Raw genomic sequence first — 134,437 nt, forward strand, 5'->3', positions numbered from 1 at the left:
TTTAGTCATTTCAGTTTATTGACAGGTTTTGACTGATGCGTGCCGTCGTCCACTGATGCAGTCCTCCTTTTGATAGTCTGATCTGTCTGACCGTCTGACTTGAATGAATCTATTACACAATTCTCTGACCTTGTACATAAAAATGATATTGGTCTGTGCTACACATCTAACAGCCTCCAGGCCCCAATTCCACTCTCAGAGGTCTCTGTCTCCATTTTGACTGGCTCAGCTCGGCAGCCCCTGTGACAAACTGGTGTCTGCTGCATGTGTAATGCATTTAGCTAGGCTGGCCTGGCCCGTTATGTAAAGCAGCCTGCACGGTTAATGGTTTGTCCAGGCTGGAGCAGTGCTGGTGAAGCGTTCACCATTAAACCATCAGTCACCAGAATGCAGCTGATTGGTCTGAGGAGCTACAGCTCTGTACTACACAGAGACGCGTAGGCGAGTGTGTTCACACGCATACGTGTGCGCAGACACACACACACACAGGTCACCAGATGAGTTAATTCAACTGTAGGGTCATGTGTTTCACTGCGTTGTGTTGTCGTGTACTTTACTGCAGCCCTTTCAATTTCCTGCTTTGTAGCTAGGTTTCCGTCCATCAAAAATTTGCATAAAAATATCTGCGTTTTCCCACCACAGTCGTGTTTCCATCAAAAATGATTTGTTGCTCATAAAAAGCTGTGCTTTTGTCAAAACTTTTGCGGTTAAATTCCCATGTACCGAAAAAATAAATACTCTATTGATGGTTTTGTCACAAAATAACATTTTTTTTATATAGCAAATGTGCCTACTCTGGTCTTGGCACCTGCCCCCAAGTCAACAGCTCTCAGATACAGTGTGGGTAGGCTACCTACATGTGTGAGATTATTATGGACCGAAAAGCCAGATGATTTGTCAAACAGCAGACATGCATTGATCACCATGTCACCATCAAGCTCATCACCGTGCACTTTCACCACCCTGTGATGTTCATCACAACTTATTTCATCTGTAGCCTAATAAACTGCATGCTTTCCCATGTCATAGTGGGAGGACATTTTACATAGTTTAGCAGCTGATCCAGAGCGACTTACAGTAGTGAGTGCGTACGTTTTCATACCGGACCCACAACCCTGGCATTACAAGCGCCATGCTCTTCCAACTGGGCTACGCAGGACCACACAAAATATAATTGTGTGACACTAAGTTTACTTCAAATATAATGGTTGTCAATATTTGCGCCTGAAAGGCATTTCCACTGCCATTTCTCGCATAATAAATTTTACAGAGACAAAAAGATCCCCATTTTTGTATAGCGTCTTTTTCCTGGCAGACATTTGGGAAGTTTACCGACAAACTTCCATCAAGCCTGTCGTGACATTTTAATCCGACGTGCTTGACTCGCGTAAATAGGTTGGATGGAAACCTGGTTTATGATTCTATTTTTCCTCTGTGATTTAATTGGATTGAATTTTTATTAGTGTTTGCCAATAGGAACAAACATTATGAAGGAGTTGACAAGTTATCACCGCTTGAGGAGAGATGACTGTTTATATGACATGTTCTTTTATTTCCCCCTCCAGGTACCCACCGTTTTTTGACGACAATCCCTTTGGTATTTATCAGAAGATTCTCGCCGGGAAGCTGGAATTCCCGCGGCATCTGGATTTTTATGTAAAGTAGGTCGTACACACACACACACACACACTCGCACCCAGGCACACACCCAGGCACACACCCAAGCACAGGGGATTGTGGGTGAAATAATGGAGGGAAAATCCCCAAAGTCTACCACTACCTCGGCACAAACGTGTTCCATTATGATGCGTAATATACGATGAGCCCATCTTATAAAATTTCGACTTGTGAGGAGAATGTACGGATGTTGGTTTTCACATCACATTTCAATCCGATTTTTAGATTTAGGTCTTGGCGTGCAGGAAACAAAATGTTCCTGAGATAAGTCCTCCCGACTGTTATTGGAAACACACCCGCATCCACCATCACACTCTCTACCCATAACAAACATAGTGTGTTTTGGAAATGCATTACCAATACTCATGATTAGGACCTGACAATTGGAATTTGGCAGGGCTGCATTGTGAATACCTTTTAGTTGTGTATGTGCATCTAGGAATGTACCAAATCCAATATGTAACTTATCTCTCCAGTGCGTGCGTGCGTGTGTGACCACCGCATGTGTGGATGAACGTGTGTGCCTGCCTGCGCACGCAGACAACGTGTGTGTGTGTGTGTGTGTGCTGCGTCACACAGTGCAACCATCCTCCCAAACGGCAGGGTCAATCAGCCTCCCGTGCAGAAGATGAAGAGCTAGCTACGCTGAATGTCGGATGCGGGCCCTCACTAATGACACACTCTGCTGAGTTGGAACTCGTCCTTTAAACCCGTCACAACCATCACACTGCTCCTCAGAACAGCTGGAGGCTGGAGTAATGTTAGGAGATTACCGGCTTTAGAAGGAGAGGAGGACCTGGGCAGTACTCAATCAGCCCTGACACACTGGCCCAGCCGGATACCTGGGAGGGGCCACACACATAGTGTTACCTAACGCACGCGCACACACAGTCCCACTGTTACCACACACACACACACACACACACACAGTCCCACTGCTACCACACACACACACATACACACACAGTCCCACTGCTACATAACACACTAACGAAAGAGCCCCAAACACTTAAGCCGTCTTATCTTTTGGCCCCAGACAGACAGAAGGGTTTTCTTTTTTTTAATATTCCCTCCAGCTACATCACTGTCACTTTGACCCGGTCCCATCCATCAGAACTGATGGGTAGAACCTGAACCTGAGTTGTCTGTCTCTGGCTCTGTCCGTGTTTGTCTGTCCATTGCAGTAACTCTTTTCTATCGCAGAGAAGATAAGACGTGTTACAGTATTACTGAACATGTGTAAGACCAACTTGTTGTAAAGTGTTATATGCCTTTCAAATAGGGGGTGGCAGGTAGCCTAGTGGTTAGAGGGTTGGGCCAGTAACCGAAAGGTCGCTGGATCGAATCCCCGAGCTGACAAGGTAAAAATCTGTCGTTCTGCCCCTGAACAAGGTAGTTAACCCACTGTTCCCCGGTAGGCCGTCATTGTAAATAAGAATTTGTTCTTAACTGACTTGCCTAGAGAAATATATATTTTTTAATAAATATGCTATTCAGAATATAATGTATTTAGTAAGGTCACTGTGCAGGACTTTCTGCATAGAAAAGTGTTTTTTTTTTTTCAGGCCGCCTTACTCCAAACAGAAAGAAAGAAACAAAACTTAAACAACTAAAACCAGATATAAACTATGACGAAAAGATAATGGGTCTTTGTCATGGCATTGGGCCCCGTTGATTTTGTCATGTTTGAGTCACTCCGATAGCATAGAAACATGCATAAGTCATGGCAAAATGTGTAGATTTGCAGGAAATGTGCTTTAAAAAAATAAGTAAATAATGATCTCCACCACAAGGCAAAATGTTGGTTGGTGACTTCACCATTGGCCACGCCCACTGCCACGCCCCTGCCATTCCCACCACCTAAGCCCCATTTTGATCCAGAAAAAAAGCTCTGCTGTCTGGTATATTGCCATAGAAATGTACAGTGACATTGTTTATCGCTTACATATTGCGTAAGATGGAACTGTCTCAGATTGGGCAACCAATTGGAGTTAAGGAAAGTTGTATTTCCCCTCAACGTTTCATAAGTCAGGCTACATGGCCATATTTTTATTTAACCGGGGGGGGGGCATTGATGTTAGAAATGTATTTTGTGAGGGAGACCTAGCGAGAGGTCAGCAGGAAGTAGCCCGTGTGTACATACAATTACAATGGTCAGTGATATTTTCTTTGACCAGAGCTTTAAACTCAGACACTCTCCTCCAGTTTTAAAGTCTTTTGTAGTTCGTTCCAGGACCAAGGGAGTATTATAGGAGTAGGATTGTTATTATATATATTTATTTATTTTTCTTCGAGGGGGGGGGGGGGGGGCTGCTTCCCCATTTTCAGTCCTTTGTCGTATAGGGACTGTAAAAGAGAGCCACTGAATGAGAGCGGAGGCTGTAGGATTGTGAGGTTGTTGTGACTTGGGAGGGTTTAAGACACTAAAATGCACACTGTCAATAATCGGCTGGTATATTTACGCCTGCGCTGGCAAGCTCGTTGGTTGTGAGATACGGCAGCTTTATTGAAAGCTCACTCTGTCAGCGCCGGCCGCATATCATCGGAAAACTTACACTTACATTTTTAAAGGCATTGTGAATCATCCCAAATTCATCCCTCAAGTATCCCTACGTCAGCATCTTCATAGTTGTGAAAACTTTCACTTTAAAACCTGTCACTTTCCCTCAATTAAAATAGGGAGAGGGAAAGAGCAAGAGAGGATTTTTCTGTCTGGATGAACCTCACACATACACACACAGGATGTACCTCTCTGTTACCCCATGGCACCTTTATGAGTCTGTCAGTGTATCTGTTGTTCCAATAGCCAAGCTCATCTATCTTGTCAGCTTTTGGATGGAGACGGACCTCTTGACTTCTGACTGAAACTGCAGACCTGCAGTCGATCTGCTGTCTGAACACACACACACACACACTGCTGTCTGGAGACAGTCACAGTGAGTTCACACTAACAATCTGTCTCCCTGACCGTCTTTCTATTGTTTTCCAGAGATCTCATCAAGAAGTTTCTCGTCATTGACCGAGCCAGGAGGTTAGGCAATATGAAGGTGAGTTTCAAGCTCAAACCATGATTGAGATTCAGATTTGTAAAGGTTTATTGTCCCAAGCTATGCTAAAACATTACACAAGAACAGATACACAGTACTAATGAAACCCATGTTAAAGTATTTTGTTGACTCGTCAGGTCGTGGAGTGAGTCTTTTGCAGTTTGACGTCACGGTCTCAACACTGAGACAGGAAAGGGCCTAGGGAGTGACTGAATGTCTGCATTTGGTTCCAATTAGCTGGATACATAGAGGGAGTTGTTGTAGAGGTAGTTTGCACCCTTAAAGGCGTGGGAGGGGGCAGCAGGGGTTTAGGGTGGATCACAGAGAAACATATTTCCCCTGCACTGGCAATAAGTCAGTTTAGTAGTTAATCACATGGGGTACGGGCTCATTACTTAGTCCTGCCATTTCAACATGACTGGGCATTATATGCAAATATCAATTCTATCTTGCTGAAAAGATGCTCCCTTTTGGTAGCCAGGATGTCCACTGTAGTAGTAGGAGTGAAGCCAGTATGCACAAGCCATCTGCACAGGAAATGTGTAGAACGCAACAGAGAAGCTGTGTTTGCACAGCGAGAACTGGAGTCTCCCACCACAATGAACACGGGCCTCTTGGTAACACCATATTCCCTTTTAAAGTGCACTAGCTTTGAACAGGGCCCAGGGGGGGGCTCTGGTCGAAAGCAGTGCGCTATGTAGGGAATAGGGTTCCATTTGGGACGCCGTGTCACTCAATAGAATGATCTGTAATTCCTCTTGAATAAATGAATGTTGTTTTTTACACCACTGTGATGGAATTGGCTCTCCGTCATAACAGGCGGGATTTTATTTTTTCTACTAGACACCGAGCGGTCCAATGTAGGCGCCATGCACATCTTAACTCTCATGGCGGACTGATTATTCCTTGTTTGCTTGCCTCCGTTTTGTGCAGTTTGTCTGTATGCCTCAGGAACACTGCAGGCCTGGCTTTTACTCAGCCACCAAAGATGGAAAGAAAAAAAACAAGTGTTTATCTGTTTCAGACTTCTCGTCCCTGTAGTCTACCGCAATTTTATGATTCATTCATTGGAATCATATATGTATCTGGCACTGGCGTTCAATCGAAGGATGAGTTCTGAGTGTTTTGAATTACACTGTTCAAAGGCATAAGAGTCACTGTGGGAGTATATGATGTCTCTTTTCAATTAAACAACTATTGGTAAGCACAATGATTTAAATAAACATAAATCACCACACGGTCTGTTATTAACTTGTGCCTCAAAGGGTTTTCTGAGGAACATGTGCTAGTTAGCTGACTAGCTAGCTGACTCTAGGTGTGGTCTAGCCACACACTCCCAGTATACAGGGATAATCACCACAGACACCACAAAGTGTTTAGAATAAATGAAGTGTTTTGCTCTAATTGTCATTATTATTTCAAACCCTTTATTCCAGACGTGAAGAACGTCATTTATCTTGATTCCAGATTGTGTCGAATAGAGGGCCCGCGGACGGCTCTGATGCACAATGTCTTCTCTTGCAGAACGGAGCAGACGATGTGAAAAAGCACAGATGGTTCAAGTCTATAGACTGGGATGGTGTTCCTCTGAGAAAACTGAAGGTCTGTCACGTTGGCTATATTACACACATCAATGGGAACACATGTAAACGTACACTTTATTTTCAGGATGTACTGTTTTCATTCAACTCACCATTTTAGAGTTGATGTACTTTTAAAAGAAAACACCTGCTTATTTTTAGCTCTTTGATGTATTCAGCGTCACGTTATTTTTGTTCCCTCAGCCACCCATAGTTCCCAAGGTGTCCCACGAAGGTGACACGTCTAACTTTGATGCCTACCCCGAGGACGAGTGGAAGAAAGATGCACCTGTGCCTGCAAAGGACTTGGAAATCTTCAAGGACTTCTAGAAAGGCGGAAGTAACGACAGACATACTTCGAAAACATTTAGGTCTTGTAGCGAGAGACTCAGGAACTTTTAGACCTTGGAGAAGGTGAGTCAAACTTCTAGATGTTGAAAAAATACCGACTTCTGGATCTTGCTGAATAACAGAAGGACTGGTAAATCATCTGAGATGTCACCATTGTATGGTCAGCAAGAGAACTTCCAAGCGTCCAAGTCCCAGAACTTTATCTTGCTTGAAGACATTGAAGTGTTCCACAGAATTGACCTAAAAATAACTAAAAGAGCCATCATATCGCCACAATATTCATCTAGCATTCATTTCCTTTCGTTTGAAAAAGTTTTTTTCCACTTAACTAACACCTCAGTCCTCAGTTTCTTTGTTTCTCTGAGCCTTCTCCTGTTATGCAAAAAAAAAAAAAAAAAAAAAAAGATGGTCCTCTTTGAACCAAAGGGCATTGTTACTGAAATGAATATGTTTAAAATGCAATATTCAGGATTTTTTTATGTATTTTGTTGGGCCAAAAAGGTTCCAGTTTTCTTTGTTGGAACTTGTAGGACTCAACCAACCGAGCAAAGCTTATGATCCAAAAATGATCACGCATACAGTAGACTCAGTATTGAGCTGTACAGTAAATGGAATTTACATGTGTAGTTACTACATCCATACTTAGTAGATTGTACTTGACATTTGTCAATGAGAAAGTATGAAACTTGTAGAGGAACGTACTACAATATCATGCCAAGCAAGCTTTGCAATATCATTTTATTGACTGGCCGCTAGTCAAATAGGCTGTTAAACTTGTCATTTTGAGCTGTAAGTACTTGGCTATCTATCGGCCGGATATCCATGCATGTGTGCATCAAGGCCAGACCAGAAAGCTCTTGTAAAAGGTGCCTTACTTACTTCAGGAGCTTGGGTGTGACATACTGTATGCCTTCGTCTTTTCTCCTGACAAGCTAGTGGTACTTTTTCAACTTTTATTTATAGAACACACACTGTTTATACTTGAGCTGTGCTGTTGAAAACGTTGACTGTTAATCATAATATATGTGGAGTAATTGTTGTGTGGAAGAAGTGAAGCTTGCTACTATATGTGGAATCTGGTTCCTCCCCGTCTTTTTCTTCCGTCCACCTCGTCCTATTTTGCTGTTCACACAGTAACAAAAAAGGACCCTGTGTATTGACTGGTGTCTATCTTTGTCTCTAGGTCTCTTTCACGTACTTTAAAGAACTGTAGAATACAGATCTCCAGCTGGTTTCATGTATAGCCAAGCAGGAAGTAGTCTCAGTAAGATGCTTGGCCATCTGCTTCAGGCATCCAATAAACTCTTGTCTTCTCTCCACCAATCATATCACTGGCTAGTAGAAAGCACATCATGAGGCAATCACAAACTGTCTCTCGAAAAAACGTACTTAGTAACAAACAGTAAGTCATTTGTGTCCCTTTTAGTCAACTTAAATTATTTGATTTGAACAATTTGATTGCGTGTATGTCATGTTTTATGTATATCTCTTAACCAATCATGGAACAAAACTCAGTGTGAGTTTATTCGGTCCGTTTGTATAGCTTTTTTTACGTATTTGTTTTAATTATTTTATTTTTAGTGTGAAGTGTGTTTCTAGGGAATTTGCTTTACAATCCTCAGCCTTTTGCCTTTTTTTTTAAAGATGTTTATGTATTAGCAAAAAGAAAACAAATATGAAAGAAAAAAATACTGTACTTTTAGGTCAATACAAGCATATATTTTATACCCAATACCATTTTACCAATGCCTTTTGTCAGTGTATAGATTTTTTAAATTATTATTTAACAGCCTACCTTACATGGCCTTTTCATATGGTTAATGTCGCAGTATTGTATTTAACTTCTTCAGATACTGTTTAAAAGATCCACACAACCAGGATTATAAACACCTCCTATCCACTGACTCAACAACTGATTCTCTTTCCTCTCTGAAGTGTGGTTATAATATATTGTAATGTATAAATAGTGTAAGTAATTTGGTAATTGCTATACTTTGCTTTCTGATAGGCTAGGTGGAATTGTCTCCATATTGCTTACATCTATGTAATCATTTCAGACATGCCAGAGTACTTGGGGTGGTAGGAGCCAGGGTTAGATTTGTAATTCAGCGTAGGATGTGATTTTCTATTTCCACATTGGTTTTGTATTTAATCTAGACAATATGTAAGTGATGTGACTGACTGTTGTCTGGTTGGCCAAATGCTATTACAGTATCAAAACCTTTAATCTTCTCTATGGTTCAATAACTCTTAGCTGGCCTTAGAAGTGTTAGCTACCACTATTTCAAGTCATCAGACAAATGAACTTTCGGAGTGTTACCGTCGGTTGGTAATTTGTCTACAAGTTCACCGGCCTAGTCTGTATCTACCCAACATTGAAATTGAGTTGTGTGTGCATGAACACTTTAAACCGCACATCAGTCAGCGATTCTGGAGCTTCATTATCCCCTCTCTTAAAGGCTCTCATTCATCCAAATTCATCTAAAAGGTATAGAGGTATAGTTGGTGCCTGTACGGACTACAGGCACCAATGTACCATTTTAAAGGTGCCCTATTTCAAGAAAGTCATTAGTGTTTACAGTGGAAAGTGACTCATGTGTTGTCTGGACCTCCTTGTGTTGCATGCTGGGTGATGACATCCAAGACTGCTCCAGAGACGCACAGCAGAGTGGAGCTGCCTCTGTAATAACTGACTAATGAATCCCTTATGATCAGAGAGACTCCACTGAGACACTGCGGCTGTTTTTCAAATGGCACCCTATTCCCTATATAGTGCACTACTTTTGACCAGGGTCCATAGGGCTTGGGTCAAGAGTAGTGCACTATATAAAGAATAGGGTGCCATTTGAGACACTAACACTTTCCCTGACATCCCAGGAAGGGAGGGGGGGGGTTCCTCTGGGAATATCACATGTTCCACCTGCTGCACAGTGCAGCTCATGTCCTGTTATTTACTGTAATGGACGTTTGTACATCTGTGTTTACCATTTATGTTTCTGTGTTGTTCAGCAGATGCTAATGGTGACTCATGTTTGACTGGGGAGAGGGGATCCAGTCGACCACAATGACTCCACATCACAGTCTTGCCATAGACGCCCATTGGGCATTGAAGGAAATGTAACTCTAAATCATTCCTCATTATGAGTGATTGAGAATAAGTTAATTGAATTAAACCCTTTTACAAAAACGATTACGTTCTCTAAAATTCAAATTCAAGCTTTAGGACAAAAGTGCTGTGAGGTACCTGTGAGTCTCTCCTCCGAGCATCCCCCACCCACCCCTTAATGACAAGCGGAGGTCTGTTCTGATGACACTTTAAACATTGTTTTTATGTCAGATTGTCAATGGCACCTGTCATCAGTTTAGCATTGCCTTGTGAAATGGACTTGTTGAGAGGTGCTAACAAGTGCATGTACCCTCAACGCTATACTTGACTTAACCACTGAATGAGCGCATCATGGAGACTAGGTGACAGTCAGCGACTGGTAGGTTTTGACTTCAGCGTCTTGTCTCTCTCTGGGGATGGTAGCCTATAGCGGTGCACTCACTATGACTTAGCCTGGCAGTTGAGGATGGCTGCTAGGTCTCCTATTGGTGGATGAATGCAGTCAGCCAGTTGTGAAAGAATACCTGAGACGGAGAACAGAGCTAGCAAATTACCTTAATGACGGGTCTTTTAGTGGGAGCACGGAGCAGGAACCACTTTAATTTGAGAGGTAGCGTATGTCTGGGCTTATAGCCAAGTGGTTAATGGCCTAAGAAGGGTCTGGATTTGAATTACATAACATATGTTCCCTACGAGGATTCACGACCCAGGTAGTATCACTATTCAGAGGTTGGTGGATAAGAAAATACTGAACAAAAATGTGAACTCAACATGCAACAATTTCTAAGGCTTTACTGAGTTACAGTTCATATAAGGAAATTGGTGGAAGAACTGGGACATTTTCAGCTTCCAGGAATTGTGTACAGACCCTTGCGACTTGCATTATAATGCTGAAACATGAGGTGAAGGCGGCGGATGAATGGCACGACAATGGGCCTCAGGTATCGTCACGGTATCTCAAATTGCCATCGATAAAATACAATTGTGTTGATTGCCTGTAGTTTATTCCTGCCCATAGCATAACCCCCCCACCACCATGGGGCACTCTTTTCATAACGTTGACATCTGCAACGCTCGCCCACACGACGCCATACAGTCTGTGGTTGTGAGGCCGGTTGGACCTACTGACAAATTCTCTGTGTGGTGGACATTCCTGCAGTCAGCATGCCAATTGCACACTCCCTCAAAACTACAGACATCTGTGGCATTGTGTTGTGTGACACAACTGCACATTTTGGAGTGGCCTTTTATTGTCCACAGCACAAGGTGCACCTGTGTAATGATCATGGTGTTTAACCAGCTTCTTGATATGCCACACCTGTCAGGTGGATAGATTATCTTGGCAAAGGAAAAATGCTCACTAACAGGGATGTAAACAAATTTGTGCTCAATATTTTAGAGAAATACGCTTTTTTTTTGCAAATGAAACATTTCTGTGATTATTTGTTTCAGCTCATGAAACATGAGACCAACACTACATGTGTTTATATTTTTGTTCAGTAGATGTTTTTTTTTGCTTACTGCATAGTTTGAAATCTGACCATATTTAGTGATATTTATTTACTCTCATTCTCTTCTTCACTTGTGTTTCTAATCCTAACAAAGTGAGAGAGAGAGAGAGAGAGAGAGGGGTAGAGGAGATAGAGAGCATATTTGTAAGTTTTAACTATTTTTCCCAACCCTTTCACTAGTAAATGGATACATATGCTTCCCAAAAAATCATCCATCAACAAAACAGCTGAACAGCTGGATGTGATTGTGTCTCACAAAGTCTTGTCCCTAAGCTACGTCCTCTGGTGCTGAAGGCCCATATTGGAGCGCTTCACAGGGCTAAATCATTCACGACTCCAAATACCTCAAATCTCAATGTGTTTTGAAATATTGGCATATTTTTCCAGCACAGTTATCCTTATTAGTTGAGGTCTATTTTTGATTCGTTTTGATTGGTTATTTTATCTGTTTTTACGTTAGACAGTGCTCAGACAGCAGCTGTAGAAATGTTTGGTTGTTCGTACATGCTTGTTGTAAGTTAAAGCTGTGTAGTTTTCTTTTTTAACCTATTGACACACTAAATAAGCAGTTTTGGCTGCCGCCCTGGCATCGGTGCAATGTAGAAATGTCAAGCATGATTTGGAATCATCTCCAAAATACATCTTTCTGGCATGGAGGAAGGAAACATTAAACAAAACCTGATGGCTGGAAGACAGCCGGGAAATGTATCATCCCTCAGGCAAGGAACCGGTCCAAACACAGCCTGCCTGGCCTCTCTTCTGCCCACTGTCTTCTCCTTCTCTTCTCTACCGCTGTCTCTCTCAAGCTAAGCTAACGTATGGAATTGTTTTAATATGATCATACCATGGATCATTTAGCTGTTTGATTTTGAATTTTTGGGTCCCTTTAGGTATCCCCAAAATATTTTAAAAAACATAATTTGATAAAATATTGAATTTGGCCTTTAGTCCTTAAGGTCACAGTTATGAAAACTTAAGACACTAAAGAGGCCTTTTTACTGGTTCTGAAAAACACCAAAAGAAAGATGCCCAGGGTCCCTGCTCATCTGCGTGAACGTGCCTTAGGCATGCAGCAAGGAGGCATGAGGACTGCAGATGTAAATGTCCTTACTGTGAGACGCCTGAGACAGCGCTACAGGGAGATGGGACAGACAGCTGATCGTCCTCGCAGTGGCATCCGAACATCACCCCTGTGGGACAGGTACAGGATGGCAACAACTGCCCGAGTTACACAAGGAGCGCACAATCCCTCCATCAGTGCTCAGACTGTCCGCAATAGGCTGAGAGAGGCTGGACTGAGGGTTTGTAAGCATGTTGTAAGGCAGGCCCTCACCAGACATCACCGGCAACAACGTTGCCTATGGGCACGAACCCACCATCGCTGGACCGGACAGGACTGGCAAACGGTGCTCTTCACTGACGAGTTGCGGTTTTGTCTCACCCGGGGTGATGGTCGGATTTGCGTTTATCGTCGAAGGAATGAGCGTTACACCGAGGCCTGTACTCTGGAGCGGGATCGAGGTGGAGGGTAAGGGGATGGTCTGAGGCGGTGTGTCACAGCATCATCGGACTGAGCTTGTTGTCATTGCAGGCAATCTCAACGCTGTGCGTTACAGGGAAGACATCCTCCTCCCTCGTGGTACCCTTCCTGCAGGCTCATCCTGTCATGATCCGCCAGCATGACAATGCCACCAGCCATACTGCCCGTTCTGTGAGTGATTTCCTGCAAGACAGGAATGTAGGTGTTCTAAGATGGCCAGCGAAGAGCCCGGATCTCAATCCCATTGAGCATGTCTGCTACCTGTTGGATCGGAGGGTGAGGGCTAGGGCCATTGAGAATGCTCTTGTAGAGTTGTGGCAGGTTTAGAACTTCGCACTTGTATTGACTAGTAGTATTCACCAGTATGTGAACGCTCTCCCTGTATAGTTGTATCATTTTGGGCAGGTTGATCTTGTCTCCCCAAAGCAGCCAGACACTTCTTCTCCCTGTCATCACCCTGTTATTATTGGCTGAGTGATTTACTCTGTCTCTGTCTCTACTATATTTATATTCAATATGCTTTATTGCCATGAAGGACAAGGTCAATGTTGCCTAAGCAAAGTGATACACAAAACTTGAAGACAACAGTGACAACCATAAGAATAGTAGATATAATAATAGTGGAAAAATACATATAACAATTAAATATACAATACAGAAATGTAATAATGGGTCAACGTTCAGACTAATTCAACAAAAACAGAACAGCCTCAATTCATCTGGGCATGGACTCTACAAGGTGTTCAACAGGGATGCTGGCCCATGTTGACTCCAATGCTTCCCACAGGTGTGTCAAGTTAGCTGGGTGTTGTTTGGGTGGTGGACCATTCTAGATACACAAGGGATACTGTTGAGCGTGAAAAACCCAGCAGTGTTGCAGTTCTTGACACACTCAAAATAGTGCGCCTGGCGCCTACCCCGTTCAAAGGCACTTAAATATTGTGTCTTGCCCATTCATCCTCTGAATGGCACTCATACACAAGCCGTGTCTGAATTATCTAAATGCTTAATCCTTCTTTAACCAGTTTCCTCCCCTTCATCTACACTGGTTGAAGTGACACCAATAATGGATCATAGCTGTCACCTGGATTCACCTGGTCAGTCATGGAAAACTCTGTGTCTTTTGTCTATTACTTATAATACATGGAGAAAATAGTACATTTTATGTTTCCTCCCTTAGCTTGTAGCAAGCTATGACATACCGTGCTGCCAACTCTGTAACATCAGACCTTTCCCCAAAAATATACAAAGTGTTTCTTTGTTTGATTGTTCTGTGAATGTAGAACTTTTCATTTTGAATTTGGGAAGTCTTTTGAATTTGGGAAGTGTCTTAATTAATAGATATTTGCGGCAGGAGATTAGAAAATGTTCTCCACTTTTTAATCTCTCCTGACACAAAGGGATGACAGTCTGTCCTGTCTGGCTAACAATGTTTTTTTTGACGGCGTCCTGTTTCAATTGCTATGAGGCTATGAGCTCTAATTCTGTATTTGGTTAATGTTTTTCTTTGTTTGAGATCAACATGGATCAACAAAACTGATTGGATTTGCAAAAACTCATCAACGTAAAGGAATTGTATCTTTTAACCTAAATCCAATATCATGGTGAATTGTTTTGGTTGATTTCACATTGACTTCACGTTAGTCGTGAAGTGGCACGACAAAGCCTATTCCCCTTCAGGAGCCTGAAAACATTTGGCATGGGTCCTCAGATCCTCAAAAGGTTCTACAGCTGCATCATTGAGAGCATCCTGATTGTTTGCGTCACTGCCTGGTATGGCAATTGCTCGGCCTCCGGCCACAAGGCACTACAGAGGGTAGTGCGTATGGCCCAGTACATCACTGGGGCCAAGCTTCCTGCCATCCAGGACCTCTATACCAGACGGTGTCAGAGGAAGGCCCTACAAATTGTCAGACTCCAGCCAGCCACCCTAGTCATAGACTGTTCTCTCTGCTACCGCCCAGCAAGCGGTGCCGGAGCGCCAAAAGGCTTCTTAACAGCTTCTACCCCCAAGACATAAGACTCCTGAACAGCTAATCAAATGGCTACCCAGACTATTTGCATTGTCGTCGTTGTCGTCCCCCCCACACCCTCTTTTACGCTGCTGCTACTCTCTGTTTATTAGTCACTTTAACTCTACCTACATGTACATATTACCTAAATGACCTCGACTAACCTGTGCCCCTGCACATTGACTCCGGTAGCTCCTGTATTTAGCCTCACTACAGTTTACTGCCTCTCTTTAACTATTATTATTTTTATTTTTTTACTTCACTTATTTTTCTTAACTGCATTGTTGGTTGTGGGTTGTAATAGTAAGCATTTCACTGTAAGATTAACACCTATTGTATTTGGCACGTGTGACAAATAACATTTGACAACTCAACCAAATGTAAGTAGTCGTTGTAAATGGACGTTGAACTGACGTCTGTGCCCAGTGGGATATCAAATTGGAGAAAATGTAACGTATTATAGACCTTTACAATATGTTATAAAGGTTCCTGCAGGCTTATAACAAGTAATAAAGCATTAACCTGTCAGCTGTAAATGAAGTGTTACTCTTCAGCTGAGGGCTATTCGTAAGGCCATTCTCTCTCTCTCTCTCTCTCTCTCTCTGTCTCCATCTCTCTCTCTGTGATCCCACAATCCTCTTTCCATATGCTCACCCATCAGTGTTCCTCGAGAGGTATCCTCCCATGTGGCTATATTTTGAAAGGTGCATCCATTGTGGTCCACATGCACCGGGCTCCTATTCGATCAGTCTTTTTTGGAATCACATATTTTGTCATGAAGCGCTGTATTAATGTGTTACTGTTGTGGTTATGCAAGCGATGCTGTGTCCAGACAACCGTTCTGGCTTGGTCTCTAGATCTTTCCTTTTCCAGGAGTGGGGCTTTAAGCCAGACCAGACCCTCCCTCTATAGCATTGCAGAACTAGCTTCCAATGAAGTTTAGATACTCTGAAGAACCCAGTTCAGAGGAAGAATGACCATACTTTAGATTTACTTAGAGAAAGTTCAGTTGCCAAACATTTATTTTGACTATGTTCTACATTGTACAAAAAAGAAGTGAAGACAACAAAACTATGAAATTACACATGGAATCATGTAGTAACCAAAAAAGTGTTAATTTAAAAAAAAATATTTTTTATATTTGAGATTCTTCAAAGTAGCCACCCTTTACCTGGAATGCTTTTCCAACAGTCTTAACATCTTGCGACTAGCAATCCCGGGTCCGGGAGCGTAATGATAGCCTCAAACGAATTAGCATAACGCAAGCGGACATAAATACCCCTAGAAACTTTTCCTATTCATGAAAATCGCAAATGAAATGTATTCAAACACAAGCTTAGCCTTTTGTTAATCACACTGTCATCTCAGATTTTCAAAACATGCGTTACAGCCAACGCTAGACAAGCATTTGTGTAAGTTTATCATGGCATAATGCTATGCTAGGCTCTGCTGGCAGCAGGCAACATTTTCACGAAAATAAGAAAAGCAACCAAATTAAATCATTTATCTTTGAAGAACTTCGGATGTTTTCACTCAGGAGACTAGTTAGATAGCAAATGTTCCTTTTTTCCAAAAATATTATTTTTGTAGACAAAATAGCTCCGTTTGTTCATCATGCTTGGCTGAGAAATCGACCGGAAAATGCTACCACTACAACGCCAAACTTTTTTCAAAATTAGCTCCATAATATCGACAGAAACACGGCAAACGTTGTTTAGGATCCATCCTCAAGGTGTTTTTAACATATATATTCGATAATATATCCGTTGAGGCAATTGGTTTCTCATAAGAAGCAATTGGAAAAATGGCTACCTGAGTATTTTATGCAAGATTTTCTGCGGGAGACACCATGTGACCACTTTCTAAATATGCTCCCTTACGGCTATTCTTCAATGGAAATGAGTAAAAAGACGTCACAATGCTGTAGACACCTTGGGGAATACGTGGAAAACGTAAGCTCATTCGTAGCTCATTCACAGCCATGTAAGGAGTCATTGGCATGAGGCGGTTTTAAAAAATGCGGCACTTCCTGGTTGGATTTTTATCTGGGTTTCGCCTGTAACATCAGTTCTGTGGCACTCACAGACAATATCTTTGCAGAGTGTTTTCTTTCCAAAGCTGTCAATTATATGCATAGTCAAGCATCTTTTCGTGACAAAATATCTTGTTTAAAACGGGAATGTTTTTCATCCAAAAATGTAAATAGCGCCCCCTAACACCAAGAGGTGAAGTTCCCACATATGCTGAGCACTTGTTGGCTGCTTTTCCTTCATCCTGCAGTCAAACTCCTCCCAAACCATCTCAATTTGGTTGAAAGCGGGTGATTGTGGAGGCCAGGTCATCTGATACAGTACTCCATCACCCTCCTTGGTCAAATAGCCCTTACACAGCCTGGAGGTGTGTTTTGGGTCATTTTCCTGTTGAAAAACAAATGATAGTCCCACTAAGCGCAAACCAGATGAGATGGCGTATCGGTGCAGAATGCTGTGGTAGCCATGCTGGTTAAGTGTGCCTTGAATTCTAAATAAATCACAGACAGTGTCACCAGAAAAGCACCATTACACCTCCTCCATGCTTCATGGTGGGAACCACACATGCGGAAATCATCCGTTCACCTACTCTGTGTCTCACAAAGACACAATGGTTGGAACCAAAAATCTCAAATTTGGACTCATCAGACCAAATAGCTTCAATTTCATCTCTCGACCTCTCGCTCTGGTCCTCTCTCCCTGACCTCAGGTCACCTGACACGGCAGAACAGTGTCAGTTCAGCAGCTTCAGTTCCTTCAATATTAAACATTTTCCCTAGCCAACCAACTTGACTCAACCTGTTTGCTTTAAGAAAGCTGATATTCTTCTTTTCTTTCTTCTTAGAAGCTTTCATTGAGGAGGCTCTTGCTGCTAACCTCATTTTACTAGGCAGAGATGGAATGGAAGTGATGCATCAAACCGCCATTCCACAGATGGTCCTCATCATGTTGTGTTTTTCATTATCTCAGGTGTGGCTCCCACCTCCCCAGGCCAGTTCATTAGCAGTAAAAAAAAAATGATCGCAGGCAGACCCACATGGTCACACACACAGAGACACACACATGCACGTACGCACAGACACACACAGATGTAAGCATACATGCTCACGCACACACACACACACCACAAAGGGGGACTTCATCTGAGTAGGGGCTGGAGGATGCGGCTTGATATCCCCTGCCTCTTTGAACCAACAAGGGTCGTTTGACGACCCTCTGTTCTCAAAACAACAGAACCGATTACCTCGGGCTATGACCGGTTCAAGCTTGCGAGGTCCAACGTAATCACGCGACGGAAAACAAGACCGCCGTGCCGGCATACTGTGTTCTGCATTGCACGCCATAGGGAACGATTACATCCTTCTGCGAGCCTGAAAACCAACAGTTAAATCATAAGCTTTGAAAACAGGCACCCACTACTGTAAGCCTAGAGCGGTACAAGGTGAAGTGGAAACTGTCGTCCCTGAGCTGTGATAGAACGTTGAGGGTATTGGTCTCCAGAGGAGAATCAGTCTGTGATGCAGACATCAGCCTTTAGAGGTTTCCCTTCCACAGTGAAGGGAATAGAGGCGCTGGTACACTGGGGACGATAGATAGATAGAAACTCAAAGCTATAGACTGCTCTGAGGGAACTAAGAATTATTAACAGAGTAAAGTCTAGGGGGAATCTGTGTCACTCTGAACTTCTCCATCCATGGTACTGAGATGCAAAATTACTGTGCGTAGAAAGGGAAATGTGAGATTTGACTGCAGACCAGAAATGAAATGAAATTGTAACTCTGTAGTTTGGATGTAGGCCTGTTCAACTGTTTTTGAACCTGTTCAAATGTAGGACATACTGTACTAACACACACACACACACACACACACACACACACACACACACACACACACACACACACACACACACACAGATGGTTCCCTGTTTTTTAGTGTAACACAGGGGGCAACAATTAATTTAGACGTTGAGCTCACTTCATACTTGATGTATGATATAATTTCCCAACATAACTATAAATAATGATTTATCGCCATGATAATGATGGATAGGCATTATCACTATTGTCCCCTGTGTGTGGCTGGGTATTAGAACGACTGACAGCTGTGGGTGGGATGGCTCCCCTCACAGATGATTCATAGATCCCCTGGTGAAGGGAGACTACTGACATGTAACTGGCTCCCATACCTGGCAGCTAGTTGGGTGGACGCTGCCTTAACCTCAGCTGGGGCTGAGAATGGCCCCCAGCCTCAGCCCGGGCTTCAGCCTCTGCCTCAACCCCCAGCCCTAGCTCCAGCTTCAGCCCTACCCTATCCTCCCAGCCACATCCTCGACCCTATACCTCATCCCCAGCCTCAGGTGGCGTATCCGCCCATCCCGTCTTGAGCCGAGGAGAGCACAGCTGCAGCCATACAGGCTGTTGTTACCGCTGAGTGGTCCCGGCCGACAGCCATGTGAAGTAAGCAGGGCTCTGGGCCAGTAGGAGAAGACAAAAAGGAAAGCGGCAGTAGTACAGACTAAATGGCCCATATCCCCTCTACAGGCTCTGGTCGAAAGTAGTGCACTATATAGGGAATAGGGTGCCATTTGGGATGTATACTGACTCAGAGCTATGGAATGACTGACCTACAAACCTGTCTGTCTTCTCTCCACAAAGAAATACCCACCACAAATAATTTTCATCTGTTTATTAGTTATTATAGTACTGGTAATTATAATCTGCATATGAATCGAGACACAACATTAGGTGCATTAGGTCATGGGTGCAAGAAAAGCATACTGTAACGGCTTGAATGAAAAGCTGCAATAATCTTTGGTTGTATAGTATTGGAGAATGGATGGTGTTTGTTATTGCTGAGCTGTGTGGTTGGTGGGTCAGATCATGGCAGCAGATGTCTCCCCTGAGGGAGAGCATAGCATGTGTTTAGTGGTTGAAAGTCTGGGTCTGGCTCAGACCTGGGTTCAAGTAGTATTTGTTTTTTGTCAAATGCTTTGAGCATTTGATCGAGCCTGTCTGGGGAGTCAGACGAGGTTTACACGTTTTGGAACTACCCCGTTGGTTCAATTGCGCCACGCCAGCTCAATCAAGTGTAGCTTAAACATGGAAAGAAAATGCATACTATTTGAACCCAGGTCTTCAAGCTCATAGAGCAGCCGTAGAGCCCTGCCTGTTGTGTGGCAACTTTGCCATTGTCTGACAAAAGAGGGGGGGGGAACGAGAAACGTGTTGAAGGGTTTTTAGAGACACGGTGTGTGCAGGAAATCTAATTAGTCACTGAATACCATGAATGCATTAGATTAAATAAGGAATAGTGCTAATTAAAATGGGATACAAATAGTTTCCCATCCAGTAAGTTTTATTCAACAAATATACTCAAACTTAGGTCTACAGTGTGTTATATAAAAAAGCAAGAGCATTTCACTATTGTAGATTTCTTCTTTATTTAGTTCATTATATTTACTCGCCAACCTGGTTAGAAGTAGTTTTAACTATAGTCATGTGGAATGGTTGTTGTTGAACATACTGAGGTGCATGCCAGGTCTGAGACTAAGTAGCATGTCAAATGGAAATCCTCTCAGTCAATTTAATGCAGCCAGGTAACACAAAGCAGCTCCCTGTTCTGAATGACACCTGTCACAACCCCCATTACACCTGGACGTCGTTGGGTGGTCGGTAATGGTTTACACTTTCCACATGAGGTCACAACCCCCAAACAGGAAAGAAGTGAGAAATTGAATCAGTTCTGGGATGTTTCTGGACCTTTCTGGATGAGGCAGAACACATGTTGAGCAGGTGGACGTGGGGGTGAAAGTCTTCCTGAAACGTGAGGAGGTCAGCAAGAGTTTTCCACTGATCTCTTGTGGTTCTGTTGTCTCCATGAGTCAAAGGCTGTTTCTACGACATGGCAGGTTTATGGAGAGTTTACCTTGGCCTCTGTAGCGACTTATGCTTCTTCACAAAAAAATCACATCGCTCTTGCGTACTCAGACCTGCAGACGGGCTCTGGCTTATATAAAGGTTCGAGTGTCTGAAGAACGGTGCCCTTTCGTTAAAGTCAACTTAACTCATGGAAGGACCTGCCCCGGTCAGACCTGGGTTCAAATAGTATTTGAAGTCTTTCAAACACTTTCGGCATTTGCGTTAGCAACCTCTCTATTGTTTTCGTTGCAACAGGCAAAGCTCAATCAAGCACACCTCTACAGTGTTGAACCAAGGTCTTGTCTGGACCCTATTTCAACCATACACATGGTCTTTCCCTGAAGATCTACTTCAAGACTTGAATGATAGCACAGGCCATAGATCCTTTTCTGGCCCTGTCAACATCATGCCATTGGAACAACGAAAAGGTATGAGACTGCAGACTGCAGGATTTCAGGTCTCTTTCCAAGCATTCACCTCCCAGCCCTCTCCCCTGGTGTTCGTGTAATGTCCGAGCTCAATCCAAACACTCAGTAGCCTCCAAGATAATTATTCTGCTCTAACAAGACACAATCTCACCCTATTACCTACAGTATAGTGCGCTACATTTGGACAGCGCCTACGAAAGACTTCTAGTTCTAACAGGCTTTTCCCATGCGTTGACAGTGTCAAAACATCCCCCTATTCCTAAGGCCTAGGCTCTGGCCTAAAGATCTGCACTGCTCTGGCCAAAATAAGTGCACAATATAGGGAATAGGGTGCCATTTCAGACACGCAGCCAGTGAGACACAGCTTTATTTCTGAGTAATTCTGAATACTGTAACTAGGACACATACGAGAGCCATATATCCCGGTGAAAAAGACACTCCCCCTTGGTTTATGTTCTGGATCGTTCGTCATGGTGCCTTGTTGGGTACAGTACGCCCACTCATTCACTGTACCTCTGTGTATCCATCCACACTGCTGCCATGGTCGAGGAACTAGAATAGTCTGGCATCCATCGGATCCTAACTCTCTCTGTAAGTCTATTCAACACACAAACACAGTCATGGTGTATGACGGGTCTAGCTCAGTCGACCTCTACGCCCCTATGGGTATCTACCAGGGTTTTTTTTATGGCCATCGTATGGATGGATTTAAAAAAAAATGTTTTTACCTATTGCTTGCTCAGTGATACGTGGACAAAGATGAAGACTAAATACCAGGGTAGACTGATTTTGAATTCAGTCAAATCAGGAAGTGAACAATTCCAAACCAACACAAAAGAACATACATGAGAACCCCTTCACGTGCCCTGACACACTACTGTATTGTCATGTCAAATATGGCATGGACAATAACTTATCTGTTGCCAATCAGCCTCGATTTGTAAGCTTGATTTATTCATTATAATGCTATAATGCTAATCCTCCCACTGTGCTTAATGATAGTATATAAAGGCCTTTACGTTTGCTACTGGGTTTTCTTCTTCGACAAAGCTATAGATTTCCCCTCTCCTTAATAACATCTTAGTTATTCTAGAATTGTCCGTCATTAAAGCTTTCCTAAGAGGTTCATGGATTCTCTCTCAGGGTAGATGTTGATGTTGTTTACTCAGCTAACTGAATGCCTGTTGTGGTCGATGCTTTAGCGAGAGAGCACAAGAGCGCGCGCGTGCGTGTGCGTGTGTGCGAGAGAGAGACTAAGGAACAAGTCCTGTTTCAAAGATTAAACACTGTAAACACAATTAACCCACTTGGGGTTTCTTAAATAAACACAATTATTTTAATTAAACAAGCAAAATACCTTTCTGCAGGATATTTCTTTGTGTATCATAAATACCGTGTGTTTTCCCCGCCTTCTGCATAGCACAGGATTTTAAAATGAAAATGCCAAATACAAGTTATGAGTTTTAATTATGCTGTTATGCTTATCTGCTTCTACACTAGAAAGCCAAAAATAATATTAATGGCATGTTAAGAGATAACACTTTGTATTAACTTGCATAAGGCAAAGCAATGCAAGTGTATAGCCATAATTCACAATGATATCTTTCCACTCTTGGCAAAGGGATTGGACCAGTAATTATTCTATGAGGGGAAGGTATAATTTTGGTGGCAGGCCCAATCGCCATCAATGAAGTATTTCCAATATTCATTTCATGATACATTTGTTATCTTCTTTTACAGATCTCCAGAGCGGAACTCCCCCAGAACATTAACCCTCATCAAATGGAATCTGCTATATGTGTATGTATGCTCTTTAGAGGATATCTTGCACAAGCTATCTGACTTTTGGGCCAGCTTGTCAAGAGGACGCAATGTGTGTGGTACTTGACCGAGTTGACTCTGTACTTGAGGCCCCCCTCCTTGGCACTTTGACATTGGCCGCACCTACATGTGGCTTTGGTGCAGCCGTGTGCTATTGGCTGTTGAAGTGACATGATGATGGATGCCAGGACAGGGTCACGGTCTGACATATAATCTCAGGCGGTTGGTCGAACACACAGGCTTCTCAGCTCTCTGACCCCCTGGGAGACTTTGAACTCTTCGCTCCTCAAGGTTGACATGATCACACACAGCAGGTCAATAGGGTCCGCAGCCTCCCTCAGCCACAAGGCTTCCCACTGGTGGGTTAAAGGATCATTGTGAGGTCAGTCCCCAGGGATCAGGTTTTGTAAGCTTGATTTATTCATTATAATGCTATAATGCTAATCCTCCCACTGTGCTTAATGATAGTATATAAAGGCCTTTACGTTTGCTACTGGGTTTTCTTCTTCGACAAAGCTATAGATTTCCCCTCTCCTTAATGACAGCTTGGTTATTCTATAATTGTCCGTCATTAAAGCTTTCCTAAGGGGTTCATGGATTCTCTCTCAGGGTAGATGTTGATGTTGTTTACTCAGCTAACTGAATGCCTGTTGTGGTCGATGCTTTAGCAAGAGAGCGAGACCGCGCGCGTGCGATAGAGAGACTAAGGAACAAGTCCTGTTTCAAATATTAAACACTGTAAACACAATTAACCCACTTGGGGTTTCTTAAATAAACACAATTATTTTAATTAAACAAGCAAAATACCTTTCTGCAGGAGATTTCTTTGTGTATCATAAATACCGTGTGTTTTCCCCACCTTCTGCATAGCACAGGATTTTAAAATGAAAATGCCAAATACAAGTTATGAGTTTTAATTATGCTGTATCTGCTTCTACACTAGAAAGCTAAAAATAATATTAATGGCATGTTAAGATAACACTTTGTATTAACTTGCATAAGGTAAAGCAATGCAAGTGTATAGCCATAATTCACAATGATATCTTTCCACTCTTGGCAAAAGGATTGGACCAGTAATTATTCTATGAGGGGAAGGTATAATTTCAATAAACACACAGGCTTCTCAGCTCTCTGACTCCCTGGGAAACGTTTAACTCTTCGCTCCTCAAGGTTGGCATGATCACACACAGTAGGTCAATAGGGTCCGCTGCCTCCCTCAGCCACAAGGCTTCCCACGTGTGGGTTAAAGGATTATTGTGAGGTCAGTCCCCAGGGAACAGGTTTTCTGAACTTTTATATAGATCTCACCCTACAAGCACACACACACACACTCACACACACTTGATCTGATTTACATGTTCTACAAGGCTGTCCTATTAACACCAAATCAACTAAGGGGATATGGGGATAGATTGGCCAGTGTGACATACTTTTTGTGGTTCCTGGAATGCTTGCAAATGACACATGTGCTTGCTGATACAGTACTGTGATGGAGCATGAGATGTTAAATGACAGGGCTGTAAAACCAACATAAACTTTACCTTGGTCTGTCTGCTCCCTTCACTTAGTAGGTTACCTCACATGATGGTCTACAGTAGAGAAGTACAACAGAGAAAAGATGTAGCCTGTGGTATCTCACTTCATTTTTATAAATGAATTCATGAATTTAATGAAGATAGTCCTCAAGCAGCGATTCCTGGAAGTGGCCAACTGTCAATGTGATGACACAATGATTATGCTCGTAGTTGAATGGAAAAACGATATCCTTATTGTAACGACCTACTGTAGCCGATTTCAGCAGTTGCCGTCTCTTACGTCTCTCTCATTTTATTACCCCTCCTTGGGTCCTTCTGCTTCTCAAGACTGACTGTATGTTGGAAACGATTAGCCAATCACTCACCCCTCGCTGTCGGTGGAAGGCGCATCCTGCACTGTACAGTTTTGGGCAGAAGTTACATTTTATTTGCAAAGTTTCTCAAGGGGCTACACACGAAACAAAACGGATACTTCAAACAGTCTATCGAAGCTCTGTGCGCATTTCTGTCTACGGATTTGACATCGGAATTTGTTGTAACTATTTTATTCTTTGGGGAGTTTTGTCATTATAGGACTGTATAACTATGGAGTTATGCGCTTCGTGAGGAGTGGCGTTGAGACACCAAAGCCATGGTAAAATGGGATACAGTGAGTCTGGATCTAAATAAAAGTTTATAAAAAAATCTAAGGTGAGATGTTTAACATTTTCCTTTCGGTTCAGGTCATGCCATGTTTGATGTGCGTAAAGATGCGTTCATACAGAGGTCACTAATTTCGCGCATAGTCAAACGTTTTTCTCTACAGTGAAGTGTTTTGTCAGAGCTCACCTTTTCATTTGTGTTTGGGTACTACTGAAATGAGCTAAAAATGAATCTGTAACCCTCCAGTGATAGGAGGTAGATACCTTTTTGTGGTGGATGGATGCGCAGCTGAAGATGGACCGTTCCGCCGCATTCATATTGATACTGTCCGTGCTGATGGTGCCAGTTACAAGTCTCCCCTGCCCGCGCCAGTGCACGTGCCCTCAGGCCACAGAGGTGCACTGCACGTTCCGTTCCCTGCTCTCGGTGCCCGCCGGCATACCCAGACAAGTGGAGCGCATGAACCTGGGGTAAGCCTGTTGGATTGACTTTATTCAATGACCCGCAATGAGACCATAGGCCTAAAAAACAAGCGTCATGCACAATAACTTATACCTATAGACGTGCAGTATGTGCATAAAGTATACGATTTGTATTTATGCATGTGCATTGTAGGCCAATACATTTTTTTAAAAAGCTATCAAATATTCACTTTTCATCAGAGGCCTTTGGAATTGTTTACAGTTAAGTAAGTACATGTGCTGAGCATGTGCCTGAAATTAATCTCTCTGCAACTCACAAGTAAATGTGCATAATGCAATATGCCTACAGTGAGGCCTTATCTAATCTTATTATATGCTTATTATATACCCCATGCTTTTTAGTGAGTAATTTTACATATGAGCTTTAGCCATTTCTTTAAAATAACAGAAAGGCCCGCCCACTGTATATGTCCCCAACTGCCACTTTCATTGACAATGTTTTGATCCAGAGGTCTTAAGTTCAGTCAGGTCTTTAGCCATTTCTTCTTATACAGTCAGAAATGAAGGCACTTTGCTCCACAAAGAACAAGTCAAGTACCTTAATAGTCAGTCATGAATTGCTTTTGTGTCGTTGTTGTTTCCTGTAGGTTTAACACCATAAACCATGTGACTCAGACCTCTCTGGCTGGGTTGAGGAAGCTGGAGCTTCTGATGATGCATGGGAATGATCTCCACAACATTCCCAACGGGGTCTTTAAGGATCTCATGTCCTTACAGGTACAAATCAAATGTTATTTGTCATATGCGCCGAATACAACAGGTGTAGGTAGACCTTACAGTGAAATGCTTAGTTACAAGCCCTGGACCAACGATGCCGTTTTAAGAAAAATAAGTGTTAAGTAAAAAATAAAATAAAAAATAATTCAAGAGCAGCAGTAAAATAACAGTAGCGAGGCTATATACAGGGGGTACCGGTACAGAGTCAATGTGGAGGCTATATACAGGGGATACCGGTACAGAGTCAATGTGGAGGCTATATACAGGGGGTACCGGTACAGAGTCAATGTGGAGGCTATATACAGGGGGTACCGGTACAGAGTCGATGTGGAGGCTATATACAGGGGGTACCGGTTAGTCCAGGTAATTGAGGTAATATGTACATGTAGGTAGAATTAAAGTGACTATGCATAGATAATAAACAGAGAGTAGCAGCAGCGTAAAAGAGGGGTTGTGGGGGGGGGGGGGGGGGGGGACAGTCTATGGCTGGGGTCTTTGACAATTTGTTGTGCCTTCCTCTGACACCGCCTGGTATAGCGGTCCTGGATGGCAGGAAGTTTGGCCCCAGTGATGTACTGGGCCGTACGCACTACCATCTGTAGTGCCTTGCGGTCGGAGGCTGAGCAGTTTCCATACCAGGCAGTGATGTTCTCAATGGTGCAGATGTAGAACTTTTTGAGGCTCTGCCAAGTCTTTTCAGTCTCCTGAGGGGGAATAGGCTTTGTCATGCCCTCTTCACAACTGTCTTGGTGTGTTTGAACCATGATAGTTTGTTGGTGATGTGGACACCAAGGAACTTGAAGCTCTCAGCCTGCTCCACTACAGCCCTGTCGATGAGAATGGGGGTGTGCTTGGTTCTCCTTTTCCTGTAGTCCAAATTATCTAATTTGTCTTGATCACGTTGAGCGAGAGGTTGTTATCCTGGCACCACACGGCCAGGTCTCTGACCTCCTCTGTATAGGCTGTCTCATCGTTGTCGGCAAACTTAATGATGGTGTTGGAGTCGTCCCTGGCTATGCAGTCATGAGTGAACAGGGAGTACAGGAGGGGACTGAGCACGACTCCCTGAGGTGCCCCCGTGTTGAGGGTCTGCGTGGCAGATGTATTGTTACCTACCCTTACCACCTGGGGGCGGCCCGTCAGGAAGTCCAGGATCCAGTTGCAGAGGGAGGTGTTTAGTCCCAAGGTCCTTAGCTTAGTGATGAGCTTTGAGGGTACTATGTTGTTGAACGCTGTGCTGTAGTTAATGAATAACATTCTCACGTAGGTGTTCCTTTTGTCCAGGTGGGAAAGGGCAGTGTGGAGTGCAATAAAGATGGCATCATCTGTTTATCTGTTGGGGCAGTATGCAAATTATGGTGGGTCTAGGGTTTCTGGGATAATTGTGTAGATGTGAGCCATTACCAGCCTTATTAAGCACTTCATGGCTACAGACGTGAGTGCTACGGGTCGGTAGTCAAAATGTAATTGAAGACACTTGCCAGTTGGTCAGCGCATAATTGGAGTACACATCCTAGTACTACGTCTGTGAATGTTGACCTGTTTAAAGGTCTTACTCACATTGGCTATGGAGAGCGTGATCACACAGTCATCCGTAACAGCTGATGCTCAAATCAAATCAAATCAAATCAAATCAAATTTTATTTGTCACATACACATGGTTAGCAGATGTTAATGCGAGTGTAGCGAAATGCTTGTGCTTCTAGTTCCGACAATGCAGTAATAACCAACAAGTAATCTAACTAACAATTCCAAAACTACTGTCTTGTACACAGTGTAAGGGGATAAAGAATATGTACATAAGGATATATGAATGAGTGATGGTACAGAGCAGCATAGGCAAGATACAGTAGATGGTATCGAGTACAGTATGTACAAATGAGATGAGTATGTAAACAAAGTGGCATAGTTTAAAGTGGCTAGTGATACATGTATTACATAAGGATACAGTCGATGATATAGAGTACAGTATATACGTATGCATATGAGATGAATAATGTAGGGTAAGTAACATTATATAAGGTAGCATTGTTTAAAGTGGCTAGTGATATATTTACATCATTTCCCATCAATTCCCATTATTAAAGTGGCTGGAGTTGAGTCAGTGTCAGTGTGTTGGCAGCAGCCACTCAATGTTAGTGGTGGGTGTTTAACAGTCTGATGGCCTTGAGATAGAAGCTGTTTTTCAGTCTCTCGGTCCCAGCTTTGATGCACCTGTACTGACCTCGCCTTCTGGATGATAGCGGGGTGAACAGGCAGTGGCTCGGGTGGTTGATGTCCTTGATGATCTTTATGGCCTTCCTGTGACATCGGGTGGTGTAGGTGTCCTGGAGGGCAGGTAGTTTGCCCCCGGTGATGCGTTGTGCAGACCTCACCACCCTCTGGAGAGCCTTACGGTTGAGGGCGGAGCAGTTGCCGTACCAGGCGGTGATACAGCCCGCCAGGATGCTCTCGATTGTGCATCTGTAGAAGTTTGTGAGTGCTTTTGGTGACAAGCCAAATTTCTTCAGCCTCCTGAGGTTGAAGAGGCGCTGCTGCGCCTTCTTCACAATGCTGTCTGTGTGAGTGGACCAATTCAGTTTGTCTGTGATGTGTATGCCGAGGAACTTAAAACTTGCTACCCTCTCCACTACTGTTCCATCGATGTGGATAGGGGGGTGTTCCCTCTGCTGTTTCCTGAAGTCCACAATCATCTCCTTAGTTTTGTTGACGTTGAGTGTGAGGTTATTTTCCTGACACCACACTCCGAAGGCCCTCACCTCCTCCCTGTAGGCCGTCTCATCGTTGTTGGTAATCAAGCCTACCACTGTTGTGTCGTCCGCAAACTTGATGATTGAGTTGGAGGCGTGCGTGGCCACGCAGTCGTGGGTGAACAGGGAGTACAGGAGAGGGCTCAGAACGCACCCTTGTGGGGCCCCAGTGTTGAGGATCAGCGGGGAGGAGATGTTGTTGCCTACCCTCACCACCTGGGGGCGGCCCGTCAGGAAGTCCAGTACCCAGTTGCACAGGGCGGGGTCGAGACCCAGGGTCTCGAGCTTGATGACGAGCTTGGAGGGTACTATGGTGTTGAATGCCGAGCTGTAGTCAATGAACAGCATTCTCACATAGGTATTCCTCTTGTCCAGATGGGTTAGGGCGGTGTGCAGTGTGGTTGAGATTGCATCGTCTGTGGACCTATTTGGGCGGTAAGCAAATTGGAGTGGGTCTAGGGTGTCAGGTAGGGTGGAGGTGATATGGTCCTTGACTAGTCTCATGCATGCTTCAGTGTTGCTTGCCTCAAAACGAGCATAGAAGTAATTTAGCTCGTCTGGTAGGCTCGTGTCATTGGACAGCTCGTGGCTGTGCTTCCAGTAATAAACAGGAAATGTTGATTAACATGATATATCACCTCAGTACTGTAAAGTAGGTTATACAGTATAGTACCAGGCAATTGTTCCATTCTATTATTATATTCTACTCTATTTTACTATAATCTATTCCAGAGTTACCCAAACTCAGTCCCGCACCCTGGGGCCCCTCTGAGTGCATGTTTTGTATTTTTGGCCTAGAACTACACAGCTGAATTCAAATAATCAAAGCTTGATGATGAGTTGGTTATTTGAAGTTTGGGAAACCCTGCTCTATTGTATTAGGATGATAACTCCCTTACCTCTGCCTTTCTTCCCCTCAGATGCTGAAGATGAGCTATAACAAACTGAAGGAGATCAACAGACACACTCTCCAGGGTCTGTGGTCTCTGACCAGACTCCACCTGGACCACAACCGTCTGGAGTTCATTCACCCAGACACCTTCCAGGGCCTCACCTCCCTACGTCTCCTACAGCTGGAGGGGAACAGACTGCAGCAGCTCCACCCCTCTACCTTTTCCACCTTTTCCATGATGGGACACTTCCACGTCTCCACCCTCCGGTGAAGCCGAGCATGATGAACTACAGTACCCATAATGCTCTGGACAATATTTTATCCGTTTTATCTTAGTATCGGGCACTTTCTCAATTCATCTTTCCTCGATTCTTTGCGTCCTCTCTCCTCACCGTCTTCTCAAAACCCATTGTAGAAGGTCAGAGGGGCGGGACCTTCTCTAATGCAGTTGAAAATGAGGCAAGGAAATAGGATGTGAGGAATCACGGAAGGAGTAATTGAGATGGAGCCAAGATGATTGAAGCTAACGTTATAATGTCCCTCCTGTCTCCTTATCGATTCATCAGGCACCTGTACCTGTCGGAGAACAGCCTGACCTCGCTGCCCCAGAAGCTGCTGGGAGGAATGCCCCAGCTGGAGAACCTCTTCCTGCATGGGAATCCTTGGACATGTGACTGCAGGATGAAGTGGTTCCCCGACTGGGACAAAAACTCACCAGGTTAGGTATTTTATTTACCAGCTACTCAGTGAATGTACGTATTTGTCAGTGATGGCAGATACAATTAGATCAATGCTCAAAGCATAATGCAGCTGTCATTGTACACATTTGTGCCTTGAAAATGTATGTCCAAACCTAACCAAACTTCACACTCGGAATTGCAAACATCGAATAATGATGTTAATGTTCCCTCTCGTCTTCCTTTCTTCATAGGTGTGCTGAAGTGTAAAAAGGACAGGGCCTACCCAGGAGGTCAGCTCTGCCTTATGTGTTACTCCCCAAAGAACTTACGAATGAAAGAAGTCCTGGGCCTGGACACACTGGGCTGCTCCAGCCCTGTTATCACCTCCCCTGATCAACCTACGTCCCCAGAGGACACCGAGACAGAGGTCATGACCCTGGAGGAGTTCAAGGGGCCATTTGGCAACATTACCTTAGGCCTGACGGACGAACATGGGAACAAAGTGGATCTGGAGTGCAGCGTCGGAGAGCCCCGCAGAGAGTTGTCTAAGGTCAGCTGGGAGCAGGTCAACCCACTGCAGCTGGCCTCTAATGTGAGTATCTCCGTGGATCTGGAGTGTCCCATCAACAGGGACGATTATGAGAGACTCTGGAAGCTGATCGCCTACTATAGCGACACGCCCGCTCACCTGCAGAGAGAGATCATGCTGACTAAGGAGCCGGTGCCCAGCTACAGGTAGGCTGGATTAAGAAACCGCTTTTTAACTGATCATTATGGGCCAAATTCCAGCTTCTACTTGAGTAACATTTTCACTTAGTTGTGCATTGAGATCAATGCACGTGAACGTTTGTGGAAGTTAGGATTTGCCCGTATGTGATTTTTTATGTTCATTTCAGAGTGGTCCTCAATACAGAGCACAGTTGTCAAAGTCATTTCCCCCAAGGGCCACATTCAGTCTTCACTGAGGTCCGGAGGGCCACACTTAAAATGTATTGTATTTCCTTGCCATTAAAATGTGTAAAACATTGTCCTCGATGCTCCCTGACTGTCTAGCTTTCGTTTCGATGACTGTTAGCTAGCTGGACAGAGTGAAGAGACTGTAAATGTAGGTCCATTATTATTTCTACACAGTCTTGATTTGGTTTTAGTCATTTAAATAATGATTGAGATTGTTTTTTTTCCCACAAAAATATATAAATATACAGTACCAGTCAAAAGTTTGGACACACCTACTCATTCCAGGGTTTTTCTTTTTTCCCCTCTATTTTCTACATTGTAGAATAATAGTGAAGACCTCAAAACTATTAAATAACACATATGGAATCATGTAGTAACCAAAAACATGTTAAACAAATCAAAATATAATCTTTATTTGATTCTTCTTTAACCCTTTGCCTTGATGACAGCTTTGCACACGCTTGGCATTTTCTCAACCAGCTTCATGAGTTAGTCACCTGGAATGCATTTCAATTAACCTCTTGCGACGAGCAATCCCGGATCCGGGAGCATAATCATAGCCTCAAACGAATTTGCATGACGCAGCGGACATAAATACTTTTCCTATTCATGAAAATCGCAAATGAAATAAATATATTCAAACACAAGCTTAGCCTTTTGTTAACAACACTGTCATCTCAGATTTTCTAAATATGCGTTACAGCCAACGCTAGACAAGCATTTGTGTAAATGTATCATGGCATAATACTATGCTAGCTCTGCTGGCAGAAGGCTACATTTTCACGAAAATAAGAAAAGCAACCAAATTAAATAATTTACCTTTGAAGAACTTCAGATGCTTTCACTCAGGAGACTCCCAGTTAGATAGCAAATGTTCCTTTTTTCTAAAAAGATTATTTTTGTAGGCGAAATAGCTCCCGTTTCTTCATCATGCTTGGCTGAGAAATGCTGCAACTATAACGCCAAACTTTTTTCAAAATTTGCTCCATAATATCGAAAGAAACACGTCAAACGTTGTTTAGGATCCATCCTCAAGGTGTTTTTAACATATATATTCGATAATATATCCGTCGAGGCAATTGGTTTCCCATAAGAAGTGATTGGAAAAATGGCTACCTCAGTATTTTACGCGAGATTTTCTGCGGGAGACACCATGTGACCACATGCTATATATGGTCCCTTACGGCCATTCTTCAATGGAAATGCCTAAAAAGACGTCACAATGCTGTAGACACCTTGGGGAATACGTGGAAAACGTAAGCTCATTCGTAGCTCATTCACAGCCATATAAGGAGTCATTGGCATGAGGCAGTTTCAAAAAATGCGGCACTTCCTGGTTGGATTTTTATCTGGGTTTCGCCTGTCACATCAGTTCTGTGGCACTCACAGACAATATCTTTGCAGTTTTTGAAACGTCAGTGTTTTCTTTCCAACGCTGTCAATTATATGCATAGTCGAGCATCTTTTCGTGACAAAATATCTTGTTTAAAACGGGAACGTTTTTCATCCCAAAATTTTAATAGCGCCCCCTAATGCATAACAGGTGTGCCTTGTTAAAAGTTAATTTGTGGAATTTCTTTCCTTCTTAATGCATTTGAGCCAATCAGTTTGGAAAATTTCAAGAACTTTGAAAGTTTCTTCAAGTGCAGTCGCAAAAACCATCAAGCGTTTTGATGAAACTGGCTCTCATGAGGTCCGCCACAGGAATGGAAGACCCAGAGTTACCTCTGCTGCAGAGGATAAGTTCATTAGTTACCAGCCTCAGAAATTACTGCCCAAAAAAATGCTTCACAGAGTTCAAGTAACAGACACATCTCAACATCAACTGTTCAGAAGAGACTACGTGAATCAGGCCCTCATGGTCAAATTTCTGCAAAGATACCACTACTAAAGGACACCAATAATAAGAAGAGACTTGCTTGGGACAAGAAACATGATCAATGGACATTAGATCAGTGGAAATCTGTCTTTGGTCTGATGAGTCCAAATTTGAGATTTTTGGTTCCAACCATTGTGTCTTTGTGAGATGCAGAGTAGTTGAACGGATGATTTTGCATGTGTGGTTCCCACCATGAAGCATGGAGGTGGGATGGTGTGGGGGTGATTTGCTGGTGACTGATTTAGAATTCAAGGCACACTTAACCAGCATGTCTACCACAGCATTCTGCACCAATACGTCATCCCATCTGGTTTACACTTAGTGGGACTATCATTTGTTTTTCAACAGGACAATGACCCAAAACACCTCCAGGCTATGTAAGGGCTATTTGACCAAGAAGGAGGGTGATGGAGTACTGCATCAGATGACCTGGCCTCCACAATCACCCGACCTCATCCAAATTGAGATAGTTTGGGATGAGTTGGACTGCAGAGTGAAGGAAAAGCAGCCAACAAGTGCTCAAAATATGTGGGAACTCCTTCAAGACTGTTGGAAAAGCATTCCAGGCGAAGCTGGTTGAGAGAATGCCAAGAGTGTGCAAAGCTGTCATCGTGGCAAATGGTGGCTACTTTGAAGAATCTCAAATATAAAATCTATTTTGATTTGTTTTAACACTTTTTTGGTTACTACATGATTCCATATGTGTTATTTAGTCATTTTGATATCTTCACTATTATTCTACAGGGTAGAAAATAGTAAAAATAAAGAAAGATTAGTAGGTGTTTCCAAACTTTTGACTGGTACTCTATATATTAATAATAATCAATCCACCCGCAGGCCGGATTGAATGGGCCTTGAGTTCAATACGTGATATAGAGCATCTAATTTCATACTGCTATGTTATGTTTTTTTCTAATAAACTCAAACTTCTTGATCTCCAGGTACAGGCAGGACCTGGAGAGAGATGCGTTGTACTACACAGGGGTTAAGGCTAACATGGTAGCTCAACCATCCTGGCTGATGCAGAGCTCTGTGGACCTGCAGCTGAACAGGCCCCAGTCCACTGGGAAGAGCGTCAAGCTGATCCTCAGCACCCACCTCACACAGATCGTGGAGCCTGAGCTGGAGCGCAGACAACGCAGGACATGGGTCATGATAGAGAACACAAACACTACCAGGATGGCGCTGAGTGTTGTAGTGGGCAGCCCTGCTGTAATGGACTGTAACGTGTTGAGCTCAGGAGACACGGCGGTTCGCTGGATGCTGCCAGACGGGACCCAGCTGGAGGCACCGTACAGCAACCCAGACAACAGGGTGTCAGTGTCGAGCACCGGCAGGTTGGATATTAAAGCTGTAGGACACTCAGACTCGGGGATATATTACTGTATCGCCCAGGTCTCTGACGACCTCAGTGTCCTACCTTTCCGCCTGACGGTCGAGGAGTCCTCCAGTCCTCCTCCTCTTGGAGGGGATGAGACGGCGCCTACCCTCGTAGAGGGGTTCACCGGTGTCCCGCTCACTCTGAACTGTGTCGTGTCTGGCTCTCCTGACCCTGAGATTAACTGGATCCTTCCTGACAGCAACATAGTGAGTCACAGAGCCAACTCTTCTAGAGCGCTGGTGTATTCCAACGGAACTCTGAGAGTCCCAGAGAGTCGACTGACAGACAGTGGATATTATAAGTGTGTGGCCATGAACCAGCATGGTGTGTATTCCCTGGCTACTAAGGTGACTCTCACCAGACAGTTAGGAGCAGAGATGCGACCACTGAGGAGAATGAGGCCACAGTCCGCTTCAGGGGTCAACACCAGGGTCAAAGCCCCCATGGAGGCCACTGAGGAGGCATCAGGGGACAATGAGGACGCACAGGAGGAAGTCCCCTCTTCCTCCTCATCCTCACCCCCGAGCCGTGTGGAGCTAATGAATCGGCGGAGAGGTCAAGGTTCAAACAGGGGTGGAGGACATCCATTTAGAAACACATGGAGGCGACCTGCTGCACCTAGGAAACCAACCACGACAGGGACTAATGACGAAGGCAAGAAAAACACAGTGGAGACGAGGAGGAGGATTAACGTGGCAAACAAAAATATAGACCCGGAGAAGTGGGCGGACATTTTGGCCAAAATCCGTGACAAGAACGGACAGGGTAACATTATCATAACACCCAGCTCAACTCACCTCACCACAAAGAAGAATCAGGAGTCAACGACAACCGCCAGTGCTAAGCAGACAGAGTCTCCGGGCAACATAGAGGGGTCAATAGACGACCTCCACGAGGAAGAGGAGAAAGAGCTATACACACCCACTGTTATACCGCATACACCCACTCAACACACTACTTACACCACAGACTCCGATACGGATAGAGGCACAAATCATGCTCGTTTCACGCAGCCGGTCACATCTGTTCCCCAGCAGCCCAGTAACACTGTCACGCACACAAAGACGCCAGGCAGGCACACAGTCACACCCACACACTCCCAGATCCTGGGTCAGCTGCGTGTGAACGTCTGGACCAGTTCTTCATACCACGGTTCTTTACAAGGAGAAAATCAAAGCACCACCCCCACCGCTTCGGCTACAGATGGTGAAGCGGTTACAGAGTCTGATATCTCACCCACGTCTGAGGATAATCAGGGGGCGGAAGACGCTAACGGACCCAGTGTTTTTAACAGCTATAATGAAGGAGGTGACGCATATTCAGACAGAGCTGGACTTGACCCGTCACTCACCACCACCGCAGTTAGAGGGTACTCTGAATCGGAGACGGAGAGCGATGAATTTGATCACTCTCTCACCGAGACTCGGCGCACAACTGCTGAGCTAGAAACACGTACTCAGCTAAAGCAGCATGCAACGTCGAATATAACCCATCTTCCACTCCCCGCACCCTCTCCCACGGCCGAGCTCACTTCAGCTGTGTATATAAGGAAGGAAACTCCAGGTGAGGTGGCTACTCGACTCAGAAACCAGAACTCCAGGAGGAGGAATGGGGGTGGGGGCAGGAGAAGACGGCCCAATACGGGCAGAAAGAAGCCAAAGCCTAACAATCCGTTGAGAAGTGATTTTACAACCGCAGCCACACCTAAGGACGCGCTCCCAACAACTACCAAGGCAACCACTGCCACGTGGACTAAAATAGAAGCGTTCGACAAGGCCAAAAGCATGACGGACAGGTTTAATACCGCAGTTCCATCGATGGGCAGCCAAGCAACGTCATCAGGCAGAGTGAGTCACGAAGAGAACACAGGAGTCTCTTTATACCAAGACAGGAGTGACCCTTCAGTGAAGCCTACAACTCGAAAGGGCACCCTTTCACCACACGCCAAACCACTGTTCAGGAGCACAACAGCCCCACCGGCGTCTCCCACAACCTCTTTAACAGAAACATATAAACAGTCATCCCAGAGTAGCCATCACAGAACAGCCACAGAAAGAGCCTCTCAGACTCCGAACACTCAGAGCCCAGTCCCAGAGCACTCGGATGTGCACACGACAGCCAGTCAGGGGAAATTTACAAGCATCCCCCTTCCTGCAGTTAAACCAACCGAGACAACACAAAGGGGAGGCAGCGCTACTGTAGACCTTCACCCTGTCCCAAGTCCTGACAAGTCCCCGGAGAATCGCAACACTCGACCGGGAGTGCTACCAGATGGACAGCCCAACACACCAGACAATCGATATACAGAAGGTACGACTGAGGTTAAAAAAGTGCCGGTCAAAGAGATTGACAGCGTGTCTCCATCTATCCGGCATGAAATAACCAGAGCACACGGCACAACACACGCCCCGGGTGCCTCAACAAAAGAGCCCTTCAATGAAGAGGCAGAACATGAGAAGGCTCGGGTTAGCACCACTGAAATGCCGGTGACATCTGAAAGCTCTTATCGCGGCTCTGATCCTTCTGAAACAGTCACTGTTAAGCCCGGAACAACCTTTGATGGGCACTATAACGTCAGAGAAAGCACTTCCGCCACAGGCAAAGACCGAACACCATTGGAAAATGTTGCGGTTTCTGTTGCTGCTACGACAACAAAGGGCGTTACTCCAACTATGTCACCTGTCACCTCCACATCAGTTAGGGCATCTGTAGTTTTCCCCTCTAGGGTGAAGCCCCAGATCCCTGTACTAAAGGGGACTCCATCCACTAGGGTCAGGACCCAACCTTCATCCAGAACAGTGGAGGTTCCCTCCAACTCCAACCACATCCCAGACAGTCACAGAGAGAGTGTCCTCATCTCTCAACCCGACCAGAGGAACAACCCGATCCTCAACAGAGGAGACTCCATCCTAATCACCAGATCTGACCCCGACAGACAACCACCACCAGCCGACTCCCACACCACGACTAAACTAGAGTCAACTGACATCAAGCCTGATCCAGTCACCGGTGTTAAACCAACCACCACAGAACCCAGAACACCCCACAGGCACAGGACAGTCACAAACGCAAACACTCAGATGGTCAAACAGACGACCACCACAACCACTCTCACTCCCACCACCACAATGAGCCTTTCTCAGACTTCATTTGTGTCTTCGTCGAAGCCTCAGAGTCCATCTAGTGGGGGCCAGAGGACAGAGACCCCTACCCAGACACAGGGGTTATCAGGTGGGGTGTCGGGAGGTGGTCAGAGACCCTCCGTAGCAGGTCCTGCTGTAAGAGGGAAGCCCCGGATCACCAACGTGGATGTGCAGACAGTGACAGTGAATGCAGAGATGGATGCACAGCTGCCCTGTGTGGCTGTAGGGGAGCCCAAGCCTTTCCTCTCCTGGACGAGAGTCTCCACTGGTATGTATACCAGTACTTAATTTTCTGTTCTCCCCTCTTCATAGAACATCCTCCTTCACTCTGTTACAGAATTACACCACTGTATGTAAGCCTGTTAATGTAACAAAAAAAGGAGAATCCTATTTGTAATGATATAAGCTATGCTCCATTCTTGTTTTTCAACAGACAACATGTTGTAGAAATAATCCTTTATCTGCATTGTTTTAATCTACTCGATGTCTTTAAGCATGTGTTATTTTCATTCATGCAGGAGCGACAGTAGCCCAGAACACTCGGGTCCAGAGGTTCGAGGTCCATCCCAACGGCACGTTTATCATCCGTAACAGCCAGCCCCAGGACCGAGGCCAGTACCTCTGTATGGTCCAGAACCAGTATGGCGTGGACAAGATGGTGGTCTCCCTGATGGTGCTGGCCCAGCATCCCAGAGTGCTCCAGCCGCGCTACCGCGATGCTACCGTGTACCACGGGGACGGCATCGATCTGGAGTGCCAGGTACAGGGACATCCCATGCCCCGGGTCACCTGGGTGCTGCCTGACAGGGTCCACCTCACTGCCCCCCCAGCCCCGGGCCCTGCCAACCCAGCCAGTGGCCTCCAGCCCGGCCCTCAGTCTGGCCCCAAGCGCGTGGACCTCCTCGGTAACGGTACTCTCCGGATAACTCAGGCCAGCTACACAGACAGAGGGATCTATAAATGTATCGGCAGCAGCGTGGCGGGAGCCGACACAGTCTCTGTCCGTCTCCATGTGGCAGCCTTGGCTCCAGTCATCCAGCAACCTCGCTATGAGAACGTGTCCCTCCCCGAGGGCAGCACGGCCTACATCCACTGCACCGCCAAAGGAGCCCCTACTCCCATCATCCGCTGGACCACGCCCAACGGAGTCCAGCTCCTCACCTCGCAGTTCGTCAACGGCCGTCATTTCTTTGTCTTCCCCAACGGGACCCTGTACATCCGTGGGCTAGGCAAAGGCGATGCGGGGATATATGAGTGTGTGGCCAGTAATGCGGTAGGAGCCTCCAGGAGAACCAGCGTTCTGACAGTACTGAGACTCCCATCCTCCACCGAGGCCAGGATTACCTCCTCGTCTCCCCAGAGGACTGACGTGGTCTATGGGGGGCTGCTGAGGCTCGACTGCATTGCCACAGGAAAACCAGAGCCCAGGATCGTCTGGAGGACCCCCTCTAAGAAACTAGTGGATTCCCAGTACAGGTATGCATCTTCTGGCATCTTTTTCACTCACTGTCTAATATGCCCTTCAGGCCATCGTCTGTGTGTACAGTACTTTTTCCACATTTAGTTTTGTTACAGCCTGAATTTAAAATGGATTACATTGAGATTTTATGTCACTGGCCTACACACAATATGCCATTATGTCAGAGTGGAATTATGTTTTTAGACATTTTTACAAATGAATTAAAAATGAAAAGCTGATATGTCTTGGGTTAATAAGTATTCAACCCATTTGTTAGGGCAGGAAAAAGTCACATAATAAGTTGCATGGTCTGTGTGCAATAATGGTGTTTAACGTGATTTGTAAATGACTACCACATCTCTGTATCCCACACATACACTTATCTACAAAGTCCCACAGTCGAGCAATAAATTCAAACACCGATTCAATCACAAAGACCAGGGAGGTTTTCCAATGCTTTGTGGTGAAGGGCACCTATTAGTAGATGAGTAAAAATGTTAAAAGCAGACGTTGAATATCCCTTTGAGCATGGTGAAGTTATTAATTACACTTTGGATGGTGTATCAATACACCCAGTCACTATACAGATGCAGGCGTCCTTCCTGCCAGAGAGGAAGGAAACCGCTCAGGAATTTCACCATGAGGCCAATGGTGACTGTGATAGGAGAAAACTGAGGACGGATCAACAACATTGTAGTTACTCCACAATACTAACCTAAATTACAGAGTGAAAAGAAGGAAGCCTGTTCAGAATTAAAATGTTCCAAAATATGCATCCTGTTTGCAAAAAATGTGGCAAACAAATTCACTTTATGTCCTAAATACAAAAGCGTTATATTTGGGGAAAATCCAACACAACACATCACTGAGTACCACTCATCATATCTATCAGTTATGATAGAAAGCGATGGGAATAGAGCTAACCACAGGCAAAATCCTAGAGGAAAGCCTGGTTCAGTCTGCTATCCAACAGACACTGGGAGACAAATTCACCTTACAGTAGGACTCCCTGACCTAAAACACAAGCCCAAATATACACTAGAGTTGCTTACCAAGTATGTTCCTTAGTGGCCTAGTTACAGTTTAGACTTAAATCGGCTTGAAAATGTATGGCAAGACTTGAAAATGGCTGTCTAGAAATGATCAACAACCAATTTAACAAAGCTTGAAGAATTATTTAAATAATAATGTGCAAATATTGCACAATCCAGGTGTGCAAAGCTCCTAGAGACTTACCCAGAAAGACTGTAATCGCTGCCAAATGTGATTCTAACATGTATTGACTCAAGGGTGTGAATACTTATGTAAATTAAATATGTGTGTATTCTATTTTCAATATACTAGCAAAGATTTCTAAAAACATGTTTACACTTTGTCATTATGGGGTATTGTGTGTAGATGAGTGGGAAAAAAAATATTTAATCCATTTTGAATTCAGGCTGTAGCACAACAAAATGTGGAATAAGTTGAGGGTATGAATACTTTCTGAAGGCACTGTATGTCAACTGTGAGAAGGTTTACTGTGAAATCATACAGGCACATTTTCTATTCCCTAAAGTTTAGCTGAAAAACCATTAAAAAAATACCTAAAATGGTTGCTATTAACAGCAGGACATACTGTTATTCACAAACAATAACAACTTGTTTTTGTTGGGGGGGGGGTTCAGCTTCGACCCCAGAATAAAGGTGTTCACCAATGGTTCTCTGGCCATCCAGGCCATGACAGAGAAAGATGATGGGGACTACCTGTGTGTGGCCCGAAACAAGATGGGGGACGACTACATGCTTCTGAGGGTTAGCGTGCTGACCAAGCCGGCCAAGATCGAGCAGAAGCAGCTGCTGGCCAGTCAGAAGGTCTGTCTTTTGTCTTAGGCTTCTATGTAAATAATGGGGCACATCCCAAATGGCACCCTATTCCCTGTACAGTGCACTACTTTTGACTCGAGCCCTATGGGCCTTAGTGAAAAAGAGTGCACTATATAGGGGTTAGGGTGCAATATGGGGCAGAACCTTGGTTGTCATGCAAATATTTCAGTTGTTTTTCTGTCTAATGTACGATTGGATAGACAATAAATATTTTTGAATCTGAAGGTGATGTATGGAGGAGACCTGAAGGTGGACTGTGTAGCGTCTGGCCTCCCCAACCCTGAGATCCGCTGGGCTCTGCCAGACGGCACCATGATCAACACACTGAAACAGACGGATAGTAGGGCTAGAGGTGGGCGCACCCGCAGGTACTTGGTATTCAACTTCACACATACCGTTATTCAATCACATAATACAGTATGTACACCCAATCTGTTATTGAAGCACATTAACTGCAGAGTCGATAAGGATCCCAGTACAATTTTCAAACAATCACCCAACCCCTCCCACCCCCCAGATACGTGGTGTTCGACAACGGGACGTTGTACGCCAACGACGTGGGGATGAGAGAGGAAGGAGACTACACCTGCTACGCTGAGAACCAGATAGGGAAGGATGAGATGAAGGTTCACGTCAAGGTGGTGGCGGACCCTCCGATCATCAGAGACAAAACTCAAAGCCCTGAAGTCATCAGGGTTCTTTATGGGGAGACCGTGTCTCTGAAGTGCAGCGCCAAGGGAGAGCCGACCCCAGTCATCACGTGGCTCTCCCCCACTAACCGGGCCATTGCCTCCTCCCCCGCTAAGTACCAGGTCCATAATGATGGTACATTAGTGGTCCAGAAGGCACAACACTTTGATGCTGGTAACTACACCTGCACAGCTAGGAACAGTGCCGGCCAGGACCGCAAAGTCACCAGGGTGGACGTCCTGGTGACGCCGCCGACCATCAACGGACTGAGAGGTATGGTCAACACTATCAGAGTGACGGCTATAAGGGACCAGCGCACCATGCTGGCCTGCGAGGCCGTGGGGACACCCATCCCCCAGGTCATGTGGGTGTTACCGGAGAACATCGTTCTCCCGGCGCCATACTACGGCAGCAGAATGACGGTGCATCGTAACGGTACGTTGGATATACGTTCGCCGAAGGGGACCGACTCAGCTCAGCTGGCCTGCATCGCACGCAACGAGGGCGGGGAGGCCAGGCTGATGGTCCACCTGGAGGTTAGAGAGATGGTAGAGAGGCCGCAGCTCAGAGGGCCCAAAACAGAGAGCCTCTCTCTAACGGTAGGCAGTACCATGACCCTGAACTGCTCCTTTGAAGGAGGCCCAGCACCCCCAACAGTAACCTGGATCCTCCCTAATGGTTCCCCCCTCATGAGCGGTGCCCAGTTCTCCAAGTTCTTCCACCGACCTGACGGTTCCTTGGTCATCACTAATCCCTCTGTCTCTGAGAGTGGTATGTACCGCTGCCTGGCGAGGAATGTCGCCGGGCTAGTGGAACGTTCTATTACTTTAGCCCCGGAGAGGAAACCAGAGATCAATAACCGCTACAACTCCCCCATCAGTATTATGAATGGGGAGAGCCTCCAACTCCACTGTCTCTCCACGGGGGACCCCCTCCGGCTAACGTGGACCCTGCCCAGTGGGGTGGTCCTGGGGCGGACACAGAGAGCCGGTCGCTACGCCGTCCTAGCCAATGGGACGCTCGCCATCCAGCAGGCATCCGTCTACGACCGCGGCTCCTACATCTGCCGAGCTGCCAACGAGTACGGCAGCGCCCTGCTCTCCGTGCCCGTCATCGTCATTGCGTACCTGCCTCGCATCACCAATGGCTCGCCTCCCGTGATATACGCTCGCCACGGCGTGGCGGTCCAGCTGAACTGTGTTGCCACGGGGATCCCCCGAGCTGAGATTGCCTGGGAGACGCCGGATAGGACGCGGCTAGCGGTCAGTGCCCAGCCACGCCTCTTTGGCAACAAGTACCTCCACCCACAAGGTTCTCTCATCATCCAGAACCCCACGCAGAGAGACCAGGGCTTCTACAAATGCACCGCCAGGAACGTGATAGGGGTCGATACTAAAGCCACCTATCTACATGTGTTCTGATTAGCCTTAGACAAATAGGTTTTCATCATATGCCCAAGAAACTGCCAAAGGAGCTGAGCACAGCCAATACTTTTCATCCATCCACATGATGTTGGAGAGCCTTTGAATCACTGTCAATGCAAAGTAAAGATACATTTTCCAACTGGTATCTGTCCTGTGACATCATTCAAGGCCATGTTTCAGCGGCATTTCAACCGCCATTTTGTGACACAGCCATTTTTCACTCATCAAAAAAGACTTTGCTATGAAGGACTTTAAATCTTCTGCGCTGACAATGACAATTTATGTCAAACTGTTTTGATAAGCATAGCTAAATATCTTATGTTCGATTTCATGAAAATATTCGAAATGATACAGAAAATAACTAATATTGCTGAAATGAGGACGATTTCAGGGGCCTAAGCAACCATGGCTGGTGTTTGAATAACTGTTTCCCAATCATCCATATCATCTTACTATCTTAACCAAAAGTATTTTTAAGGACTCGTAACCCTGCTATTTACAGGAGAGACTCGCACAGTACCGTTTACTGTGATGAATGTACATGCAATATGGTTTAGATCTGATTGCAACCCTCATAGGTGTCAACATCAGCACATACAATAATACTAATATGGTTTCACATGCCCTCATTCTTAAATTATTTGTCTTTAAAAGACTCTTGATGTATAGGAATTTTATACATTTTTAAATAAAGAGAAGCTCAAAATCCATCGGAATCTTGTAGAATATGACTTATACGTTTGAGAAAAGACTATGGATGCATCCCAAATAATGCACGATATTGGAAATAGGGTGTGATTTAAGATGCAGCCGTAGTGTATGGGCCCTGGGCAAAAGTAGTGCACTACAAAGGGAATAGGGTGCAATTTGGGAAGGGGATAAGAACTTAGAACTAGGTCAGGACAGATTAGGGATCTGTCTTCCAAGAGTAAACATTTTCAAACGTAGCTCTGGGGATTATTATACAGTCATGGTCCCTCTCTTGCTAAAAGGAGAACCATCTGGTTGTGTGTGGGAAATCCCCTGTTAGTTCACTGGTTTCCCTCTGAAAGAATTCCCACTTTAACTCTACAGACTTAATTGTAATCAGCTTTCATGATTTATGAAATCCACTCACAACTTGAAGGGGTGCAGTACCGCTGCCAGAGGGATGACATAGAGCCTGTGTTTCTTTGACTATTGATGGACCTGCTCTTCAGTAAATGGCCCGTACATTTGGCTGTTGAGCCCGAATAAATGTTCCCTCTTTTGTTTCAGATGATCGAAGAAACAAAGGCTTTAGCTGTCTCTCACTGACCCCCAGGCCCAGGTCAAACACAAAGCAGACACCACCCAGGGCCGCTGCTCACATCTTGGACACACCTGTGGTCCTGTCTGTCCCAGTACTATAGAGATGAAGTCGTCCATTTGCCATTACAGTACCATATTGTCATCAGCACTAAGTAGTAATAGTTAGTATCCTGTATAAGTCCTTGCAAAAAAATGTATCTACATTGATCCAACTCTATTTCTATCTTTTTGCAGAAGAACTCAGGAGCCCATGAGCTCACTACCTCTCTCTCTTTCTCTCATCCCTTCTCTCTGTCTTTCTCTCTCTCTCCTATGATGTCATCAGTCTCACTATCTGCATAACAGGGTATTACGTTAACTATGTTAGAGACAGAGCAGAGTGGAGGTGGAAAGAAAAAGTTCATAGAAACGCAGCAAGACTGCACTACAAAGGACTTGGACTCGGTACCGGTACCCCCTGTATATATCCGCGTTATTGTTATGTACTTTTCTTGTTACTTTTTGATTCTAATTTTTTAAAATTCACTTTAGTTTATTTAGTAAATATTGTCTTAATTCCATTTATTGAACTGCATTGTTGGTTAAGGGCTTGTAAGTAAGCATTTCACGGTAAGGTCTACTACACCTGTTGTATTCGGCGCATCTGGCAAATCAATTTTGAACAAACCAAAACCTGCAGAAGAAACACAGTGGAACCTGGAAATACCATCCTACACAAAACTGAGTGAGTAATGTTAAGTCTGAACCTACTTCTGAAGCCCAAAAAATTCAAAGACTATTTTGTTATATACATCTTAATAAATAAGGCTACTAATGTAACATTATAGCTTCCGTCCCTCTGCTCGCCCCTACCTGGGCTCGAACCAGGGACCCTCTGCACACAGAAAACAGTCACCCTTGAAGCATCGTTACCCATCGCTCCACAAAAGCCACGGCCCTTGCAGAGCAAACGGAACAACTACTTCAAGGTCTCACAGCGAGTGATGTCACCAATTGAAACGCTATTAGCGTGCACCCCGCTAACTAGCTAGCCATTTCACATCAGTTACATAAGCTACCAAACTGCTAGGACAGAACTGACCTGGCTGCAACTTCAATTAGCACTGAAGTGCGAAGTGAGAGGTGTGAAAACTCTTCAGCCCAACAATGGCAGGAGAGTTTCACAGCCAGCAGAACAGCCCACCTCAGACCCGGACCACAATCTCAACACCACAATGGGACAGACAACACAGGACCCACCAACCCAACAGACCCCACACCCCCCTTACAGGCCCCCTGTCAGCTCCCCTGATATCTCTCTTGACAACCCCCACATATCCACTAAGGATACACAAAAGCCAGAGATTGTGCTCCTCATTGACTCAAATGGCAAATACATTCAAGAGGATAAACTTTTTCCCAAACACAAAGTGGCTAAACTCTGGTGTCCAAACACTAGGCATGCCCTGCAGCTGTTGTCAGAAGACAGACTACGGTCCCCCAGGCACATCAAAATTCACACAGGCACAAATGACCTGAGGGCACAGCATGAAATGGTGGCTACAGCACTCAATGGAGTGATTGAACAAGTGGTTATCTCCACCCTGCTACCATGAAAATACTTTCACCCAGCATTTTGCGAGACTGTGCCTCAAAACCTAAAGTCTACCTGGCCCACCACTCCACCCTGGATTTTAATAGCCTTTACGACCAGGTCCACCTCTACAAGGCAGCAATCCCAACTTTTGCCAGGACCGTGAAGGATGTCACCCTCAACCGTAGCCACAGCACCTCAGACAGCAGCAAACAGAGCAACGGACAAACCTCCCAGACCAGTGAGACCCCCTCCTGAAGGACCTGCACCGAGGCCACAGCATCGCCAGCCACACCCAAGACCACCCCAAGCAAACCCTGGCCACACCCTATATATAGTTGAAGTCAGAAGTTTACATACACCTTAACCAAATACATTTCAACTCAGTTTTTCACAATTCCTGACATTTAATCCTAGTAAAAATTCCCTGTCTTAGGTCAGTTAGGATCCCCACTTTATTTTAAGAATGTGAAATGTCAGAATAATAGTAGAGTGATTTATTTTAGCTTTTATTTCTTTCATCACATTCCCAGTGGGTCAGAAGTTTACATACACTCAATAGGTATTTGGTAGCATTGCCTTTAAATTGTTTAACTTGGGTCAAACGTGTTGGGTAACCTTTCATCAGCTTCCCACAATAGGTTGGGTGATGTTTGGCCCATTCCTCCTGACAATGCTGGTGTAACTGAGTCAGGTTTGTAGGCTTCCTTGCTCGCACACACTTTTTCAGTTCTGCCCACAAATGTTCTATGGGATTGAGGTCAGGGCTTTGTGATGGCCACTCCAATACCTTGACTTTGTTGTCCTTAAGCTATTTTGCCACAACTTTGGAAGTATGCTTGGGGTCATTGTCCATTTGGGAGACCCATTTGCGACCAAGCTTTAACTTCCTGACTGATGTCTTGAGATGTTGCTTCAATATAGCCACATAATTTTCCTTATTCATGATGCCATCTATTTTGTGAAATGCAACAGTCCCTCCTGCAGCAAAGCACCCCCAAAACATGATGCTGCCACCCCATGCTTCACGGTTGGGATGGTGTTTTTCGGCTTGCAAGCATCCCCCTTTTTACTCCAAACATAACGATGGTAATTATGGCCAAACAGTTCTATTTTTGTTTCATCAGACCAGAGGACATTTCTCAAAAAAGTACGATCTTTGTCCCCATGTGCAGTTGCAAACTGTAGTCTGGCTTTTTTATGGCAGTTTTGGAGCAGTGGCTTCTTCTTTGCTGAGCGGCCTTTCAGGTTATGTCGATATAGGACTCGTTTTACTGTGGATATAGATACTTCTGTACCTGTTTCCTCCAGCATCTTCACAAGGTCCTTTGCTGTTGTTCTGGGATTGATTTGCATTTTTCGCACCACAGTACATTAATCTCTAGGAGACAGAACACGTCTCCTTCCTGAGTGGTATGATGGCTGCGTGGTCCCATGGTGTTTATACTTGCGTACTATTGCTTGTACAGATGAACGTGGTACCTTCAGGCGTTTGGAAATTGCTCCCAAGGATGAACCAGACTTGTGGAGGTCTATAATTTCTTGGCTACAATTTTTTGGCTGATTTCTTTTGATTTTCCCATGATGTCAAGCAAAGAGGCACAGAGTTTGAAGGTAGGCCTTGAAATACATCCACAGGTACACCTCCAATTGACTCAAATTATGTTAATTAGACTATCAGAAGCTTCTAAAGCCTTAACATAATTTTCTGGAATTTTCCAAACTGTTTAAAGGCACAGTCATTTTAGTGTATGTAAACTTCTTACCCACTGGAATGTTGATACAGTGAATTATAAGTGAAATAATCTGTCCGTAAACAATTGTTGGAAAAATTACCTGTGTCATGCACAAGTGCACAGTCCTAACCGACTTGCCAGAACTATAGTTGTTAGCAAGACATTTGTGGAGTTGTTGAAAAACCAGATTTAATGACTCCAACCTAAGTGTATGTATGTTATATCCTGCCTGTTTGGCCCTGTCCGGGGGTATCGTCGGATGGGGCCACAGTGTCTCCCGACCCCTCCTGTCTCAGCCTCCACTATTTATGCTGCAGTAGTTTATGTGTAGGGGGGCTAGGGTCAGTCTGTTATTTCTGGAGTATTTCTCCTGTCTTATCCGGTGTCCTGTGTGAATTTAAGAATGCTCTCTCTAATTCTCTCTCTTTTTCTTTCTCTCTCTCTTTCTCTCTCTCTCTCTCTTTCTTTCTTTCTTTCATTCTTTCATTCTCTCTCTCTCGGAGGACCTGAGCCCTGGACCATGCCTCAGGACTACCTGGTCTGATGACTCCTTGCTGTCCCCAGTCCACCTGGCCGTGCTGCTGCTCCAGTTTCAACTGTTCTGCCTGCGGCTATGGAACCCTGACCTGCTCACCGGACGTGCTACCTGTCCCAGACCTGCTGTTTTCAACTCTCTAGAGACAGCAGGAGCAGTAGTGATACTCTGAATGATCGGCTATGAAAAGCCAACTGACATTTACTCCTGAGGTGCTGACCTGTTGCACCCTCGACAACCACTGTGATTATTATTATTTGACCCTGCTGGTCATCTATGAACATTTGAACATCTTGGCCATGTTCTGTTATAATCTCCACCCGGCACAGCCAGAAGAGGACTGGCCACCCCTCATAGCCTGGTTCCTCTCTAGGTTTCTTCCTAGATTCTGGCCTTTCTAGGGAGTTTTTCCTAGCAACGTGCTTCTACACCTGCATTGCTTGCTGTTTGGTGTTTTAGGCTGGGTTTCTGTACAGCACTTTGTGACATCAGCTGATGTAAAAAGTGCTTTATAAATAAATTTGATTAATTGATGTAAACTTCCGAATTCAACTGAAGGCCCCCACATATCAGACCTAAGCTCCTTCTGCCCATCCCATGCCCCCCGCCCCTGCGGCAAGAACCTCAACATGACAGCAGGACATATGCCCAGGCCATGAGCAGAGCAACAGGCCAACCCCCACTATTACACCCACCCAAGCTCCATCCTGCGACCTAAGAGCTATGTATCAGATGCTAAACATGCTTTGCTCACACCTACTGTCATGGTCCGAGCCTAAACCACACAAAAACAACACTAGACACAATGGAACACAAAGCTTTTACTATCTCATCCTGGAATATACAAGGTCTGAGGTCATCTGCCTTTGGCCTAAAGATCAGCAACCTAGACTTCATCAAAGAAATTGAAAATACAGACATTGTCATCATACAAGAAACATGGCATAAAGGAAACGGACCCACTGGTTGCCCTCTAGGCTTCAGAGAGCTGGAAGTCCCATCCACCGAAGGTACCAGATGTGAAACAGGGAAGAGACTCATGGGGTATGCTAATTTGGTATAGTGCAGACCTAACCCACTCTATTAAATTAATAAAAACAGGAACATTTTACATCTGGCTAGAAATTTTATAAGGAAATTATCTCTACAGAGAAAAATGCCCTCGTGTGCTACTTATATCCCCCCAATGGAATCCCCATACTTTAACGATGACAGCTTCTCCATCCTAGAGGGGGAGATCAACCATTTCAAGGCCCAGGGATATGTACTAGTCTGGCGACCTAAATTCCAGAACTGGACAAGAACCTGACACCCTCAGCAGACAGGGGGACAAACACCAACCTGGAAGTGACAGCATTCGCTCCCCCATATGCCCCCCTAGACCCAACTACGACAACATAACCAACAAAATGGGTCACAACTCCTGCAGCTCTGTTGGACTCTGGGTATGTACATAGTCAATGGTCGGCTTCGAGGGGACTCCTATGGTAGGTACACATATAGTTCATCTCTTGGCAGTAGTATTGTAAACTACTTTATCACTGACCTCAACCCAGAGTCTCTTAGAGCGTTCAGTCAGTCCACTGACACCCCACAGCAAAATCACACACTACTTGAACAGAGCAATGCTCAGTCATGAGTTATCAAAGCCAAAGAAACTGAATAATATTAAGAAATGCTATAGATGGAAGGAAAGTAGTGTGGACATCTACCAAAAAACAATTAGGTAACAACAAATCCAATCCTTTCTAGACAATTTCCTGGACAAAATGTTTCACTATAATAGTGAAGGTGTAAACTTGGCAGTAGAAAACCTAAACAGTATACTTGACCTCTCAGCTTCCCTATTAAATCTAAAAGTTTCAAGCAGACAACCTAAGAAAATGAATACCAATGACTAATGGTTTGATGAAGAATGCCGAAACCTATCCAACCCAAAACATAAAGACCCAGAAAACCTGAGTCTACGCCTTCCTGTCCCCAACTATGGAGGGCCTACAGCAGCACCTAGATCTTATGCACAGATTCTGTCAGACCTGGGCCCTGACAGTAAATCTCAGCAAGACCAAAATAATGATGTTCCAAAAAAGGTCCAGTTGCCAGGACCATAAATATAAATTCCATCTAGACACAGTTGCCCTAGAGCACACAAAAAAAACTATACATACTTTGGCATAAACATCAGCGCCACAGGTAACTTACACAAAAGCTGTGAATGATCTGAGAGACAACCCAAGAAGGGCCTTTTATGCCATCAAAAGGAACATGTAATTTGGCATACCAATCAGAATCTGGCTAAAAAATACTTGAATCAGTTATAGAACCCATTGCCCTTTATGGACGTGAGGTCTGGGGTCCATTCACCAACCAAGAAATTCACAAAATTGGACAAACACCTAATTGAGACTGCATGCAGAATTCTGCCAAACTATCCTCTGCATACATCGTAAAACACCAAATAATGCATACAGGGCAGAATTAGGCCGATAGCCCGATAATTTTCAAAATCCGAAAAGAACCGTTAAATTCTACAACCACCTTAAAGGAAGGGATTCCCAAACCTTCCATAACAAAGCCATTACCTACCGAGAAATTAACCTGGAGAAGAGCCCCCTAAGCAAGCTGGTCCTGGGGCTCTGTTCACAAACACAAACAGAACCCACAGAGCCTCAGGACAGCAACACAATTAGACCCGACCTAATCATGAGAAAACAAAAAGATAATTACTTGACACATTGGAAAGAATTGACCTGACCACTGTGATTGACCCAAAATTAAGGAAATATTTTACTATGTACAGCCTCAGTGAGCATCGCCTTGCTATTGAGAAAGGCAGCCGAAGACAGGCCTAGCTCTCAAGAAAAGACAGGCTATGTGCACACTGACAACAAAATGAGGTGGAAACTGAGCTGCACTTCCTAGCCTTCTGCCAAATGTATGGAAGAATTCAAAAACAAATCCATTTTTGATAAACATATCTATTGGGTGAAATACCACAGTGTGAATCACAGCAGCAAGATTTGGGACCTGTTGCCACAAGAAAAGGGCAACCAGTGAAGAACAAAACACCATTGTAAATACAACCTATATTTATGTTTATTCATTTTCCATTTTGTACTTTTTTTTGTACACATCATTACAACACTGTGTGTATGTGTATATATATATGTATGTGTGTGTATATATATATATATATATATGTATGTGTGTGTATATATATGTATGTGTGTGTATATATATATATATATATATATATGACATTTGAAATGTCTTTATTCTTTGGAACTTTTGTTAGTGTAATGTTTACAGTTAATTTTTAATTGTTTATTTAACTTTAGTTTATTATCTATTTATCTTTCTTTGGCAAAGTAAGCATGTTTCCCATGCCGATAAAGCCCTAAGAGAGAGAGAGGGCAGAGAGAAGACCGAGACCGAGAGAGGAGGAAGAGAATCTAGACAGATCATTGGTATTTCCAGAGGCAGCTTTTACCCAGATTATGTTGATGCTCCAGAATCAAGTGGATGGTGATTTAGGAAGGTCTTTCCATGATCTGATTAAACACTAAAGATGTGGAGCACATTGTGAAAAGATTTTAGAGATTAACTGGGTTGAGTAAGGAAATTATGTGTCACTTTTAATAGGTTTATTTACCTGCACTTCCCTATGCTTATCAGTTAAATATTTTATTAGATACAAATGATTTTAGATAATGAATAGGGAAGACTAGCATTAGAGGTTCCTCAATCTGAAAAACAAAATCAGCAACATATTTACAACATGTGATCGTTTTGCTGTGTTGTGATTGTAGAATCATAAATGTGACTTCATTTTAAAGAGAATCCAAGTGATCATCTGTGTTCAGAACAAATCTAATCACAGGAGACAATCACCCTCACTGTCATGTGTTCTAGAGTCATGTGAACAGAATACAGGCCCTTTGGAGCAGGCTGTGAATGCTAAAGTCCACAATGATGAAAGCTGGAGTGTACCAAAACCCTCTTCCTTCCCTTGGTCTCTTAGATGTTGACAAATGCTTGTGTGTGTGTGTGTGTGATGATCATGCACATGGGGGTTGTGTGTGATTCATATAGGCCTATGTGTGTAAGATTTATGCCTCAGTGTGTTTAGTCACTGGGTGACTTTGCTTATTCATGAAATTGAGCCAAAGGTCTCCAATAACATGGTATTCAATCAATTCAATCTCAGGACAAGCAGCATCCCTCAAAAGTTTTCCCATGATGCAGTTGCCTGCCTCACCCACAGACAAACCCAAAGTCAACTCAAAAGACTGCCTGGGCGGTGATGTCATTCGCTCCTATGGCTAGAGCAGGAGGTGTTTGGGAGTGTGACCAGAGCACCTTTATAATTTAAGTGTCTCAGCTTGCAGGATAACATATATTACTTTAGTACCACAGGGAAATGTAGCACCTGTAAACGCACAAACCTCTTTAGTGTAAAATGTAATCACTTTACCATACATAACATGACATAAGGTAATTTAACCAAATTTAAATGTTTAATCAAAGACTCAGTAAAGGGTATTTCAAGAGGACCGCAACATCCATATGCTGATAATGTTGATTATGACGTGCAGCCACTATGCTGTCATAAATGCGTTAAACTCTGCGGTCTGCGTGTAAACTAAACTATGATTTTATAATAACTCACACTGTATCTTACAGGGAGCATGTGTTATGCCGCGTTCATGTGCAAGTCTTGTCTAGGAAACTCGTACATTTCCGACTTGCTAACTGAATGAATGCGGCATGTGTATAACTACAACCAGTTAGCAAGTCTGACATTTCAGAGTTTCCTCGTTTTGACTAGTCAATAAACGCAGCATTACGTTGAGCGGTGACTTCTCCACAAAACGGCTTCACGGTGACGTCACACCAAACCAGTAAATTACTTCCTTGGAGATGACGGTCGCGCCCCGTCGTTAGGGGCACTGCTGTGCGTAACACAGGCCAGAAATTAATCCAGGACATAGAAGAGGTTTAGTTGGTAATAGGCGTTATCAGCAATAGTTACAATGCCTCAAAATGCAGTAGTAATCGTGCGCTACGGCCCTTATAAATCGTGTGGCATCGTGGACCACAGAACGTTTCGTCTGATTGGCCTCCAAGGTAGATATAATCCTTGGCTACATTCAAATAAGTGTGCCTATTGCAGCGTCAAAGTGCGTATTAGTTGTATATATGTGAGCAGTTAGTAGCCTACCTTTTAGTTTCCCCGATAATGGCACTTATCCATGTCTTCTAACTTTCCTAGCTGCATTGAAAGAGAATGGACATCAAAGTGTATTGGAGAAAATGTCTGATTGGAACAAGGTGGAACTTGTGGTCAATGGAGAATGTGTCTACACATGCAGCATAAAACAACTGGAGTTTGGTAAATTCAATGTAGATACTGTAGATTACTCGGTCAAAGTGTACAGACTCTTACCTGTGGTCAATTATGACGTATCGTTTTCACAGAGTTAGGTATGCATACTGTAACTGAATGCACATGGATATAACCCTTGTCCACTCTCTGATTGTGACCTCATCTGTAAAATAAAAAAATAAAAAAACGAATTCTAGAGCAGGGGTATTCAACCTAGTCTGCCACCCCTCTAGGGGTCCGCGAAAATATATCAATAGAGCAACAAAAAAGTGGATACATTTTTGTTAATGAATATTGCTAGCAACAACAGAATGAACACATTTTGAAATGCATACCTACAGTAGGAAATAGGACAATATCTTATTTCTAATGATGTCAACTTTATTTCTCAACTGCCAATTACACATAGAAGGGAGGCCTGTGACGAAAGTAACGCTTTTTGTTTCTATTTACTCAGAGATCGATAGAGCTAGAGACACCATATTGTATGACAAACAACTTCTATGTCCTCTACCATTAGCAACTGTAATTTCATGTATATGGTAAATGAGTTTAAATTAAATAGACTGAGAACAAAACTACCGCAATGTTACTTTTGTACTTGCCGGCGGGGCGGGAGAAGTGCACAATATTTGTCTCATCTCCATGTTTCTGGGTTGTAACGCTCGTTAATTTCAACCAATGTACTACCAGCCGTAAATTCATGTTTGTGCGGATTTGAATAAGTAATGCCAAAGGTTCGACATTTAGGAAAATGAACCATACGTCAACATCACAGTGTTGCGAAACCACAATAGTTAGCCTTACAATATTAATCGGACTAAAATGGATCACATAATATCTATAGTAAGCATAATTTTCTAGTCTCGCTTTAATGAGAATATAGTAGATGATTTTCAATTACTAGTCATGCTATGCTCCAGTTGTCCATGTCAGGCGCGCTCCTCGTTCCTTGATAGAATCAATGTCTTTATTCTCTTCTAAAAAGGCAAACTCATCATGCTTATCACATTTTCATGGCTTGATACAAGGTTATTGACCCCCAGAATCATAAAGATATATATTTTTTAACCACTAACCTGTTGATAAAAGCTTATGTGAGAAGCTGATCCTTCAAGCCAATTGATTAAGGCATGATTCTAACGATGTTATATATCATTTTCAAACATTCAGTCACTTGTTGATATTTTGCTGACATTATAAAAGCAATATGAGCTGGAGGAGACAATGACCTGTGCTTAAAAGTTCTTTGATTTGATTCCGGGTCATCAGTTTACAAGGTGTTACTTTCGTCCCATCTGTCTCTCCCAGGCGTACACCCAAGACTAGCTAGCATGATACTTGAAACCTACGCTGTCATTTAGTCACTAGATGGGTTAAGAAAATGACATACACTACATGACCAAAAGTATGTGGACACCTGCTCGTCGAACACCTCATTCCATAATCGTGGGATTTAATATGGAGTTGGTCCTCCCTTTGATGCTATAACAGCCTCCACTCTTCTGGGAAGGCTTTCCACCAGACGTTGGAACATTGCTGTGTGTACTTGCTTACATTCAGTCATAAGAGTATTAGTGAGGTTGGGCACTTGTCACGTGTGCTCCCTCTCCGGCCTCTAGGTCACCAGGCTGTTCATTATGGCGCACACCAGTCACGACCGTTACATCAGACTCGCCTGGACTCCATCACATCCCTGATTACATTCCCTATATATGTCTCTTCCTTGGGTCCTTCCCCAGGCGTTATTGTTTCTGTGTCAGTTCTGTACATTGTTCGTGTTTCTTATTTTTGTGTTGTGTTAATTTATTAAAACACTCACTCCCTGAATTTCCCTCCTGACTCTCAGCGCACATCATTACAGCACTAATGTTGGGCGATTAAGCCTGGCTCGCAATCAGCATTCCAATTAATCCCAAAGGTGTTCGATGGAGTTGAGGTCAGGGCTCTGTGCAGGCCAGTCAAGTTCTTCCACACCAATCTCGACAAACTATTTCTGTATGGACCTCACTTTGTGCATGGGGGCATTTTCATGCTGACACAGGAAAGGGCCTTCCCCAAACTGTTGCCACAAAGTTGGAAGAACAGAATCGTTTAGAATGTCATTGTATGCTGTAGCGTTATGATTTCTGTTCACTGGAACTAAAGGGCCTAACCCAAACCATGACAAACAGCCCCAGAAAAGTATTCCTCCACCAAACTTTACAGTTGGCACTATGCATTGGGGCAGGTAGCATTCTCCTGGCATCCGCCAAACCCAGATTTTTTCCCGCCAGACTTCCAGATGGTGAAGCGTGATTCATTACTCCAGAGAACGCTTGTGTGCGGCTGCTCGGCCATGGAAACCCATTTCATGAAGCTCCTGACGAACAGTTCTTGTGCTGACGTTGCTTCCAGATGCAGTTTAGAACTCAGTGAGTGTTGCAACCGAGGACAGGCAATTTTTACATGCTATGCGCTTCAGCACTCAGCTGTCCTGTTCTGTAAGCTTGTGTGGCCTACCACTTCACAGCTGAGCCATTGTTATTCCGAGACGTTTCCACTTCACAATAACAGCACTTACAGTTGACCGGGGCAGGTCTAGCAGGGCAGAAATTTGACAAACTGACTTGTTGAAAAGGTGGCACGTTGAAAGTCAGAGCTTTCCAGTAAGGCCATTCTACTGCCAATGTTTGTCTATGGAGATTGCTTGGCCGTGTGCTCAATTTTATACACCTGTCAGCAACGAGTGTGGCTGAAATAGCAGAAGCCACTAATTTGAAGGGGTGTCCTCATACTTCAAAATAATGAAAAACTATCTACCAAATCTATTAATTTTAAAATGTTGATTACTTGTCCTTTACATTATCATTCACCTAACAAGAGGTGACAAAACATTTTTGAGAACGTAGGATGGGGATCCCTGGGTCGCCAATTTGCCTGGGAGGGGGCTTCTGGGCAAGACAAGGTTGAAAACCCCTCTTCTAGAGCCATCTATATGAAGCCATCGTCATAGAGTGTTCAGATTAATCAGATTGTCCAAGTCACTGATTATGATGTCACAGTAGCATTGAGTACATTGTGTTTATAGAGTAACAGTCATTTATTCTGCCTTCCACAGGAGGAGATGGGAAACTGGACCCCCTATGCAAGGAGGCCGTCACTGCTGTGCAGAATGCATACTGAGATACACCCACACTCTACCAGGAGATTGGTCAATGGGAAGAATCTAGGCAAATCTAATAGTAAACCTGAAGAGAAGCACAGCAACGGAGACTTTTTGTGTTTTTTTTTTTGTTGATGACAAGCATTACAGTACCATACAATAGTGTTCTCCAGCATTAAGTTAAGTGTTGTTGTATTTATTGCTACAAAATCTCGGGGACCCAGAATCAAACGTGCCGTGTATGCTGGTCATCTCAACAGTCTGTATTGAGAGACTGCAACATGCTAATTGCAACATGTAGTCATTATAGTTTCTTATGATTGTTGCTTTGTGGTGATTGACTGAACTATAGTTACTATATCATTGTCGATATTGTCTCAGACAATGTTATGTCTTGTCCCTGTCTGAAAACATACATGACAAAATCCATATAATTCCCTTAACCTTTGGCATACAACCATTCTTAGATCTGCTTCCTGTGGTCTCTCTCCTCATCTGAATATGATTACTTCTGCAATCCATTCTCAATTAGCCTTATGGGAGGGATTGTGCACTAATAGAATCATACCCCATCGGTCAAACCACAGACCAAATTAGCGGACCAAATTTGCATTGCAAGCAAAAATCCAAACAGTCAGGCAAACACTGCCACACAGTCACAGTCTGGGGTGTGTCCCAAATGGCACCCTATTCTCTATGTCGTGCACTACTTTTGACCAGAGCCCTGGTCAAAAGTAGTGCACTCTTAAGGGAATAGGGTGCCATTTCGGACGCCACCTCTTGAGGTTAGGCTCAATGTCAGCTTCAACGTTAACCAAAAACATATGGAGGTGCTTATAGGGGTTCATGGCACTTATCACATTTCATTTCAATGTAATCAAGCCCCCCCCCCCCCACACACACACATATAAATACATTACGCCTCCTCTTGGCCTGTGATTGTCCTCGAAATGTTATTAATGCTTTATTACTAAAAGCAGCCAGCTTGGAGGACTTTATTTTTGGGTGAATATCAGACAATGAAAAGAAAACCTTGTCCCCCCATCGTCTGAAAGAGCCGAGATGATTACCTACGTTTCTTCCTGTGAGGCATCAGTGTATACCTCCCAAATGTCACTCTATTCCACATATAGTGCACTACTTTTGACCAGAACCAGTAGAAGTAGTGCACTATATAGGGAATAGGGTCCCATTCGGGACGCAGTGTCTAGCACTGAAACACATTTAAGGGGGAGTAAACAAAAGGAAACTAACTGAAATATACTGTATTTTTCTCTCCTCACGCCTCCACCCTCCTAAACTATTGCCTGAAGCTCCTGTTTTTAACAGCGCAATGCAGTTTGCTAGATCTTCAACCTGGCTAGGTGGATAGCACAGTTAATGTACCTGACAGCGAAGCTATGGAATTCAGAGAAAACATCTGGGTGTCAAATGAAAGCGATTGTCAAAGCAAATAGACTCAGGCAGTAGTGAACTCCTTTAGGAGGGTTATTGTGATGTCAAATGCTATTGAATAACTGGTAGAGAATACAGCCAGATGACTCCACTTGCCTGATTTAAAGATGTGGCTGATTAGTCCATTTAAGTGCAGCCTTAAGTTACATAAGGCTGCTGCTGTTCTTCCCATTTGGAGATGAAGGACTGGAACAGACAGGACTAGAGATAGTGAGCGGGAAGGTGGGCTTGTTACTGTAAGTAGCCTATATACGTTTTGGAATATGTTATTATTCTTTTCAGTTTGAGGTTGTGTTTAGTCTTTCAGGATAGCGTTAACAGTTCTGTGCTGACCTTATATCTCCTTAGCCTTGGTAGGTCTACACAGCCCTTCCCAGACCCTCACAGTGAGGGCTACCATTCTCTCCTTGGACTATAGTGGTGTACACGCCTATAGATTAATATTGCTCCAACAACATGTATGAATAGGATCCCTGAGGCCAATATTACTTCTTCTTTCCCTAGTTGCCGTAGTCTACGCAAGACTATCATGACCCCTATAGGGCTGTTGGAGTTGAGTGTGACTTTATCTTTGACCAGGAAATGTGCTTTATTTAAAAAGCCACAGTGCCCTCTAGTGGCAACATAGAGACCATTTAAAATCTTCCAGATATATCCAGCATAACATCAAAATAAGGAATGCATCTCAACATGAATTCTGAGCACATTTTTTTAAATGAAATTGGAATCAAGTTTATATATATATTTTTTTACAGCAAAGGGACACAGAAACCCCTATTAGAGTGGTGGTCTACGCTAGAGACATAACACACTTCAACATGAACATGAGTATACAGTACTATTGCTACAGTATCTTGCCACACGAAACAAGCTACAAATATAAGAATCGGTCCAGTTTTTTCTGGATGTTGTCGAAGGCGTCTTTGCCCAGGTAGTCCACCTGGCCCTCCTCCCACAGCCTCCGCTGCTCCAGATCATCCTCCTCTGTCTTGGCAGCAGTCTACAAGGAAATGACCGAGATGTTCAAAGAAAATACATTGGAAATAACCAAGATGATAAAAGAGATTCAAAATGACCAAGATTATATGATAGATTAGGAACCAAGATGATAAATTATATTCGTAATAACCAAGATGATAAAAAACAATTGATTAGGCAGCCATTCCATTCACCATCAGTCAGAAGAGTAATGAAAAATGAAAGATGGAGAGATGAGGAAAATTCAAATAAATCACTAAGGAATGGTTACCGGGAGGCCCTGAAGCAATACGAGGTGTGATATTTTGTTGTTAAGATCAAATATGTTAATACTGTTGTGCACCAGCAGAGGGTGTTACTACAGTAGGAATTTGTATTTTGCCAACAGTTTCTGTAATGTTGATCATTTAAACATGGAATGACATATCGATCATTTCTTAAATCAGTTCCTAATAGTAGGCTTTAAATATACACTTAGTGTACAAAACTTTCGGAACACCTTCCTAGTATAGAGTTGCAAGGAGGGTAGCCTAGTGGTTAGAGCGTTGGACTAGTAACCGGAAGGTTGCAAGTTCAAACCCCCGAGCTGACAAGGTACAAATCTGTCGTTCTGCCCCCGAACAGGCAGTTAACCCACTGTTCCTAGGCCGTCATTGAAAATAAGAATCTGTTCTTAACTGACTTGCCTAGTTAAATAAAGGTTAAAAAAAAAACTGACTCCAATGCTTCCCACAGTTGTGTCAGGTTGGCTGGATGTCCTCTGGGTAGTGGACTGTTCTTTATACACATGGGAAACTGTTGAGCGTGAAAAATCCAGAAGCGTTACAGTTCTTGACACACTCAAACCGGTGCGCCTGACACCTACTACCATACCCTGTTCAATGGCACTTAAATTGTCTTGCCCATTCACCCTCTGAGTGGCACCCATACACAATCCATGTCTCAATTGTCTTTAACCTGTCTCCTCCCCTTCATCACTGATTTGAAGTGGATTTAGCAAGTGACATCAATAAGGGATCATAGCTGTCACGTGGTTTGACCTGGTCAATCTACGTCAAGAGCAGGTGTTCCTAATGTTTTGTACTCTCCGTGTATATTAGTGTAGACAGGTGGCGTACAGGTTCAGTGGCAGGATCCTCCATGGGGTTGAAGGCCGTTTCAGTGACCTCTGACCCTTCCTCACTGGGTCCAGGTGGGTCCTGGTTTGCTGTTCTGTCTCCAGCTCCTCCCTCCTTCCCCGTGGATACACCCTGACGTTGGGTACGCTGTAGGACAGGGACCAATCACACATGGAGTTAGTTATAGGTCGCTCCACAACAACAGACAGCTAGAGACACCCAACTAAAATTGTAAGTATTTGACAAGCATCCACTTTAATATTTGTTATATATAAATTATATATATTTACTATTAGTGTGGTAAATTAGTACCCACTGAATTGTTTACACCAGGTTGCAAGTATTGAGAGCAATGGCTTCAATCATATAGGTCCGTGAGTCAGATTTCAATAGGTGTTGAGAAATAATTTCATTCATTTTCTCACACTGTTCCTTCCTATGACGCATTGACACTGGCAGGGTGTGCACAGCCTCTAGAATCACAACCACTGCGATAACCTTAAATTCTCGAAATTCTTGCTCGTTGAGCAAAATCCCTCAAGCTGATCAGAATTCGTAACCGGGTTAAAGAGCTATCAGAATTAACAACTAATACTTACTACTTCCAAAATCCCTCAGACACTTAAGTCATACCTAATTAATAATCATAATGCAGAGGCAAAAGCTCAATATCATCTTTTGTTAAAGACTAACCATTTCTCCTGGCTGCGTGGGTGAATCAAGCCTCTTCTTCCTCTCCTCTGTGAGCAGATTGACTTTTCGGAGTAATGATTCTGTGAGGTCCTCTATCAACGACACTGTTGCTTCTCTCCCCTTTGGCTTATCTTCTTCTCTTGCCTTTGGCTCATCTTTTTCTCTCGCCTTTGGCTTCTCTTCTTCTCTCGCCTTTGGCTTCTCTCCTCTCGCCTTTGGCTTCTCTTCTTCTCTCCCCTTTGGCTTCTCTTCTTCTCTCCCCTTTGGCTTCTCTTCTTCTCTCCCCTTTGGCTTCTCTTCTTCTCTCCCCTTTGGCTTCTCTTCTTCTCTCGCCTTTGGCTTCTCTTCTCTCCCCTTTGGCTTCTCTTCTTCTCTCCCCTTTGGCTTCTCTTCTTCTCTCCCCTTTGGCTTCTCTTCTCTCCCCTTTGGCTTCTCTTCTTCTCTCCCCTTTGGCTTCTCTTCTTCTCTCCCCTTTGGCTTCTCTTCTTCTCTCCCCTTTGGCTTCTCTTCTTCTCTCCCCTTTGGCTTCTCTTCTTCTCTTCCCTGGCTCTGTGAAAGAAGTGTGATGGTGTGTACTGTTGAGAACCACCTAAGGTATATTGGTATAGGTGTGTAGAGAGAAGAAGAGTAGGGGGCAAGAGTACTGGACTCTGATCTCTCTCTGTGGTACTTTTGCGTAAGAACAACAGACATAGGAGAAAACACACATGTTCTCTATAGGATGTACCTTGTAGTTCAACTACGCAGTCTGTCAAATGCAAACGTTTACCTAAATGTTCAAATGTTGTATACACTCTGCTGTGGTGCAGTATACAGTACATAAAACAGCAATGCAGTGACATTTTCACTTTGTTTTGCTTGTGGTTATGTTAAAAAGTGCATATACAGTATGAGAAAAATACGAGAGTCAATTCTACAACGTCTTACATGTTGCTTTGGCCCAGCATGTTGGCTTGGCACAGCAGGTTCTTGATGGGACATTGTCTTTATAAGGTGATGTAAGTAGGTGTACTCCATCCACCACTGGTAAACAAACTCTTCCAGGTGGCTGTTGGTGTGCTGATTGGTCTGTGAGTTAGAACGTAGATTCCATGGCTTGACCGAACCCAGGAAGTGGACAATCTTAGCATTGTGACCATATCTGTGTGGGACCAGGATAACAGTACAATATGGTCAACATCAAAAAGACGTAGCAGGGTTGGGGTCAGGCTTGTGGTCAAAATATGCTTTTCAATCACGGAAATGTAATATTTACTGTAATGATCCACTTGAAGTTAAATATGACTCACTCTTGATAAGCAGGCAAATAGGTGTAGACTGCGATGGCACTGAGGTTGTACACAAAAGGCAGGTGTTTACTGATATCTCTAACAGCCCAGTCACTGAAAAATGTGTTCAAGAGGCCCTGGTCCCCACCTGAAAACAGAGAGGGCATACCGTAGAGTTACTGTCAGCTCAGATCATAAGGAAGAGCCAATGAAGAAGTAAAGTCATTTCTGTAATATTGTTGAGATAGGTAAAGTTGCTATGCAAATGGACAATTCTAATATGGCATTGCTGGTATTCTCAACCGCGTGGTAGAGCTCTGTAATTTCCTAAATGAACATCAAGGTGTGTTTTCCAAATGTCTTTCAAGAAGAGACAGTTAAAGGGCTAGGGTCAGGGTTGAGGCTAGGGTCAGGGTTGAGGCTAGGGTCAGGGTTGAGGCTAGGGTCAGATTTGAGGCTGGGGTTAGGGTTGAGGCTAGGGTTAGGGTTGAGGCTAGGGTTAGGGTTGAGGCTAGGGTCAGGGTTGAGGCTAGGGTTAGGGTTGAACTGGGCTGTGGACTTGAAGCTAGGGTCAGGTTTGAGGCTAGGGTTAGGGTTGAGGCTAGGGTTAGGGTTGAACTGGGCTGTGGACTTGAAGCTAGGGTCAGGGTTGAAGCTAGGGTCAGGTTTGAGGCTAGGGTTAGGGTTGAACTGGGCTGTGGACTTGAAGCTAGGGTCAGGGTTGAGGCTAGGGTTAGGGATGAACTGGGATGTGGACTTGAAGCTAGGGTCAGGGTTGAACTGGGCTGTGGACTTGAAGCAAGAGTTAGGGTTCTGACTGACCGTCGAAGCTGCCGTGTTGTCGTGCATGCTCCAACAGCCTGCCGTGGGTGATCAGAGAGGGCCGGAACACAAACACCCCTGAGTTAAAACAGTCCGGCCAGCCAGGGTCAGGGGCCGCAGACAGCTCCTCACGCTCAAACAGCTCGTCCACGTTACACAGCACCTACAGGCCAGGGAGTCAACAGGAAACAGAGGAAGTTAGTTTTTCTAATGCCATTTGTACAGAGTTCATTTATTGGACATTTTCTGCGACATGAACACTGATTTGATTAAAGTCAAGATCCAGATCAAGGGTCATGATGCCGTTTGTAGGTACTGCACATACCTGTGGATGTTTTCTATAATGAGAGCTCAGATTTATTGTATGACACTGGATGTGCTCATTCTGTATCAATTTCAGTTGAACTTCCTACATAGCCCTCTGACCAGTCGGGGCTCCATTTGCTTGATCTTGACACTCAAACCAAACACGCCCATCTCTGCAGCACGTAAAAAGCGCTCTGTACTTGTCTTTACAGAGCAAAAATATGACGGTTTGTCCCATGGCGATTGTCACATTCATGTTAGGTACTGATTTACCTTTCAATGACTATGTTTGGGTCCATGATAGTTACAGATACATAATTGCACAACTCAAACATTAAAATTGATTTGCTGGTAAAGACCAAGCTTTGACATTGTAAGGTTTGCTTCCTTGGTTTTAAAACAAATTGATTATTGAGTGGGTGTTTATATGAGAGACAAGTGGTGTCTCGGGAGATTTCAGTACACTCACGAGTGTGTCTGCATCCAGGAACACACATTTGCTGTATTGGGTGAGGGTCCAACAGTGGAGCTTGGTGAAAGTGACACCCAGTTCTGGTCGTCCCAGCCAGGATAGATGTGCTTGGTCTCCACTGTCCAACACATCCACTACCAGGACCTGGTCAAACACATGGCCCAGGGCAGCCCTATGGGGAGAGAACACAGGATTTACTACAACTAACAGTCCGATTTTACATAATTTCAATACACAAGAAATACACTAGGTCCGCAGCGAACCCAGGACCGCAAACGACTCCATCCAGTGAATCTAATGCCCCCTTAACTGATGAGAGACAAAACACTTAATTTGTCTGATTCTTCCGGGACCTCTGTCACAGAGTATAACTTTCATTCACATTCTAATAGGTCATGCATCACTCTCCATGACTCGGTGATATTACATTTCTGTCTGAGATGCATGGACTTCTCTCACCGTGCCTGGCTAGAGACATTAGTGGAGACCATCACAACAGTCTGGCGTGTGGTCCTGTGTCGTCGTAAACACTGTCCTACCACCAGAGCCCCCATGCAGTAGCTGTCTGTGGTGGCCAGGGTGACAAAGGCCTGGTTCGCTGGTGGCACAGGAAGGAAGAGTGGGTGGTGTTATTCATAGAAATAGATGACCAACACCCAGCAGGGGATTTTAGCAGTTTTACTGGGCCATCAGCGTTATGTTCTTTTAAGAGTTAAAAGTAGTACATTTCTCAAGTTTTTCCTCGCGATTCAAGCGCTTCCTCTTTTCCTCTTGCTAGAGATTGCAAGAGAGTGACGTCAATCAACTTGACACTTGGCAGGTTATATTAAACTGGTTATAATATAATGATGAGAACTTACCTGGCATGGTGTGTGACAGCGACTCCTCTAAACGAACAACAACTTGAGGCAGAGGTAAAAGTGATAGATGGTATTAGAAGTGTCAAAGTGATCGATCAGGTCCCGCACCACTGGCAGAGAGGACTTGGCAGAAAATGCACTGGTTTCCCCTAAAATGAAACTCCAATATGTTGATACTGCAGTCCGACAGTCCAGCGAGTCCAGCAGTAGTAACTGTCCCGCAAACAATAGATACAGAATGATCAATACAAAGTTTTTTTTTTTTAAATTACAGCTATTTCAAAGTTTAGTAGTATTAGTTGTAAATGTACTATGAGAGGTTATATCTAAAGCCAGGGGGTGTAACCTCAAGCTGGTAGATACACAAATAAATCTGCCGTTTTTTAGACCAAGAGCAAAATCAGTCTCTCTGTTTGAGTTCTCGGTCATGTGTCACTGGTCATTCAACTAAAATGAAAAGTTGCAGAGTTTAAGCAGGACCTACTCTATAGAGTCTGCAGTAGTCCAACCCCTGGAACTAAGGGCATAGTACTACGTGCAGATGCATTCAAGAACCGTTAGTCAATCTTCATGATATACAAATGAATTCTACTATGGACAACAACGCCGATGTTTAAAACTTGATGGAAAACATACATGAAATAAAAAATACCAATCAATTGTAAATTAAAAAAAAGTTAACTTTATTGATAACAATAAGGTGCATTACCAACGGCACTCCATTGTCTTTCAGAGACGGAATCAAACTCCTTCAAAACACACAACACAACTAACTACGATCAACTCAGCCAACAAATGATTTCCTGCATTGGTAAAGAACAAGCAGTAACACTTCTTCAGTTGCAGTTACTCAAAAGGTTTTAATGACATGTACTGAAAGTTAAAGGAGAACAAAAAAAAGAAGGGACTATATCACACAGCAAAAAAGCAGAGGGGCTTTTATACACATTCTTCATTAGTATTTACAGCACAAGTGACATGGTAGAATATGCTGATTTACTAGTTTGGTATCAAACCCAGGTATCAATTTCTATTCTTATCTGTAATTGCGTCAGAAATCAAGCAATCACACATACAAATCTTAAACAAGTATAACTTAAAAACATACAATAACCACTTCTCAGTATAAATGTTGTTTTGCAAATAAACATGCACAATGCATTTTTTTTTTAAAAACAACAACATCTATGTCGATTTACCATGTGCGTTTATGGTAGCTTTCCTCACATAAACACTAGCGAGTGGCTTGCGCCCCAGAACAACGAACTTACAGAAGACGTGATGCAGCTAAAGGTTCAGCTTGAAACCATTCCTCATTCCAAATAGTAGCCTACACATTCTTTTTATATCCACCCAAATAATCCCTTTTCTCTTAAGGCACTTTTTTTCTCTCTCTCATTATACCTTCATCTATAAAAAAAAAAAGTTCTAATTCCTTCTATTACATTAGAATCCAATGAATAATTACATGAGTGTGCCATGTTATAAAAGTATCCTCTGTGTGCATGGTTTGTTTTAATGGGTGTAACTACAGACTCGCCTGGGTTATGTTTTAAAACGAGCGCTGACATTTGATGAAAGAAGTTAATATGCTTGGAGGCAGGTAAAGTAAAACAAATACAACAAAAAGCCATGTGCAACGTGAGCACTTGTTTAGTTGTAAACACAGTCAAATGTACAATGCAGTCATAGATACTAGCCAGGCCTACTAAAGTATGAAATGAAAATGTAAATGGCCAGTGATGAAAAATCACACCAAGCATGTTGAAAGACAATTGTTTGGTACTGAACAATATACAATGAAAATGGTCAATACATATTCACTGCAAAAAAAACAACACAAGTATTCAAGTTGTAAATCTATCTAAGTGTCTTTACACAGCTCGATAAGGCAACAACAAAAAACCAACAACATACAACTAACATTCTCCAAAAGTTAAATTCCAAATGAAAGACAAATGAGAAAAAAAATCTATATTTTTTAAATTGTATTTTTTTGCCCACTGATGCCCCCAGCAGACAGTTGACACCCGATGATGGAAGGTGTTTCTTTGCTATAGGTGAGGTTCCTCTATGATGACCTGATCGAAGTTAGGATGACCTGAGCAAGTTGCTCATCACTGGAATCAGAGGAAGCACAGAAATAATAGTTATGTTAACAATCTAAAAAAAAAACAATGCATTGGAATTTAAAATAACTTAAAACCCTACTCAGCAGACCTTTTTCCAGAGGGTTCCCTTGCCCTAATCTGCAGGAAAGAAAAGGAGGACAGAGAGAAGTAAAGAAACAGAGGAGTAGCAGGACTCACCCAGAGAAAAGGCAGGAAAACAGAACAGGAATAGTAGAATGAGATAGTAGGTAGGCAGTATATAGTAAGGTAGTAGATAGTGTTGGTAGTATATTAGAGTAGTAGGTAGTATATTGGAGTAGTAGGTAGAATATTGGAGTAGTAGGTAGAATATTGGAGTAGTAGGTAGTATATTGGAGTAGTAGGTAGAATGTTGGAGTAGTAGGTAGTATATTGGAGTAGTAGGTAGTATATTGGAGTAGTAGGTAGTATATTGGAGTAGTAGGTAGTATATTGGAGTAGTAGGTAGAATGTTGGAGTAGTAGGTAGAATGTTGGAGTAGTAGGTAGTATATTGGAGTAGTAGGTAGTATATTGGAATAGTGGGTATTATATTGGAGTAGTAAGTAGTATATTGGAGTAGTAGGTAGTATATTGGAGTGGTAGGTAGTATATTGGAGTAGTAGGTAGTATATTGGAGTAGTAGAGAGAGAGAGAGACTAATGAGATTGTGTAATAACTAGTGCTTACCTTGGGGATCAGACTGTGCTCCATGTGCGTTCTTTCCACTTTCTGGATCTTCACCTGAATGGAGAAATACATAAGCATTTGCATTCAAGAACATGTTATGTGCCACAGACAACTTTATAGTGGGACCTCTAGACCCTTGTATCTTGCCCTGAGACATGTCTGTAGACTTGTATTAGGTGCCATACAGGTGTCTACAGCCAGGGCAACCTTGTATCCACTACTACACATACTGTACTGTACGTATCCCAGTCCCATTCACTCACCTCCCTGAACCTTGAAACACAGTTTCTTCTTTTGGTAGGCAAAGTAGCTGGAGGCAGCACCAAGGAGGGCCACTCCTATTCCACTCACTATGGCAGCGATCTGACCAGATCCAGCTTCTTCACCTACACAACAACAAGATCCATTGTCATTGTTTAGTTGATAAGGTTTCGCTAGATATTTTCTCTCTGAGTAATTCTTTGAAAAATATGTTAAAGAAAGCGTTTGTGAGTGAGGGCTATTATTCATGTTGCATAACATGCCTTTTTTCCCCAGAAACATACAGCTCTAGTCTAGTTGCACACCAATGGAAAACATTTTGGAACTATACCATAATTCCACAAGGTGGTGGTCGAGAGCCCTTTTATGATGGCCTCTGGTTGTAATGTGCTGGCAACGTGTTACTGGGTGGAAAATAGTGCAACAGACTACTATGGGGACTGAAACACACATTTTCCGGAGTTTCTCTTTAAAAACATCTTAAAACTATCTCGACAAAAGACATGAAACCATGAAACCTCAGAGAAAGCCACAACCCAGTGATACAGTGAAGGACATAACACGAACCCAAGTCCAAGGATACAGAAAGTAACAAAGAAAGAAATACACAACGGGATTACAGTGAACAAACACTTGGATTTTGATGAATAAACCTTACAAGTAGAAACTGGATTTTCCCATAGAGAACCACTGTGAGTAACAGTGTATCATGCATGGAAACAGGGCGGTGCCCAGGGTAAAAACAGGATGAATCCCCAACAAACGGTGACTTACTGCTGAAGAATGCAACCTACCGCCTGTGGCTACAATCGTACAGTTCAGTCCAATAACCTTCGCTCACAGTCACACATGCAAGCTACATTCTTCAAGAGCCGGTTGCATGGATTCCATCAACAGAAACCACGCTATGTGTTATAGATCCTCTGCAGAACACCATAAATCAGAACACCGTTCAGCAGGCTTTATTAACATCTGAAGGAATACAACAACAGACAAAAAGACGACAATGGCAATGTGTTGGATCGCTAACCTCACTGTTGTAACACACACATCGTAAGAAAAAGAAGGAGCCGCATGCTTCTAACATGGTAAGACACGTTGTAATGGAAACAAGATTTTGTATTTGAATGCAAGTGGCCAAAGAAACGTACCCCAATGAAAGACAACTTCCAACCTTACAGGAACATTCACCATGATACATAAATCATTTTACGTGTATAACCCCTACTGGCTTAGCACATGTATCCTTCAGTGTTTCCGAATAAGTCATTAACGTAGTCAATATTGGAATATGAGAGAACTGCATGTCCGGTTGTTCTAGAACCGAGGGCTGTGAAGTTTGGCTATGCTAGGAATGTGTGCTGACTAGGCCTCTGTGAGGGGCTGTTAAGGCTAGGCTGCAAAAGCCTTCGTAGGTAACAGGCTTAGGGTACAGTAACAACGGGCATGCTATGACAAGATGCGACACAGGGAAGAAATTCATACAAAGACCTCCCATGAGTGTCGGACATCTGTTTTACATCTGGACTATGACCAATAATTGTCAAAAAAATTTGTAAACATAGAGGGCTTCTCTAGCCTTTATATACCTTCATTATTTTTGCATTAATTGCCATGTCATTTGGAAAGACTACCACACAAGAAGGAACACACATACGAAACAACTACATGCAATGCATAAGAATGCCTCAAACACCATACTAACAGTGGGAAATGTGGTTTCCACTGGTAAGTGGCCAAATATGCAGCCCAAAAACGGGTGGGGGGACAATAAAAACAACCGTGATAATATCAGTAACCACTATCTTTAGGCTTATAGCTGTAACATTTTACCAAACAGAATCCCATAAGCTCAACACACAGGAATGATTCAGAAACTGACTTCAGGAAGTAAAGAGAAGGGTGGGGTGTCAGAGGGGATGAGAGCACGCCCACTCCTTAAGGGATAAAACCTCTGAACCTTGTACTAACCCTAGCTTTAACCCAGTGAAAACTGGAGCCTACACTCAGGATCTCTCCAGAACCTAAAAGAGTTATTCAGCTGTCCTATAGGAGAATCCTGTTTGGTTCCAGGTAGAACCAAAGAGAGTTCCACATGGAACCCAAAAGGGTTATCCTATAGGGACAGCTGAATAAAACCTTTGGAACCATTTTTTTTCTTGAAGAGCGTACAAATCATTGCTTTGTAAGATCAGCCCTGAGACGTGTTTTAAAGCACCTCAAACCTTTTAACACCATGTAAACAACTAATCAGAACACTCCCTCAGATCTGAGCACCAATCAGAACATAGGTGGATAGATGTCTCCCTGATTCCTAAAAGTCACTGGGGGCTCCTTCATTGGCCCACATTCAAAAGCTCCATGGCCTTCTCTAACAGAGGCACCACTGCCTGCTTTATGTTGGAAAGCCAAACATGGACGCCCTCTGGCATGTTAGCATCTAGCATCTTCAGGAATTGGCCCCACAGTAGATCTAGATCTGCAACGACACAGACTCGTACCTGGGTTTTAGGCAATGGCCAATAGAGTGCACCCATTCAAGCCAATCAGAGTTAATTCCCCTTTGTATTCCAAACCAATAGTTCCCAATGTTCCCATAAAGCTTACTTTACTTATTTACCCAGAAGTTAAACTATATTTCTCGCTACAAAAAAATGGCCATCCTTAAGCCTCCACTTGCACTATTTGATCAGGGAATCCTCAAAGCATGTTTCAACACATTTAGTTTGATAGACCTCCTCCTCTCAGGGCAGCCCTTTCATTCGTTGTATGATTCATTTTCAGAGTCTGTGCTGTGTTTGGATTGAAACAGGAAGTATAAAGCAAAATAATCCAACCGTGAGGAGCACAGACTAAAACCAGGGCATTCAGCCAACTTCCTCAAAGACAGGAAACGGATATGACTATAGAAGCACGGAGCTTAGTCCCTCAAACGGTGTGGGAAGAATTCACTGTCACTGAGATTCTTCACACTGCAGGCCTTTGACATCATGGTGAAGATGAGTGGTGAGAGTTAAATGAGACTTGGTGTGGGTACAGTGGAAGAATACAGACTAAAGATTCCACCTAACCACCTGAATAGCCGCTCAACTTGACAAAACGGCACCCCATATAATTCCTCCTCTGAGACGCTCGATAATTAACACGACTTATTGTAGAAGTAAATGGAGTGATTGTTTTACCTTGAGGTTGGTCTGCAGGAGCACCACCTCCTCCTGAAATAGGAAAAATAAAGTGAGGATGTAAGCAATAAGTCCATACGTTTGTGTACTTTGATTTTGCAGTATTACTGTTTTGGATCAGTTTTACTAGCAGCACGCAAGAACTTCAGACAAACTTCAGGCAAACAGTAAGTGCTATAAGTGACGTACCATTGGGATCTGAGGGCGCTGGGTCAGCTGCACGTGCTATATATTTTTTTTTAAATAAAAAAAACAGAGCAAAGTGAGACACTTCTACTCGCTCTGTAGCATATACTTCTAGACATACTGTACATAGAAGTAGCTAGAGGCCTGTGTGTTCTATTTACATGTACGTGCAAATGTTCATGAAGACTTTGGAGATTTATCGTATAAAGACTTCATAGAGTTGGTCAAATATTTCCAGATTCCTTTTAAACATGTTGTCTTTAACTGTGAGGGTTGAAACCTTCCCCTTACATGGAGTTTAATGACAGGTTATTTCAGTTTGTTTCCAGCTCCTCTGGACTCTCCACAGTATCATGCAGGATAGCACCAGACTAACAGGCATATGGCACGAATTACATTGGTAACCATGAGGGGTTTTTCTCTTCCCTATTTTTGCTTTTCTTCTCTCTTCTGTAAAGAACAAGTAATTACTTCCATTCTAAGTGACTAACAGGAAAAGGAAAGAGGAAATGTGTATACAGTTTTAAGACAGAACGGTTCTGTTTTAGTCCACAGTGAATGTAGCACTGCAATTAACTTCAATATGGCAACAATGGACAATTTCTGTCGGGTCCCCAGCCTCCCCGACATACTCTATTGTGTGTATTCTGACGTAGGCTAGTCTGAGTAGAAATGACTCTCCCTCGACGGTAAGATTGCAGGCTTACTGTTGGAAGTCAAACCCATTAACTCATTTGTATGAACAGCACCCGTTGTCTCACCTGTGACACTGCATCTAAACGTATTCAAGAACAAAGGCCTTAAATGTCCTACCTCCACCTCCCTTGCCGGGATCAGGCTTGTAGTTATCGTTATCGCTCAAATCAAACAGGTCATTGTCTCCGAAGGACCCGCCACCTTCCAGATGAAAACAATATAGCAACGGGTGAGTCGGTAACAATTACCACCGCTTTCCAGAGAGTCCTGAGAGTCCATATTAACAATACACAGTAGCACACACATAGTATATGATCATCAAACAGAGGAAATTAAAGGGATATATCCAATGCTTAGTACCGGTGCCTCCATCTTTCGGTGGAACAACAGCTGGTTTACCCGGTACGGGATCTATGGATGATAGACATTAGAGCACAAGGGAAAGGAGTGGGAAGAGGACCATTATTTATATTACATTATAACACGTTATAATAACATTATAACATGTTTTCACACTGGGAAGCATGCCACTAGTCCCTCATACCATTTCTCCCGACATTAGATGTGAAAACATCAGCACCTTCAATCACTTAAGCTCTTAAGGGAAAGTGACCGTCTGGTTTAGCAGGTTTTGAAAGCTCAAGAGGCCCAGCTTCTTATTAAGAGAGGTGAGAGTCACTGGACGCAAAGCAAAGGGAACCTCCTTTACATACCCAGCCATCACCATATCTCAAGACGTCTCAAGACAAAAGGTGCTTGCTGGGTATGTAAAGGCTTCTGAGGTAAAGCTTAATCATAGGTAGCAGTGGGTAGGTATGATTCATCACAAGCGTTTTTTTTATTTGACCTTTATTTAACTAGGCAAGTCTTAAAGAACCAATTATTTTTTTCAATGACGACCTAGGAACAGTGGGTTAACTGCCTTGTTTAGGGGCACAACGACAGATTTTTACCTTGTCAGCTCAGGGATTCAATCTTGCAACCTTTCAGTTACTAGTCCAACGCTCTAACCACTAGGCTACCTGCTGCACCCGGTTGATTGCTTGATTTGAATGATTTATTGATTGTTTGTTTGATTGATTGATCGATTGGGTTAAGTAAACAGGGAGGTAGGGACAAAGAGGGAATCCTTAATATAGACCTGCACAGAATTATTCTCAAGACTGAGCACCTAACAATAACTCTGGCTTTACCTGGACCAAAGGCATCAGACAGGTCAAAACCCATCCCATCTATGAAGAGAAAATATAACAGAAAACATATGGATTCTATGATTGTATCATTTGCAATGGATGACATCTCCCATCTTGAGGTCAATATTCGATTTGCTTTAGGTATCAGAACCAGGGCTTAAAAGTGACTATTTGGTCTGCAGCAACTGTGGCAGGTACCTGCCACTCAGAATTTTTACCAGCCAAAGCATTTAACATAAAAAAAAAACGGATGACCACGCTTTGTAATGTTTCCAAAACAAGAAATGTATTAGAAAGAAGTAATGTGGTATATTGCTCAATTTCACCACATTTATGTGACCTGAGTCTTTTAACCAAAATATCAGATGAGATATATTTTTCAGCTGCCCCTTTAAGGGCGGGAGGTTACCTTGGTAAATGCGACACCGGAGTTGTGTCATGTGTTTTGTGTGTGTGAGATTTGCGATCCCGACTAGGGCTACCGTTTGAAGCAGCAGCCTCAAACTAACGTTTAAAAACAACTGAGCTTCTGAGCTAAACAATGTAAATCGCCAAGAAACACAAGGACACCGTCTCACTTTGTAGACTTTTGAGTAAATTAGACCAACTTTTATGCCTGTGCGCGGCACCTCCAAAAATGAATCGATCAGCACTTCACACAGAGCGCACAGCTCTCCTACCAGGCAGTGTTGCTGCGCGAGGTGGGATATAGGATTCATATTTCATTGTGCAATTAGGAGCTATGAAACAAAACAGCAGAAAGACTTTGAAAACAGCTACTGCCGCACTTTTCTGCAATGAATTTCAACTCGCACTTTGGACTATTTTATTCACAAATGTAACGCTCGCACTGTAGAGACCTGCAAGTTGAACACCGTGGCTGGTGAAATAGACATTCTTACCCGCCAATACCTAAATCTACCCGCATCTGGCGGGTGGCGGATGTTCATTTTATACACTGATCAGAATGTCTTCCTGTGTTCTTTAATCTGATAGCTAGAATCCTGATCAAATAGGATGGATACTGTAATTACAAGTGATTAGTGTTACTTCGGCTGGTTGAGTTAATTTACTTACCCTCAGCTGGTTTTTTGGGATCTACAGGTTTGGGATCTACAGGTTTGGGATCTGGAAAGGGCATCAAGTATATCAACTATAAGAGCATTGTATTCCACGTTGGGCAAATGATTGGACAACATATTTAGTTATAAGAACACATTGATGTAAATAAACACATTGGCGTATCCAGAAGATCTAAATCATCTGAGAACAGAAATAAAATCTTAGTTGAAATACATGTGAGCTATCCATTCATTTGACATTTTGTCGGCCATAGATGCCTTACCAGTTCCACCTTCTTTAGGAGGGATCCCAGCTGGTTTCTCAGGCTCTAAGGGGAGGAAAGGTGAATCAAGAAAGGATGGATTAAAAAAGCCTCAACTTTAAACCATAATTCCCAGGATTTTAACCTTTGAGTCTTACCATTTTAATGCCAGGAAAGGAAAACTGATTAGAAATATAGCATAATAGAATAAGGTGATCCAGGTTGCGATTTGCTGAAAGGGATGGGCATTTAATTTAGCCAGTTATTACTGGTTGAATATAACTGAATACCACAACAGTCTAACTATACAATTGGATGCAGTTATAAATCTATCACCCAAATCGCAAACTGGATGAAACCCTTAAAGCAAATCAGTGAAAAAAGAAATTCGAGACAAGGAATGATCCAATCTTATTATCCCAGCACCAACGAGCTGACGAGAGACTTAAACACAGCTACCTGTTGAATGAGAAGGGCAACCAAATGTAAGTCTGATATATAGAAAAGCTCCAAGAGGAAAACCAACACCAGCTTAGATAAAGAGGGAGCCAGCTACACCTATTATTGTGTCCCCTTTTACCTTCTGGACCAAGACCATCGAATAGATCAAATCCTCCTCCTGGAGAGGAAGAAATGTAATGACGTTTATTTATGCTTAGAGCCTGACACAGAAGAATCTGGTCAGGCAGAGGGTTATTTGAAGAAGTGTGACAGAATGCAGACGGAGGGATCACAGAGGAAGACAACACAAAGGGAAATCCTTGCATAGAGTTGATAAGAGTCCCCTTCGGGGGCTGGGCCACCCTGCAGTCACATGCCGGGCTCATATTCTGTTTCTTTAAAGTGGTTATTGATGTGGTTCATGTTGAGTCATGTGAGTTGTGACTAATGAGTGGTCTATGTTCCCTTGCTAGTGGCTTCATGTTGACTTCCAGAGTTGGTTTCATCCCACAGTCAGTGTAATATCATGTGACAGGTTTCCCTACCTGGACTGGGATCCTTTGCAGGTTCCTTTGGCTGTTTTGGAATAGTAGTTATAGGGTCATCTAAACAAGGAGAGAGGTTTTTTTTTTGCCTTTCAGAAAATCATTCATCACATTTGAATCTATAAGGCTGGATATGTCACATATATATATAAAAGAATAATAAAAAAATCTGTATTATAACAACAGGATCATCATGTGTTATGAGTATTACGAATTCAAATGGTCATTTCTAATCACATATAAAATATTTTCAGAAGGCCTACATTATATTTGGACATGAACTCCTGTTCATGTAATAACTAATTAAGCCATTTGAATTACGCAATGTGCATTCAACTGGATCAGAGCCTGACAGCGCTGTGAGCAGTGATACAGATAGGCAGAGAAGATGTACCACCTGAACACGGTGAGGAACAGCCATTACGCCTGTTTCATCATTACGAACTACATCGACAGTAGGCTTACCTATCAACAACAGCAACAAAGATCAAGAAACTCACCGAAATCAAAGGCATCAGAAAGATCCAAGTCTGTGGGACAAAGATGACATAATATTGGTCAGCCACAATGTCCAAGACAACGCCAACACACCCACAACACTGGCTGTCTACGCATCTTAGATAGCACCACTTTCTACTCAACTAACCAAACTAGCTTTTTTAACTGTGTGCTAGAAAAAAAGTTCAATGGAACCACCAGTTGCTATGTGCGTGACTTTGATATTGTGACAGTGTTTGTGCTACTTAACAGCAGGTAGTACATCCTGTGTTGGTTGCCTGGTGTGGTTTTGTTATGAGGGAACTAGGCCTTGCCAGGCATACAGCCTGTTGCCACTACTGTCCGTTGCGGTTTTGAAGGTTTGAATGACTCATAGGTTTCTGAAACCGGAGAGCTGTCTCCTTGAACACTTTCTCTACTCTGCCTTGGCTGTAGTTAAACCTTTAGGAATTAACCAGGCTAAGACTGAACTAGCACACTAACTAATTAACTAATTACCTAATTAGCCAACCCACGTAAAAGAGAGGCCTCCCAGTTTGAATACATTTGCTTACTGCGTCTGAACCTTTGACTGTATAAGAATAAGGTCTCAAGTGAAACTGAGCGGAAAAGTCAGATAGCTGACACTGTAAAACCAAGTGTTTAGGATCTGAACACATAACAAAACTAACACTTTTCCGAGACACCTTTTAACACGAGTCAAGGCATTTAGGATTTCGATGAAAACACATCACAGTGTTTAGATTGTAAACACCAGGACATGTTTATTCATTGTAACACTTGTTAACCACATGAACACGTTTATTCAGCACAAGGCGTTTAGGTTTTAAACTCTAAACACTGGGGGTGTTGTTTTAACACTGTAGGGAGTAAAGCCGTATTTGCATATTTCATATTCAGAGGTTGAATGGGCAAGATAAAATATTAAAGTGCCTTTGAACAGGGTATGGTAGTAGGTGAACTGCAACGCTGTTGGGTTTTTGACGCTTAACAGTTTCCTGTGTGTATCAAGAATGGTCCAGGACAATCCAGCCAACTTGACACAACTGTGGGAAGCATTGGAGTCAACATGGGCCAGCATCCCTGTATAATGCTTTCGAGACCTTGTAGAGTCCATGCCCCAACACATTTAGGCTGTTCTGAGGGCAACGCAATAGTAGGAAGGTGCTCCTAATGTTTTGTACACTCATTGTACGTTTCACAAGGCTGTTAGTTATAGCTTAGTTAACTTCTACATTGTAGTCTGAAAATCTTGGCTTATGTGCCACATAAGATCTGCAAGTCACAGTACGCTGGTTTGTGCTGTGATTAGTAATTCCTATCAGAATCCAGCCAGCAGGAGGATATCCAAGAATTTGAAAATTGTATCACCCACAACCTGCACATTCCAAATGACTGCCTTAGTGAAGGACTTAATAAACAAGATAACCTAAAACAGTGGTTCCCAACCAGGGGTACTAGGAGGACCCCTGGGGATACTTGGACTATCCAAAGGGACTTGAGAAGACTCATGGGACCATACTGGTAAAATACTCATGAGTGGGTAAATCAGGAATACTCCAGCAGAGCAAATACTGTCAGTGGTACAGTAACTGCAAAATGTTGGGAACCACTGACCTAAACCATCTAAACTAAAACAACCATCTCAGTAATGGGTACAATAAATCCAACCCCAAACAGATTGGATTAGTTATTTTTTAAATTATGTTATTTATCTTTGAATAGTATAACATCAATTAATCAATCAATGTGTATAGATTTTAAAACAAACTATTCTAAAAACATCAAACTGCAACAAAGCATGCTGGGAAATATGATAATGGCTCCCCCCCCCATGTCTTTTTCACTCTGAGAGAGTTAACAGAAATTAACTCAACACAGTCAAGTAACAACAACACCATGCAATTGAAAAGATTTCTTGAATCAAATGTCCTGTCCAGTAAGGTGACAGACATTACTAACAATGAACTGAATAAGGCATGGAAAGTCACATCAACTTCTAATGATGAAATGCATGGGAAAGTAAACAGCAGTGTTAAAAATCTGAATATTTAACAAATATACAGTTGAAGTCGGAGGTTTACATACAGTTAGGTTGGAGTCATTAAAACTGTTTTTTTTCAACCACTCCACAAATTTCTTGTTGACAAACTATAGTTCTGGCAAGTCGGTTAGGACATCTACATTGTGCAAGTAATTTTTCCAACAATTGTTTACAGAGATTATTTGACTTATAATTCACTGTATCACAATTCCAGTGGGTCAGAAGTTTACATACACTAAAATGACTGTGCCTTTAAACAGCTTGGAAAATTGCAGAAAATTATGTCAAGGCTTTAGAAGCTTCTGATAGGCTAATTGACATAATTTGAGTCAATTGGAGGTGTACCTGTGGATGTATTTCAAGGCCTACCTTCAAACTCAGTGCCTCTTTGCTTCACATCATGGAAAAATCTAAAGAAATCAGCCAAGACCTCAGAAAAAAATATTGTAGACCTCCACAAGTCTGGTTCATCCTTGAGAGCAATTTCCAAACGCATGAGGGTACCACATTCATCTGTACAAATAATAGACCGCAAGTATAAACACCATGGGACCACGCAGCCGTCATACCGCTCAGGAAGGAGACACGTTCTGTCTCCTAGAGATGAACGTACTTTGGTGCGAAAAGTGCAAATCAATCCCTGAACAACAGCAAATGACCTTGTGAAGATGCTGGAGGAAACAGGTACAAAAGTATCTATATCCACAGTAAAACGAGTCCGACATCGACATAACCTGAAAGGCTGCTCAGCAAGGAAGAAACCACTGCTCCAAAACCGCCATAAAAAAAGCCAGAGTACGGTTTGCAACTGCACATGGGTACAAAGATCGTACTTTTTGGAGAAATATCCTCTGGTCTCATGAAAGAAAAATAGAACTGTTTGGCCATAATGACCCTTGTTATGTTTGGAGGGAAAAGGGGGGGGATTGCAAGCCGAAGAACACCATCCCAACCGTGAAGCATGGGGGTGGCAGCATCATGTTGTGGGGGTGGCAGCATCATGTTGTGGGGGTGCTTTGCTGCAGGAGGGACTGGTGCACTTCACAAAACAGATGGCATCATGATGGAGGAAAAATATGTGGATATATTGAAGCAACATCTCAAGACATCAGTCAGGCAGTTAAAGCTTGGTCACAAATGGGTCTTTAAAATGGACAATGACCCCAAGCATACTTCCAAAGTTGTGGCAAAATGGCTTAGGACAACAAAGTCAAGGTATTGGAGTGGCCATCACAAAGCCCTGACCTCAATCCCATAGAAAATGTGTGGGCAGAACTGAAAAAGTGTGTGTGAGCAAGGAGGCCTACAAACCTGACTCAGTTACACCAGCTCTGTCAAGAGGAATGGAACAAAATTCACCCAACTTACTTCAACTCGATGCGTTCTCCTGACTGGAAAAAGCTGACTATCGTGTTTAATCTTGCATTCTAAATGCCTTTGTTTAAAATGAGAACCCGTATTGGCTAATCTAAATGCCTAATGTTTAAGTTTTTAACACTGACATTTAGGTTATAATCGTGTCACATGTTTCATGGTTTTACAGTGTACATTCAGAAGAAAGATCAACTAACTAAATATAACCCACTCGTACTAATTATTTTCACTGTGTACTGGACTTGAGGCAATGATGGGGTAATATAAAACAGTCTTTCATCAGTTCAGTCTGGCTTTTAAATCTAGGCATCACATGTGTCATCATGAAGACAGCGTGCCCATCTGGGTAGGGGTTTTGGGCTGCATGCCTGTGGTCAACTCTAGCCAATCCTGGAGCAGCCTCACATATGAAGCCAAGAGACACAGCCATTCACAGGATGGGATATATATTTAGAATGTTATGTTCAATGGGTGCTGAGTATAACTCACAGAGGAGCTATAAGGCTGAAAAGTATTTCAAAGTCCAATATCTTATAGGCCTACAGATGTAGGATCTTAATTTGAGCCAGTTTTCTACAGCAGGAAAATAATCCTGCAGCAACAGGAAATGTGAATTATTATGTGGATTATAATTAATGGCCATTTTTGTAGGGGTTGATGTATTTGTCGTAAAGGAAAATCAAGTCTGAAATCTCAAGTGGAAATTACAAGCTTCAGAAGCCTTTTAAAACCTCAAATACACTACACTTTTAACATTTATTATTATTTTCAAAATTGCATTGTGGGATCTTTCCATCTTCCAGATCTGAAACATTGGGTTGAGGCAACGCTATCTGATAGTATCTATCAACTAGTATCTATCAACTAGCAAATGTATTGCCAGCTAAATTTGTTGGAGATACTTTTGATTTGTATTCTTTATCAACTGACACACAAGTACAGAGAGCCTACAAAGAAAAATAAGGATGGCAGAGGGGGCCTTGGCTTGAAAGTGTCTTGAAAGAAACACTTCAGTGAGAGAGTTGTTAGTATGCAGTACAGGGAGCTGTGTTCCGCAAACCCCCTTACCTTTCAGCAATTAAAACCTGTGAGAGAAAACAAAACACTCTCTCTTTGCCTTTCACACTTGCTTTTTAAAGTTGTCCCCAGTTGTGCCAGTTAGCACATGTGCTTCCCTATGAGCCAAAGACACTACCCTGATTCTAAAGAGCAGACTAGACACACCCTTGAGTCATATACTACCACACTAAGATGAGTCAGAACTCTTCTGAGAGCAGTGATTATAAAACTGTACAAGAAGTACACAAGTGTTGTATTCGCCAACAACTTTGTAACAGTGTTATACTGCCTTGCTGTTAAGGTAACTGCATGTCATTCCCAGCTGTGTAACTAAAAACTGCACAGATGACTGAGCTGGGAAACAAATGCATGCAACAGGCACGTGCCCTAACACAAATAGACATAACTCATAACATGGGGGAGGGGGACGCAGACATGCGAGTTTCCCCGTCTATTTTCTTGCCTAAATCTATAATCGTATTACTACAACTTGTAGGCCAATCTTGTGTGTACCTTGTCCAAAGGATAGGCCTAAGCAAAACGTATAACTTTAAATAGGCCTACGTTACCGTCAATAAAAATAAAAATATTTTTAAAAAGTAAATAGCAACAATAATAGTAATGATCATCATTATCATAATATTATTATCATTATCATAATAGCTATTCATAATAGGCATAATAATGGCTTAGTTATGTATCTTGGGTGGGGGAAAAAACCTTACCTTGTGTTTTCGTCCCTATAACAAGAGTTACAAGCAAGGCAATCCATAAGCAAGATTTCATGTCTGCTGAATAGGAAATAAAACAACAGTTTCCCTGAATTATCCGATGCTGGATCGATATGGTTATTTGAACTAATTCTTTGCTCGGAGTTCTTTGTCAAAATAGATCGGTAACTTTAGGGTGTGTCGATGTGCGGTGCTGTCCCCTCGTTGTCTACCAGCACTCGAGTGTTCTCCAGTTACAGATTGGCAGTCAACTTTCCAACAGAATGAAAGAGCAGTCAGGGTGGGTGTGCTGTGGTAACTTCGTAAAATAAAGGCGTAACCCTTGCCGCGCATCAGGTCACAAGCTGAGAAAAGTGAGGGGCATAAGCCTACATTTACATTACTCGTGTTGCCTTATCGCCCATCAATTGATTGAAAATTAATGTAATTATCGCTATCTGAACTGCCTCTATTCAAGGGAAATCGTTATTTTATCAGCATATGCGTAATAGGCTACACAAACGATATTTTGCGTCAATTGCATGTTTATGGTGTAATATAAAAGAAAACTGCACACACGTACGTTTAATCATTTCCCAAACACTACTCAGCAGATCCAAATGTGTGGTACTCCGATAACACCTTGGCTATTTGAATTGGGCGATTGTGCCATCTAGCGAGTTGTCATGGTTTTCACTTTAATTTGTAACGTGCCTATCAATTTTGTGCGTGCGGTGCGCGTAAAAGCGAAGAAAATGTGGCAACTGGCCATGGTGAAAATGGTAATGAGAAATAATGCAGTTGGAAGCTATACTACAACCTCTCGTCTTGTAAAAGAGTGTGTAGTAGGCTATGGCCTAATCGATGTAATGCATAGTCTATATTAGGGAAATATCCAACATCGAAGAACAGAGCACGATTTTGAAATAATGTTTGCCTTAGTATAAAAAAAGATGAACTGTGATTTGAAATCGTCTCTGTTTATCAACATTTGAGGATTATGGAATCATGGCCAGTGCAGTCTATCTATAATGATTTATAATCATATTTGTGTTGCTTCAGTGAATGTTGAGGTCTCTAAGGACAAATGTGCAGGCCAGCGGATGCCGGCCAGTCTGACTCTTCAAGTTGGCACGCATCAATGCAGATGCCAAGGACGACTAGTTCGGGTGCTTTAGAGTGCAGAGAACGTGTCCATCATTTCATTCATAAGAGCTGGAGCAACAGAGCCCGCTTATTCCTCCTCTTTTGCTTCGCTGCTGACATGCATTCTTTCTTGTCTCCATTTAACAAGGCGATCTTAGTGGCTTTGTTTATTTTTGCCATTTTACTCATTCTTTATGTAATACTATGGTATATATGCCGAGACGTGGATTGCGACCACGGTATCTGACGCTTGTCGTGAGAAAAGCAGACGATACCCTGACTTTGGCTTATACGGAGACGCGCCAGGGTGACCCTTTGGTAAGTCCACCGGCGCGTCTTGACCGCTCTGATCATGAGCTCAAGGTGCATCATTTAACCAACGGTATCATGGAATTCGTTTGTATATGTTGCTCATGTTGAGTAAAATATGTGCAGTTCCTTTTTATGTGTGTCGTGTAGGCTGAATAGCCTATTCAATTATATCTCCAACGTGTTGCGCCACATTCGTGTTAGCATGAGGTAGGCTATTGCAAATCAGGATAAATTTCCCTTAATTTCTATTGGCATTCATTCTAGGCAAATGTCATAATAATATTTTATAATTCAGTAAAACGTATATTTGTGGGAAAGCTGCTATGGTGTGACAAAGAAGGCGGGAAGGAGGTTCAGGCTACACGTTTTTGAAACATCCGTGTCACCCTTATACCCCTCGCAAATGTCCGGTTACTGGTCATCCAACAAAAACACCTTTGACAATTCAGAGACATGATGAGGCATCAATAACACTTGAAAATCTATTAAATCATTCTGGTTCTGATTCTGATTTTGGGACTGATTTTATTCAATGAATATATTTAAATTCTGCGGAATTTCCTGTACATTCTAACCTTTAAAACAGCTCTGATTTTATATCTTAGTTAATTTGACCTTATACGGTGTCCTGTGTATTCAACATTAGATGTAAAAACATTTCTATAACAAAATCCCAACCATCTCTATAAATATCTGAATTGAACTCAAAGAGAAAGCTTTTTGATACAGACACTCCGCATATAACCTATTCATATTGTTGGATAATAATTTAGGCCTACTTCCCCAGTAGTCTATTCTACAATAAATAACAATGATTATTTAACAATCCAACTCAGTCTGAACCGTTTAAGAACAAGGTTCTTAAATGGTTCTTCCTCAGCTTTTAAGGTTCCTTGGATAACTCTTGCCTGGATAAAGAAACATTGACTTAAGTGTGGGGTTCTTGATGTGGATCTACTGTTCTTCAGAATTCTAAAAGCTTCTTGAAATAAATGGAAGCCTGCATACATTTAAATTAGAGTTAAATTAATACTCAGTTGTGTAAAATGACCCCAGTGTTGGTGTTCATAACCCGAGTTTTACCAAAACTATGCATTACAGGACCAAAAGTATATGGACACCTTCTCGTCGAACATCTCATTCCAAAATCATGGGCATTAATATGGAGTTGCCCCCCCCCCCCCTCCACTAGATGTTGGAACATTGCTGCTTGCCTCCAATCAGCCACAAGAGCATTAGGCGATTAGGCCTGGCTTGCACTTGGCATTCCAATTCATCCCAAAGGTGTTCGACTGGGTGGAGGTCAGGGCTCTGTGCAGGCTAATCAAGTTCTTCCACATCGATCTCGACAAACCATTTCTGTATGGACCTCGCTTTATGCACGGAAGCATTGTTATGCTGAAACATTCCCCAAACTGTTGCCACAAAGTTGGAAGCACAGAATCGCCGAGAATGTCATTGTATGTTGTAGCATTAAGATTTCACTGCAACTAAGGGGCCTAGACCAATATTCCACATCCACCAAACTTTACAGTTGTCCCTATGCATTGGGGCAGGTAGCGTTCTACTGGCATCCACCAAACCCAGATTTGTCCGTCGGCCAGATGGTGAAAAGTAATTCATCACTCCAGAGAATGCTTTTCCACTGCCACAGAGTCCAAAGGTGGCAAGCTTTACACCACTTACATTGCGCATGGTGATCTTAGGCTTGTGCACGGCTGCTTGGCCATGGAAACCCATTTCATAAAGCTTGCGACAAACAGTTATTGTGCTGACGTTGCTTCTGTGGCCTACCACTTCGTGGCTGAGCCGTTGTTGCTCCTAGATGTTTCCAAGTCACAATAACAGCACTTACAGTTGACTGGGGTAGCTCTAGTGGTGCAGAAATTGGACAAACAGACTTGTTGGAAAGGTGGCATCCTATGATGGTGCCAAATTGAAAGTCACTGAGCTCTTCAGTAACGATGTTCTACTGCTAATGTTTGTCTATGGAGATCGCATGGCTTTGTGCTCAATTTTATACACGTGACAGCAACGGGTGTTGCTGAAATAGCCGAATTCACTAATTTGAAGGGGTGTCCACATACTTTTGTATATATAGTGTCTTTCCCAGCATGCTCTATTGCTGGTTGAGTTTTAGAATTCTTTGTTTCAATATCTATGTTCTTGCATGTACATTGATTAACTAGTTATTCTTATGCTACTCAAATATAAATAACATACACTAAACTATTATAATATGTTACTTGGACTTATTACACCTGTTACTGAAATGGTTCTTCCAGTTTGATCTGTTCTATGTGCACTATTTCTATGCTTCCCATACTTATGTTTCGTTTTTGCGTATTTTACTTTTGGTTTTATATACCAGCTTTAAACAGCTGAAAAGACAATATTTTTGGTTGTGGAAAATATATTTCACAACGATTTAGATGGTACAATGATTCTCTATGATATACTTGCTTGTTTTGTCACATTAACTGAAATTAGGCAACCTATTCGAATTTTAGCAATCAGGAAATGGCCATTTCTGCATAGCGCATCTTTAAAGTATTTAATTTTAATGACAAGATATTCACTTAGGATTTCACTTTATGAAGGCCACAGGACTTAATGTGAAAGAATGCAATCCCTATGTCTCTGTCACTTGCTAAAAAAAATTACTTGAAAGGCACCCTGGGAAATATGCAGGTCAGGCATAAAACCATACAGTAGGGCTATTCAATTCCGGTCCTGGAGGGACGAGCCATTTCTATTTTCTTTTCAAAGAACCATCTCATTTATGGTTCTTCAGAGACCCTAAAATGGTTTCCTTACGGCATCGCTCTCAAGAACCTTATTTGGTTCCAAGTTGCACCTTTATTTTTAAGAGTGCAGTCTGAACTAACTGCATCCAAAATGGCACCCTATTCCCTATGTAGTGCACTACTTTTGACCAGAGTTTTTATGTAGGGAATAGGATGCAATTTGGGAAAAGGGGATACCTAGTCAGCTGTACAACTGAATGCATTCTAATGAAATGTGTCTTCTGTATTTAACCCAATTCCTCTGAATCAGAGAGGTGCAGGGGGCTGCCATAATCAACATCCATGGCGCCCGGGGAACAGTGGGTTATCTGCCTAGGGTGGCTGGAGTCATTTCACAATCTCTGACACTGCCTGGTATAGAGGTCCTGGATGGCAGGAAGCTTGGCCCCCGGTGATGTACTGGGCCGTAAGCACTACCCTCTGTAGTGCTTTGCGGTCGGAGGCCGAGCAGATGCCATACCAGGCAGTGATGCAACCTGTCAGGATGCTCTCGATGGTGCAGCTGTAAAACCTTTTGAGGATCTGATGACCCATGCCAAATGTTTTCAGTCTCCTGAGGGGGAATAGGTTTTGTCGTGCTCTCTTCACAAATGTCTTGGTGTGCTTGGACCATGTTAGTTTGTTGGTGATGTGGACGCCAAGGAACTTGAAGCTGCTCCACTACAGCCCCGTCGATGAGAATGGGGGCGTGCTCGGTCCTCCTTTTCCTGTTGTCCACAATCATCTCCATAGTCTTGATCAGGTTGAGGGAGAGGTTGTTGTCCTTGCACCACATGGTCAGGTTTCTGACCTCCCCCCTATAGGCTGTCTCATCGTTGTCGGTGATCAGGCCTAACACTGTTGTGTCATCAGCAAACTTAAGGATGGTGATGGAGTCAAACCTGGCCGAGCAGTCATGAGTGAACAGGGAATACAGGAGAGGACTGAGCACACACCCCTTAGGGGCCCCCGTGTTGAGGATCAGCGTGGCGGATGTGTTCTTACCTACCCTTAACACCTGGGGGCGGCCCGTCAGGAAGTCCAGAATCCAATTGCAGAGGGAGGTGTTTAGTCCCAGGGTCCTTAGCTTAGTGATGAACTTTGAGGGCACTTTGGTGTTGAACGCTGAGCTGTAGTCAAGGAATTGCATTCTCACATAGGTGGGAAAGGGCAGTGTGGAGTGCAATAGAGATAGCATCATCTGTGGATCTGTTTGTACAGTATGCAAATTGGTGTGGGTCTTGGGTTTCTGGGATAATGGTGTGGATGTGAGCCATGACCAGCCTTTCAAAGCATTTCCTGGCTACAGACGTGAGTGCTACGGGTCGGTAGTCATTTAGGCAGGTTACCTTAGTGTTCTTGGGCACAGGGACTATGGTGGTCTGCTTGAAACATGTTGGTATTACAGACTCAGACAGGGAGAGGTTGAAAATGTCAATGAAGACACTTGCCAGTTGTCCAGCGCATGCTCGGAGTACACGTCCTGGTAATCCGTCTGGCCCAAGCGGCCTTGTGAACGTTGACCTGTTAAAAGTTCTTATTCACATTGGCTGCGGAGAGCGTGATCACACAGTCGTCCGGAACAGCTGATGCTCTCATGCATGTTTCAGTGTTACTTGCCTCAAAGCAAGCATAGAAGTTATTTAGCTCGTCTGGTATGCTTGTGTCACTGGACAGTTCTCAGCTGTGCTTCCCTTTGTAGTCTGTAATAGTTTGCAAGCCCTGCCACATCCAACGAGCATCGGAGCCGGTGTAGTACGATTCGATCTTAGTCTTGTATTGATGCTTTGCCTGTTTGATGGTTCGTCAGAGGGCATAGTGGGATTTCTTATAAGTTTCCGGGTTAGAGTCCCGCTCCTTGAAAGCGTCAGCTCTACCCTTTAGCTCAATGCGAATGTTGCCTGTAATCCATGGCTTCTGGTTGGGGTATGTACATACAGTCACTGTGGGAATGACGTCCTCAGTGCCATCGGAATAATCCCGGATCATATTCCAGTCTGTGCTAGCAAAACAGTCCTGTAGTTTAGCATCTGCTTCATCTGACCACTTTTTTTGTAGACCGAGTCACAGGTGCTTCCTGCTTTAATTGATAATGTATTTTCCCCCCAGTCTGATTTAGTGCCTGGTCTTGTCCACTCTGTTCTAATGAGTCCTGCTCGGCTTGTGGGCATTGTTGAGGGGAACAGAAGACACATAATATAGAGACACATTTGTATCAAGTAAAAAAGACCCGGCTCTGTTTATTACAACTGCATCTAGCGGCTACCAGAGGTTACTGACGTAACCCCGGTTCTATGAACCATGCACAATGATTAAAAAATGTATTTCAGAGTTTCTCTCGCAACCCCATTTTCAAATAAGGCAACCCCACATGAGATTGCGACCCTTAGTTTGGGAAAGCTGGGATAAACTGATAGACTCCTGTGTGATCTCGGCACCAATGCAAGCATCGACAGGGTCTATCAGTCCGGGTCATTTGCTTCACTCAAGACTTTGTTGCACTGAGCAAAAGCCTAAATCTTGGAGTTGCCACAACCCCTTGGGCCTTAGGCAATATTATGTACATTCATCCTTCCTTAGATGATAGTAAGTTGAGCACTTTTTTTTCTCAGCATCACACCGCCAAGGGAAATATAGTATTCTTTCTAACAAAGATATCTACATATATTTCAGAATGTTTGTATCACTGGAAATAATCAGAATTCATGTAAACACAACAATTTTGAAAACATAGCTTGTACATAGAAAGTGGTCTCTTGGCACAACTTACCCCGGGGGTAAATTGAAGGGACAGGATAAATTAATCCGCCTACAAATTTCTTTACTGAATTAAATATTACCACTACATTTTTAAAACCATGTCTATCTTTATTTCCCCAAAACAATTCAACACAATCACTTTTTAAACTTTTAAGCATTTAAATAATTTTTTAACACAGGCTTAATACCTAACAAACACTTTGTACTTTTTTAAAACACTTTTAACCTAGGCCAGGCCCTGTTATTACCTTACATCCCAGCGATAATGCCTTGCATTACGCTTGGGAAGAAAACACTTCAATTTGCTCAAATTGCCATTGGCTCAACCATTGGCTCAATTTGAACATATTACACACAGCTTCAAGGATGCACTTTCATGCTAGGTTTAGGACCTCATATTGAAGCTTATAGAGAACTCAACTGATGTATAGAACAATCTTTTAAAATGATCTAATTGGGTTTAGATACAGTACAAGCATCATGAAACCTCTAACACAATACATTAATTTGACTTAGAGAAAATATTTTGAGGTTTCTTGAGGTTTCTTCCTTCGCAAACTCTATGAAATGATGACCTCTTCCTTAATATTTGGTCAAATTATAAACGTTGTGTATGGTTTCCTAGAAACAAGTGGCTCAACTTACCCCTTTTGGCTCAATTTATCCCACCCTCCCCTATAACAGAAGTGAACCTCAACTATTTTCGACTAGTCAAAGCCTTACAATCAAAGCCAATGCTTAATTTGAAATTATATATAAAAATGTATCTGGCTAAAATGTTATAACTGGATTTGTGAATTAAGAAGTCTAAAAAAAACAACGGATAATATTATATTTGACGCACTGTACAGACAGTGAGATGAGATGAGATTCATGAGGATAAGATTAGGCCTTTTTTTTCTTCTCTCCCCTCACATCTCCACGCCTCCTGCCAGTTGCGTGCCCTACTCGTGATGCAGATTTGAGGCGCCAAAACTAATGTCAAGGGGCGGAGCGCGCTTCGGCGTACTCACAGGGCAGGAGGAATTTAGCGAGGCACAAGTGTGCAGAGTAGCACGGAATCCAAGGACTGAAACACACGGAGAGACCTGGCACAGATATGTGGCTACTGTCTTTCATTTTACCAATTTTGAGGTTGTATTTAGTGGGAGTTAAAGTTCTTCTGTATCAACTGTTCAACAAGTCTTTTACGTTACCAGGTTAGACTTCTGTTCATCCCCGTATTCATTACAGATATTGAATGCAGCAGGAGTGGTGATCACTTCTCCTAGCCTGTAACGTTAGCTGCTGGCTAGAGCTGCCTGTTAACGGTAACTACATAGCTAGCTAATGAAGGCTTTCAACAACAATAGCCAAATTGACTGAGAAATTGACTAGCTAACGAATTAATGTTAAATGCAACCACTGTTAAACAAATTGTCGAGGAATTAATATAACGATCTGTCTTAAATCATGCTGCAAGTGTTATGTGGTAGTCCACCACTACTGTACCTATAGCCTTTGTTGTTAGGACATATGATCTAATTTCCATATCCAGTATTTTCAAGCACAACATATGAATTAATATCAACATTCTATTTTCACAAATGCACACAACCCCATACACAGACCTAGGGTACTTTAACCCTAAATTTGAGTATAGTGTTTGTATGCTCACTGATTCTACAAAAAGAGCTGTAATGGGAATGTTTAAAAAATATATATTCCTATGCACATTTTCAGAATTCATAGTATGCCATAATACCATTCCTTGTAAGGTGAATCACATGTCATGATAATCTCACTACATATCTTCATTGCCTTGTGTGAACTATAGTGCATTTGGGTGGATAGGGGTAATCAATGACCTTTATCCCATATTTCCCCTTATTCACCTCATGGCTGAATGTTGAAATGCAAATGTGAACCTGTAGTCTAGCCTATGCACTGACACAATAGCAATGTTGTATTCTGTCTCGTTATAGAAAATACCAATTAGCCTTGACCCCCCCATCATACCAAAGCATGCTAAGAATTCAGTGATGTCATTTAGAGCCTAAGCTGTACTGAAGTTAGTTTTAGCCTTGGCAAAAGATGCTTGTGTAATTGGGCCCTATGCTTTATGGTGAGAGACAGAGTCAGGCAATTTTTTGTATCCCAATCAAGATAAGACCGGCTAGTAATTAGAGAGATGATTGGATAAACAAAATTGTCAATACTCAAAGCAGATTGCATTGTGTCCCCTAGATTTATACACAATGTCCTCCACAGCATGGGAGAGGCAAGCTCAATTCTGTACTGGCTCTTAGAATAATTTATTCAGAGAATAGGTTGAATTACAAATAAGAACATTTTTAGTTATAGCCTATTAATTACTGCGTTAAAATCCCTGTCTGACGTTTTCTTTTGTTATCTCACGCTACCTTTATCTCACTGCCTTTGTTAGGTACTCAGTAATTAGTGAAGGCACCTAAAAGGATATTTGTCAAAGGAACAAAATGGAGGCCAAAGGTGTTTCCTCACTTTGTCGCACATCCAAAGGCAAAAAGTAAAGTATGGAGTTATTTCGGCTTTTACACCGGGTGTATACTACACTGGAGGAGGATCTTCTGTCGCATATGTGTGACTCAAAAGAGCATATTCCGGGCCTCCCGGGTGGCGCAGTGGTTAAGGGCGCTGTACTAAAATGTAAAAAAATAGCATATTCAAGCAACACCTCCAATCTCTCGTACCACCTGGAGAAGAACCACCCATTTGAGTTCTGTGAATTTGTGAGGAGCAACACAGAGCAGATGCGTGAGGCAGTCGCAACAGCCTACTCCAAGATAAAGACTGAACCTATGCAGCAGGGAGCCATCCTGAAGCAGAGCCCAGCATTTGAAAATATCAACCGACGGCATAATGATCTGACATCTGCGATCTTCAGCTTTGTCTGTGAAGGGATGTACCCTGTGTCTGTGGTGGAATAATCCAGTTTCAGGCCCTTTTAAGGACTGCAGATCCAAGGTACTTGCCCCCTAGCAGAATCGACGTGGCAATGAGAAGGCCCTACCACAGAGGTACAATCAGATCCGAGGTGCAGTGCTGGGTGAAGTGAACTGCGATGTCTCAACTGACCTTTGGCAAAGCCAAACCCAGAACAGGACCCAAAGCCAAACCCAGAACAGGACCTACATCTCCCTGTCCATGCACTCTCTGAACCAAAACGGACTAGGTTCCGGTTTCTCCATGAGTTCCAGGTGCCTGAAAACTTTTGAAGTTCCAGAGGACAATACAGCTGAGAATATTACCGGAGCATTGTACGAAGCCTTTGTTGAATGGGGGATAACTCACAAAGTCAACGGTGCCACCATTAACGGTTCATTGGACATTGTGAAAGCTTGCTCTCTTCTGGATCTATCCGTGCAGATGCCTTGCCTTTGCCACACTATAAATTGAGGGATGGACGAGGCCTTTCAGCTGTTAACAGACTTCTGGGACGTTGCCGCAAACGTTTTGATTATTTCCAGCAGTCCATGATGGCTATGTATCTGCTGTGAGAGAAGCAGAGGCAGCAAGGCCTAGCCCAGTGTGTCCTCATCAGAGACAGGGTCTGATCCTGGGTGTCCACGCTGACTATGCTCCAGCGCCTGAAAGAGCTGCAGGCCATTATCAGTGTGGTACTCATGGAGGACAGTGACAACCATCAGCTGAGTTTCAAGGACAGTGAATGGAACATGGTTGAGGGATTGATTGGAGTTCTGCAACCTGTCAAACTGGTAGCTGACATGATAACAGACTGTAGATATCCTACCATTTAGTATGGTGAGGACAGTTCTTCACATGTTGCTGAACACAACCCTCAAGGCCAAAGAAGGGGACACAAAAGAGGTTGGCATGGCCAAATAGGTAATCTCCAAGGTTTTGTCCAGCACCTACCCGCAGACGTCTGAGATTGCAACATTTCTCAACGTCGGCACTTTCCTGGATCCCCGTCACAAGAGTCTTCCTTTCCTGTCCCCCCATGACCGCTCCCAAGTGGAGAGTAAAGTCATTGAGGAGGCCAAAGCCATTCTTGAGAAACAGAGGAATGAGAATGTGGTCACAGATGAATTGGCTCTTCTTTCTGATGAGCCACCCAACAAAAAACAGACTCTTGACAAACCGTTTCCTTCATGTAGCAATGCAGGCAACCCTTTGGCTGTGATATTTTGCCAGTCAGGCAATGACGAGAACCAAGAGGAGCTACACGCTCAGGTCGTGGAAGAGCTTAGCAACTTCAATCCCAGAAGCTCCTGGGTCTCAACGAAGACCCTCTCCATTGGTGGTCGGACCGTATGGGCTTATTCCCTACTCTCCCCAAGGTGCTCCAGAAGTACTGGTGTGTCCCCGCCACTAGTGTCCCCTCCCACAGACTATTCAGCTCCTCAGGGACTTTCTTCTGTGGTAAGAGGAATTACCTCACCCGGGCACATGTAGACCAACAGGTGTTTCTCTATGAAAACTCACGGCGCTGCCATGAATCTGAACCTATTGAGGATGACTCAGGGGAATGGGGCTTGGGACTGGAGCAGGACTCTGGGTCAGACCATGGAATAACTGGGCAGGCCGCTGCCCACTACCAAACAATTACAATACCCTAATCCTAAAGGAAATACTTAACTAAATGTCCTCAGCATATATTCTTATGTTGTCTACTAGCAAAAAGGATTTATGTGAGTGTAACATCTGGTGAATTTTCAATTTCTGATCATGCTGCAATTTTTTTTGATGTAGGGCTAAATGTCTTTTAATGTCCCAAATGTTCAAGTCATTTCTGAGTCCTTGTTTGCTTTGCTCTTTGAAGTCCTTAGACTGTTTAAGATGTCTTTACAGTACGTTTGAGATAAGCTTTTGACGTGCCAAGCTTTGTTATCTGTACTGAACTCTCAGAAAAACATAAAGTATAACCTATGTCATTTGAATCTCCGCTTGCTCGTGTTCATTTTGTGTTCAATGTGTCCAATACAATTTCCTCAGATGAGTCCCGATGGGACTACTAAGGTATCAAATTGCATTGATAGGCTTCTCCTCTGTGTTACAGTTGTTTCGGGAAAGGAAATCAGCAACGAACTGCCCATTTAACCACCCACCAGCCGCCACTCGAAAATGTGATGCAAATCTGATGGGGAGAAATGTAATAGAGTTGAAATCTCAACCATCCTGATTACCCTCAGTGCATAGATACGCACTGCGGCTCTAATTTTAGTCATGCTAAACTGTCTGGCCGCTGCAGGCTGTGCTTTGTGTGCTTGTTGCGCAAGGTCGTTTTATCTTCAGGGGCAGGAACTGTTGTCAAGCCGAATGGATCTATTTGGCATCGATATTGAAGGGTTCTACCTCCCTGCGTGTTTCAGGACTAGAGGTCGTTACGGACATATTTACCTGTGACTCACTCAACTTCAGTCCGACCCCACACTGTACACTTCAATAACTGCAGATTATAATCCAATGTAATCTCTGTTCCAACACAAATTGCCCCAAAATGGAAGTACTGTGTGTTTTATAATGGGCGAAACAAAATGAACTCAGTTAGCGGAATTATGCTTTGATTGCTCGTAATTGAGTTGTTCTCAGTGATATGTTGGACTGGATGGAATAAATACGCCTGTTTGTATCAACCCATAGATGTTCCATTGTATTGCAAGGCAATGGCAACGTATGGACCTTAGTTTTCTTTCTCTTCCTCACACAGTTTTGCCCACACAAAATGGAAGGGTTGCCATAGTGACGGGGGGTGCCCGAGGAATGGGTTATGAGACTGCAAGACACCTGGCCAGGCTTGGCATGCATGTGGTTATAGGTATTGTACACACACCCTTTGGTCATGACTCAGTAATCTCCCAAATCATTCTAAAATGCTCAATCCAACATAGTTGAAGCCTGTGTGCTTAACATCCTTAGGTTCATGTTTTGTTCAATTGTAGCTTGAGTAATGCTGTTGCACTGATTTTCACTACAGTCCATAAGGGAATCTTCGAAACATTGCTAACACATCCCTGCCTAAGGCAGTTATTTCCTAACCTAATCAAATCTGACTCTTCAATCAAATGTAATAGGGTATTGCAAGGAAATCATTATTAATGTAAGTGTCACTGCTTCAATTAATCAATGAAACCCAAATCAGAAGTGTAGGTTTAGTCTTTCACTTGGCTCTCCCTGGTCCCTATGATGAGGGGAGGATACCTGCTGCTCCAGAGTACCCCCATTCATTCATCCCTCCCTCCATCCTCTTTTTCCCCCCTCATCATTCCTCTCTCCTCCAGCTGGGAACTCTGAAGAGGAAGGCCTGCAAGCTGTGAAGAAGATCCACGAAGAGGGCAGCGAGGGGAAAGGTAATTTCCTCATAACAATTTCCCTTATAGCCTCTCTCTCCCGCTCTGTCTCTCTCCCTCTGTCTCTATCGTTTCCACACAGCCATTACAGAATAAATAGGCTACCTCTCAAATAGGTCCGCTCCTATACACAGGCAGTAAAGCTATTCAGACATAGGCCTATGTACATGAGTGCCCTGGCTTTTAGCTGTGTTTCCCGGGTAAAAATGTGGGTGCACATTGGTAAGAGTAAACTACTTCTCCTGCTTTGTAACCGAGGGAGGATGTCTGTCCACCTGCCCCTTGTCAGAGGAGGTTTGGACGCCAGAGTCCATTCCAAAGGCAATTACCTAAAGGCTGCAGGTTTTCTCTAAATATTCCCTTAAATGTACCTTTTCCATTTATTTTGATAAAAGCAAAGCCGTGTCACACGAATGGGAGCAGGGGAAAGGCGAGGGAGATGTTTGTTTGTCTGTGCTTGTGTTTGATGAGTACGAGGAGGAAAGCGAACTGCTGCCAACCAGTCTCAGATTCATTGTCATGCAGATGTGATTTAAAAAGAGGCTGTTTGGAAAGGAGCAGGGAAGACAGCATCTTTTGATCCCAAGCAGGCAGCTTCTCTCTTCCCTTCCTTGCTGGTGCTAAGATGACAATGATCGTAGCACAGCTCCAGTCAGCCAGGGTAACACAATTGTCATGTACGCCCTGCGCCACAGAATAATGATGACAGACGTGGAAATGAGAAATGGGCTTGTTTGTATTAAAAACAAGAAATGTCCCCCTGGTATCTGGAATCCCCCTCTTCTCCCCCTCTCCGCCCAGCCCTGGCATGTACTGTCAGGCAAGCAGTGTTTAGCAAACCTCTTAACAAGTTATGTGGGAGGCAAAACGGTAAGAGTTCCTACATGAACAGGGATATCTGGTTGTCTTATATAGTGTGTTCTAGTCGGCCTGAGAGCCAATAACAATGTCTGCCATATAGATGCATTTCTTAGCTCATTTTTGTATGTGTATTTCATGCCCTCTCCTATATCTGAGCACGTTTGGTATTAGCTCTATATGTCGGAGTTTGTCCTCGTCACCCAACACATAATCACTCCATACCACTGTGTTTGTTTGCTGTCTAAGATTGGATGGTTGAGGAAATGTTGGTGTGGCATGTCACCAGGAATTCTCCTCTGACCTTTGTAGGGCCAGAATGTCTAACCTTGCTTCATCAGCAGCATACGGAGACAATAGAACAGATTTGTGTGTTGTCAGAATGTGTTTGCTAAATCACCAGCCAGGCAAGACAATGTTTAGAGACAGTAGCTTCAGGTCCTATTAAGCCTCATTTATTCAGCCCCCTCCACAGTTTAACCTTGTTCCCTATTCAAGACTGACCGCTTCAGAGACGTCTACATAAGAGGGGAAACCAACCAGGGCCCGGTTTCCCATAGAGATGGAATGTATCAGCTCCAGGGGATTTTAATTAAGAAAATCTGTTCCCAAGTATTCCCACTCATAATAGAGAGACACATGATGGTATACAAATGTAAGCACGGTTTGAAATGATTATGTTTAGTCAAATATATCTGTTTGGGCTTCTTGCGGTCAATTTGTAGCCTTCAAATGATTTGTAATTATGTTCTGGCCTACGGCCATCCACTCAAGGAAAAATCTAGTTGAACCCTGACCTATAGCAACAAATAATTAGCCGGCTTATTCTAATGCTTACCCTATATAATCTATGCAGAGTTACTCAACCTCAAGAATTGCATTTGGCGAAAGGCTTGGCACACGCATACTCAGGCTGACTGACTCTTGTTCAAGGCAAATGAGAAATAAGTGCACTCAGGCTATCCGGAAGGCCAAAGTTAGTTACTTTAAAAAGCAGTTCTCTCTCTGTGGGTCTAACCCCAAGAAGTTCTGGAAAACGGTTCTGGAAAAGACCTGGAGAATAAACACTCCTCACAGCTGCCCGTGTCCCTTAAAGTTGATGATGTGGTTTCTGACAAGAAGCACATAGCCGAGCTCTTTAAATCACCACTTCATTAAGTCAGGATTTATTTTTGACTCAACCATGCATCCTTGACTGTCCAACATTTCCTCAACTTCCACCCCTTCTAATGCGACTAGCCCTGATGCTCCTCCCTCTTTTTCCCCTGCCCCGCTACAAAGTTTTCCCCTGCAGACAGTCACTGAGTCTGAGGTGCTAAAAGAGCTCCTTAAACTTAAACAAAAAAAAACATCTGGGTCAGATGGTTTAGACCACATATGTCAGAGTCAAGGCCCGCGGGCCACATCCGGCCCGCAAGAAGGTTTTTTACGGCCCCTGGGATGATCTTGATTTATTATTAGAACCGGCCCGCAGCAAGCCGGCAGCCCGCAGATCTTTTACACGCACCAATACTACATTTCCCACAATGCAAAGGTGACGCACCGAGCAGTAGGCTGCTTCATTTCAATATTTATTGGCACAGCAGTCGTCAGCATCACAGTAAAATTAACTTTCAGATACCCATCAAAAATGGCAAAACGGAAGGTGGATACTGAGAACCGGGGGTTTCAAACAAGGTGGGAGTCGGAGTATATGTTCACGAAGGTAGCTGGAAAACCTGTGTGTCTTCTGTGTGGAGAAAGTGTGGCGGTACTGAAAGAGTATAATCTGAGACGACATTATGAAACGAAACACGCGGACAAAAACAAGAATATGGACATGGAACAAAGGCTACAAAAGGCAGAGGAATTAAAACGAGGCCTCAAATCTCGACAGGCTCTGTTCAAAAAAGCCAAATCACAAGGCCAGGCTGCTGTCAAGGCCAGTTTTATTTTGGCAGAAGAGATCGCTAAATCAGCCCGGCCATTTACGGAGGGGGATTTCATCAAAAACTGCATGATTAAAGTTTGTGACGAAGTTTGCCCAGAAAAAAGGCAACTCTTTTTAAATGTGAGTCTGAGCAGAAACACCATTGCCGAGAGAGTAGACCAGTTGTCCATCAATCTAAAAGAGCAGCTTGTGAAAAAGGGAAAAGATTTTATTGCATATTCCTTGGCTGTGGATGAGAGCACCGACATTTCTGACATTGCCCAGTTGTCAATTTTCATCCGCGGAGTGGACTCCAGCCTAAGCGTGACAGAGGAGTTTTTGGCTTTACGTCCTATGCATGGCACAACTACGGGGCATGATTTGTATGAAGAGGTGTCAAGATGTGTAAATGAGATGGAGCTGCCTTGGGAAAAACTCGTGGGTTTGACAACCGACGGAGCACCTGCGATGTGTGGACACAGGAGCGGACTGGTGGCGAAGATACGGGAAAAGATGCAAGAGGAAAACGCGACAGGTGAGCTGACAGCTTATCATTGTATCATACACCAGGAAGCGTTGTGCGGTAAAGCCTTGAAAATGGAGCATGTAATGAGCATCATCACGCGCACAGTTAACTTTATCAGAGCCAAAGGTTTGAATCACCGCCAGTTCAAGGCATTTCTGACGGAGTTAGAAACGGAGCATGGTGATTTGCCTTATCACACAGAGGTGCGATGGCTAAGCCAGGGAAAGGTGCTTCAAAGATGTTTCGAGCTTCGTGAGGAGATTTGTCTATTCTTGGACAGCAAAGGGAAAGACACAACACAACTCCGAGACGAAATGTTTCTGTGTGAAATGGCTTTTCTGTGTGACATTACGAGTCATCTGAATGCAATAAACTTGCAGCTGCAGGGTCGGGATCGTGTCATCTCTGATATGTACAGTACAGTGAAGGCATTTAAAACCAAACTGACTCTGTGGGAGACGCAGATGCGGAAAGAAAATTTGAGCCACTTTCCCAGCTGCCAGACCATGAAAGAGAAGCTCTCTACCAGTGCGTTCCCGAGCACACAGTTGGCTGATAAAATAGGTATGCTTACCACTGACTTTCGACGCCGATTTGCTGACTTTGAAGCACAAAAAAGCAGGTTGGAACTGCTCGGTAACCCATTTGCTGTTGACGTGGAAAGCTCACCACCAAACCTCCAAATGGAGTTGATTGACCTCCAATGCAATGATGCACTGAGGGAAAAATATGCGGCAGTGGGTGCTGCGGAGTTTGCCCGTTTCCTCCCCGGCACAATGCCCCAGCTGCGCATCCAGGCTGCTCAAACGTTGTCTATGTTTGGCAGCACATACCTGTGTGAACAACTGTTTTCTTTGATGAACCTGAACAAAACATCACACAGAAGTCGACTTACTGCTGAACACCTCCACTCAATTCTGAGGATTTCTTCAGCTCAGAGCCTTACCCCGAACATTGATGAACTTGTGGAAAAGATGGGACACCACCAAGTATCACCCTCAACCTCAAACAAGTGAACATTACTGTGCAATCACATATTTAGAGTTTTTACTCAGTTCAAGTTTAAAAGTTAAAATGTAATATTTGTTTTCACTGCATGTTACTTCTCCTTAAACAAAGTGTTGTTTTTGATTAATAGATTTTTGCACTTTATTTTTTTGTATTTCAATCCAATTATATTTTAAAAATATTTCAGTTGAGTGGATGATAGAAAATTGCTATTATTGTTTTTTCTTTGAAGTAAATTTAGCCCACTTTTGCTAAAATAGAAAATATAGTCTACTGATGGTGCCTTGAATACCGGTTTCTTTCATTTAATGTTCATGTTATGGGGATATTTATATAAAGGAAATTTGTCTTTTGTGTCTGTTGAAAATTAAAGATTACTGACAGAGCCATAAGAAAATATTGCTTTATTTATCTGATCATATTGTAATATATTTGTTAGGTTTTCAGTAGGTTCAATTAGGTTCACTAGACTATATGCGTCATTTAAAAATTTTTCAATGAACATTCGAACAGTCCGGCCCTCGTCTTGTAGCTGATTTTTTTATTTGGCCCTCCGTCCATTTGACTTTGACACCCCTGGTTTAGACCCTTTCTTCTTTAAGATTGCTGACCCTATCATTGCCAAGCCTATCTGACCTTTTTAACCTGTCTCTCCTCTCTGGGGAGGTTCCCATTGCTTGGAAGGCAGCCACGGTTTGTCCTTTATTTAAAGGGGGAGATCAAGCTGATCCTAACCGTTATAGGGCTGTTTCCATTTTGCCCTGTTTATCAAAAGTGTTGGAAAAACTTAACTTAACTTAATAACTCAATAATCATCTCACTGGCTTTCTTGATGCCTTCGTATTCTCTCTGGTTTGCAATCTGCTTTCACTGCAGCCTTAAAGGTCCTCAATTATGTCACCATTGCCCTTGATTCTAAGCAATGTTGTGCTGCTATTTTCATTGACTTGGCCAAAGCTTTTGATATGGTTGACTATTCCATTATTGTGTGCTAAGGAGTATTTATGTCTCTAAGGGGTCTTTGGCATGGTTTGCTAACTACCTCTCTCAAAGAGTGCAGTGTATAAAGTCAGAACATCTGCTGTCTCAGCCACTGCCTGTCACCAAGGGTGTACCCCAAGGCTCGATCCTAGGCCCCGTGCTCTTCTCAATTTACATCAACAACATAGCTCAGGCAGTAGGAAGCTCTCTCATCCATTTATATGCAGATGATAGTCTTATACTCAGCTGGCCCCTCCCTGGATTTTGTGTTAAATGTTCAACAACAAAGCTTTCTTAGTGTTCAACAAGCTTTCTCTGCCCTTAACCTTGTTCTGAACTCCTCCAAAACAAAGGTCATGTGGTTTGGTAAGAAGAATGCCGCTCTCCCCACAGGTGTGATTACTACCTCTGAGGGTTTAGAGCTTGAGGTAGTCACCTCATACAAGTACTTGGGAGTATGGCTAGACGGTACACTGTCCTTTTTTCAGCTGCAGGCTAAGGTTAAATCTAGACTTGGTTTCCTCTATCGTAATCGCTCCTCTTTCACCCCAGCTGCCAAACCCTGATTCAGATGACCTACCTACCCATGCTAGATTACGGAGACATAATTTATAGATCGGCAGGTAAGGGTGCTCTTGAGCGGTAAGATGTTCTTTACCATTCGGCCATGAGATTTACCACCAATGCTCCTTATAGGACACACCACTGCATTCTATACTCCTCTGTAAACTGGTAATCTCTGTACCCGTCGCAAGACCCACTGGTTGATGCTTATTTATAAAACACTCTTAGGACCCACTCCCCCCTATCTGAGTTATTTACTGCAGCCCTCATCTTCCACATACAACACCCGTTCTGCCAGTCACATTCTGTTAAAGGTCCCCAAAGCACACACATCCCTGGGTCGCTCGTATTTTCAGTTCGCTGCAGCTAGCGACTGGAACGAGTTGCAACAAACACTTCAACTGGACAGTTTTATCTCAATCTTTTCATTCAAAGACTCAATCATGGACACTCTTACTGACAGTTGTGACTGCTTTGTGTGATGTATGGTTGTCTCTACCTTCTTGCCCTCTGTGCTGTTGTCTGTGCCCAATAATGTGTGTACCCTGTTTTGTGTTGCTACCATGTTGTGCTGCTGCTAAGTTGTGTTGCTACCATGTTGTTGTCTTGCTACCATGCTGTGTTGTCATGTGTTGCTGCCATGCTATGTTGTTGTGTTAGGTCTCTCTTTATGTAGTGTTGTGTTGTCTCTCTTGTCGTGATGTGTGTTTTGTTTTTATCAAATGTATTTGTACTTTTAAACCCAGGGCCCCGTCCCCGCAGGAGGCCTTTTGCCTTTTGGTAGGCCGTCATTGTAAATAAGAATTTGTTCTTAACTGACTTGCCTAGTTTAACAAAACACTAAATCAAGATTTGGCACATCATTGCGCACATGTTAGGCTACACATTAGTAAATATATTGAGGCAAACATTACAGACAGTAGCGTAGCCTACAAATAGCTAAATAAAACTAAATTGAATGAACATTAACAATAACCTTAACAATTGCGAAGACATTGGCGACTTTGTATTTGTATTCGTCCTGAAGTTATCTGCGGTCACAGAAAGACAGATAAGCAAGTTGATTTTGTGTTAGCTGAGATCTTCTGTGTATGAAGTGACGCGGACGGTCAAAAAAACAATGACTTCGTCTGTTCTACGAATGGTCTGAGACAGCCATTACATAACACGCGTTTTTCAAGGGCAACTGTAGTGCCGACGGTTTTGTAAAACAGTGCCGAGATTTAAAGGTGATCCGACAAAGTTCTAACGATGAATTCAACCTCAAAATGGTTTTTGGGAAGCCGGGCCCAGAACTATGGACGGCCGTGTGCCATTGACCAGAATATCAACAGTCAATTCCCCCGCTGATTGTACAAACCAGCAAAAACAGCCAGATCTCGTTGAAACCCCAGCAGGTGAATGCTATAACACACCGCGACGTGGCCAAACGATTGTCTGTTTGCCGTCGCCGTGTCTGAGCCTTTGTCCATTCAACACGTTTTGCTGTGATACTGTGGGACCGCAACCGCTGTACTACTGTACAGTCAACCTGTTATTTACGGTCATCTGGAAACGTACAGCATCTGCAGGGTCTCGGCAATGAAAGTTGGTGACATTATTTTTTTTTTTAAGTGTCATAGACAGCCCAGCGTTTTAGTTTGCGACACCAGTGGCTGCATCCATCTCCTTTAACGACTTCCTGACTTCCATACCACCTTTCTGCAACGGAGAGTGAGAGATGAATCTCATGCCAATGGGACATCCTGCGAAATTTGCCATCCAATCTGCCTTCTCCTTTTTCTGAGCAGCATCAATCTATCCTATAAGCTCCTCGAAATTGTGGATGATCAATCTCTTATCCGAGTTGCAGCTGGATGGTCAAACTAGCAGCCAGCCTGTTGCCTTTCCTCTGTCCTGTTATTGGACATCAGCTGGTCAGTTTGTCTACGTACAGCAGCGGTCAGAACTGGTCAGAGAGAGAATGTAATTCAGTATTTCAACACGTCTTTGGATGAGACATCTTTGTTGATTTTCCAGATGGCACGACGCCTTCTAGTCTGTGCCCTCCAGCTGGCTATTTGGCACTGTGACTAGTCTGGAGGATACCCTTCATTCCTTCATGACAGATCTGGCACCATGACAAAGCGCTGGCACTAGAGATGAACTGGAACAATGTTTACTACAGCATGGGTATTTTTTCCAATTAATTATTGTAATCTATGCAAATATTGGTCAATATTGGACTGTGATTTAGAATAGAGATAGCTTATTGGGGATCACACATTCTCAGTGGAGTTATTACATTTTGTATGGCTATGTTCATTTTTTTGGAGGATAAATGCACAGTAAAATCCTAAGAGCTTGATATTTACGAGAGTTTAAGTGTTGGAGTAGAAGAAAGGAAGGAGGAGAAAGGGAATAATTATGCGTTCGTTTTGGATATCTGTACGGTGTTAGATGAGTTCCACTGCAATGATTTCTAAAGCATATAACCACCATATAGTTAGTCATACAAGGGACAATTTCTACTCTTTGTAAATCACGGTCTCTTGGGATGACCTTATACAAGCCATTAGTCGGGCGAATGCTTTGTTATCTCCCACTTAAGATACGACATCGTTAGCTAGCAAGGCCTTTGTTGACTCACTGTGACACACTGATTATTACAGAGAGATGTCCTCTGTCCTTTCCTCTCTACAGCTACATGGCTGTCAATTGACCTCTTTGACCCCTCGCTTTGCACAAATTTGTTCAGTACAGTTATGGGTCGTTAGTATACACACACACACACACACACACACACACACACACACACACACATCTCCTATGGGTCTCTCCTAGTACCCTTATGAAGCCATTTACAGAAAGACTTTAACAATAAAAGGTTGATTTTGGAAGCAAACTTCAATTTTCCTACCAAGAGTTGCTGAATATCTTTTAATCTGTAGTACTCATTCCCAACAGAACATCTACTTTTATCGTGGATTTCTCTAGCTTTCTCTACTCTTATTTTATGGAGCCATTTATACGTCAGCTCAACAATGCTTGAAACACTGTTCACTCTTTACACTCAGTGGGGAAGAGTCCCGTGATTAGTGTAATGCAGAGTAATTATTGGACAGTAATTTGTTTAATTATGTGCTTGAGCACTTGGTTCGGGGACGCCACAAGCTGTACCAAGTGGTTCAGAGATATGACATTCTGATTCGTGTGCGTGTGCGTGTGTGTGTGTGTGTGTGTGTGGGGCTAATGTCATTACTCAATACTATTGTGTAAAACCCTGAATTTCTAGCCATGGAGCGAGCTTCAGTCATGACATTCTTGTTCCTGTCTCATTATAGCGTTGACTTTTAAAATGCTTTGACTTCATTTAATTAGGATTTAATGTGGCCCTTTTTTCTTCTTCTTTTTTTTTTGAAACGTTGGAGCAGTTATCAAGATACAAACGGTATCTATTTGCCTTGCACTGTTATGCAGATGAGTAAAGTTCAGTGAAGCTCTCTGTCCACTCTGTCTCTTCCTGTGGGTGATGGAAAGAAACGCACTGTCATTTGGCCCATCAGAATGATTCCTGCGTACACAATTAACTCTCCACCTTTTCTTGTAACGTTTCGTCGGTTATAGTTTCCATACCAGGGCATATTGGATATACATCTACATGTGCTTTGTGCTCTTTTATTACACTGCTGATGAGATCATGTTTAAACCATGCCAGGTCACTGAGTGTATTGCCATAATGTAATCTACCTCGTTGTTCAGTTTTAGTCTCACGGTTCATTGTGTACTACTGAATGAGACCATGGCTTATCATACAGCTGTTTATCCTTCAGGGGGAAAGGAAGTATAAGATTAGGATTTGCATAATTAGGATTCCTGAGATGTTACATGCAAGGAGGGTGCTTTATGTGTATGAGGAGAGAGGACTTTATGCATATAACATTTACTTAGAAGTTTCTACTCATTGAAAGCCTTTGCAATAAGCTGTCTTGCCATATATGGACTGGTACGTCAATGGTTGATGTAAAGCTAAATTAAAGGAGGACGTCTTGTCCTGACCTGTGTTAGTACCACTGTAGCTAAGCAGACGTCTATGTTAGGGTTGGGGCGGAAGGTAGCCTATAGTGGTTAGAGCGTTGGACTAGTAACCGAAAGGTTCCAAGATCGAATCCCAGAGCTGACAAGGTAAAAATCTGTCATTCTGCCCCTGAACAAGGCAGTTATTCCACTGTTCCTCGAAAACTTAACCTAGTTAAATAAAGGTTTTTTAAAAAAGGGAGAAAAAGGGTTAGGGTTGTATCTCCCTCACTAACTTTAAGCATCAGCTATCTGAGCAGCTCACCGATCGCTGAAGCTGTACACAGCCCATCTGTAAATAGCCCATCCAACTACCTCATCCCCATATTGTTTTCATTGACTTTTTTTGCTCTTTTGCACACCAGTATTTCTACTTGCACATCATCATCTGCACATCTATCACTCCAGTGTTAATTTGCTAAATTGTAATTACTTCACTACTATGGCCTATTTATTGCCTTACGTCCTTACTCCATTTGCACACACTGTATATAGCTTTTTCTATTGTTATTGACTGTTCTCTTGTTTATTCCATGTGTAACTCTGTGTTGTTGTTTTTTGTCACACTGCTTTGCTTTTTCTTGGCCAGGTCGCAGTTGTAAATGAAAACTTGTTCTCAACAGGCCTACCTGGTTAAATAAAGGTGAAATCAAAAATTAAATAAAAAAATGTATTATAGCATAGGAAAATTGTAATGTTTGTTTGTAATTTGTTGATGCCTGTATACAGTTGAAGTCGGAAGTTTACATACACCTTAGCCAAATACATTTAAACTCAGTTTTTCACAATTCCTGACATTTAATCCTTGTAAAAATTCCTTGTCTTAGGGCAGTTAGGATCACCACTTTATTTAAGAATGTGAAATGTCAGAATAATAGTAGAGAGAATGATTTATTTCAGCTTTTATTTCTTTCATCACATTCCCAGTGGGTCAGAAGTTTACATACACTCAATAGGTATTTGGTAGCATTGCCTTTAAATTGTTTAACTTGGGTCAAATGTTTTGGGTAGCTTTCCACAAGCTTCCCACAATAAATTGGGTGAATTTTTGCCTATTCCTGCTGTCAGAGCTGGTGTAACTGAGTCAGGTTTGTAATCCTCCTTGCTCGCACATGCTTTTTCAGTTATGACCACAAATTTTCTATGGGAATGAGGTCAGGGCTTTGTGATGGCCACTCCAATACCTTGACTTTGTTGTCCTTAAGCCATTTTGCCACAACTCTCAACGTATGCTTGATGTCTTCAGATGTTGCTTCAATATATCCATATACATTTCCTCCTTCATGATGCCATCTATTTTGTGAAGTGCACCAGTCCCTCCTGCAGCAAAGCACCCCCACAACATGATGCTGCCACCCCTGTGCTTCACGGTTGGGATGGTGTTCTTTTGCTTGCAAGATTCCCCCTTTTTCCTCCAAACATAACAATGGTCATTATGGCCAAACAGTCATATTTTTGTTTCATCAGACCAGAGGACATTTATCCAAAAAGTACGATCTTTCTCCCCATGTGCAGTTGAAAACTGTAGTCTGGCTTTTTTATGTCGGTTTTGGAGCAGAGCGGCCTTTTAGGTTATGTCGATATAGGACTTGTTTTACTGTGGATATAGGTACTTTTGTACCTGTTTCCTCCAGCATCTTCACAAGGTCCTTTGCTGTTGTTCTGGGATTGATTTGCACTTTTCACACCAAAGTACGTTCATCTCTAGGAGACAATGCGTCTCCTTCTTGAGCGGTATGACGGCTGCGTGGTCCCATGGTGTTTATACTTGCATATTATTGTTTGTACAGATGAACGTGGTAACTTCAGGCGTTTGGAAATTGCAACAAAAGATGTACCAGACTTGTGGAGATTGGTTGATTTCTTTTGATTTTCTCATGATGTCAAGCAAAGAGGCACTAAGTTTGAAGGTAGGCCTTGAAATACATCCACAAGTACACCTTCAATTGACTCAAATGGTGTCAATTAGCCTTCTAAAGCCATGACATCATTGTCTGGAATTTTCCAAGCTGTTTAAAGGCACAGTCAACTTAGTATGTAGACTTCTGACCCACTGGAATTGTGATTCAATAAGTCAAATAATCTGTCTGTAAACAATTGTTGGAAAAATTACTTGCACAATGTAGATAGATGTCCTAACCGACATGCCAAAACTATAGTTTGTTAACAAGAAATTTGTGGAGTGGTTGAAAAACAAGTTTTAATGACTCCAACCATAAGTGTATGTAAACTTCCGACTTCAACTGTATTTAGGCATAGAAGAGTGTTAATGTTGTTTGTATGTTTTGTGCTCTGTGTACACAGTGGAGTTTCTGTTCCTGCACCTGTGTTCCCTGAAGTCGGTACGGCAGTTTGTCCACAGGTTTAAAGCCAGGGCTCTACCACTTCACGTCCTTGTCAACAATGGTACTTATACACCAAACAACCTCGTTATTCAATATACCACAACATTCACCTTTTAAAGGGAATCACAGCGTAGTTATTTCATCTGAAAAATCTTAGCCTCCTGTCTCCGGGTCCTCGGAGGCCTCTGAAATGGCACCCTATTCCTTTTAGCGCACCACTTTTAACCAGAGCACTATGAGGTAGTGCTCTGCTATAGGAATATGGTGCCATTTCAGGCGAAGCCCTATTGGGTAGTCCTCCGTGGCAGTTTGTTTGAACAAAATAGCTTTTATTGAGAGAAGGTCTTTGGAGACTCCGGTACTGACTGGCTTGGGGGGCTCCATGCTGTGGTAGCAGTCAGCCACTCTCTGCTCACAAACGGGCTGAATTAATAATTCACCAGTCTGCAAGATTCTCTCAGCAGCTAACATCACTTATCACACCCGGCTGATGGATAATGGATGGTAGATGCCGAAGGAAGGACGTAGTGCAGACGTTAGTGCCACCCCATTTAGAGAGTAATGATAGGGAAAGGTCATCGCTACACAGACCCCGGATGTGTCCCAAACAGCACCTTATTCTCTGTATAGTGTGCTACCCGTAGGGCTCTGGTCAAAAGTTCTGCACTAGATACGGAATAGGGTGCCATTTGGCACGTAGGCTCCTATAGCATTCTGATTTCCCTGAATTCCCCCCGTCAGTAGAGTTGTCGTCACGCCGTGAGTTCTCTCTGTCTATGCCCTATGCTTTAGTAAGCAAAGCAAGGCCTAATGCCACCTTGTGTCTCTTTCACTTTCGACGTCTAATTGCGTGTCGAATAGTGTTATTGACAAACGAATCGTGTGAATCTCCATTACCATGTAGTCAATGGTGTTTAAGTTCGAGTAATGAGCCGTTTCAGTCTGCATTAGGGGAAGGTGTCTGCTTGAGAGACCATAGACTGATAGACTGATCTGCAGACAGGTCTTGTTGACCATCGTCTGCAAGTGTTATAGCACACAAAGAGGTGTGGCGTCTATAGTGTTTTTAATAATAACTTATTAAGAATATATGCCACGTATCCAGAGGAATTTAGGCCTACACAAATAAAAAATGTATGCCCTCACTGTACTGTATGTCTTACAGTGAGTACACACTTTTTTAAGCATGTGTACCATGTGTGATCTCTTCAAGAATCAAACCCACGGCCTTAGCAGTACCATGTATTTCTCCTTTCACAATCACTCAACAGAAGTGTCAGTTACAGTATATCAGCATAGACGGCTGTTATATCTTGTCGCCATATCGATTTAATATTTCTAGGGTGTTTTTTCTAGCCGCTATGCTTCTGCCTCTGCATTGCATTGCTCTTTGGGGTTTTAGCCTGGGTATCTGTAAAGCACTTTGATTGAAATGTCATATTGCTTGTCCTTCGTAGCCGGTGTCATGCTGGTTCCCGAAGGAACGGCCGAGGAGGGTTTCGAGCTGCACTTTGGTCTGAACTATCTAGGACACTTCCTGTTGACAAACCTCCTCCTGGACAAACTGAAGAGGTCTGGGAGACACGACGCCTGCTCCCGCGTCGTCACCATGTCCTCCGCCACACACTACGTTGGAAGACTCGATATGGAAGACCTACAGGGCAGGTAGGGGACCAGGACCTGCGTCTGTATTCATGATCCCAGCACTCCTACCCTGAGACGCTTCATGAAAACAGACCCAGATTATTTGGTATATGGCTTCCGACATTGTTCTCAGGTGTCAATTGATTGCTGAAATTGAATCAATCTGTTAAGGTTTTCTTGAGGTGAAGGAGAGTCGGACCAAAATGCAGCGTGGTATTCTTGATACATGTTTAATGACAACGAAAAAACTAACAATACAAAAACATAACATGAAAACCTAAACTGCCTATCTGGTGCAAACTAACACAGAGACAGGAACAATCACCCACGAAACACTCAAAGAATATGGCTGCCTAAATATGGTTCCCAATCAGAGACAACGATAAACACCTGCCTCTGATTGAGAACCACTCCAGACAGCCATAGACTAAGCTAGAAAACCCCACTAAGCCACAATCCCAATACCTACGAAAAACCCCAAGACAAAACACACCACATACAAAACCCATGTCACACCCTGGCCTAACCAAAATAATAAAGAAAACACAGAATACTAAGACCAGGGCGTGACACAATCTCTCGAAATCAAAATCCCGACGTGGTATTGTCATCTCTTTGGTATTAGTCTTGTTTGATGGACAATCAAGTAGCACATTTAAAATCATTACCACTGTGGTAGTAGTGTTTATCTGGTGGCTACGGGTGAATGTCATTCTCAATTCAAGATACAAGCTATATCCAATGAATCTCATTGGCCGACAAAGCCTCTTGATTCCCCTGACCTTTTTTTCCCATAACCTTTTTTTCCCATAACCTTTTTTGATACTCGTAAAATATTTTACCTCAATAAAAACGCTAACATTTCCTAAAATGTTCTTACCAGGACAACATTATTAGTTTTGATGACAGATAGTGTTGTGTGATAAACCATTATTATACAGTCTGTTTTGAGAGGCTCCTTGCCTCAAGGGCAGAACAGCGGTGTCTCTCTCTTTCTCGCCTGCGAATTTAGATGTGACAGATGGCTTCGTCACATCTGGGAGAAATGAGTGGATGATGCTGCTGGCTACAAGGGCTAGCTGCAACGGTGCCACCTAGAAACAATCTCACACTGTAAGAAAAAGAAACGGGGACACACACACACACACACGTTATAGATTGGGTATTTCACAGTCCGATGCTCTTATGACCTTCACAGTGCGTTTGTACAGAGAGGTTGCTTTGCTTTTGAACAGTGTTTAAGGTGTTAACAATAAGTCCATCTATTCAGTACAGTACAGACACTGTATAATAGACATTGGGTTTAGTCATGCAGATAGCTTAGTAGGGGGCATTGGATTGAGAACAACAAGGCTGTAGACAACATGCTGAATAAGTACGTTATGTATGTTAATTCGCTTAGGTTTTTTTGGACAAACTAAACTGCCAAATTATCGTATTATAAAGCATGGCTTAACCCGAGATAAAGGGTCTCTCGTCCTCTCCCTCTTTCTCCATTTCTCTCCCCATCCCTCTCTCTCCCTCCCTCCAGGTCCTGCTACAGTGCGCATGGTGCCTACTCTCAGAGTAAACTGGCTCTGGTTCTCTTCACGTACCATCTGCAGGAGAAGATAACAGCAGGCGGGTTCCCAGTAACATCCAACGCAGTAGACCCAGGCATGGTGGACACTGACCTGTACAACAACCTCTGCATTCCAGTCCAGGCAGCCAAGAAACCTGTTGCCAAAATGCTGTTTAGGGTAAAGTAGAATCTTAATCTAGATGACCATTTGAATATTTAAAGGCCACCCAAGGGTTAGGAACCCGAGGGGGAAAAATGCATCAAATACACTGTAGATATGGGCCACATTCCATCTCAAAACTAACAACAGTGTCATAGTGTTTCACCTAACTGTCTTATACTTCCCTATAGGTTGACAGTTCTGTAAGACTGTTAAGGGTACGGTAAACGACCTTTACAATTACTTTGGAATTTGGCATACTTGAGGAGAAAATGCACCGAAGATAGATATGGTAATTAGGTGAAGCTTCTACGCTTGACCAATGCTTAACAGCGGTGATTGATGTGAATACTAATAAGGTGCAACACATGTGGAATGGTCCAGGCTTTTACTGCTCAGGCTTCATAATGACTTTTTCTGTTGATCATATTGCCGTGGAATCCCTGTGTTTTAAAAAGGATTATAATTGCATTCTTGGGGTTCTGAGATAGTAAAAGCATGTGAATTATAGTCGCATCAAAGGGTGTGTTAAATGGGGTGGTCAATTTATTCCGAACCACAGGTGAGTGAGAGGCACAGGAGGTTGGTGGCACCGTAATTGCGGAGGACGGGCTCGTGGTAATGACTGTAGCGTAATAGGTGGAATGGGATCAAATGCATCAAACATGGTTTACAGGTGCTTTTAATGCCATGTGTTTGATGCCATTCCATTCCAGCAGCCTCCACTGGTGAGAGGGTATGTGTATTCATGAAAACTACATCGCAATTTGTGAGAAACGTGCAAATAATCCCCATTATAATTAGCAATTTAGGATTTTTCGTCATGAATCTTGTTCTGAAGGCAGCTCTGCAGAGTCGTCACTAGCTGGCACAAAATCATCAAATCATTTAAAACCTAATGCCTAACCCTAACCTTAAATTAAGAACAAAAATGTACTTTTTGTTTTCATGAATTTTTACAATAAATCCAATTTTGGCTTTGCAACTTTGCAAAATCGCTCAGTTCTGCCTTTAAGACAAGACTCGTCCCAATAAACGTCAACCTGCTTATAAAATTTAGCGGCAAACAACAAATTAGCTGCAAGCAAAATGCATGTGGCAGTAATGGTAATTTAGTTTATTTCCTAGTTATTTAAATCACCCTTGAATCTGCTTCTAAAACGTCACATTGCATGTTCACAGATTCATTCTGTATTATGGCATTCTAATAGGGACAATGTAGACAATTTTGCTTTTTTGCCTGAATAGATTTAGATGACTGTCCTTTTTAACACAGAGAAATGTGCTGGGAAATTAAGCTAGTTGGGCTTTAAGAGTTTAAAAAAAATATACAGTATTTCAAGGGTGACAATATAAAGATAGCCTGCAAAACATCTGGATTTCATTTCCTCAATACTCATATTCCACAAAGATAGTGAGTTGATATTGTCAGACATTGATATTTATCTCTGTCATAATTTCCTTTTTGGAGGCTTTTATCTTGGACCTGGGGTCTAGCGCCAAATCGTATTTCATTATCTGTCTGATTGTTCGGGTTTTGTGTGTTTGGAAAGATGTCTCATATCCACTGAGGTTTGGATTGCCAAGTATTGCAGCATTTAGTATTGCAGCACTTGTTTGGCCAACTAACTGCAGTATGGATGGCAGCTATGTGATGCCGACTGGCCACAGATGGTTGCTCAATCCTTTGTCCATATTACAAGTGATGATCACCCTAAGAAATATGGACCTGCATGAAATATTGTTTCGTTCGATGTTCGTCACTTTTCCTTTCTCTACAAGTATTTATTTTATAAGTGAGACGTATGTGTGCTGTCTAAGGCGAATATTCGTTTTATATACACATTTCTGGACTGTTGACGGATTTCATTAGGGGCTATTTCATATCTGCTGTTTGGAAATCAAGCCGGCCTGTCTGCCAGTGTCTTCATTCACATTTTCCATTCAAGGGACATTCCATTCAAGTCCCCATTAGCAAAGACACTCACTCACACTCTATGTGTTGTTGATTGTGTTTGTGTGTTTAAAAAAGGGACGTGAATTCAGATTCCCACGGGCAGCGAGTGTAGTGTTTAAAAGCTCTGTGTTGGCGTTTGTTTCTCCTCCAGTGCAGTGGGCCCATTTAGGAGCCGCCATATGCGCCTTATATAAGCTCCTGGCTTTCCAGAGCAGTAGGCATGGCCTGCAATAGATCAGTCTGGCTCTGCTTCCTCCTCTCTAACCTCCTCCACTTAACCTGCCTGCTGCTGCCCGGCCTGCTGCACATCACTCACCACAGGCTGCTGCTGCCAGACAGACGTGTTAGTTCACCTGAGAGCTCACAGACGCCTTAGATTGCTGTAACAACTGTTTGTCATATATCTAAATAGCCTAATTCTAATCTCGTCCGCCCAGCCGCCTCTCCAGCAATTGGGGACAAGGTGTAACTAACTGAAGCTGCTTAGCAATTCAGCTGTGAAATGTATTTTACATTTTGAAAATGGAACAGGGGACACCATCCTGTTTATGAAAGCGTTGATGTTGCCGGTTCGAATGATTGATAGAACTGGGCTTCAGTTTACAATTTTGAAAATGGAACAGAGGACCACTATGTTTCTGAAGAACAAGCCTGTCCCTGCCTGTCCATTCTTTTTTAAAGTGTTATTTCTGTGTCATCTCCAGACCCCAGCCGAGGGAGCGTCTACATCTATCCTGGCTGCCACTGCGTCGCAGCTGGAGGGGGTCGGAGGCTGCTACTTCTATAACGGGGAGAGAACTGAATCCGCTGACATTACTTACGATCACAACGTGAGGGCTGAGCTGTGGCAACAGAGCTGTGCGCTGGTTGGTCTTCGGGAGTCCTAGAGGAGGAACCAGGAACCATGATCTTAGAAGTATGCCAAGATCAGTGGCATGACACCTCCCTCCAGCGTCAACAACAACCAAGCTGCGTCCCAATTCTCAAGCCTTCCCTTCGGCCCCAAGTGTGCACTTGTTCCCTTCCCTTCATGGATTTAAAAGCACTGGTATAGGAAATATGGTAGCAACTCCTTCTAGCCTAGGCTGACACCAATCCAATGCTTTTAAATTCATGGGGAGGAGAGCACAAGTGCATATTTTAGTAGTGTCGGGATACAGCCCAAGTCAGCCCCAGCCAGCACTACATACAGCGACAGCCTGTGGACTTAGGCTTCCTGATTGCTTAGCAACATCTAGCTACAGCACAAACCTTGGTTGTGTTGCCTCTACAGTAACTGTCCTCTCTTGACCTCTGTCCTCATAGTACTGCGTAACACACCAGCAATGGAATCGACTCTTCAGCATTTCATATCTTCTAACATAGCTCCTCCTCCGCAACAACAGTTCTGAAGACACCCATTCTACCATGCGACAAGCTCTATTAAACACATGCTGAACTGCACATTGAGTGATGGAATTGATGTTTTTTATATTGCAATACAAGTTCTGCTGCCAAATGTATTAAGCTTTGGTCTGTAGCTCCCTCTTCTGGAATCGCAGATAACAAAACATTGAAGAACACAAAGAACAACATCGGAGCTACTAATATCTCTTCGAAACAGACCCATCTTTTTTTCTGTCTAAAATTGGACCCCCTGTCCATTCTTTTTCTCGTACTTGGACTCCCATCAGGGGCGGACTGGCCATCTGGCATTTCGGGTAAATGCCAGATGGGCTGGTCCATTTTTATCCTAGTGGGCCTGTGTAAATCTTTTTTTTTAAACAAAATGCTCATTATCTGGCTAATAATGGGGGCCAAAAGGGAAAAAAATTATGTTGTGTTAGAATAATGCCAGAGGCCATTTCTGGTCCTAGTCCACCCCTGACTCCCATCAAGGACTGGACCAAATATCTGTAGATGTACTGCCTCATAGCTGTGATCAAAAATATCATATCAAATATGCTTTGGTGAAGGGCTAACAATGACCACCATGAGACTCAAACTTGGTTAGCCTTATTCCCGCTTAATTTGCACTTGCCTCATTTAATGCGTGTGTCCAATCCTTGTTGTTGTCGTCATCCAGGAAAAAAACTGACAACGAGCTTCCTCATAGTACAGTAGATGCCTTTGCCTTGTTTGACTTACTGTGCCCAGAGGGGATGTTCTGCCCTGCTATCTCCACTTCACTGTGACTGATGTGAAATGTTGTCGTGATTTTTGATGTCTCTGTGGCATACTGTGATGACAAAATGATGCTTATCTTTAAGTGTTCTGAAACAGTAATAACATGTTAATGGTTGGTGGATCGTATTTTCAGACACGCCATTCTCAGTCTTAGATTCTGAATCTTTAAATTACTGTAAGTGATTCTCATGATAAGAGGTCTCTAGTGTGGAGAGTTCTAACTTGGGCGCTGCCTGTAATTTGTGCTCGTGTTCGATGGCTGCTGGAATCACAAACACTTGCTATGACATCTTTTTTAATTGCGATGGTTAATAGGGACTGCACATCTTCATTTATCTAACTTCTTCTAGGTGTCTACAATCCATTGTAGGTGTGCGTGTCGAAATTCTCATACAGGATATCGTCGACGTTTTGTCTTAGGTGTTTTGTGTTCAAGTACTGTATGTGTGTATGCATGCCTAAGCAGTGTACGGTTCAGTTCTGTACATGCCCCAAGACAACAGTTATTCAATAACAACAGTGCCAATACTTACATGCTCTTTAGAATACTAATGTGGAAGGTTTGAAGAGAAGAGGACTGACTCTCTTCCAAGCTTCCATCTGCTTTTGTTATGATACAACACGTGTTATGAGTCTAATGCTGGATAAAAGGCAGACATAAGAGACACTAAATGAAAATCAAATTGTATTTGTCACATGCGCCGAATACGACAGGACCTTACTGCGAAATGCTTACTTACAAGCCCTTAACCAACCATGCCGTTTTAAGAAAATACCAACAACAACAAAAAAGTAAGAGTAAAAAAAGTAAGAGAAAAGTAACAAAAAAGTAAGAGAAGAATAACAAATAATAAACAGCGTAAACATTAGATATAATACATCCAAGGTGTAAACATTTCAGTAGGACATTTTCATCTGAAGTCATTCGGTTGTCCATTGTATTACCACAATCACTGTGAACGATGCCTTGTTTTCCAAGTTTTCTTTAGTTGTACTGTACTAATTAATTAAGTAGTTATTAATTTGAGTTTCAAGTCATTGAGTGATTCTTAGATGTGACTGTGTTGTCCTCACTCATGTCATAGAGAAGGATGTCCACATTGGACACAAATCTAAATAAAAATCTATTGTAAATTAATTGCTATCCCCGATTTGTTTTTACCTTGTATCTCAAATCTACTATGTGCAGTAATGCATGATGATTGACGAAATTGTATTATCATTTTCAACATATTGACAATAGTGTGTGTGTGGGGGGGGGGGTGTCTTGTTCAAGTCAAACACAGGCACTGTCAGAATGATGGGAGATGATTCATTCAAGGACATTCATTGTGTGTAAAGGTAAGTAAGAAGGATCCAATTACTCTCATAACCACGGGGACTCTCTCTCTCTGTCTCTGTCTCTGTCTCTGTGTGTGTGTGTGTGACAGGCCATGACATTTATTATGTTACTGTGTGGAAGTAATACCCCTACAGCTTGCAAGCAGGGCATCAGTCTTTTCGAAGCATCTGACAAACCAATCTGTTATTCTTCAGACTCGCCCGTCATACCTAATGTGTGTCAAAGAGGACGGCTTAGAACACTGTGCTCTTCAGGCACCATGAGTAGAGTAGGCCACACACACACACACACACGTTGGGGAATCCAATGTTTTATTCACGAGTTACACAAGGATTTTTACCACGTCTCTGTCTCCATATTATTACTGAGATTGGGTAAGGCTCTTCTATAAATCCATGCTGAGAGAGGAGAGTCATATCAGTGTGAATCTATAAACTATACTGGGTCGGCCTCAGCAGCACAGCCATGTCTCAATCGCCAGAGGATAAAGAGTCAATTATTTGGTCTTTGTGTTTTTCTTTTTCTTCCTCTCTTTATTTTTAAGAAGAAAGAATTGCATCAGGTCTGAGCAAAAAGGAAGTCATTGTGATCCCATGCATGTGTTACGGAGAAGACGCTTCGACCCGTAGCTCTGCATCAGGTTGCTTCCTTTCCTAGCGCTTTTATTTTGCATCAGTACAATTTATTACAGTCTCAAGCAGACAGCTAAAGATTTAGAGCCACAAGATCCCTAACCCAGTGTTCAGATGTGTTTCTATGTTTATGTGTGCTATGTGATATATAGTGAATACTGAATAGTATTCCATTGACTGTAGTGATTTGGGGGAAGTCAGCCGTCTCTAGTTATATATGCAAAAGACATCCTCTTGTTCTGTCACAGGGTGGTGCAGGGGAGCTGTAGACGAGCACTTATCGCCTTGTTCCGTGCGGTCGTTCCAGCAGACCTGATAGTCAGCGTAGATAAGACCGGGTCCTGGGACACCTCAGCTAGGTAATAGCTCCATGTGGTCCCGCGGGTTGTGGGTTCAAGTCCCGCAGGGATTATACACATACAGTATGTGGCATGTATCTGAATAACGATAATATGAAACTAATTCACAGAGACCAGTCGTTTGGCCCTAAAGATTGTCTGCTAGTTAACTACTTAGCAGTCACAGAGTTAACTTGCCTCTGTGAACTGTACTGTAGAAGAGTAGAAGTCCTTAAAAAGTAAAAAGGGGGGGAGGGGGGTAAGTGACAGGGTTTAGGCACTGGGGGCTTGTTAGCATTAGCAATGTAGCCGGTGCCACAGGGAAGCACATCTGGCTCTGTCAGCTTCACTCATACAGCATGGTTGAAATAGCTGCCAACTCCAGAGTATTATGTGGCGGAAAGACGGATGTTTATTAAGAAGGACGTTATTTTCTTATTTCACTTTTGGTGTAGGGCTAGAGTTGAGGGTTAGGATTAAACCGAGATGTGGACACGAAGCTAGCGTTAGTGTTAAACCAGGATGTGGACATGAAGCTAGGGTTAGTGTTAAACCAGAATGTGGACATGAAGCTAGGGTTAGTGTTGAAACAGGATGTGGACACGAAGCTAGCATTAGTGTTAAACCAGGATGTGGACATGAAGCTGGGGTTAGTGTTGAGCCAAGATGTGGACATGAAGCTAGGGTTAGGGTTGAAACAGGATGTGGACATGAAGCTAGGGTTAGTGTTGAACCGGGATGTGGACATGAAGCTAGGCTTAGGGTTGAACTGGGATGTGGACATGAAGCTAGGGTTAGGGTTGAACCAGGATGTGGACATGAAGCTAGGGTTAGGGTTGAACTGGGATGTGGACATGAAGCTAGGGTTAGGGTTGAACCAGGATGTGGACATGAAGCTAGGGTTAGCGTTGAGCCAAGATGTGGACATGAAGCTAGGGTTAGGGTTGAACCAGGATGTGGACATGAAGCTAGGGTTAGGGTTGAACCGGGATGTGGACATGAAGCTAGGCTTAGGGTTGAACTGGGATGTGGACATGAAGCTAGGGTTAGGGTTGAACCAGGATGTGGAAATGAAGCTAGGGTTAGCGTTGAGCCAAGATGTGGACATGAAGCTAGGGTTAGGGTTGAACTGGGATGTGGGCATGAAGCTAGGGTTAGTGTTGAAACAGGATGTGGACATGAAGCTAGGGTTAGTGTTGAACCAGGATGTGGACATGAAGCTAGGGTTAGTGTTGAACCAGGATGTGGACATGAAGCTAGGGTTAGTGTTGAAACAGGATGTGGACATGAAGCTAGGGTTAGTGTTGAACCGGGATGTGGACATGAAGCTAGGGTTAGTGTTGAAATAGGATGTGGACATGAAGCTAGGGTTAGTGTTGAACCAGGATGTGGACATGAAGCTAGGGTAAGTGTTGAAACAGGATTTGGACATGAAGCTAGGGTTCGGGTTGAAACAGGATGTGGACATGAAGCTAGGGTTAGGGTTTAACCGGGATGTGGACATGAAGCTAGGGTTAGTGTTGAACCAGGATGTGGACATGAAGCTAGAGTTAGGGTTGAACTGGGATGTGGGCATGAAGCTAGGGTTAGTGTTGAGCCAAGATGTGGACATGAAGCTAGGGTTAGGGTTGAACTGGGATGTGGACATGAAGCGAGGGTTAGGGTTGAAACAGGATGTGGACATGAAGCTAGGGTTAGTGTTGAAACAGGATGTGGACATGAAGCTAGGGTAAGGGTTGAACCGGGATGTGGACATGAAGCTAGGGTTAGTGTTGAACCAGGATGTGGACATGAAGCTAGAGTTAGGGTTGAACTGGGATGTGGGCATGAAGCTAGGGTTAGTGTTGAGCCAAGATGTGGACATGAAGCTAGGGTTAGGGTTGAAACAGGATGTGGACATGAAGCTAGGGTTAGTGTTGAACCGGGATGTGGACATGAAGCTAGGCTTAGGGTTGAACTGGGATGTGGACATGAAGCTAGGGTTAGGGTTGAACCAGGATGTGGACATGAAGCTAGGGTTAGGGTTGAACCGGGATGTGGACATGAAGCTAGGCTTAGGGTTGAACTGGGATGTGGACATGAAGCTAGGGTTAGGGTTGAACCAGGATGTGGACATGAAGCTAGGGTTAGGGTTGAACTGGGATGTGGACATGAAGCTAGGGTTAGGGTTGAACCAGGATGTGGACATGAAGCTAGGGTTAGCGTTGAGCCAAGATGTGGACATGAACCTAGGGTTAGGGTTGAGCCAAGATGTGGACATGAAGCTAGGGTTAGGGTTGAACCAGGATGTGGACATGAAGCTAGGGTTAGGGTTGAACCAGGATGTGGACATGAAGCTAGGGTTAGTGTTGAACCAGGATGTGGACATGAAGCTAGAGTTAGGGTTGAACTGGGATGTGGACATGAAGCGAGGGTTAGTGTTGAGCCAAGATGTGGACATGAAGCTAGGGTTAGGGTTGAACCAGGATGTGGACATGAAGCTAGGGTTAGTGTTGAACCAGGATGTGGACATGAAGCTAGGGTTAGGGTTGAACCGGGATGTGGACATGAAGCTAGGCTTAGGGTTGAACTGGGATGTGGACATGAAGCTAGGGTTAGGGTTGAACCAGGATGTTGACATGAAGCTAGGGTTAGTGTTGAAACAGGATGTGGACATGAAGCTAGGGTTAGTGTTGAGCCAAGATGTGGACATGAAGCTAGGGTTAGGGTTGAACCAGGATGTGGACATGAAGCTAGAGTTAGTGTTGAACTGGGATGTGGGCATGAAGCTAGGGTTAGTGTTGAAACAGGATGTGGACCTGAAGCTAGGGTTAGTGTTGAACCAGGATGTGGACATGAAGCTAGGGTTAGTGTTGAACCATGATGTGGACATGAAGCTAGGGTTAGTGTTGAAACAGGATGTCGACATGAAGCTAGGGTTAGGGTTGAACCGGGATGTGGACATGAAGCTAGGCTTAGGGTTGAACTGGGATGTGGACATGAAGCTAGGGTTAGGGTTGAACCAGGATGTGGACATGAAGCTAGGGTTAGTGTTGAAACAGGATGTGGACATGAAGCTAGGGTTAGTGTTGAGCCAAGATGTGGACATGAAGCTAGGGTTAGTGTTGAAACCGGATGTGGACATGAAGCTAGGCTTAGGGTTTAAATGGGATGTGGACATGAAGCTAGGGTTAGGGTTGAACCAGGATGTGGACATGAAGCTAGGGTTAGGGTTGAACTGGGATGTGGACAGGAAGCTAGGGTTAGGGTTGATCCAGGATGTGGACATGAAGCTAGGGTTAGGGTTGAGCCAAGATGTGGACATGAAGCTAGGGTTAGGGTTGAACCAGGATGTGGACATGAAGCTAGGGTTAGGGTTGAACCAGGATGTGGACATGAAGCTAGGGTTAGTGTTCAACCAGGATGTGGACATGAAGCTAGAGTTAGGGTTGAACTGGGATGTGGGCATGAAGCTAGGCTTAGGGTTGAACTGGGATGTGGACATGAAACTAGGGTTAGGGTTGAACCAGGATGTGGACATGAAGCTAGGGTTAGTGTTGAAACAGGATGTGGACATGAAGCTAGAGTTAGGTTTGAACTGGGATGTGGGCATGAAGCTAGGCTTAGGGTTGAACTGGGATGTGGACATGAAGCTAGGGTTAGGGTTGAACCAGGATGTGGACATGAAGCTAGGGTTAGTGTTGAAACAGGATGTGGACATGAAGCTAGGGTTAGTGTTGAGCCAAGATGTGGACATGAAGCTAGGGGTAGGGTTGAAACAGGATGTGGACATGAAGCTAGGCTTAGGGTTGAACTGGGATGTGGACATGAAGCTAGGGTTAGGGTTGAACCAGGATGTGGACATGAAGCTAGGGTTAGGGTTGAACCAGGATGTGGACATGAAGCTAGGGTTAGGGTTAGGGTTGAACCAGGATGTGGACATGAAGCTAGGGTTAGTGTTGAGCCAAGATGTGGACATGAAGCTAGGGTTAGTGTTGAAACAGGATGTGGACATGAAGCTAGGGTTAGTGTTGAGCCAAGATGTGGACATGAAGCTAGGGGTAGGGTTGAAACAGGATGTGGACATGAAGCTAGGCTTAGGGTTGAACTGGGATGTGGACATGAAGCTAGGGTTAGGGTTGAACCAGGATGTGGACATGAAGCTAGGGTTAGGGTTGAACCAGGATGTGGACATGAAGCTAGGGTTAGGGTTAGGGTTGAACCAGGATGTGGACATGAAGCTAGGGTTAGTGTTGAGCCAAGATGTGGACATGAAGCTAGGGTTAGGGTTTAACCGGGATGTGGACATGAAGCTAGGGTTAGTGTTGAACCAGGATGTGGACATGAAGCTAGAGTTAGGGTTGAACTGGGATGTGGGCATGAAGCTAGGGTTAGTGTTGAGCCAAGATGTGGACATGAAGCTAGGGTTAGGGTTGAACTGGGATGTGGACATGAAGCGAGGGTTAGGGTTGAAACAGGATGTGGACATGAAGCTAGGGTTAGTGTTGAAACAGGATGTGGACATGAAGCTAGGGTAAGGGTTGAACCGGGATGTGGACATGAAGCTAGGGTTAGTGTTGAACCAGGATGTGGACATGAAGCTAGAGTTAGGGTTGAACTGGGATGTGGGCATGAAGCTAGGGTTAGTGTTGAGCCAAGATGTGGACATGAAGCTAGGGTTAGGGTTGAAACAGGATGTGGACATGAAGCTAGGGTTAGTGTTGAACCGGGATGTGGACATGAAGCTAGGCTTAGGGTTGAACTGGGATGTGGACATGAAGCTAGGGTTAGGGTTGAACCAGGATGTGGACATGAAGCTAGGGTTAGGGTTGAACCGGGATGTGGACATGAAGCTAGGCTTAGGGTTGAACTGGGATGTGGACATGAAGCTAGGGTTAGGGTTGAACCAGGATGTGGACATGAAGCTAGGGTTAGGGTTGAACTGGGATGTGGACATGAAGCTAGGGTTAGGGTTGAACCAGGATGTGGACATGAAGCTAGGGTTAGCGTTGAGCCAAGATGTGGACATGAAGCTAGGGTTAGGGTTGAGCCAAGATGTGGACATGAAGCTAGGGTTAGGGTTGAACCAGGATGTGGACATGAAGCTAGGGTTAGGGTTGAACCAGGATGTGGACATGAAGCTAGGGTTAGTGTTGAACCAGGATGTGGACATGAAGCTAGAGTTAGGGTTGAACTGGGATGTGGACATGAAGCTAGGGTTAGTGTTGAGCCAAGATGTGGACATGAAGCTAGGGTTAGGGTTGAACCAGGATGTGGACATGAAGCTAGGGTTAGTGTTGAACCAGGATGTGGACATGAAGCTAGGGTTAGGGTTGAACCGGGATGTGGACATGAAGCTAGGCTTAGGGTTGAACTGGGATGTGGACATGAAGCTAGGGTTAGGGTTGAACCAGGATGTGGACATGAAGCTAGGGTTAGTGTTGAAACAGGATGTGGACATGAAGCTAGGGTTAGTGTTGAGCCAAGATGTGGACATGAAGCTAGGGTTAGGGTTGAACCAGGATGTGGACATGAAGCTAGAGTTAGTGTTGAACCAGGATGTGGACATGAAGCTAGAGTTAGGGTTGAACTGGGATGTGGGCATGAAGCTAGGGTTAGTGTTGAAACAGGATGTGGACCTGAAGCTAGGGTTAGTGTTGAAACAGGATGTGGACATGAAGCTAGGGTTAGTGTTGAGCCAAGATGTGGACATGAAGCTAGGGTTAGTGTTGAAACAGGATGTGGACATGAAGCTAGGCTTAGGGTTTAAATGGGATGTGGACATGAAGCTAGGGTTAGGGTTGAACCAGGATGTGGACATGAAGCTAGGGTTAGGGTTGAACTGGGATGTGGACATGAAGCTAGGGTTAGGGTTGATCCAGGATGTGGACATGAAGCTAGGGTTAGGGTTGAGCCAAGATGTGGACATGAAGCTAGGGTTAGGGTTGAACCAGGATGTGGACATGAAGCTAGGGTTAGGGTTGAACCAGGATGTGGACATGAAGCTAGGGTTAGTGTTCAACCAGGATGTGGACATGAAGCTAGAGTTAGGGTTGAACTGGGATGTGGGCATGAAGCTAGGCTTAGGGTTGAACTGGGATGTGGACATGAAACTAGGGTTAGGGTTGAACCAGGATGTGGACATGAAGCTAGGGTTAGTGTTGAAACAGGATGTGGACATTAAGCTAGAGTTAGGTTTGAACTGGGATGTGGGCATGAAGCTAGGCTTAGGGTTGAACTGGGATGTGGACATGAAGCTAGGGTTAGGGTTGAACCAGGATGTGGACATGAAGCTAGGGTTAGTGTTGAAACAGGATGTGGACATGAAGCTAGGGTTAGTGTTGAGCCAAGATGTGGACATGAAGCTAGGGGTAGGGTTGAAACAGGATGTGGACATGAAGCTAGGCTTAGGGTTGAACTGGGATGTGGACATGAAGCTAGGGTTAGGGTTGAACCAGGATGTGGACATGAAGCTAGGGTTAGGGTTGAACCAGGATGTGGACATGAAGCTAGGGTTAGGGTTAGGGTTGAACCAGGATGTGGACATGAAGCTAGGGTTAGTGTTGAGCCAAGATGTGGACATGAAGCTAGGGTTAGGGTTGAACTGGGATGTGGACATGAAGCTAGGGTTAGGGTTGAACCAGGATGTGGACATGAAGCTGGGGTTAGGGTTGAACTGGGATGTGGACATGAAGCTAGGGTTAGGGTTGATCCAGGATGTGGACATGAAGCTAGGGTTAGGGTTGATCCAGGATGTGGACATGAAGCTAGGGTTAAGGTTGAGCCAAGATGTGGACATGAAGCTAGGGTTAGGGTTGAACCAGGATGTGGACATGAAGCTAGGGTTAGGGTTGAACCAGGATGTGGACATGAAGCTAGGGTTAGTGTTCAACCAGGATGTGGACATGAAGCTAGAGTTAGGGTTGAACTGGGATGTGGGCATGAAGCTAGGCTTAGGGTTGAACTGGGATGTGGACATGAAACTAGGGTTAGGGTTGAACCAGGATGTGGACATGAAGCTAGGGTTAGTGTTGAAACAGGATGTGGACATTAAGCTAGAGTTAGGTTTGAACTGGGATGTGGGCATGAAGCTAGGCTTAGGGTTGAACTGGGATGTGGACATGAAGCTAGGGTTAGGGTTGAACCAGGATGTGGACATGAAGCTAGGGTTAGTGTTGAAACAGGATGTGGACATGAAGCTAGGGTTAGTGTTGAGCCAAGATGTGGACATGAAGCTAGGGGTAGGGTTGAAACAGGATGTGGACATGAAGCTAGGCTTAGGGTTGAACTGGGATGTGGACATGAAGCTAGGGTTAGGGTTGAACCAGGATGTGGACATGAAGCTAGGGTTAGGGTTGAACCAGGATGTGGACATGAAGCTAGGGTTAGGGTTGAACCAGGATGTGGACATGAAGCTAGGGTTAGTGTTGAGCCAAGATGTGGACATGAAGCTAGGGTTAGGGTTGAACTGGGATGTGGACATGAAGCTAGGGTTAGGGTTGAACCAGGATGTGGACATGAAGCTGGGGTTAGGGTTGAACTGGGATGTGGACATGAAGCTAGGGTTAGGGTTGATCCAGGATGTGGACATGAAGCTAGGGTTAGCGTTGAGCCAAGATGTGGACATGAAGCTAGGGTTAGGGTTTAGCCAAGATGTGGACATGAAGCTAGGGTTAGGGTTGAACCAGGATGTGGACATGAAGCTAGGGTTAGGGTTAGGGTTGAACCAGGATGTGGACATGAAGCTAGGGTTAGTGTTGAGCCAAGATGTGGACATGAAGCTAGGGTTAGGGTTGAACTGGGATGTGGACATGAAGCTAGGGTTAGGGTTGAACCAGGATGTGGACATGAAGCTAGGGTTAGGGTTGAACTGGGATGTGGACATGAAGCTAGGGTTAGGGTTGATCCAGGATGTGGACATGAAGCTAGGGTTAGCGTTGAGCCAAGATGTGGACATGAAGCTAGGGTTAGGGTTGAGCCAAGATGTGGACATGAAGCTAGGGTTAGGGTTAGGGTTGAACCAGGATGTGGACATGAAGCTAGGGTTAGTGTAGAGCCAAGATGTGGACATGAAGCTAGGGTTAGTGTTGAAACAGGATGTGGACATGAAGCTAGGGTTAGGGTTGAACTGGGATGTGGACATGAAGCTAGGGTTAGGGTTGATCCAGGATGTGGACATGAAGCTAGGGTTAGGGTTGAGCCAAGATGTGGACATGAAGCTAGGGTTAGGGTTGAACCAGGATGTGGACATGAAGCTAGGGTTAGGGTTGAACCAGGATGTGGACATGAAGCTAGGGTTAGTGTTGAACCAGGATGTGGACATGAAGCTAGAGTTAGGGTTGAACTGGGATGTGGGCATGAAGCTAGGCTTAGGGTTGAACTGGGATGTGGACATGAAGCTAGGGTTAGGGTTGAACCAGGATGTGGACATGAAGCTAGGGTTAGTGTTGAAACAGGATGTGGACATGAAGCTAGAGTTAGGGTTGAAACTGGGATGTGGGCATGAAGCTAGGCTTAGGGTTGAACTGGGATGTGGACATGAAGCTAGGGTTAGGGTTGAACCAGGATGTGGACATGAAGCTAGGGTTAGTGTTGAAACAGGATGTGGACATGAAGCTAGGGTTAGTGTTGAGCCAAGATGTGGACATGAAGCTAGGGGTAGGGTTGAAACAGGATGTGGACATGAAGCTAGGCTTAGGGTTGAACTGGGATGTGGACATGAAGCTAGGGTTAGGGTTGAACCAGGATGTGGACATGAAGCTAGGGTTAGGGTTGAACCAGGATGTGGACATGAAGCTAGGGTTAGGGTTAGGGTTGAACCAGGATGTGGACATGAAGCTAGGGTTAGTGTTGAGCCAAGATGTGGACATGAAGCTAGGGTTAGGGTTGAACTGGGATGTGGACATGAAGCTAGGGTTAGGGTTGAACCAGGATGTGGCCATGAAGCTAGGGTTAGGGTTGAACTGGGATGTGGACATGAAGCTAGGGTTAGGGTTGATCCAGGATGTGGACATGAAGCTAGGGTTAGCGTTGAGCCAAGATGTGGACATGAAGCTAGGGTTAGGGTTTAGCCAAGATGTGGACATGAAGCTAGGGTTAGGGTTGAACCAGGATGTGGACATGAAGCTAGGGTTAGGGTTAGGGTTGAACCAGGATGTGGACATGAAGCTAGGGTTAGTGTTGAGCCAAGATGTGGACATGAAGCTAGGGTTAGGGTTGAACTGGGATGTGGACATGAAGCTAGGGTTAGGGTTGAACCAGGATGTGGACATGAAGCTAGGGTTAGGGTTGAACTGGGATGTGGACATGAAGCTAGGGTTAGGGTTGATCCAGGATGTGGACATGAAGCTAGGGTTAGCGTTGAGCCAAGATGTGGACATGAAGCTAGGGTTAGGGTTGAGCCAAGATGTGGACATGAAGCTAGGGTTAGGGTTAGGGTTGAACCAGGATGTGGACATGAAGCTAGGGTTAGTGTAGAGCCAAGATGTGGACATGAAGCTAGGGTTAGTGTTGAAACAGGATGTGGACATGAAGCTAGGGTTAGGGTTGAACTGGGATGTGGACATGAAGCTAGGGTTAGGGTTGATCCAGGATGTGGACATGAAGCTAGGGTTAGGGTTGAGCCAAGATGTGGACATGAAGCTAGGGTTAGGGTTGAACCAGGATGTGGACATGAAGCTAGGGTTAGGGTTGAACCAGGATGTGGACATGAAGCTAGGGTTAGTGTTGAACCAGGATGTGGACATGAAGCTAGAGTTAGGGTTGAACTGGGATGTGGGCATGAAGCTAGGCTTAGGGTTGAACTGGGATGTGGACATGAAGCTAGGGTTAGGGTTGAACCAGGATGTGGACATGAAGCTAGGGTTAGGGTTGAACCAGGATGTGGACATGAAGCTAGGGTTAGTGTTCAACCAGGATGTGGACATGAAGCTAGAGTTAGGGTTGAACTGGGATGTGGGCATGAAGCTAGGCTTAGGGTTGAACTGGGATGTGGACATGAAACTAGGGTTAGGGTTGAACCAGGATGTGGACATGAAGCTAGGGTTAGTGTTGAAACAGGATGTGGACATTAAGCTAGAGTTAGGTTTGAACTGGGATGTGGGCATGAAGCTAGGCTTAGGGTTGAACTGGGATGTGGACATGAAGCTAGGGTTAGGGTTGAACCAGGATGTGGACATGAAGCTAGGGTTAGTGTTGAAACAGGATGTGGACATGAAGCTAGGGTTAGTGTTGAGCCAAGATGTGGACATGAAGCTAGGGGTAGGGTTGAAACAGGATGTGGACATGAAGCTAGGCTTAGGGTTGAACTGGGATGTGGACATGAAGCTAGGGTTAGGGTTGAACCAGGATGTGGACATGAAGCTAGGGTTAGGGTTGAACCAGGATGTGGACATGAAGCTAGGGTTAGGGTTAGGGTTGAACCAGGATGTGGACATGAAGCTAGGGTTAGTGTTGAGCCAAGATGTGGACATGAAGCTAGGGTTAGGGTTGAACTGGGATGTGGACATGAAGCTAGGGTTAGGGTTGAACCAGGATGTGGACATGAAGCTGGGGTTAGGGTTGAACTGGGATGTGGACATGAAGCTAGGGTTAGGGTTGATCCAGGATGTGGACATGAAGCTAGGGTTAGCGTTGAGCCAAGATGTGGACATGAAGCTAGGGTTAGGGTTTAGCCAAGATGTGGACATGAAGCTAGGGTTAGGGTTGAACCAGGATGTGGACATGAAGCTAGGGTTAGGGTTAGGGTTGAACCAGGATGTGGACATGAAGCTAGGGTTAGTGTTGAGCCAAGATGTGGACATGAAGCTAGGGTTAGGGTTGAACTGGGATGTGGACATGAAGCTAGGGTTAGGGTTGAACCAGGATGTGGACATGAAGCTAGGGTTAGGGTTGAACTGGGATGTGGACATGAAGCTAGGGTTAGGGTTGAGCCAAGATGTGGACATGAAGCTAGGGTTAGGGTTAGGGTTGAACCAGGATGTGGACATGAAGCTAGGGTTAGTGTAGAGCCAAGATGTGGACATGAAGCTAGGGTTAGTGTTGAAACAGGATGTGGACATGAAGCTAGGGTTAGGGTTGAACTGGGATGTGGACATGAAGCTAGGGTTAGGGTTGATCCAGGATGTGGACATGAAGCTAGGGTTAGGGTTGAGCCAAGATGTGGACATGAAGCTAGGGTTAGGGTTGAACCAGGATGTGGACATGAAGCTAGGGTTAGGGTTGAACCAGGATGTGGACATGAAGCTAGGGTTAGTGTTGAACCAGGATGTGGACATGAAGCTAGAGTTAGGGTTGAACTGGGATGTGGGCATGAAGCTAGGCTTAGGGTTGAACTGGGATGTGGACATGAAGCTAGGGTTAGGGTTGAACCAGGATGTGGACATGAAGCTAGGGTTAGTGTTGAAACAGGATGTGGACATGAAGCTAGAGTTAGGGTTGAAACTGGGATGTGGGCATGAAGCTAGGCTTAGGGTTGAACTGGGATGTGGACATGAAGCTAGGGTTAGGGTTGAACCAGGATGTGGACATGAAGCTAGGGTTAGTGTTGAAACAGGATGTGGACATGAAGCTAGGGTTAGTGTTGAGCCAAGATGTGGACATGAAGCTAGGGGTAGGGTTGAAACAGGATGTGGACATGAAGCTAGGCTTAGGGTTGAACTGGGATGTGGACATGAAGCTAGGGTTAGGGTTGAACCAGGATGTGGACATGAAGCTAGGGTTAGGGTTGAACCAGGATGTGGACATGAAGCTAGGGTTAGGGTTAGGGTTGAACCAGGATGTGGACATGAAGCTAGGGTTAGTGTTGAGCCAAGATGTGGACATGAAGCTAGGGTTAGGGTTGAACTGGGATGTGGACATGAAGCTAGGGTTAGGGTTGAACCAGGATGTGGCCATGAAGCTAGGGTTAGGGTTGAACTGGGATGTGGACATGAAGCTAGGGTTAGGGTTGATCCAGGATGTGGACATGAAGCTAGGGTTAGCGTTGAGCCAAGATGTGGACATGAAGCTAGGGTTAGGGTTTAGCCAAGATGTGGACATGAAGCTAGGGTTAGGGTTGAACCAGGATGTGGACATGAAGCTAGGGTTAGGGTTAGGGTTGAACCAGGATGTGGACATGAAGCTAGGGTTAGTGTTGAGCCAAGATGTGGACATGAAGCTAGGGTTAGGGTTGAACTGGGATGTGGACATGAAGCTAGGGTTAGGGTTGAACCAGGATGTGGACATGAAGCTAGGGTTAGGGTTGAACTGGGATGTGGACATGAAGCTAGGGTTAGGGTTGATCCAGGATGTGGACATGAAGCTAGGGTTAGCGTTGAGCCAAGATGTGGACATGAAGCTAGGGTTAGGGTTGAGCCAAGATGTGGACATGAAGCTAGGGTTAGGGTTAGGGTTGAACCAGGATGTGGACATGAAGCTAGGGTTAGTGTAGAGCCAAGATGTGGACATGAAGCTAGGGTTAGTGTTGAAACAGGATGTGGACATGAAGCTAGGGTTAGGGTTGAACTGGGATGTGGACATGAAGCTAGGGTTAGGGTTGATCCAGGATGTGGACATGAAGCTAGGGTTAGGGTTGAGCCAAGATGTGGACATGAAGCTAGGGTTAGGGTTGAACCAGGATGTGGACATGAAGCTAGGGTTAGGGTTGAACCAGGATGTGGACATGAAGCTAGGGTTAGTGTTGAACCAGGATGTGGACATGAAGCTAGAGTTAGGGTTGAACTGGGATGTGGGCATGAAGCTAGGCTTAGGGTTGAACTGGGATGTGGACATGAAGCTAGGGTTAGGGTTGAACCAGGATGTGGACATGAAGCTAGGGTTAGTGTTGAAACAGGATGTGGACATGAAGCTAGAGTTAGGGTTGAAACTGGGATGTGGGCATGAAGCTAGGCTTATGGGTTGAACTGGGATGTGGACATGAAGCTAGGGTTAGGGTTGAACCAGGATGTGGACATGAAGCTAGGGTTAGTGTTGAAACAGGATGTGGACATGAAGCTAGGGTTAGTGTTGAGCCAAGATGTGGACATGAAGCTAGGGGTAGGGTTGAACCAGGATGTGGACATGAAGCTAGGGTTAGGGTTGAACCAGGATGTGGACATGAAGTTAGGGTTAGGGTTGAACCAGGATGTGGACATGAAGCTAGGGTTAGTGTTGAGCCAAGATGTGGACATGAAGCTAGGGTTAGGGTTGAAACAGGATGTGGACATGAAGCTAGGCTTAGGGTTGAACTGGGATGTGGACATGAAGCTAGGGTTAGGGTTGAACCAGGATGTGGACATGAAGCTAGGGTTAGGGTTGAACCAGGATGTGGACATGAAGCTAGGGTTAGGGTTAGGGTTGAACCAGGATGTGGACATGAAGCTAGGGTTAGTGTTGAGCCAAGATGTGGACATGAAGCTAGGGTTAGGGTTGAAACGGGATGTGGACATGAAGCTAGGCTTAGGGTTGAACTGGGATGTGGACATGAAGCTAGGGTTAGGGTTGAACCAGGATGTGGACATGAAGCTAGGGTTAGGGTTGAACTGGGATGTGGACATGAAGCTAGGGTTAGGGTTGTTCCAGGATGTGGACATGAAGCTAGGGTTAGCGTTGAGCCAAGATGTGGACATGAAGCTAGGGTTAGGGTTGAGCCAAGATGTGGACATGAAGCTAGGGTTAGGGTTAGGGTTGAACCAGGATGTGGACATGAAGCTAGGGTTAGTGTTGAGCCAAGATGTGGACATGAAGCTAGGGTTAGTGTTGAAACAGGATGTGGACATGAAGCTAGGCTTAGGGTTGAACTGGGATGTGGACATGAAGCTAGGGTTAGGGTTGAACCAGGATGTGGACATGAAGCTAGGGTTAGGGTTGAACTGGGATGTGGACATGAAACTAGGGTTAGGGTTGAACCAGGATGTGGACATGAAGCTAGGGTTAGTGTTGAAACGGGATGTGGACATGAAGCTAGAGTTAGGGTTGAACTGGGATGTGGGCATGAAGCTAGGCTTAGGGTTGAACTGGGATGTGGACATGAAGCTAGGGTTAGGGTTGAACCAGGATGTGGACATGAAGCTAGGGTTAGTGTTGAAACAGGATGTGGACATGAAGCTAGAGTTAGGGTTGAACTGGGATGTGGGCATGAAGCTAGGCTTATGGGTTGAACTGGGATGTGGACATGAAGCTAGGGTTAGGGTTGAACCAGGATGTGGACATGAAGCTAGGGTTAGTGTTGAAACAGGATGTGGACATGAAGCTAGGGTTAGTGTTGAGCCAAGATGTGGACATGAAGCTAGGGGTAGGGTTGAAACAGGATGTGAACATGAAGCTAGGCTTAGGGTTGAACTGGGATGTGGACATGAAGTTAGGGTTGAACCAGGATGTGGACATGAAGCTAGGGTTAGGGTTGAACCAGGATGTGGACATGAAGCTAGGGTTAGGGTTAGGGTTGAACCAGGATGTGGACATGAAGCTAGGGTTAGTGTTGAGCCAAGATGTGGACATGAAGCTAGGGTTAGGGTTGAAACAGGATGTGGACATGAAGCTAGGCTTAGGGTTGAACTGGGATGTGGACATGAAGCTAGGGTTAGGGTTGAACCAGGATGTGGACATGAAGCTAGGGTTAGGGTTGAACCAGGATGTGGACATGAAGCTAGGGTTAGGGTTGAACTGGGATGTGGACATGAAGCTAGGGTTAGGGTTGATCCAGGATGTGGACATGAAGCTAGGGTTAGCGTTGAGCCAAGATGTGGACATGAAGCTAGGGTTAGGGTTGAGCCAAGATGTGGACATGAAGCTAGGGTTAGGGTTAGGGTTGAACCAGGATGTGGACATGAAGCTAGGGTTAGTGTTGAGCCAAGATGTGGACATGAAGCTAGGGTTAGTGTTGAAACAGGATGTGGACATGAAGCTAGGCTTAGGGTTGAACTGGGATGTGGACATGAAGCTAGGGTTAGGGTTGAACCAGGATGTGGACATGAAGCTAGGGTTAGGGTTGAACTGGGATGTGGACATGAAGCTAGGGTTAGGGTTGATCCAGGATGTGGACATGAAGCTAGGGTTAGGGTTGAGCCAAGATGTGGACATGAAGCTAGGGTTAGGGTTGAACCAGGATGTGGACATGAAGCTAGGGTTAGGGTTGAACCAGGATGTGGACATGAAGCTAGGGTTAGGGTTGAACCGGGATGTGGACATGAAGCTAGGCTTAGGGTTGAACTGGGATGTGGACATGAAGCTAGGGTTAGGGTTGAACCAGGATGTGGACATGAAGCTAGGGTTAGTGTTGAAACAGGATGTGGACATGAAGCTAGGGTTAGTGTTGAGCCAAGATGTGGACATGAAGCTAGGGTTAGTGTTGAAACAGGATGTGGACATGAAGCTAGGCTTAGGGTTGAACTGGGATGTGAACATGAAGCTAGGGTTAGAGTTGAACCAGGATGTGGACATGAAGCTAGGGTTAGGGTTGAACTGGGATGTGGACATGAAGCTAGGGTTAGGGTTGATCCAGGATGTGGACATGAAGCTAGGGTTAGGGTTGAACTGGGATGTGGACATGAAGCTAGGGTTAGTGTTGAAACAGGATGTGGACATGAAGCTAGGGTTAGTGTTGAGCCAAGATGTGGACATGAAGCTAGGGTTAGGGTTGAACCAGGATGTGGACATGAAGCTAGGGTTAGTGTTGAACCAGGATGTGGACATGAAGCTAGAATTAGGGTTGAACTGGGATGTGGGCATGAAGCTAGGCTTAGGGTTGAACTGGGATGTGGACATGAAGCTAGGGTTAGGGTTGAACCAGGATGTGGACATGAAGCTAGGGTTAGTGTTGAAACAGGATGTGGACATGAAGCTAGGGTTAGTGTTGAACCAAGATGTGGACATGAAGCTAGGGGTAGGGTTGAAACAGGATGTGGACATGAAGCTAGGCTTAGGGTTGAACTGGGATGTGGACATGAAGCTAGGGTTAGGGTTGAACCAGGATGTGGACATGAAGCTAGGGTTAGGGTTGAACCAGGATGTGGACATGAAGCTAGGGTTATGGTTAGGGTTGAACCAGGATGTGGACATGAAGCTAGGGTTAGTGTTGAGCCAAGATGTGGACATGAAGCTAGGGTTAGGGTTGAAACAGGATGTGGACATGAAGCTAGGCTTAGGGTTGAACTGGGATGTGGACATGAAGCTAGGGTTAGGGTTGAACCAGGATGTGGACATGAAGCTAGGGTTAGGGTTGAACTGGGATGTGGACATGAAGCTAGGGTTAGGGTTGAGCCAAGATGTGGACATGAAGCTAGGGTTAGGGTTAGGGTTGAACCAGGATGTGGACATGAAGCTAGGGTTAGCGTTGAGCCAAGATGTGGACATGAAGCTAGGGTTAGGGTTGAGCCAAGATGTGGACATGAAGCTAGGGTTGGGGTTGAACCAGGATGTGGACATGAAGCTAGGGTTAGGGTTGAACCAGGATGTGGACATGAAGCTAGGGTTAGTGTTGAACCAGGATGTGGACATGAAGCTAGAGTTAGGGTTGAACTGGGATGTGGGCATGAAGCTAGGGTTAGTGTTGAAACAGGATGTGGACATGAAGCTAGGGTTAGGGTTGAACCAGGATGTGGACATGAAGCTAGGGTTAGTGTTGAAACAGGATGTGGACATGAAGCTAGGGTTAGGGTTGAACCGGGATGTGGACATGAAGCTAGGCTTAGGGTTGAACTGGGATGTGGACATGAAGGTAGGGTTAGGGTTGAACCGGGATGTGGACATGAAGCTAGGGTTAGTGTTGAAACAGGATGTGGACATGAAGCTAGGGTTAGTGTTGAACCAAGATGTGGACATGAAGCTAGGGTTAGGGTTTAACCGGGATGTGGACATGAAGCTAGGGTTAGTGTTGAACCAGGATGTGGACATGAAGCTAGAGTTAGGGTTGAACTGGGATGTGGGCATGAAGCTAGGGTTAGTGTTGAAACAGGATGTGGACATGAAGCTAGGGTTAGGGTTGAACCGGGATGTGGACATGAAGCTAGGCTTAGGGTTGAACTGGGATGTGGACATGAAGGTAGGGTTAGGGTTGAACCGGGATGTGGACATGAAGCTAGGGTTAGTGTTGAAACAGGATGTGGACATGAAGCTAGGGTTAGTGTTGAACCAAGATGTGGACATGAAGCCATGGTTAGGGTTTAACCGGGATGTGGGCATGAAGCTAGGGTTAGTGTTGAAACAGGATGTGGACATGAAGCTAGGGTTAGTGTTGAACCAGATGTGGACATGAAGCTAGGGTTAGGGTTGAACCAGGATGTGGACATGAAGCTAGGGTTAGGTTAGGAGAGGGATTCCATTTCCCTGTGCTTCTACTGTGAGGTTTCTTGCTCAAGGAAAGTCCAGATGCATTGTTCATCCTAGATGGCAAGATTAGGGTAAGGGATAAATTTAGGGTTGAGTTAAGGTTTAAGTTTAATTAACCTGCAAAGAGTGTAATGACTCTATCATGAGTTGCTCAACCTGTTAACCTTTCACTGCAGTGGGCTAAATCAGGGTCACAGAGTGATTCTTGGTAGTCTTAAACAAATCTGCTTTGAAACAGAAGTATACACCTCACACACATGATCATGGGCTTAAAAAAAGAAGA

General features: G+C 43.8%; 6 protein-coding genes and 1 pseudogene across 17 annotated transcripts in view; 5 read left to right on the top strand and 2 right to left on the bottom strand.

Annotated features, from left to right (window-relative positions):
* The window catches only part of LOC110527508 (cAMP-dependent protein kinase catalytic subunit PRKX), a 20,694-nt gene extending 12,130 nt beyond the window's left edge, over positions 1-8,564 (top strand). The window contains exons 5-8 of the mRNA XM_021608824.3: positions 1,566-1,661; positions 4,667-4,724; positions 6,249-6,326; positions 6,509-8,564. Coding sequence (XP_021464499.1) covers positions 1,566-1,661; positions 4,667-4,724; positions 6,249-6,326; positions 6,509-6,634 — 358 coding nt within the window. The 3' untranslated portion in view covers positions 6,635-8,564. The remainder of the gene's footprint in view (positions 1-1,565; positions 1,662-4,666; positions 4,725-6,248; positions 6,327-6,508) is intronic.
* A 15,772-nt stretch (positions 8,565-24,336) lies between these two features.
* LOC110527509 (matrix-remodeling-associated protein 5) lies at positions 24,337-44,227 on the top strand. The gene is made up of 11 exons (XM_021608825.3): positions 24,337-25,245; positions 25,444-25,667; positions 26,267-26,396; positions 30,067-30,305; positions 30,605-30,756; positions 30,970-31,453; positions 34,496-38,346; positions 38,597-39,554; positions 41,205-41,391; positions 41,629-41,771; positions 41,921-44,227. Exons 2-11 carry the CDS (start codon positions 25,474-25,476, stop codon positions 43,512-43,514), a joined length of 7,932 nt encoding a protein of 2,643 aa, XP_021464500.3. The 5' UTR covers positions 24,337-25,245; positions 25,444-25,473; the 3' UTR covers positions 43,515-44,227.
* Positions 44,228-53,562: 9,335 nt separating this feature from the next.
* Positions 53,563-58,107, top strand: c7h10orf53 (chromosome 7 C10orf53 homolog). The gene is made up of 3 exons (XM_021608827.3): positions 53,563-53,778; positions 53,924-54,043; positions 57,138-58,107. Exons 1-3 carry the CDS (start codon positions 53,685-53,687, stop codon positions 57,200-57,202), a joined length of 279 nt encoding a protein of 92 aa, XP_021464502.1. The 5' UTR covers positions 53,563-53,684; the 3' UTR covers positions 57,203-58,107.
* Positions 58,108-59,207: 1,100 nt separating this feature from the next.
* Positions 59,208-65,643, bottom strand: LOC110512351 (uncharacterized). Its single transcript, XM_090240459.1, has 9 exons — positions 65,155-65,643; positions 64,754-64,892; positions 64,292-64,466; positions 63,517-63,679; positions 62,716-62,842; positions 62,354-62,567; positions 61,427-61,975; positions 60,734-60,880; positions 59,208-59,637 (listed from the first exon to the last, which is right to left on the bottom strand). The coding sequence occupies exons 1-9, from the start codon at positions 65,159-65,161 to the stop codon at positions 59,509-59,511; spliced, it is 1,650 nt and encodes a 549-aa protein (XP_090096585.1). The 5' UTR covers positions 65,162-65,643; the 3' UTR covers positions 59,208-59,508.
* A 170-nt stretch (positions 65,644-65,813) lies between these two features.
* Positions 65,814-82,097, bottom strand: cd99 (CD99 molecule). Of its 8 annotated transcripts, XM_021608829.3 has the most exons (15): positions 81,501-81,891; positions 76,301-76,330; positions 75,801-75,860; positions 75,395-75,433; positions 74,836-74,880; positions 74,568-74,618; positions 73,491-73,529; positions 72,658-72,708; positions 72,415-72,498; positions 71,605-71,640; positions 71,416-71,448; positions 68,236-68,358; positions 67,973-68,026; positions 67,375-67,403; positions 65,814-67,274 (listed from the first exon to the last, which is right to left on the bottom strand). In XM_021608829.3, the coding sequence occupies exons 1-14, from the start codon at positions 81,559-81,561 to the stop codon at positions 67,399-67,401; spliced, it is 711 nt and encodes a 236-aa protein (XP_021464504.3). In that variant the 5' UTR covers positions 81,562-81,891; the 3' UTR covers positions 65,814-67,274; positions 67,375-67,398. The 8 variants fall into 8 exon arrangements, with proteins under 8 accessions (XP_021464504.3, XP_021464503.3, XP_090096586.1 ...); XM_021608828.3 differs by lacking the exon at positions 67,375-67,403 and having other exon boundaries at positions 81,501-81,984; XM_090240460.1 differs by lacking the exon at positions 75,395-75,433 and having other exon boundaries at positions 81,501-81,978.
* A 496-nt stretch (positions 82,098-82,593) lies between these two features.
* On the top strand, positions 82,594-115,694 carry LOC118936317 (polyprenol dehydrogenase). Of its 5 annotated transcripts, none has more exons than XM_090240463.1 (8): positions 82,626-82,949; positions 94,182-94,289; positions 94,753-94,821; positions 105,313-105,366; positions 107,028-107,129; positions 108,526-108,733; positions 110,244-110,451; positions 113,095-115,694. In XM_090240463.1, exons 6-8 carry the CDS (start codon positions 108,534-108,536, stop codon positions 113,275-113,277), a joined length of 591 nt encoding a protein of 196 aa, XP_090096589.1. In that variant the 5' UTR covers positions 82,626-82,949; positions 94,182-94,289; positions 94,753-94,821; positions 105,313-105,366; positions 107,028-107,129; positions 108,526-108,533; the 3' UTR covers positions 113,278-115,694. The 5 variants fall into 5 exon arrangements, 4 of the variants coding, with proteins under 4 accessions (XP_036838896.2, XP_090096589.1, XP_021464515.3 ...); XM_090240462.1 differs by lacking the exon at positions 82,626-82,949 and adding an exon at positions 89,475-89,688; XM_036983001.2 differs by lacking the exon at positions 105,313-105,366 and having other exon boundaries at positions 82,594-82,949.
* On the top strand, positions 91,087-93,220 carry LOC149982335 (E3 SUMO-protein ligase ZBED1-like; annotated as a pseudogene).
* Positions 115,695-134,437: the final 18,743 nt, after the last annotated feature.

Source organism: Oncorhynchus mykiss, chromosome 7, assembly GCF_057628025.1.
Source record: "Oncorhynchus mykiss isolate SJ-2025 chromosome 7, ASM5762802v1, whole genome shotgun sequence".
In the NCBI taxonomy this organism is placed as follows: Eukaryota; Metazoa; Chordata; class Actinopteri; order Salmoniformes; family Salmonidae; genus Oncorhynchus; species Oncorhynchus mykiss.

Coding starts and splice junctions, on each gene's coding strand:
- cd99 (XM_021608828.3), bottom strand. CDS start 81,561: ATGAAATCTTGCTTATGGATTGCCTTGCTTGTAACTCTTGTTATAGGG. Junction 76,331..81,500: donor TATAGGGACGAAAACACAAG/GTAAGGTTTTTT, acceptor TTTGTCCCACAG/ACTTGGATCTTTCTGATGCC. Junction 74,881..75,394: donor CGATGGTCTTGGTCCAGAAG/GTAAAAGGGGAC, acceptor TCCTCCCCTTAG/AGCCTGAGAAACCAGCTGGG.
- LOC110527509 (XM_021608825.3), top strand. CDS start 25,474: ATGGATGCGCAGCTGAAGATGGACCGTTCCGCCGCATTCATATTGATA. Junction 38,347..38,596: donor CTGGACGAGAGTCTCCACTG/GTATGTATACCA, acceptor TCATTCATGCAG/GAGCGACAGTAGCCCAGAAC. Junction 39,555..41,204: donor CTAGTGGATTCCCAGTACAG/GTATGCATCTTC, acceptor GGGGGGGTTCAG/CTTCGACCCCAGAATAAAGG.
- c7h10orf53 (XM_021608827.3), top strand. CDS start 53,685: ATGCCTCAAAATGCAGTAGTAATCGTGCGCTACGGCCCTTATAAATCG. Junction 53,779..53,923: donor TCGTCTGATTGGCCTCCAAG/GTAGATATAATC, acceptor TAACTTTCCTAG/CTGCATTGAAAGAGAATGGA. Junction 54,044..57,137: donor CATAAAACAACTGGAGTTTG/GTAAATTCAATG, acceptor TGCCTTCCACAG/GAGGAGATGGGAAACTGGAC.
- LOC118936317 (XM_021608840.3), top strand. CDS start 89,589: ATGTGGCTACTGTCTTTCATTTTACCAATTTTGAGGTTGTATTTAGTG. Junction 94,290..94,752: donor TGGCATGCATGTGGTTATAG/GTATTGTACACA, acceptor TCTCTCCTCCAG/CTGGGAACTCTGAAGAGGAA. Junction 110,452..113,094: donor TTGCCAAAATGCTGTTTAGG/GTAAAGTAGAAT, acceptor TGTCATCTCCAG/ACCCCAGCCGAGGGAGCGTC.
- LOC110512351 (XM_090240459.1), bottom strand. Junction 61,976..62,353: donor ATGCTGGGCCAAAGCAACAT/GTAAGACGTTGT, acceptor CTTCTTTCACAG/AGCCAGGGAAGAGAAGAAGA. Junction 59,638..60,733: donor AGGATCCTGCCACTGAACCT/GTACGCCACCTG, acceptor ATTTCCTTGTAG/ACTGCTGCCAAGACAGAGGA.